Source organism: Ambystoma mexicanum, chromosome 10 (assembly GCF_040938575.1).
Source record: "Ambystoma mexicanum isolate Mex_15411 chromosome 10, UKY_AmexF1_1, whole genome shotgun sequence".
In the NCBI taxonomy this organism is placed as follows: Eukaryota; Metazoa; Chordata; class Amphibia; order Caudata; family Ambystomatidae; genus Ambystoma; species Ambystoma mexicanum.
The window spans coordinates 1,635,675,642-1,635,819,820 of record NC_090932.1 but is presented as its reverse complement, the minus strand read 5'-3'; the positions used below and the strand labels follow the sequence as shown (position 1 = coordinate 1,635,819,820).

The 144,179-nt window shown below is 47.1% G+C and overlaps 1 protein-coding gene across 2 annotated transcripts; it reads left to right on the top strand.

Annotated features, from left to right (window-relative positions):
* Positions 1–32,854: 32,854 nt before the first annotated feature.
* TBX1 (T-box transcription factor 1) lies at positions 32,855–105,813 on the top strand. Of its 2 annotated transcripts, XM_069620046.1 has the most exons (10): positions 32,855–32,994; positions 42,952–43,073; positions 47,480–47,584; positions 52,992–53,385; positions 65,169–65,270; positions 80,129–80,300; positions 80,803–80,958; positions 93,256–93,323; positions 96,205–96,305; positions 103,965–105,813. In XM_069620046.1, exons 3-10 carry the CDS (start codon positions 47,551–47,553, stop codon positions 104,348–104,350), a joined length of 1,413 nt encoding a protein of 470 aa, XP_069476147.1. In that variant the 5' UTR covers positions 32,855–32,994; positions 42,952–43,073; positions 47,480–47,550; the 3' UTR covers positions 104,351–105,813. The 2 variants fall into 2 exon arrangements, with proteins under 2 accessions (XP_069476147.1, XP_069476146.1); XM_069620045.1 differs by lacking the exons at positions 32,855–32,994; positions 42,952–43,073 and having other exon boundaries at positions 47,238–47,584.
* The last annotated feature ends 38,366 nt before the right edge of the window (positions 105,814–144,179 follow it).

Below are 144,179 nucleotides of genomic sequence, written 5' to 3'. Positions count from 1 at the left end.
TAATTGTAGACAGAGAACCAAAACTCGTCATTCGGTAAAGGTGTCTTTGACTTCCCGCATCTGACGGCCCACCATCGCGCATGTGTGTGGCAGCAAATGTGCTATTGGAGAAAAAATAGCGTATTACAGATTGTTGGAAGGGTGGACATTGAAGGGAAGTCGTCATCGAAAAAATCCTTAGAATTGGGGTATTTTAGGGAGAATGCGAGATATAGGCCGAGCGCTTTCGGCACACTAAGCTTCACCAGATGGGTCTTCCATATCCAGAGTCAGGAGCTAAAGCTGATTTTTCATCTTGATCCACTGGCACCCGTCTAATAAAGTTAGTTTATCCTTCTGAGGGTGGGTAAGAGGATCCTGGGATAAGAGTTGTTCAAGGCTGGAATTCCGTCCATGAAACATGTCACTGAGCATTGCTAATAATACGGCCTTCCCACATCTAAGCTCTGGAATTATCTCTGCCCGGGGCAGATGACAAGAACGCTCTCCTCCTGGATATGCGACTGGATCTGATAAGCTCTTGGCGCTTCCCTAAAATTCATCATAACATCCTACTGCATCATGGATGGGTATCCATACAGAGAGTCACCAGATCCATCACACCTGCAAGCCCTGTGAAGGCTGGGAGGTGTATTTAACTGTCATTAATGGAGGACTCTCCACTGGGTGAGTGAGCTTTCAACATTGGCTGTGCATCAATCACCACTCTGTTCCTGCTGGCCTGTTTCGTGACGTGGTGATTCTTTGAGCTTGGGAAGTAGGCAACCTTTTTCCTCTAGATGTTTATGAGCAATTGGTCTTTGGACCAGGCTCTTTATATATTCGATGCCTCAGTCTTGGTTTAAAATTTAAGTGTGTACATTTTTACTTATTTCTTTTGTATGCATTGGGTGGGAGACTATTGGAATGTTCCTGAAGATCTAGGCACTGTCTGCTTGGGAAGGTGACATTCTTTATGGTTCTTCGAGAGCATGGTTACTCAATATATGTACCCCAAATGTAGTGCACATCAATGCCTGCGATTCATACCCAGCATAGTCAATTGCAAAGGATCCTGGGAGTTAGAAACATCTGGCAGGCCATATTATTTGTAACCATGTTTAAGCAGCTCTGCATGACTGGAGGTTTTAAGTGATTGTAACTTTTTTGCACTTTATCCTTGATCCCTTCCTATTGACTGCATATTTGGTCACGAAAGAGGCTCACAAAAAGCAAGAACAAACTTTTTGGAGAAAAACAAATGAAATTTCCTTTCGTTATGATTTTTTTTTTAAACGTCCTGTTAATTGTTATAAAAAGGTAATGCAAAACATTAACTTTCTTTTAAGATTCTGTTTGTCAATTTTCTGTATTATTTCATCCGCATTATATGTTCTCTCCACTTATCTTTCAGCATTTTCCCCAATTACGTATTATCAGTGATTGATACTCCACGATACTCCTGTGCAAATATGAAGCTGGAAGAGCAGTTGACTTGGCCAAGTTCCACAGTGGTCTAAACATCAGTGATTTAATATCACTGATCCAATATCCCACAGTGATCCAACATCAGTGATCTAATATCCCCATGTAACCCAACACCAGGGATCTAATATCCCATGATGATCTAATGTCAGTGATCTAATACTAAATATCTGAGATCAAATACCCCCATAGTGATCTAAAATCAGTGATCAGTTATTTCAGTGATCCGAATCAGTTATAAAATATCAAAATGCCTACATCAGTGTTCAAATAAAACTGATCTAATATCCCCAGTTGATATAAAATCAGTAACCTAATAGCCCCCAGTGATTTACTATCCCACAGTAATCAAATATCATTAATCCAATATCTAATATCAGTGATCTATTACACCACAGTTATCCAATACCATTGATCTAATTTCTAATATCGGTGACCTTATATCCCATAGTGTTCTAATATCTGGAATCTACCATCCTAATATCTGTTATCAGTGATCTAATACCAGTGATATAATACAGAATATCAGATTCAATATTGCACAGTGATCTACAATTGGTCATCTAGTATCCCACAGTTATCTACCATCAGTGATCAAACCTCATTTGCCAAGATGATCTAATATCTAACTTCAGTTATCTAAAATCTCCAAAGTGATCTAACGTCAGTCAGCTCATATCCAACAGTGATCAAATATCAGTGATCTCATATTTAATTTCAGTGGTCCAATACCCCCAGTGATCTAATATCAGTAATCTAATATTGGTGATCTAGTATCTAATGTTATTGATCTAATAGCCCACAGTGATCTAATAGTGAACACCAGTGATCTAATGTCCCCTGTGTAACCCAATATCAGGGATCTGATTTCCCACAATGATCAACAATCAATGATCTAATACCACATATATGAGGTATAATACCCTACAGTTACGTAACATTAGCGATCAAATATCAAGTGCCTACATCAGGGATCAAACACAGTGATCTAATATCCCCTGGACGATCTAACATCAGTGATCTATTATCCCACTGGTATCTAATATCAGCTATCTAATACCTAACAGAGATCTAATACCCACATTGATCTAAAATCAGTGATCTTGTATCCCAAAGTGATCAAATATCATTGATCCAATAACTCATACAAGTGATCTAATATACCACACTGATCTAATACCATTGACTTGATTTCTAATGGCAGAGATCATATATCGCACAGTGATCTAATATCTGAACTCTACTACCCTAATACGTATTATCAGTGATTGATATATTTGATCTAATAACCCACAGTGATCTAAACTTGGCGATTTAATATCCTACAATATATGAACATCAGTGATCAAACATCAGTGACCTAATTTCCCACAATAATTGAATATCTAACATCAAATATCTCCAGAGCAATCTAATATCAGTAATTGAATACCCCATGTGATCTAATAATTGTGATATAATATTACTGATCTAATATCTAATGTCAGTGATCGAATAGCCCACAGTGATCTAATATGAGGGATCTACTACCAAATATCAGAGATGTAATATCCCATAGTGATCTAAAATCAGTAATCCAATATCCCGTAGTGATCAAATAACAGTGATCTGATATCTAATATCAGTGACTTAATAGCTGACAGTTAACTAATAAAAGTGATCTAATATCTGTTATCTAATGTCTTATATTAATTATCTAATATTGCATAGTTATCTATTATCTGTGTCCTAATCATAAAACCTACAACTCATGGACAACATTTCACATTAGGTATACATTTTCTCAAATTCAAAGCAGACGATCAAAAAAAGCTTTTAACACCCAAAGTGTCCAATACCCCAAACATTAAGAAATGTGTTCAAATAATGCAGTGTGTGTGTGGCTGCCAACATGGCAGGTGGCAGAATGAAAATACTCTCCCTTCTGGTCCATAGGTGACTTTTTTCATACTTGATCATGGGTGATGCCGGTTGGCTGATACTCTTTGATCCCATGGATCAGTGACCAGTGACTCTTGGGGTTCAGATATCGCATACCTCTCACCTGCCCAATGCCAATGTTTCCAGAAGTTGGGCACGAGAAAGGCACACCACCTGTGAGAACATAAGCAGTTGCGGGAACCAATGGAAGGCTCGTTCAGTGCATGGATCTCCGGAAAACCCCCAGAGAACCCACTGCCTCTGCCACGTTTCTTCCTGAGCATGAGCTGACGTATTGGCGCGTCACTGCAGAGGATATCAAATGTTGTTTTGCGACACTGGTCACTGGTCTACCTGCAAGAGAAGAGCATGCAATGCTTTACGCTTCTGGGAATAGCTGCCCTCTCTCAGAGGTAGTCGAGTGCATCTGAAATCCCAGAGCCCAAGCGCTTGATGATCTGAGTTGGGACCTAAAACTTCCTCACACAGCTTCACCTGGCTGTGTTCAGCTGGAAATCCAAGACAAAGAGATTGGCAAAGGCCCTATGGAAATCTAGGCCGCTATGGGCTTCAAGTGAAGGTGGCTAGTAAACCTGCCCCCTAGAATACTCTCCATGATGCCTTCTGTAAGAATATGGCGTTTGTGAAACCAGTGATTATCAAGAGACATCCCACTTGACGCCAACCCGGTAGTCACTCCAGAGCCTTCATCTTGCCTGCCTAAGTGAGGGACAAGCCCAAGGAAGACCACTCCTCATTGAATGCACTTCGTGTCTTGTGTGCACTTGAGAAAGATAAATATGACTTTTGATCATTTCAATGTGCCGTCTAAACTCGATAACCCACGTGCAATGTTGCATGCACACTCCTGCCTAGGTCCTTACATCTTGCTCTGCGTAATACATTCTTGCTGCTGATTCCGTCACCATCTAGGCCCCTCAAGTGAGGTTAGGGAATCGAGATTGGCCTGTGCTACCAAAATGTTAGCCACACACTATTTCAATCAGACGTGTTCCTCTTGATTCATATGAGGTGCAGTGAGAGCTCAGCTAAAACGTGCTAAGCCTCCAGGGATTCTCACCCTTAAGTCCCCCCCCAAACCCCCACCTAGCATCTCATGGTCGCCCATACCGCATATGTGTTGCGTGACTCGTGCACTAGCTGTGGGGTCGCCAGAGGACCAGCCTTTGTACACAGCGTTGCGTGGGACTGCCTGCATGTGTTGTTGTGTCTGACACAGCCTTATCACCTCCCTCTGTCCCTGGCGCATTGTGTATCCTCTCCTCTGTCGTCTTTAGACGTGTATTCATCCATCATCTTGAAGTTGTCTCGGCAGGAATATCTCCATGGCTCTGAGAAATGAAAAAGTAAATGCTCACAAAGCAATTTGAACTATTTTTGAAGAGAAAGGCGTGTACCAAGAGAGCAGTGTGCAGCCTGGAGCAGAGAATGCACTCTTGCAGCGAGTGTCTCGGGATTGTCAGGTAAGTTCAGCAGGTTAATGGTGACAAGTGGCAGAGACAGACACATAAGGCTTAAGGCGGATATTATTAAAACCTTTACAGGCTCAGGAATATGGCCCAATGCCTTCAAGGAGCAACAACTTAACCCATCTTGGGGACAGTGAACTCACGCGAGAGAGCGATAGCGACAGGGAGACTGAGAGAGAGAAAGACAGGCAGAGAGGGAGAGAGAGAGGGAGAGAGAGAGAGAGAGAGAGAGAGAGAGAGAGGGGAGACAGAGAGAGAGGGAGAAAGAGAGAGTGAAAGAGATAAAGACATGGAGAGAGAGGGGAGGAGAGAAGGGTGAGAGAGAGAAAGACAGAGAGACAGAGAGAGACAAAGAGAGAGGCAGGGAGAGGGGGGAGAGAAAGAGTGAAAAAGAGAGAGAGGAGGGAGAGAGAGAGCGACAGAGAGAGGGGGGAAACAGAGCGAGAGAGAGAGAGGGAGAAAGAGAGGGAGAACGAGAGAGTGAAAGAGATAAAGACAGGGAGAGGGAGGTAGAGAGAGAGAAAGAGAGTCAGGGGGAAGAGGACGGAGATAAGAGGGAGTGGGTGGGGTGGTATTGAGGAATTTGGGAGACAAAGAGGACTGCTGGAGTAGGGGAAGTATGAGGAGACATACAGAGAAGAGCTAGAGGAGGGTGTAAAACAGTGCGAAGGAGAGGATGGAAAGACGAGGGTGGGAAAGTGAGAGAGAGAGAGAGAGAGAAAAGAGAGAGAGAGAGAGAGAAAAGAGAGAGAGAGAGAGAGAGAGAGAGAGAGAGAGAGAGAGAGAGAGAGAGAGAGAGAAAAGAGCCCAGGGTGAAGAGGTAGAAATGAAGACAGCGGAGAGCAGGTTTGCAAAGTAGCACATTCTGGCCTAGAGTAGCTGCTCACAGAATCGCAAGAGAAGAGAAGGTGGTCGCTGGTGGTCCCTGAGCACTGATAGATGCACAGCTGGCATCAACACCCAGCGGAGTACACCAGCCAAACCATGGTGCAACCCAGCATGATGGCCAATGTGTGGGTAAGGACCGAGTTTAACCAGATAGGGGGAAGGGGACAAGTAACACCTGTGAAGGGGAGTGTAAGGGGACATGTAACGCCTGGTTAAACGGGCATGCAGATGCCATTCCTGCTTATGTAGGGTAAGAACACAGCTGGCAGGATATTCGGAGTGGGTGGAATCTTGGCACGTTAGCTATGCCCCCACAACAGTCTATGTGGGGGTTCACAGACGTAAGAAAGCCAAACCCCTCATCAAAGTAGCCTTAACTCACGTATGGTGGTGTGGGATGAGCTCAAGGCTTCACCTCAGGTAGAAGGTGTGCATATTTTGATACGCACAATTGAAGTGCACTCTGTGTGAGTAGGCGAGCCCAGACGTGGGCCACTTGCTCTCACTGCCAAGAGAGGGAGTTACCTCTCACTCCAAATACCCAATGAGGCAGAAGCATGGGTCTGAGGTTGATGTTGGCATTTTTGCTCAGAGGATATTTCCCAGACATTTTAGGTAGATCTGCCTCTGTGGGCGGGGGTTCAGACTGAAAAACAAATTGGTGTTCTTGTATGCTATGGCACAGTGCACTAAAACATGATAGAGGCTGTCTAGGGTGTGTCATAGATGCCACTCTGAAGGTCGATCGCGGTAAGGCTTAGAGTTAATCACAACTTCTGGCTTTGCTCAGGGCAAGCCTGCAGACCATCGTTTTTCAGCCTGCCATGGCATTATAGTAGAGGAAAGACCATATAGAAATCAGGTCTGGTCCCACCCCTCAAGGAGTGGATTGGTCAAACCTTGTCAGGTCACACCCCTTCTGCATGATGTCAGAAACAATCCCAGACATGTTTTGTTCTCATTGGGTTTCGTCAGTGAGGTATAACCTGGGTCTGGAGGCACAGCAGGCTCAGGACCCAAGTCTGGGCAGAGGGTGAGAAGCGAAAAATCTGCTACTGTGTAATGATTGCTGCAGAGTGGCGAAGAATAATTCTAAAATGGCTGCCTTGGGATTCAATGTGTAATCTCTTTGGGAATAAAGTACCTTTTTGCAGGTATGCAGGTAGTCTGTCATTCACCAGGTGCAGCTGATTGTTATTTCATTTTTTAAATAGCATTTTTTTTAATTTTTTATTCTTGATTCAATTGTAGTTAAAAACAATGTTTACAATACCAATTATGCACGATGCCAGTCCTGTAAGCTTTCTGGTTGGTGCACGCTTTAAACCTGCTTACCAGTCAATACGTGTGATCTCTAGCCGCTTTGTCCACTAGATTTTACGACGGAGTGACCACCACCGAAATCGCCAGATATTGGCTTTGTGGCTGCTTGGTTACTGTGTGTGATTTCCTGCTTTGCCAGCAAGGCCACAGAGAGTCTGTTTGAGCAAAGCCTCCCTCCCTGTCTCCCTCTCTCTTACTTCTGGTCTGTTAGGTCAAAAACCTTTGCTCTGGGCTTCAGGTGGCATCCTCGAGTGGCAGACAGGTGCCTGAATTCTGATACAACCACAAGCAGACTCGTGGCTTAAACATTCTCACAGCTATTAAACATAATATAATGTTTTTTATATGTAGGTATTATTTTAATATTACCACCAAATGTAATGCTATTCAAAGCATCGTCATCATGAGGATGAAAGGATGAAACAGCCCTGCCAGGATTCATACCTGTGTTGGGGTGGCTAGGAAAGGTCCCAGCGATGAAGAGGGGTTCATGTTGAGCGTGCCATATTTGTGACTGGGTGTGCGGCAAAGTTGACGTGATCATGCACTTTTATATATGTATCCAGTGTAGTTAAATAGAAATGGGATACGTTACTTTAGTAAACTGAAGTGCACTGTTATTGTGTCCAGCTACCTCCCAATTTCTAATAAAAGCACAAAATACTTAAATGATCAAATTTCAAAAGTAGGAGGGTGCTGGCATGGTTGAGATCAATGACCTAAGCCCTAGGCCATATATGACAAAGTTGCACCAATGCAACTCAACTCAATGCGCTCCTCAACTCCCAAATGCAATCGAAAAATAACCTATAATGAATGAGTTAGTTAAGGTAACAATATTATTTCAATTCCCTTTTTGTAAAAAAAAACACAACAAGGGAAGTCATGTTCACAAATCAAACAGTTGTTTGATGATCTTCAAAACAAAAATGCTGACAAGTGTTTCGATTTATAACAAGTCTTCATCAGGGCTTAAAGTTCAATCTACCAATATCGCAAATGAAATCCATATTCACAATAAGAAAGTGGGCATAACCCACAATATACAACCTTACCAGAGGCAACATTTGTCGGACAAATAATTGAAAAATATACAATAGAACACAGACAATAAGCAAAACCAGAACCACATAAATGAACCAACAGTCATTGTACAAAAAGTCATCACATAAGGACAAACCAACATACCAAAAGAAGGGGGACAACAAATAGAAGAGAGAAATCAGAACAGATAATGAATGCATACACTTGGTTTGTTTTGCTGTCAGACATAGATATACAGTAATGTATGATACCTCCAGTGTTACTACATGCTTTCATAGTTGTGTCAACCATGCTCAACGACTTCCAACAGTCAAATACATTATCATGGATGCAGGAAAACATGTACATATATCTATGTCTGACAGCATAACAAACCAGGTGTGTGGATTCATTATCAGTGGTCTATCCCTCCCGGCATCCTGTCTCACTCCTTTCTTCATTTTCCATCAAAATAGTTTCAGCTTATAGACAACACTTACAGCACAATCTAGTAGCCAAAACTAAACAATGTGTACAGTCAAAGGTGACGAAATACTGAGGTATACCAAGACAGATGGGTTTTTGATCGTGTACACACAAATACATATAACCTCCTTATTGTGGTGGAAAGAGGTTGTACACACAATACATGCAAACTGGTTAGATTGGGCTGCACATGTCATTTCTGCATATGGACGAAGAGCTGCACACACGTAACATCTATTAGAAGGAGGTGTACATGGAACACATAGCCAGAATGGGGTACACATTTCATTTCTGCATGGGGAGGAAGGGTGGAGTATATAACATCCGTTAGGAGGGGCATACATGATGTCTTGTTTGATTGGGTATACGTGTGATTCCTGCATTGGAAGGAAGGGCTGCATATATAACATCTATTAGGAGGGGGTAAACATGTAACACCTGGTTAGGGGCTTTACATGTAATTTAAGGATAGGGAGGAAGGGTTGAAAGTACAACATTTATTAGGAGGAGGTGTACATGGAATGCCTTGTTAGATTGGGATATTCATGTCGTTTCTACATAGGGAGAATGGGCTGCATATAAAGAATCTATTAGGAGGGGTTATACATGACCCCTCGTTAGATTGCGGTATATGTGTGATTTCTGCATAGGGAAGAAGGGATGCACATATAACATCTATTAGGAGAGGGTACATTGGAGCACGCGGTTAGATTGAGGTACACATGTCATTACTGCATAGGGAGGAAGGGCTGCATATATAACTTCTATTAGGAGGGGGTATACATGGAACACCTGGTTATGGGTATACATGTGATTTCTGCGTAGGGAGGAAGAGCTACAGATATAACATCTATTAGGAGGAGGTGTACATGGAATACCTGGTAAGATTGGGGTATACATGCCATTTCTGCATAGCGAGAAAGGGCTGCATATATAACATCGATTAGGAGGGGGTATACATGACCCCTTGTTAGAGTGGGTATACGTTTGATTTCTGCGTAGGGAGGAAGGGCTGCATATATAACATCTATTTGGAGGGGGACATACATGGAACACCCAGTTAGATTGGGGTACACATGTCATTTCTGCATAGGGAGGAAGGGATGCATATATAACATGTATTAGAAGAAGGTGTATTGAAACATCCGGTTAGACTGGGGTACAAATGCAATTTCTACATAGGGAGGAAGTGTTGCATATATAACATCTATTAGGAGGGGTATACAAGAAACAGCCAGCTAGAGTGGGTTATATGTGTGATTTCTGTATAGGGAGAAAGGGCTGCATACATAACTTCTATTAAGAGGGGGTATGCATGGAACACCCGGTTAGATTGGGGTACATATGTCATTTCTGAATAGGGAGGAAGGGCTGTGTATATAACATCTATTAGCAGAGGATATATTGGAAAACATGGTTAGATTCAGACATAAATGTCATTTCTGCATAGGGAGGAAGGGCTGTATATGTAACATCTATTAGGGGGGTGTATATATGGAAAACCTGGTTATACTTGGGTAAACATGTTATTTCTGCATAAGGAGGAAGGGCTGCATATAGAACATCTATTAGGAGGGGGTATACATGGTACACCCGGTTAGATTGTGGTACACAAGGGATTTCTGCATAGGGAGCAAAGGCTGCATACATAACATCTCATAGGAGGGGTAAACATGGAACACCCGGTTAGATTATGATTAGGAAAATGTTGCTCTACGTATAAGGGTGGACCAGTTGTCTTGAGTATCGGTAACAAAACATTGGAGGTATTGTTCCAGGGTTTGGTTAACCCTTTCTGTCTGTTAATTAGTTAGAGGGTTATAGCCATAAAACAAGCAGCGTTAAATACGTATTGTCTTGAATAGTGCAGACCAGAATTTGGATGTAAATTGAGGAACCCGGTCCGTAATAATATTTTCAGGCAGGCGATGTAGATGAAATATTTCTTGCAGAAAGATTTCAGACATTTGTGGTGTGGAAGCCAATTTTTCGAGGGAGTAAAATGACCCATTTTGGTGAATGTGTCCACCGTGATCATGATGGCTGTTTTTCCATTTGATGGGGGAGGATCAACGATGAAATCAGTACAGATAATCTGCCATGGCCTGGAGGCTACTGTTGGCTGTAGATGTTTACCAGCTGGACATTGTCTTGGATTCTTCATCTGTGCACAAAGACTACAGGTTTGTAAATATTATACTGTATCTTAACACTTGGCCACCAGAATTGTCACGTCACGGAATGCTTCATTAGTGGTTTTGATTCCTCTTTTTCCACCTATTGGAGTATCATGAAATAAAGCAAACAATTTGGTCCTGATTGAAGCCATCGAATGTAGATTTGTACTGCCCTCAGTAGGAGACCGTCTTTATATTTCATGGAGCATTTCTTGCAAAATTCTTGTGTTGGAGGTTTTGAATGAAGTGTAGAGTGAACCATCTTCGGTTCCGGAAGCACCTCAAAACCTTCCTCTTTGCTTCTGCTTTCTCTCTCCCTCTCCCCTGCTAAATTCTTCATTGAAACTGCACTGAACCTGCACCTGGGCCACTCTCACCGACCTCGGTCCTTGGCCCAGCCACTCTACACTTGCACTGCCTCCCTGGCAACCCCTGCACTGTGGGACTGTCTCTGCATCCCTACAGCCCCCCCCCCTCCCAGCACTTGTCTGCACTTACCTTGCACTTGCTACCAGCTGGCCCTATTTATTTATTTATTTTTTATTCTACTTACCCTGTTCAGCACTTCCCCCTCTCCCCTTGCACTTTTTCCCTTCCCCCTACCCCTGCACTTGCGCGATCTGAATGACACCTGGCCTAGTAGGATCGTTGTCTGTCTTTCCCCCTTGTTCCCCCCTCCCTGCCTCGTCGCGCCTTGAAACACTTGGGTATAGGCGCGTTACAAATGCCTTATCATATCATATCATATCAGACTTTGAAGAGTTGAATCAATGGTATAGATAAAGGTAGCATGTGGTAGTAATTTTTCATGAGGATATTGCTAGACATTGTTTTCTTGACTCCATCGGGATAGGGTATCAGCGATGAAATTCTTTGATCCAAGAAGGTATGTTAAGGTAAAACGATACTGAGAAAAATAATGAGCCCAAAGGGCTTATCTGGAGTTCCTACAATCAGTTCTGATTTCTATGGTTTCTGGTGCTCCTAGTAACAAATTATGCCATTCTTTACATGCCAATTTCATGGCCAGAAGCTCTTTTCCTAAGACAGAATAATTCTGTTCTGATTCAGTTTGTGTTTTTGGATAATATGATACTGGATGTTCTTCACTGTCTCTTTGTAGTTGTTTAATGATGGCCCCTATAGCTCTGTCTGAGTCATTGGTTTCAAGGACCAAACTCCAACCAAATGCCACCTAAGGTTATCCAAGCCCCACCTGCTCTAACTAGGAACAGCCGTCTAATCACCTTAGAAAGCAAGCTCCCGCTACTTCAACCCATCATCCACCAACAACAGCCTCCTGATTCCAACCCGTTCTCAATGGTGGAACGATATAATCATAATTTACTAGCGGCTCTTGACAAACTAGCCCCATTCAAACTAAGGAAAGTTAAACCCCTAGCACACCTTAATAAGTGGTTCACCCCTGAATTAAGAATTCTTCGCAAAGCCAAAAGAGACGCTGAGGCGTCCTGGAAAAAAAAACATCTAGTCAAAATAAGCACAACTTTATCACTGCCTCATCTTTGTACAAATCAGCCATCCAAGAGACAAAAAGGACAAACTATAACATTAGAATCTCCAACGCCAAATCTAGTACCAAGGAGCTCTTCAACATTCGCAAAGAATTAGAATCTCCCATAACCCCTCCGGACTCCTGCAAGAAAGATGTCCTCTGGTGTTTCATCATCCAAAATGGCCTGCTCAATAAAATCTCACTACTCCAATCCGAAATTGAAGCTAAAAACATCAGCCGATCAACCACAGCCAAAGCTTATAACACCAATTAACCTATTCTGAGCTCCCAAAATGTCACATCCTCTGCTCAAATCAAACCCTTTGAATTCTCTCCAGTCATCACATTAGAGGTTGAGTCCATTTTTCAGAAGCCTCAAGCAATCCAAGTGCCAAGGCGACATTTGCCCAGCGCCCATATCAAAGAAGGAGTAAAAGAATATGCCCCCTTTATCCCTTGCTTTATAAATGCATCCTTTGCCTCTTGCACCGTGCCCAAAAATCTCAAAGACACCTGTGCCATGCCCCTCATCAAGAAACCCAATCTAGACCCTAACATCCCGACCAATTTCAGGCCCATCACCACTGTGCCGTTTCTCCTAAATATCTTAGACAAGGCCGCATATATCCAGATCCAAAAGCACCTTTAGACCAATAATCTCCTAGGCCTCAAACAATCTGGGTTCAGACCAAGACATGGGACTGAAACAGCCCTCCTGGATCTGAAAATCCAAATGAATGAGGCTAGGGACAACAGAAAGCTTGCTCTACTCCTACTATTGGACCTATCTGCAGCGTTCGACTTGGTCGACCAAACTATCCTAACCAACCATCTCACCACAGCCGCCTCCTTTTCTGATAAAGTGGCAGCGTCAGTCAATTCCTTACTGGTGGATAGATCTATGAGAGTCTTCTCCCCCATTGCGTCAGCCACCCCTTCCCCTGTCACATGTGGAGTCGCCCAGCGTTCCTGTGTATCCCCCACCCGCTACAGTATTTTCACCAGGCTCCTATTTGGCCACCTAGATGAATTAAGCATATCATACACAAATTACACGGATGATACGCAAATACTCATCACGCTGTGAGGCAACTACCAATCAGATGCCACCTTCCTAAATGAAATCTACAGCAAAATACGAGCTTGGATGGCCAACCACTGCCTTTGTCTTAACAACAACAAAACTGAGCTTCCTCTCATCGAAACCAAGTTAAGACTCAATAAGTTAGGCCCTAAATACACCTCCTTCAATATTGACGGCAACCATATCAAGGTTGACAAGGAAGTGAAAACCTTAGGTTTTTTATCTTGACTCCGCAGTAACGCTCCAAAGACAAATTAATGCCACCGCCACCTCAACAGACTACACATCAAAACTCATAAATGCCTGCAAGCCCTTCCTGACCTCTGACTGCTGCATCACCCTCGCAAAAACCTCCAGAAGCTACAAATCCTGCAAAATAACGCTCTTAGGTCTGCTCTCAATATCCCCCGCTCTAGCCACATTTCTCAAACCCGATGAAATAATAACTGGCTCCCTATCCAAGACAGGATTACCTTCAGAACACTCATGATCACACATAAGTGCCTCAACAACTCAGCCCTGAAATACTTGATGAACAAATTCTCCAGAAATGTTCCCTCCAGACCTACGAGATCTAACTATGCCCACTGCCTCAACATCCCGAAATTTAATGTCACCAAAGCAGGGGGTTCTAGCTTCCCGGTACTTTCAGAAAGACCTGGAAGAAGCTACCCCCAATGTTAAGGTCTGAACCTTTGTTCCTCCCCTTCCGGAACAAAGTGAAATCCTGGCTATTCCTGCAGTTGAATTAGACTCATGACACTCAACTTCAACCATCACTCGGCACCCTCTTCGACCATGCCCATAATCTAGGTACGCCTCTCCCATAGGTCTACGTGACCTATCACATCCTGCTACCTAATCTATGACTTAAACCTGCTATTTGTGTGTACTCGCAGCGTTTTGGAGTAGAGCGCAATATAAACTTAATAAATACAATACAATACTTGTATATTTCTGTACATTCTCTGTGTATTTACATTGTATTTTCATTTTATATCTGTGTACTATGTATATTATTGTAATCCTTGTACCTAAGTAAAGCGCCCAGATACCCCTGGGTTCGGTGCGCTATATAAGCAAATAAAACAAACAAACAAACAAGAATGAAGGGTAATGTAGTGTCTGGTTGAATCAGAATATGTGCAGTGATGAAACATTCTTTCAATGTTGAAAAGGCATTAACCACCTTGGAATCCCACAGAAAAAGATGTCCTTTCTGATGGAGTTCCATCAGTGGTAATACCTTGGTAGAAAAAGCTCGAAATAAATTGACTTTAAAAATTAGCTAGACCGAAGAACTGTTGAACTTCTTTATGTTTCTGGGTAGTTTCCAATCCAAAACAGCTTGTATTTTTCTATGGTCCATAGCAATTCATAATGGAGACAAAACGTAGCCTAAATAGTGACTTGAGGAAGCTCCAAAGATACATTTTTCAGGCTTGGTCTTTAAGATGTTACACTGCAGGTGACAAAGGACTTCTTTCACATCTTGGTGATGTTCATCACGATTGGTGGAATAAATCAAAATAGCATCGAGATACGCAATAACATTATGATGTAAAAGGTCTGAGAATAGGTGACCCATAAATCTCTGAAATACTGAGGAGGTGTTGGAAAGGCCAAAAGGCATTACACGGTATTCATAATGTCCAAATGGTGTTCTGAATGCCGTTTTCCATTTGTCACTTTTTTTGATCCTGACTAACTGATATGCTCCTCTTAAGTCAAGTTTTGTGAATACAGTAGCCCACCTGACGTCTTCCAGAATACCTTGAATAAGGGGTAATGTATATTTATCCTTATGAGTTATTTGGTTTAGACCTCTGTAATCAATACAGGGACGTAGCTCTGCTGTGTCCCGTTTAGAGACAAAAAACAGCAAGGCACTTCAAGGCGAGGTGGATTCCCTTATCAGACCGTTTTCCAGATTTTCTTTTAAGTAGCCGTCAGAGCTGTTTTTCTGAAGTAGATAGAATGTAGATCCTACTAAAAGGGGGATTATATTTGGTAGGAGGTCTATCCTACAATCCTCTGACCAATGAGGTTGACATTTCTTACTCTCTTCCTTGCGAAAAACCTCGTGTGCACCCCTTCCTCCCTATGGGCGGGGTATACCTGACCCCTTGTTATATTGTGGTATACGTGCCATTTCTGCATAGGGAGGAAGGGCTGAGTATATAACATCTTCTAGAAGACGGTATGCATGGAACACCCGGTTAGATTGGAATATACCTGTCATTTCTGCAAATGGAGGAAGGCCTGCATATTGAACATCTATTAGAAGGGAGTATATATGAAATACCTGGTTCGATTTGGGTATATATGCCATTTCTGCATAGGGGAAGGGCTGAATATATAACATTTATTAGGAGGGGGTATACATGGAACACTCAATTACATTGGGTATACGTGCGATTTCTAAATAGAGAGGAAGGGCTGTGTGTATATCATCTATTAGGAGGAGGTAAACATGATGCCTTGTCAGATTGGGTATACGTGTGATTTCTGCATAGGGAGGATAGGCTGAGTATATAACATCTATTAGGAGGTGATATACATGGAAAAGCCAATTACATTTGGGTAAACATGTTATTTCTGCATAGGGAGGAAGGGCTGAATAAATAACATCTATTAGGACCCCGTTATATTGGGGTATACATGTAATTTCTGCATATATAAGATCTATTAGAAGGGGATATACATGGAACACCAAGTTAGATTGGGGTATACATGTAATTTCTGCATAGGGAGGATGGGCTGTGTATATAACATACATTAGAAGAGGATATACGTGAAACACCCATTTAGATTGAGGTATACATGTAATTTCTGCATAGGGAGGAAGGGCTGTGTATAACATCTATTAGGTGTGGGTATACATGGAACACCCAGTTAGATTGGGGTGTACATCTGATGTCTGCACAGGGAGGAAGGTCTGCATATATAACATCTATTGGGAGGTTTTATACGTTGAACACCCAGTTAGATTGGCGTACACATTTCATTTCTGCATAGGGAGGAAGGTCTGCGTATATAAGGCCAGGAGGAAAGGCCGTCATCCCTCTCTGCAGCCCCCCTGCAGGGGACATCTGTAATTCTGCAGCTACACTTGCTGCAACACTGTTGGTGAGACCCGATGCCCCGCCGTTGAAGGAATCAGCTGTTGGATTCCCCATTACGAGCCACGAGGTCCGTAATATACAGAAGATGGCCGCCATTCCCGTGACCATGGCAACCACCACAACGAAACGACCTGCATGGTCGGATTGGCCCCCACACCTCGCCACAACATCCTCTCCTGCTTTAAAGGGAGAGGAGGCTCACCACGAGGTAAAGCCGCGAAGGGAAGGCCAGGAGGAAAGGCGGTCATCCGCCTATGCAGCTCTCCGCTGCTCGATTGCGCTCGAGGGTGCGGGATGCATGCCGGGAGGTAAGGGACTACTATTATGCCCCCGCATGTGCGCTAGTGTACACCTCTCAAGCCACCCGAGCCACAGACAGGCCACCCTCAACTCCCGCCCGCCCGCTCCCTCCACTAGAACTATCCGCTTACGATCGCGCACTCTCCTCTCACCGCTGGCCAGTTACGAGCCCTGCATCAGCGTGCACAACCGTGGAGTTGGAACCAGGCGTCCCCCAAAGGTGATCCATCCCTGAAAAGCATATTGCGGCTCACCTGACGTCAAAGGCGCCCACCCCACATGCAAAACCCCACTGCCTATAACTATCTCCATTCCCCCAATGCAATTTTGTTTGTGGGGACTTAAAGACAACACAGCCTCAATGCCTCTGTCGTCCATGTCTACTACCCACACTGCCTGCTACGCCTGGCACAAGACTCACAACAAAGAAGCAATGCATGCTGCACAGACCCCAGGTGCACATGCCAAATGTTTATCCAACCCTAATGCCTGTACTGCTGCACTGCTTGTGCCTCGTGATATGTGCATGCCCAAACATGTTGACTGTACTGCTGCACTGCCTGTGCCTCCTGATATGTCTATGCCCAAACATGCTGATATGTGTATGCCCAAACTTGTTGACTGTACTGCTGCACTGCCTGTGCCTCCTGATATGTGTATGCTCAAACATGCTGATATGTGTATGGCCAAACATGCTGATATGTGTATGGCCAAACATGCTGATATGTGTATGCCCAAACGTGTTGACTGTACTGCTGCACTAGCCAAAACGATTGCTCTACACAATAACTCTGTGCCACCACCTGTTACTCCTCAGCCATCACCACACACCACCTCACAGCATTCTGACCCTACCCTTAGGTGCGCACTGGTCAATGCACCATCCATGCATGCGCATGCCCTTGACATTCACGACCTTATCATCAAAGATAACCTTGACATTCTAGTAGTCACTGAGATGTGGCTCAATGAAATTTCAAGCCCTGCTCTTTTGCTAGCGATCCCTGCAGATTTCACTATCTTTAGGAAAGACCGTGCCAACCAGAGAGGTGGGGGTGTCGCCCTCATAGCTAGGGAAACCCTCAGCATCAGGGAAGCTCCAGGACAACTTGGGCACAACTGTGACTACCTCCCACTCAATATCCACCTGTCCCACAATTGCACCATTACCATGCATATTGTGTATCAACCCCCCCCCCCGTCCTCATACTGACTTACAAGACTCTCTCATCCTCTCCCTGTCGGATAATATCAAAAAGACCTCCCAAATCATTCTCCTGGGCGATCTAAACCTAGGACTGAACGACCCCAGGGATCACCATGCCAAAGCCCTCAACAAAGCTCTAAACACTTTAGGGTTTGCACCAACCATCTCTGAACCTACCCACATCAAAGGGCACACTCTGGATTGGATTAACCAGCATACCTGTTCCATTCTAATCACCGTCAACACCCCTATACCTTGGTCTGACCACCACTATATCCAATTCAATCTCGCCTTGAAAAAAAGGCAATTGCTCCCCACCAGCAGCATTCGCCAGGAGCTCTCGCAAACTTACCGCGGAAAATCTGGCACCATTTCTAATGGTGCCCGCGCTTCAGGCACCTTCCTCTAATAAGCCAGATACTCTAGCCAGCACGTTTAAACACATCGGCCCTCATTCCGAGTTTGAAGGTAGTCATGGCGCTATTAGCGCCATGGCTGCCTCCAAAATTAGTCCGACTCCGGTCTGGTGAAGGGAGTAATTACCGATCCAGTCCGCGGTCGGCGGGACCGGTAATTCCCCATTCACCAGAGCCATTCCCCATTCCCATTTGAGCCCCCATAGGGCTCAATGGGAAGGGGGAAGGCGGCATTAACGTTACTGCAAATTGCGGTACCGTTATTGACCCCGGTATCCCTTTGTGGGTCTCGTCCATAACGCCTGGTAAAACCAGGCGTTAAGGGAAGACCCGCAAAGGGATCTCGAAATAGGGCGCAAAGGGATTACCGGCACCAGTGTCATTACCGGTGCCCGGTATCCCTTTGCGCCCAGGTCGTAATGACCCCCATCATCACCAAAGCAGTCAAAGCCATCGACCCTCTCGCCTTAAAGAAAGCCAAAAAAATCAAACATTCTTATACTTGGTTCTCAAATGAGCTGCTTAAACAACGCTCAGGGTAAAGGACCGCCCTCTCCACATGGAAAGCCAATCCCTCAGAATCGAACAGGGAGGCCTTCAAGGTCATCTCCAAGTCATACAAAAATAATGTCATCAAAGCCATGTCAAGGATAAATGACACCAAATCAATCTCCAAAGAAATGTTCTCCATCTTCAGAGAACTGGAAAAACCATCCACTCCTCCACCCACACTCCTCAAGGATGGAAGTTGGTGTAACAGCATCCAGTCTGCCATGTTAGGCAAGTTCAACACCCTGAAGATCATAATCACTGGCCATGAAAAAGCTCTTAAACTAGTAATAGCCAGCCAGCACAACCTAGTGCCTACTACCCCTGAACCTAAACCCTCTCCCCCATTTGACTTCCAAGATAACACAGAATCGGAGGTCATCACCCTGCTCAACTCCATCAAACCCTCTTATTGCAAGGGAGATGCCTGCCCAGCCCAACTCATCAAAGACTCTGCTCCCAACCTGGCACCTTTCCTCACAGCCTTCATTAACTCATCCTTCCGGTCAGGTCTTGTTCCCAAAGATCTCAAAGAAGCCTGGGTACGCCCACTCTTTAAAAAAGCCATCACTTGACCCTACCATCCCTGGAACTATAGACCCATCAGAACAGTCCCATTCCAGCAGAAAAATCAGGACAAAGCAGCCTACATGCAAGTACAAACATACTTGGAAGAGAACCGTCTCCTAGGCCTGCGGCAATCTGGCTTCCACCCACGACATGGCACTGAAACGGCTCTCCTTGACCTAAAGAACCAAATGGATGACCTTAGAGACATAGGCAAACTGGCACTGCTCCTGCTTCTTGATTTATCTGCTGCATTCGACTTGGTCAATCACAACACCCTCTGCTGCCATCTCGCATCTGCTGCCAACTTCTCCCCCAGAGACTGTCAATGGATTACCTCCTTTCTCCAAGAAAGGGCTATGAAAGTCTTCTCTGACTCAGCCTCTGCCACCCCCAGCCTCATCAAATGTGGAGTCCCACAAGGGTCATGTATAGCGCCAACACTATATAACCTCTTTACTAGACCTCTGTTTAGCATCCTGGACTCCATGGGCATCTCATACACCAATTATGCGGATGACACACCGGTGCTAATCCCACTCACGGGTGACTACAAGACAGACATGTCTAATCTCACTACCATCTACTCAACCATCCAATCCTGGATGGCGGACAACTGGCTATGCCTCAATAACGAAAATACAGAAATCCTACTTATCAGCTCACCCACCACCTTGGGTAACCTCGGTCAGGACTACTCCTCATTCACCATTGACAAACACACCTATTAAGGTATTTAACAACGTCAAAACACTTGGCGTCTACCTAGACTCGGACCTTACCATGGACAGACAAGTGAATTCTATTGCCACCTCATCAGCCTATTGCGCCAAAATTATTAACACAGCCAGACCCTCCTATCACGACAGAATTGCCTTACTATTGCCAGGGCCATAATTGGCTCCAGACTCGACTACTGCAATGGCCTCCCATCTGGGACCTCCTGCTCACGACAGAATTGCCTTACTATTGCCAGGGCCATAATTGGCTCCAGACTCGACTACTGCAATGGCCTCCCATCTGGGACCTCCTGCAAAAACTTGGCCAAACTACAACTGGCTCAAAACAATGCCCTTTGGGCAGCCACTGGGACCTCAAGGAAAGAGCACATCTCTGAAATTAGGAGGCAGGTCCATTGGCTGCCTGTCAAACAGAGAATCATCTTCAAAACACTTTCCCTGGCACGCAAAAGCCTTCATGATCTTGCTCCCCCATATCTTGTCCAGAGAATTGTCAAGCACACCGCCACAAGACCTCTTAGGGAGGGGTACTCCAACCTGATCCTCGTGCCCAAGACAAAAAAGGCCTGCACAGGGGGATCAAGCTTTCCCACGAGAGCCGTCATACAATGGAATGCCCTTCCACCCCATCTAAGAATGATTGAGTCTCACCAAGCCTTGCGCAAAGCAATCAAAACCAAACTCTTCATATGAATACCAACTGAATGTTATCTTATGTCCGCCTGAATCCGTGTATGTATGATTGACCTATGTACCTGCAACTAAGAGACCTCACGGTCACATGCAACCATCCTAAAGCAAAATGTTTGCTACACTTTCATGTGACAGCGCCACGGTGCCTTTGGGCTGCATGTGCGCTATACAAATGCAAATAAATAAATATAACATGTATTAGAAGAGGGCATATTGGAAAACGTGGTTAGATTAGTCTATACATATCATTTCTGCATGGGGAGGAGGGGCTATATATATAACATCTAGTAGGACGGTGTATACATGGAACAGGCAGGTAGCCTGCGGTATACGTGTCATTTTCTGCATAGGGAGGACGGGCTACACACATAACATTGATTAGGAGGGGGTAAACATGGAATGGAATATCTGCTTAGTGGGTATACATGTTATTTCTACATAGGGGGGAAGAGCTGCACATACACCATCTATTAGGAGGAGATGTACATGAATACCTGGTTAGGTTTCTGCATAGGGAGGAAGGGCTTCACATATTACATCTATTAGGAGGAGGTATACATGATGCCTTGTCCGATTGGGTATACGTGTAATATCTGCTTATGGAGGAAGGGCTGCATATATAACATCTTTTAGGAGGGGTATACATGGAACAGCTTGTTAGATTGGGCTATACTTGTCATTTTTGCATATGGGCAAGGGGCTGCGTATATAACGTCTATTATGAGGGGGTATACACAGAACACCTGGTTGGGGGTGTATTCATGTAATTTCTGCATAGGGAGGAAGGGCTGCATGTATAACATCTATTAGGAGGGGGTATACATGAACCCCCGTTAGACTGGGGTTTATGTTTGATTTCAGCATAGGGAGAAAGGGCTGCATATATAACTATATAACTTCTATTAAGAGGGAACATACATTAAACACCCGGTTAGAATGCGTTACACATGTCATTTCTGCATATGGAGGAAGGGCTGCATATACCACATCTATTAAGGAGGGGTGTTAGGAACCTGAGGGCCTCCTCACTTCCTTTTCCCTGACATCCTCTGCTCAGGTTGCCAGGGAATGGCCATCACTTTTGGATCTCGACCCTGGGGGTGGATATGCGAGGGAGGAACACCTGGGTGGAGGGGACATGATAGCCTGAATTCTCTTTTCACAATGAACCTTCAGTCCCAACAGCATTTATAGGTTACTGTCAACACTTCCCCCTTCCTCCTTTCAAAATAATCCTCGGGAATGCCATTATTATACTGGGATGAGGAAGGGATCAACTAGAGGGCACCTCCTTATTTTGGCACATCAAACTCCTCTTGTTAATTCAGAGAAATATCAGATCAATACCAAGACAAGGAAGAAACAACTGGGAGTTATGCACACTTCCATTCATTCACACCACTTTAGTACTGAGACGAGGGAGAGGACTGTGGAGGAATACCATTGCCATAGCCAAGCATGTCCAGCTAATAGGCTTAGCTATGATCAGTCAATGGAAATAAAGGACTTGCTCCTGCAATCATTTAACTGGACCTAGGTGCATAAAAAGAGGGATCGACAGGGTAACGGGGAGAGAAACCCACCTGGCGAGAAGGACGCGGCTGGCAGACGTGGCGCAGGCGGGAGAGGGGCCCGCAGGAAGGACGCCATGTGAAGCAGAAAGATGAACGAGACACTGGGGTCTGAGTGGGCAGGGAGAGGGTCGAGACACCTGCAGTTGCATTACCTTGTGTCCACAGCCATAGCTGTGAGACACTGAAGTCTCCCGAGCGCTGCAGGCCACTGGGAGCTTCTGCGAAGGAAGAGCGTAGCAATGCACAGCAAGGTGCAAGGATGGTGAGCGTGAGGGTGAAAACCAGGGAGTGAGTTGTGTGAAATCCACATTGTGTCAAAGCCAAAAGACTGGCAATGAGAATCTGGTTGTATGAGATACAAGTTGTGGCAAAGCCAAATGACTGCCAATGAAAATCTGAATTAAATGTGAGCCCAAAGGTACAAAGGTGTGGGAAACACGTTGTGGCAAAGCCGAGAGACTGCCAACGAGAATCAGAAAGGAGTGTTGACCAATGACACAGGTTCAGAGAGAGAAAACCTGTGTTGACAAGAAAGCCAGAAGAATACAGTAGCATAACAAGGTGCTATGAGCTATCAGTTGTGTGACCTGTAATGGGTGGACCGTGTGGTCCGACAACTGCGCATAGGTTTTAACAACCCCTGCTTGGAAAGAGCCAAGGAAAGCAAAGAAAAGAAGCTGTATTTGATAACAAGTTGCTGAAGTAAATGAAAAAGAGAGCAATTTGTATGAACTATTGAAAGACCTGGATGATTACGAAGTTGAACTGGAACTGTTCTTGAAAGACAAGAGATTTGAACTGATTGTAGTTTTGAAGCTAGAAGAGCTGAACTCTTGGGGAAGGGAACCCCAAGACTTTGTGAACTGTGTGTAACTCTTGGGAAAGGGAACGCTGAGACTTGGTGAAATGAGTGAAACTCTTGGGGAAGGGAAACCCGAGACTTTTTGAACTGTGTAGAGCTCTTGGGGGAGGGCACCCCGAGACTTGGTGAACGTGGAACTCTTGGGGAAGGGAACCCCGAGACTTGGTGAACTCTTGGGGAAGGAAACCTGAAACTTTGTGAACTGTGTGGAACTCTTGGGGAAGGAAACTCGAGACTTTGTGAACTGAGTTGAACTCTTGGGGAAGGGAACCCCAAGACTTTGTGAACTGAGTTGAACTCTTGGGGAAGGGAACCCAGAGGCTTTGTGAACTGTGTGGAACACTTGGGGAAGGGAACCCCGAGACTTGGTGAACTGAGTTGAACTCTTGGGGAAGGGAAACCCGAGACTTTGTGAACTGAGTTGAACTCCTGGGGAAGGGTACCCTGAGACCTTTTGGAACTGTTTTGAACTTGGGAAAGGGGAAGCTGGAAAGTAAGACAGGAGCTGGAAGAAGCTTGGAAATTTATTTGGAATACTGTTCCTTTTGATGCTGACATCCCTACACATTGTATATCCTTAGCTGTGAGGGCAAGTATAGCTTTTGGATATAGACAAACTTTTGATTTGAACTTACTGACATAGACTATCCTTATTTTCGTTAGGTAGGGAAATGCCACCTCGGCATAGGGCAAGTTAGGTCATTATCCATCCTGACATTTAAGAAAAAGAAACAATTTTTCTATTGCCTGTGTCTTCCTTCATGATGCCTTCACAGGGGGTATGCATGGGACCCCGGCTTAGATTGTGGTAAACATGTCATTTATGCATAGGGAGGAAGGGTTGCACATATAAAATCTATTAGGGGGGTATACATGACCACTCAATAGATTGGGGTATTCATGTGATTTCTGCACTGGGAGGAGAGGCTGGGTTTATAACAATAATTAGGAGGGAGTATACATGGAACGCCCAGTTAGATTGGGGCACAAATGTCATTTCTGCATAGGGAGGAAGGGCTGCATATATAACATGTATTATGAGGAGGTGTACATGGAACACATAGCTAGATTGGGGTGCATATGTCATTTCGGCATAGGGTGGAAGGGTTGCAAATATACCCTCTATTAGAAGGGGGTATATATGAGACACCCTGTTAGTTTGCATTATAGATGTCATTTCTACACAGGGAGGAAGGGCTGAACATATAGCATTTATTAGGAGTAGGTGTACATGAAACACTTGTTGAGTTTGGGGTATACATGTTGTTTCTGCATAGGGAGGAAGGGCTGTGTATGAAACATCTATTAGATGGGGGTATACATGGAACACCTGGTTAGGCGGTATACCTGCACTTTCTGCATAGGGAGAAAGGGCTGTGCATGAAACATCTATTAGATGGGGTATCCATGGAACACCTGGTTAGGGGGTATACCTGCACTTTCTGCATAGGGAGGAAGGGCTGTGTGTGAAACATCTATTAGATGGGGTATACATGGAACACCTGGTTAGGGGGTATACCTGCACTTTCTGCATAGGGAGGAAGGGCTGCACTTATAACATCTATTAGATGGGGGGTATTCATGGAACACCTGGTTAGGGGGTATACCTGCACTTTCTGCATAGGGAGGAAGGGCTGTGTATGAAACATCTATTAGATGGGGGTATACATGGAACACCTGGTTAGGGGGTATACCTGCACTTTCTGCATAGGGAGGAAGGGCTGTGTATGAAACATCTATTAGATGGGGGTATACATGGAACACCTGGTTAGGCGGTATACCTGCACTTTCTGCATAGGGAGAAAGGGCTGTGCATGAAACATCTATTAGATGGGGTATCCATGGAACACCTGGTTAGGGGGTATACCTGCACTTTCTGCATAGGGAGGAAGGGCTGTGTGTGAAACATCTATTAGATGGGGTATACATGGAACACCTGGTTAGGGGGTATACCTGCACTTTCTGCATAGGGAGGAAGGGCTGCACTTATAACATCTATTAGATGGGGGGTATTCATGGAACACCTGGTTAGGGGGTATACCTGCACTTTCTGCATAGGGAGGAAGGGCTGTGTATGAAACATCTATTAGATGGGGGTATACATGGAACACCTGGTTAGGGGGTATACCTGCACTTTCTGCATAGGGAGGAAGGGCTGTGTATGAAACATCTATTAGATGGGGGTATACACGGAACACCTGGTTAGGGGGTATACCTGCACTTTCTGCATAGGGAGGAAGGGCTGTGTATGAAACATCTATTAGATGGGGGTATACACGGAACACCTGGTTAGGGGGTATACCTGCACTTTCTGCATAGGGAGGAAGGGCTGTGTATGAAACATCTATTAGATGGGGGTATACACGGAACACCTGGTTAGGGGGTATACCTGCACTTTCTGCATAGGGAGGAAGGGCTGTGTATGAAACATCTATTAGATGGGGGTATACACGGAACACCTGGTTAGGGGGTATACCTGCACTTTCTGCATAGGGAGGAAGGGCTGCACATATAACATCTATTAGTAAGGTATTAGCATACGTGATTGAAAAACATTTGACCTTTTCAATTTTGCCGAATTATTTTGATAGTTTTTTCAGACAAATTAAATAAAATAAATATGTGGGATGGGGTAAGGGAATAGGTTAAGGTGGGGGTGGGGGTAGAGGTGGGGCGCGTGGGTCTCCCCCCCTTATTTTCGACCATAGAAATGACCAAAATAAATAGGTCAAATTGGAAAAGGTGAAGTATTTTCCATCAAGTAGACCTAAAGCATTAGCAGGAGGTGTACCTCGAATACCTGCTTAGATTTGGGTATACATGTTATTTCTGCATAGAGAGGAAGGGCTGCATATATAAAATGTTATGTATTTTATTTATTTATTTATTGTTCACTTGTTTGACACTTATACAGGAAGTTAATACTATTTCAAAGTGCCCACAGGGCAACAGGGAGGACACAAGGGGATGTGAAACATTTTAAATACATAAGAAATTTTAAATACAATGGGTGGGGGGGCCAAACCTGCTATTCCTTGTGAGTGTTCAGAACGTGCAGGTGCAAAAGGGTGGGAGAACGGAATTGGTGCTGTGGTGCTCATGGGTGAGCAACAAGTGAAATGCAATGTAAGGTAAGTGTGAGCCTCCAGGGTGGAGGGTGAGCCGAGGCAAGGTGTGGGAGGTCAGTGCCCCGAGGATGCATAAGGGCCCTGCACACCAAACGAGCAACTGTGAGATTAGCAGAGTGGGGGGGGGGAGGGAGAGGAAAAGAGGAAAGTCTTGAGGAGCTTCCGGAATGTAAGAAGTCCTGCACAAGACAAAGAGGGCGAGGGAGGCTGTACCAAAGAAGGGAGCCAGCTGAGGAAAGCGATCAACCTCCTGCCCTCTGTTTAATGATACACTTTACACACACAGGGTTGGTGCTAGAGGACCACAGGGGTCTAGAGGGGGAATATTTAGTAAAGGAGAGTTGCAGATAGTGTGTTTCCCGGCCCCACACAGCCTTGTGGATGATACAGAGGGATTTTAATGTAATCCGCGACCCAACCGGGAGCCAGTGGAGAGATGTAAGGGCTGGAGATATGCAGTCCCTGCGCTTGAGGCCAAGGATAAGTCTTGCTGCCCTATTCTGGATTCGCTGGAGAGGTCGCAGAGTGGAAGAAGGAAAATTCCGGAGAAAGCTACTGCAATAGTCAAGCCGAGAGAGAACCAGTGCTCGGTTACATTGAGCTTCTAAGGGAAGGAGAGCTGAAAATGGGACTTCTCAGCAATGCCCTGAGTGTAAGGGAGGAAGGAGAGAGAGGAGTTGAAGATGACTCCAAGATGACTCCAAGGTTTCTGGCTTCAGAAGAAGGCAGTATACATGGAGCACCTGGTTAGATTGGGGTACACATGTCATTTCTTCATAGGGAGGAAGGGCTGCACATATAACATCTATTAGGAGGCAGTGTACATGAAACACTTGGTGAGATTGGGGTATACATGTGGTTCCTGCGTTTGGAAGAAGGGCTGCATATATAACATCTATTAGGGGGTATACATGGAATACCCGGTTAGGTTGGAATATACATGTCCTTTCTGCATAGGGAGGAAGGGCTGGATATATAACATCTATTAGGGGGGTATACATGGAACACCTGGTTAGATTGAGGGATACATGTAATTTCTGCATAGGGAGGATGGGCTGCATATATAACATCTATTAGGAGAGGATATATTAGAACACCCGTTTAGATGAGGATACACATGTCATTTCTGCATAGGGAGTTAGGGTTGCATATATAACATCTATTACGAGGGTGTATATATGGAACACCGGGTCTGATTGGGATTTCCATGTCATTTCTGCATAGGGAGTGAGCTCTAGCACCATGAAGCGTTGCTTGTGCTAGATGGAGTTACCAATATTGATCTCAGACCAAATAACTGGACAGACACAGAAAAGATGGCACAATACTACTTTGTTCTCAATGTAATAAAGCTGGGCAAACTAGCAGATTTCGGACTGATGCTTGCACACTCACACACTAACTTGATTATAAAGTGCTTATATACCCCAGAATGTGTCATCTATAATGTCATCCTACGTGGCAAACTACAAAACCTATTGAAGGGAAGGATTGGTTAGGGGAACATATGTACCTAAGGTATTCATATGGGTTGGTACTTTATTGGCTGCCCCTTATCTAAAAGGCACACCTTGAACTACCCTGCTCCCCCTGGCCCCCACCCCTCCATCCTACTTCTGCAGGATTCTGTCCTGATACATTCTGGTTTCACCATCACTGTCTTGTGGCCAAAGCTGGATTTGACTTTTATGGACTTCATTGATTCACAGTACGTCGCCCTTTCTCATGGTGGCCCTGAATCATGCAGTCCCCATCTCCATCTTGTATCCAGGCTTGCAACATTATGTGCTACTACTGACTTCTGCAATTTATTCGCTCTCCCCTCTTGCTTCTCCACTCTTTTTGACTGCTTACTCTCTGTTCTCCCCTCCTCTCCCTTTCCTTTCTCCCTTTTCCCATATCCTCCCCTCCTCCCTTTACTTTCTTCTATGCACTAACTCTATCAGAATTGTCCCTGGACCTAGTATGATAGCAACCTCATCTGTCTCCTCGTCTCCTCCACCCTCCCCTTACTTGTCTCCCACCCTCCCAGCCCCCAAGCACTATCGGAAATGTTGTCAGGCCTAGCACAATAGTCGCTTGCTTTGTTCCTCCCATCCTTTCTGCACCGCTCTCCCTCACCATTTGTTTTTCTCCGGCTCTACCAGAAATGTCGTCAGGCCTAGTACAGTAGTCGCCTGTCTGTTTCCATGTCCTTCACACTCTCCCCCTCCCTTCCTTATCTATGTCTTAGCTCTTGCACTATCTGAAATGTCGTCAGGCCGAGTATTATAGTTAATTTCACATCCTTACTGTTCATGGCCTGTAAGAATGTCATTGTATTTTCCCTTGTTTCCTCTCTTGCCTTGAAGCGCTTTGAAACACATTGGGCCTCATTACGACCCAGGCGGTAAGGCGTTAATGGCGCAGTAAAAGGTGGCGGCGCCGTTAACCCCTTACCGCCTAATTACGATGTCCCTTTGCGGGTTCCCACCTTAACGCTGGTTTTACCAGCTGTTAAGGATTGGACCCGCAAAGGGACCTTGGAGGTAATTACGGTACCGCAATTTGCAGTACCGTAATTACCGCCATACCCATTCCCATTAAGCCCTATGGGGCAAAAATGGGAATGGGGAAGGGCCAATGGTGAATGGGGAATTACTGCCCCGCCAACCTTGGAATGAGGTCGTAATTCTGCCATTCACCATGGCGGAATCCGGCATCAACCATGACGCTGATAGCGCCATGGTTTAATGCCTGGGTCGTAATGAGGCCCATTGTGTATAGGTGCTACATAAATAAACTATCATATCATACCTTTAAATACATATAATGCTGATTATAGCACAGAACATGGCAGCGGATTGGTCTATGCAACACTGCATAGCATGTTGCCCCATAGACCTTCTGATTGATTGGCATTCTCACCCACCCTTGGACTTTTGACTTGTTAGCAGCACGCAAGAAAAGCGAAACCCAGGGACTCGAATCACGTCAGATTACTCCCCACTTTCCCAATGAATCCATCATCTCTCATCGGTCAAACCATAAGCCAAGGTTTCCCGTCTGTAGTTGACCTTGTTGCCTGCCCTCTGTTCTGGGACATGCGAGGGAGTGTGGGCGCACCACTATCTTCATCCACCGATGAATGAATAGCCCTTGTGTTCGGCTTCTGGATCACGTGTGAAGAGAATGATCTAATCAAACAAGTTCTTCAGGACTCTGGATCCCAATTCTGGGTTTAGTTTGAGGACTGCATTACTCAGACCATTAGTGCCAGGAGCCCTAGAGGCAGAGGATTTTTTTTATTTGTTTTTCAATATCCTCCCATGTACAGCTCAAGGACCATAATGAGGATATTTCAAGATTGCGTTCCCAAGAATCAAAAGAGCTGTATACCACAGAAAAATGGTTTAGCCAAGTGGATCCCTCGGCCCTCGTCAGATTTCACCCAGCACTACATGATGTCCAACGGTGCGTGCTGACGTCCTTCCACTCTTTCAGTACGAGGGTACATTCAGTATGGTTGCCTGAGTGCATATCGTCTCGCTTACACTTGATGTGGTATAGGGACAGCACAGGGGGTCCCATATAGAGCACTTCTCCTGCTGTTCCATAATGACGGCGGTAAAAGGGCGGGAGCTAGGGAGAACGCATCCACCTGCACATATAACATCTATTAGAAGGGGGTATACATGGAACACCTGGTTATGGGGTGTACATGACGTTTCTGCATAGCGAGGAAGGGCTGCATATATGACATATATTAGGAAGAGGTATACATGGAACACCTGGTTAGGGGGTATACCTGCACTTTCTGCATACGGAGGAAGGGCTGCACTTATAACATCTATTAGATGGGGGTATACATGGAACACCTGGTTAGGGGGTATACCTGCACTTTCTGCATAGGGAGGAAGGGCTGCACATATAACATCTATTAGATGGGGGATATTCATGGAACACCTGGTTAGGGGGTATACCTGCACTTTCTGCATAGGTAGGAAGGGCTGCACTTATAACATCTATTAGATGGGGGGTATACATGGAACACCTGGTTAGGGGGTATACCTGCACTTTCTGCATAGGTAGGAAGGGCTGCACTTATAACATCTATTAGATGGGGGGGTATACATGGAACACCTGGTTAGGGGGTATACCTGCACTTTCTGCATAGGTGAGAAGGGCTGCACATATAACATCTATTAGATGGGGGGTATACATGGAACACCTGGTTAGGGGGTATACCTGCACTTTCTGCATAGGTAGGAAGGGCTGCACTTATAACATCTATTAGATGGGGGTATACATGGAACACCTGGTTAGGGGGTATACCTGCACTTTCTGCATAGGTAGGAAGGGCTGCACATATAACATCTATTAGATGGGGGGTATACATGGAACGCCTGGTTAGGGGGTATACCTGCACTTTCTTCATAGGTAGGAAGGGCTGCACATATAACATCTATTAGATGGGGGGTATACACGGAACGCCTGGTTTGGGGGTATACCTGCACTTTCTGCATAGGTAGGAAGGGCTGCACATATAACATCTATTAGATGGTGGGTATACACGGAACGCCTGGTTAGGGGGTATACCTGCACTTTCTGCATAGGTAGGAAGGGCTGCACATATAACATCTATTAGATGGGGGTATACATGGAACGCCTGGTTAGAGGGTATACCTGCACTTTCTGCATAGGTAGGAAGGGCTGCACATATAACATCTATTAGATGGGGGTATACATGGAACGCCTGGTTGGGGGGTATACCTGCACTTTCTGCATAGGTAGGAAGGGCTGCACATATAACATCTATTAGATGGGGGTATACATGGAACACCTGGTTAGGGGGTATACCTGCACTTTCTGCATAGGTAGGAAGGGCTGCACATATAACATCTATTAGAAGGGGGCATACATGGAACACCTGGTTATGGGGTATACATGACGTTTCTGCATAGGGAGGAAGGGATGCATGTATAAAATCTATTTGGAGGAGTGTACACGACACTGTAAGTGAGGGTGGGGTATGCATGTTGTTTCTGCATAGCGAGGAAGGGCTGCATATATAACATCCATAGGAGGGGTATATATAGAACACATAGCTAGATTAGGGTACACGTGTCAGTTCTGCATAGGGAGGAAGTGCTGCGCATATGACATCCATAGGAGGGTTATACATGTCACTTCTCCATAGGGGGGAAGGGCTGCATATATGACATCTATTAGGGGGTATACATGGAACACATAGCTAGATTAGGGTACACATGTCATTTCTGCATAGGGAGGAAGGGCTGCACATTTGACATCTATTAGGAGGGGGTATACATGGAACACCAGGTTATGGGGTATACATGACGTTTCTGCATAGGGAGGAAGGGCTGCACGTATAAAATCTATTCGGAGGAGTGTACACGACACACTAAGTGAGGGTGGGGTACGCCTGTTGTTTCTGCATAGCGAGAAAATGCTGCATATATAACATCCACAGGAGGGTTATACATGTCATTTCTGCATAGGGGGAAGTGCTGCATATATGACATCTATTAGGGGGGTGTACATGGAACACATACCTAGATTAGGGTACACATGTCATTTCTGCATAGGGAGGAAGGGCTGCACATTTGACATCTATTAGGAGGGGTATACACAGAACACCTGGTCAGAGGTATACATGATGTTTCTGCATAGGGAGGAAGGGTTGCATATATAACATCTATTAGGAGGGGTATACATAGAACACACCGTTAGATTGGGGTACACATGTCATTTCTGCATAGGGAGGAAGGGCTGCACATAAAACGATTTCTAAGAATGAGTATACAGGCAGCACACACTTAAAACGAGGTGCCCCTCTAACGCCGAATAAGAGGGGAGGGTTCTACATGTAATGGCTAAATCGGACATGGAAATGTGCATGTAACACACGTGAACTGGAGTGAACCGGTAGCCCCTGCAAAGATAGTGGGGGGGGGGGCTGCACCAGCAAGTAGGACCGCTTAGGGGTGTATAGGAAGCCTCCCAGGGTGCGCAAATACCTGAGCGGGGTCTTCTGTGTGCTTTTAAACAGGGTGAGGGTCCTACGAGAGCAGCGCCTTGAGGGGAGTCAGCGGAGAGTGCGCTGTGAAGGGCCCCGGAAGAAGGGGCTTGCCTGAGGGGCTGGGGCGTTCTCTTCGGAAGTCCCCACCGTTGCCCCCTGGGCCCAAGGTCAGCCCCTGTCTGGGCAGCCGGTTGGGGGGAGTCTGGCTGCGGCAGATTCCAGACAGGGCTGGGGGCTGGCCGCGGATTCTTCAGCTGGGTTCTGGGCTCAGAGGAAAAAGGAGCCGGGACGGCCCGCTGCGATGAGGGCCTATAAAGCCGGGCAGCCTCGGTGCGTCTGCGAGGAGCCACGAGCCGAGCAGCGCGCGGAGGGCGAGCCACCTGCGCGCATCCGGCGGGCGGGCTGCACGCGAAACAGGCGCAACGCAACGAGCCGAGATGGTGAGTGCGCAACCTGCAACGAGTGCGCAGCGTGAGCGCAAAGGTGCAAATGGGTGTACTTGCAGTCTGCGAGTCGCACAGAGGCGTGTGTGTGGGGGCAGGGGCGTCTATAAATAAGTGCTGCATTGTTTTTACCCGACCAACACTTTCATTGATATTTTCTTAACGATGTTCCCTTTTTTACCGTGAAATGCTGGGGGTGTTGCCTCACCCCACCCCTTAGACCCCCACTCCTTCAATACATACCCATTTACTATCTGCATTTTGCAGAAAATAAATCTGATTTAAAATGGGATAAAAATGCATTCGGTGAAAAAGTGCGCTAAAACGTGGGAGATGTCCAGTGGATGAGAAACTGCGTGCGTGCGTGCGTGCGTATGTCCGTGCACACGTCCGTGTGTGTCCTTGCACAAACCCAGTGTAATCTGTGTGCATTTTCTTGCAATCCGAGTGCAACCTGTGTGTAGTCGGACGAGCAAAATAAACGCAGTGCAAAGCTGAAAGGAGGAGGGAGTGCAAAGTGTGTGCAGCTCGGGAGCGCCTCGAGTTGCACTGCAATATCTGTGAATTGCCTGGAGCACACACACCAATAATTACGCAATTCCCTCGATGTCAATTTCGCTCAACAAACAAGCGTCTCTAAATATGAATGCAATGATGAAATGTGTGCTTGACGTAGCTATCGCGCACCACACATTTGAAGAATTAACCGCACGCGCTTGCCACGAACTTTGTGTAAGCGAGTCGGTTACCTGAAAGCTCACCTCAAAGCTCACCTCTTCTGTGCCTGAGGCCCCCCTCCTGGGGTAGGGTAACGAGGTTAGCTGTATCTGGTTGCCACGTACACCTGAGCACGCCTCACTGTGACACAGTACCCGGTTTGAAAGCGGTCCGTTGGCACGTGCCACCTGCATTTAATGCACTTTATCAGCCGCCCTTCCCTGACCCCACGCTGCCCTGCTGGCTTCGGTTACTGGGAGAGAATCTATCCGGTACAGGTCCCGAACTCAGGTGAAGTCCGCGGACCCGTTCGGGGCGATGGATGCTTTTGTTATTCTAGGAACAACCATCGGATAGTCATGGAATTACCGCACAGCATTAGCTGCAGAGAATAGGCGCAAGGTCCCGTTGGGATACTTGCGCTGTTTGAAGAGTTGCGCAGCCCAGTATCACTGTTGCACTGTTCCTTCCTGTGTGTGTGAGGTTATTAAAGATGAGACAAATCCCAGGAGGACGCATGAAGCTCGAACTATTCTTATCATTTAAAATGGAGGGGGCCGGGCGGGGCGCGATAAGTGAATTAGTGGAGGATTAGATGCTAATAGCAATCATTGTAATAAAAGAAATAATAATACATTGTAATAATACAAATCCGGATAATAACATTCAGATAGTAAATGGAAGATCGGTGCGTCTATTGTCCGTGTCTATGGAACAGAACTCGGGCTGCGTTCCTTCGTGAGGCGTGCCCCCCCGCCCCCCTCCTCCCCGCATCAGGCATTGGGGGTCTTGCCTCCTTGTGGTATCCTCTCCATGCCACCAGAGGTGGGGTTCAGGCACGGGACGGTTAATGCCCACGCCCCCAGAGAAGAGCACTTGGACTGGGCGCCTTGCATGTGTGATGTGAGCCAAGGTGTGTAGCCCACCTGCGTTTGGTTTCTAAGCGCGGATCCGGGATACGAACCTCTGGTGCTCTGCGTGGGCTTGCTGCCAAGACCACCGCGTTGCCCCTGTGCTGTCCTCCGTTCTAGTTACCACTCGTCTGGCCTGATTTTAAAATAAACCAACTCTTGGCAGCAATTAACACCTTTCTGTACATCAACAAACCGAGAACCACATTTGCGAAATCTTTTTTTTTTAACGGGAAAATCCTATTGAAAAACGCTTTGCATGTCAGATTTCAGCGCTATGAAGGCCCAAGACTGTAGAAGCAGGAGCTTCACGGACCAACACGTCCTCACTATTGTAGGGCAATACAAATAATACTCTCTAAAATATGTGTAATGGCGTTCGAGCCTCACCACACATCCCATGTGCCCGTTACGGGCCCATGTGTGTTCACATGTTAAGTAGAAACACGTGTGGCGAGTACCCAACGACTGCGAGACGCCAATTAACCAACACAGAAGCCCAAAAATACCGTTTAGCCTAATTCCTATTGCAGAAAAAATAAAACTCGTTCCAAAGAGATGCAGGGTGCGTTTTCCTGATGTATTATTGTGTGCATTAAAGAATTGTAATGGGACAGGGGAACTGGGCACTGTGTTGTCGCATTTATGTATATATACTTAGGAAAGGTGTTTTATAAACGGGGTGGACGGAGCCAGCCTCCTGGACACCCACGGGGTGGGGGGGGGGGGGGGGGGTCGGGGCACCTAAGCAACATATAAAGGATAGGATATATATATAGTATATATTTCCGCACAGACATTATAAAAAAAACTTCTACCTCGCGGCTTCCGACAGGGCATCAAAAATTCAAGGGAAATCGGCCATAACGCAAAAACGGATTAAAGGAAAGAATGCGGTCGGCATTAAAAGAGGGCGTGTGTGTTCGCGGACTTCCTTATCTGCCTCTGCCCCAAAAACACAATAACGTAAGAGGAGAGGAAACACGGGAAGGAGGGTGGGTGTTGACACTTGAAAACGCCACACATTAAGCGCGCTTTCAATGTGCTTTGATAAGCTGACAATTCGCTTTTTCCGTCCGAGGTGTCTGTGGTAGGAGATGGCAGACGCCCCCTTTCGGGAGTTCGGTTCCAGCCTTTCTACCCCTCCGAATAGTTCGGGCGATTGTTCGGGACACAATGGCTCGTGGGGTGGGAGGGGGGGTCACATATAATAGAAACTCACTAAACAACCGCTTCTTTCATCCACGGACTAAAAACGAGCACGTGAAACCGTGCAACGCCCCCGAAACAACATGTATGACCAGATACACGCCAATGAGAATATTATGGGATGCCCGTGTTAGCACTCGATTGACGCGCAGAGAAAAGACACACGGTGAGCTAACCGCACACAGAAAGGCCTACACAAACATGGACGTGTACACACACTCAAATATGCACAAGGATTTAGTCACTCACTAAGAACATGGCGCCCATACAAGGAAAAAACACGGAAACACACAAAAGACACGCGCACACGAATATGCACACAACCGAACAGGGGCAACGCAGAGTATTACGTGGACACTTTGAAGGCAGCCGTAAAAACACAAACGCAAAAACGTGCACAAGGACAGAAGCAGAAAAAAACAGGCATCACGCGCTGAAGCACACACGGGCGTCCGAACAATGAAGCAGGGTGAGGGGTGTGCACACAGACACGCGGACAGCAGCACCCACACAGATGCACAAAAGGAGAGGGGCCGTCAGACAGTCGCGTGTGCGCGCACACACGAAGACGCGAGCTTGGGCCGCACACAGTAATACACGCACGAGCAGGGCAGAGATCAATGCGCTTCGAAACGCCCTTTGACGCTTCACTAGATTTCACTAGAAAGAAGCAAATGCAAGGAAACACAAACAGATACGTGAACACACAAACCCACAGAGAGTGACAGGAGAACCAACACGCATTGACACAAGCAGAACGTGTGCATACGCACACACCCGCACGCGCACTGACACCTCCTCGGCCTAAGGCATTTCACTTGCGTCCCTGAAGTCACCCACCCCTAATGTGTTTCTCGCCAGGCCCTGTTCTCGTCAGTGTCACCGCGCCAAGGTTGCAATAAAAGTAGGCCATCTTTTATTCCGTTCTCCTAGCCTGCGTTTACGAACCGTCAGATATGAGGTCCGGCCTTCAGTATAGGGGGCGCTGGTGTGCGAGGTTCGGTAACCATGTTGCCACGCAGTTCGCCCACCCACCTAACATTTGCAGGTGTATTCTGGGGGTGACTAGTGGCGTGCAGCGGAGACGAGGAGAACCTTGTGGAAGAAAGTGTCTATCAGGGCTTTTTTGAGGCCATCCGTTATGATGTGTTGAGGGGGGGGGCAGTCTGTTCTGTACTGGCAGGGTCCCCAGATGGCCTTTGCTACCAGGGACAGAGTGTCCGTGGTACGGGGACAGCTTGTGGTATGCCATCGTGTCAGCAGGGTTGCCCCCCCCCCCCAGACTGGAGGCCCACCTCCCCCGGGAGCTGTCCTTGGATACCCTGAGACGTGCAGGGGAGGGACTCCCCCGCCCCTCGCATAGCCACTCTGGACGGCCAACTTTTACCACCTGGGTATCTGATGGGGAACTTTCCATCCGACCCCTGATTAAACCCCTGCGCATGCGCAGGTGTGTGCCTCGCCCGGCTCACTTGGACAGGCCAGGGCCCCACCGGCTTTGCCAATTCACGGCCTCGCAGGCGCAAGATGCCTGGGGACCTGGGCCTGGCACCTGAAGCAAATGCAGACCCCGCCCTCCCCCCACTTCAGAAGGGCCCCCTTTTGTGGCCGGCCGATGCATACATTCTGGCGGCAGAGCCCCCACCCCAGGCAGGCCTCATGGGGAAATACGTCACCTCTCGCACCCCTTACTCCCCGGGGATGAGGGGGCTGGCATGCCCCCAGGGCAGTTATCATGTGAGCTCTACCACTGAATGGCGGGTTGGGGGGCAGAGCCCTGATGCCCCCAGAATGTTGGGCGCATATAAGAAACGAAGTCACCAACACTGCTGACCCTTGACACCGACCCTTGAAACGGCTTCCTCTGAGCCCGCCTCACCCACCATCGGCGCCAAGGTATAGCGCCAAGTGTAAAACTCGAAGACACGGTAGGCCCCAGAGTGCTTTCAATGCAGGGTCAGCAGTGAGGATGCCTTCTGTGGCCAGACTCCCATATTATTCCCCAGAATACCCCATCCAACATACCCCCGAGCGTAGCCTAAATTTGCCAGCTTGTTCGTGTTTCATATAGCGCTATATAACACGTGAGCGGTGTGGCTGGAGTGTGGTGAGTAAAATGCCAAAGAAAACGCAGGGAAACTTCCAAAAGGACCGCTTTAAATGGCGAGGTTCTAGTTTATAAAACCCTGCACTGGGTTTGCAGTGTGCGCGCGGTCACAGGGGGGCCATGGCACACACCCAATATATATATATTCCAGCCACCAGATCCAGGTAACCTACACGTGCCCTCCCCACCCCCCACCCCCCTTGGAGTGCTCCCACATCCACACACCGCCTGAGGTGCCCACTTCCCCGTTAAGGTGCTGCTCCCTCCTGCATGCGGCCCTTGGCACTCTGGGGGGAGTTCGGGGGTCTCACACATGAAATGCCCCCCCCCCCCTTATTATCTGTGATTTGTCTTCCTGTATCCGAAAGCTCCAATGTTCTGGGATTGAGACCCCTGACCCCTCCGCCGTGCGTTTTGTGATTTTTCGCGTGTGCGGGAGAGCAGCGGGAGTGGGGGCGGGGTGGGGGCCTGGGGGGAGCGAGGTGGTGGTCTAGCAACAACGGGTAACTTAGCACTGGGAAGCACTGGAGATGGGTGCGCACCAGAGATGCAGTTGGAAGGCGGAGTCCTTGCAGGCTTGGCCTAAGGTTTCGAATAATATGGTTAGTTCCTCGATGACGCCAGCGCTGCGAACTGATGCGATTCGAGGCGCTTTGCACAGTAGATCTACGATGTGGAGTGTAGGTGGGAAAGGCAGGCGGGGTCTTGCAGACAGCCCACCCAAGAGGAAACATGTGTGTACCCGCCGCATCTATCCCTTCATTGGGTGGGGGGGTGGGGGGGCTTTGGGGTAAAGACCGCATAAATCCCCTTTAAATACAATTGTTTTAAAGTCCCCGCTCATAATTTTAGACAAGCACCGCTCTTTGTAGTGTTTCAACTGCAAGCCCGGTCGTGAAAGAGGGCGCTTTAAACACAGGGACATAAACAGGCGGGGGGAGGGGCCGTGGGTCGGGATGCCGAGGTGAGGGCGGGGCCGAGTATTTTTCATCCGCGCCGTGCAGTGGTCCTTTTAGTATTTACACGTAAGCCATGACAATCTCCTTTCAAAAATGACCTTTTCCACCACAGACTTGCGGAGTTCTTATAACGGTGACCTTTGACCCGCCGGGGTCTGACACGTAGGCCAAGCATTTGCCAGCCAGGGGAAACCGCCATGCTGGCCACGACCCTGGCAACCCTTGTGGGAGAGCGGTTTATGGGGGCAATGGTTTGCGGATTTTCGGGAATACTCGCAAACCCCTGGAGATGCGCAAAAACGCGCATCCGCAATCTTGGTGGGACGTCAAGAGGGTCCTGATTTACAAAAGCGTTTTACAATGGCGTGTTCCCATTGGAAAACGAGCCCCTCCGTGATAAACTGTTTTAAAAGGACGCGTGTGAATTATAAAAATGCGCGGGGCCTGGTTTGCAAAGCGTTTTCCGTTGGAATTTTCTCATTGAAAAAACGCTTTTGTAAATCAGGCCCAACGTATCGAAGAAGGGTGATCGGGGTGGAAAAGTGCTCGCATAGGGCATTTCAGCAGTGCTCTACGGTACTCATTTCATCGGGTTTGGGAGGGTGAGATGTTGAGCCGTCCGCGGATGTCACCCAAAAAAACGCCGACCTCTGCACCGGGCGCGTGAACCGCTGAACTGTCCTGACATTAAGGCGACTTGACCCGGCTTCTGATTTAGGTTTGCTGTATCCCCCGGTATGGGGGGGGGGCGTAAAGGGGGCGAGAGGGACACTGCTCGGCTGGCAGGAGGCACGCGCACCTCTTCTGACACTATAGAGAATTAAAAGGACACCCACAGGTACAGGAACCGAAGGCAGGCGCGCACAGCCTCCATATTCGCGGTGCTGTTCCGGGCCAACGGCAGCATTTGTTATAAACCGCTCTTACGGAAGTGAGCCATGGCATATTATTAATCTTAGACTGCTCTGTGGCGAGTGTACAGCATTATTATTTGTCATAAACCCTGATCTAAGTAGCGTAAACAATACGTATTATGTATAAACCGCTCTGAGGGAAGTGGGCCACAGAGTGTTTGTAGTCAGAAACCGCTGTTTGGGCAGCGTGAAATAGCTACGCCTCGCTGCGCGTGCACTCGCCTGGCGGTCGGCTATACATCGCTCTCCTGCCACTGAGCGCAGCTTGGTGCAGGGCAATCCTTTATGAACCGCAAACCGATGCAAAATACGTCTATTTGCAAATAAATGACAAAGAGTTCGTCGAATGAATGTGTTTTCAGAGTTCTGCCCAACAACATTTGTCCTCCCTCCCCCACCACCCAAACCCCTCCCGAATTATAGCTGTTGACCCCATAGCCCGAGTTGTCTTCGTCGACACACTTTTTTTTCCCGATTTACACCGCTTTATGTGTAAACGCGGGCCGCACGGTGGCTTCTAAAAACAACTTATTGTTAAAAATCGGCACTAGTTTTGTGACTGGTGACGCGGCCAGACAGATTGTAAACGCCCCCGCCCTCAAAAAATTCTCCCCACCCCCCCAGGACCTGGTGGGAAAAGCGGTCCCGGCTGCAGCAGCCTCGACAAATCTCTCAGCGGCGTTAATTTGATGATTCCAGTTAAAGGTGACTTCCCACAGCTCGGGGGCTGTAATTAGAAACAGCCCCGGGGCGAAAGAGTGAGGTTTGCTCCCAGCAGCAATGGCGGTTCTGAGGTGGGGGAAGGGAGGAGTCTCATTTCATAAACCCCGAATTTTATGACTCGAATAAAGCGGCGTTTAATGTGTATTTTATCTCCCTGGTTCAACTATATCAACAGTAAACTCCTTATAAAAACAAGACTAGGTGTGGGGGCGGGGGAGGCGCAGAAAAAGCGACAGTTCCTGCCGAGGCGGTGAAACTAGGATTGTTAAAATGTCTTTTATTATTTTAATGCGTTTGGGTGTGCACGTTTCCACCGCTGCTGCCTCAAGCGCTGTGAATAAAAATACCTCCGATGATCGTCAAAGAGTTGGGCTTAATGTACTTTCGTGGTGTATTCTAGGCGGGTTGAATTCTCGCGATGTTGCGCAATTTGACATTTGGCGGCGAAATGCGCATTTTATTGACTATAAAATATATTTTATTAAACGCCTTCGGGATGGGTGCAGGGGGCGCTGTACTCCAATGCCAGCATGCGGCCAGACACCTCCACACAATAAAATGTGATGCACAAACGTGTATTCGCCTATTTTATTCCAGAACCCCATGTACTGGGGGGTCGTCCCTAATGCTCCAGAACGACCCGAGAGGGATAATTCGTCCTCCCTTCCACCGGAAAATTCAAATATATTGAGTTTGGAGAAGACCACAGCCTAGTGTTGGTCCCCCCACGCCACGGCTCCGTGACTCGGGTCACCTCTGTACTTTTTCCCAGCCCGTGCTCGCTCACCCGCAATTCCAAGAACCTGAGAGACAGAGTCACGGGACCAAAAAAAAAAAAAAACTAAAATCATTTCGCCACAGTTTCCGGAACATCTCACACAATCGCAATTTTTTTCCGAAACTCCTCTTGTGTGTAGGAAATACAAGGGCGTCGGGGCATCTCCTGCCGCTTCGCAAATGCGCTGTTTTAGAAACGCATTGCAAAGTTGAACAACAGAAAGGCGCAAAATCGTGTCACTGCGCGGAAAACTCTTCCGCCCGGTCGCTGTACATTTGGCGCACTTTGCAATGATGTCATGAGATGGGGGGCTTTCCCCGGGCCCGTCTGGAGAAAGGACTCCTAAAAAGATCAGAGCACTGGCCACCACACCCTCCACCCCAAGAACCCACATACTTTGAATTAGACTGCGGGTTAAGCGGAAGTGTTCTACTAATAATGACCGCCAAAGGGGTTACTCGAAAGTAAGTCAAGGAATAAAAAGATTGTTCATTTAATTCGAAACAGAAAAGTCTGGTGTACAAATAGAAACGGGCCGCCCAGAAAGAACCAACAACAAGAACACGAGTGCTGCTCGCCCCCGTGGCGACCACCACACGTGCGCTCGCTCCCAAGTCACCAGCGCTGTCAACAAAACCCACGGTGAAAGTCACAAAAAAGCGTGACAATTTCAAGGCGCGTGAGCACCAGTGGAATGAGGTAGACTCCCGATTCACAGGGCGTTTTCCAATGGGAGTCCACCATTATAAAAAGCTTCTGTCAATCAGGCGCAGCATTGTGAGTCTCGGGAGGATAGCTCAAGGGCAACGCACTCGCCTTGGAAGCAAAACGACACGGAGCAACACGGATCCGCGCTTAGAAACCTCTGGGTATTAAGCGCGTTATAAATAACTTTTCTAATCCGCATGTTTAGCTTTTTTCCTAGGCCCCCCACCTCCCTTCCCAGACCCACATTTTTTCTTTTGTGGAAAACCTTTTATGCACGAACACACTGGAAAGCTGAATTAGCCACACCAGGAACACACCTAAAGCAGAAGCCAAGCACCCCCCCACCCCTTTAATCGATCCATTAAAATACACGGATTAGAAATGTGACAGCCCAAGCGGAAATGATCCGAGAGCTTTCCGTACACACCATGTCACGTGACACGGCGCTGCCAATGCCCCAATGAGGTTTATCTGCCAAAGTATGCAGTGCGAATAATGGGGGGCTTTGGTGCAAGTGGGGTTGCTTTGCACCTGGTTCACGTGCGCTGCAGGGCTGTAGGAAGCCAGATTTTAGACACATGTTTGAGTATATGTATGTGTGCCCTCGCATGTGTTCCAGTGCATTTGTGCATATGGGCCTGTTGGGATTGTACCATTATAAAAGACTGGTGTATCAGACCCCGTGTCTGTGTTTCAGGGTGGAAGTGCATGCATACGCAGAGGCAGTCACGTGGCATGCATAAGTGCAAAGATACGTGTCTATGTGTTCATTTATGCATGTGTGTATTCGCATATAGAGGCGTATAGGTGTGTGTGTGTGTGCGTGCGTGCGCGCACACATTTAGGGGCGTCTGCATGTGTGCGATCACGTGTGTGTGTGTCTGTGTGATGCATTCATACACTAACACACTCACAATACTCCTTGCAGATGGTGTAGCGGGACACAGCGTGCAAGGAAACAGGAGCCACGACTTGGCCGCAAGAGGCATTTGTGCAACTTGTGATTAATCGCGGAGGAGCGTCAACACGTAGCCCCTCAGGACAGACCTGGTGAGTTGACATGCGTGTGGGTTGTGGTGAGCTCACACGTGTCCTGGGCATTTACACGATTTCGGGAGGCGCACACTTTGGCAGTTCACACCTGGGGCATGATTTACAAAAGCGTTTTTCAATGGGAATATCACATTGAAAATCTCTTGTAAACCAGGCCCGTGGTCTTGAGAGGTAAAAGGTCCTCGTGAGGATCAGGGTCTTTGGGGGGAATCGTCTGCAGACCTCAAGCTTCTCCGCACATGTGTCTGACTTAAAACGTGTCCATGTAATGGGTTCGCCCATGGCCTTGTGAGTGAAAGGCTCGGGTGAGTTAACACTTGTTGAAGGCCACTTCTCCCTGTAGGCCAAAGGGCTCTGGGAAGTTCACAATTGGCCATGGTAGTGAAAGGCTTTGGGTACGTTAAACCATGCCCATGTAGGTGGTACGGTTGTGAAGGGTATGCAGATGGCTTTGGGAGTGAAAGGCTCTCGGTGAGTTAAAATGTCTCCATAAAGGTGACAGGGTCCTGCATGGTCTGCACATGGCATTGCGAGCGAAAGGCTCTGGAGACTTTCCACGTGTAGGGGCCAGTGATACAGCTCTGGTGAGGTCACATGTGACGTCACATTGTGGGTGAAAGGCTCATGGTAAATTAACACTAGTCGTTGTAGGTGAACCTGCTCTGAAAAGTTCACACTTGGTAAGTTAAACCTTGCCCTTGTAGGTGGCAGGGTTGTGAAGGGTTCGCACTTGGCCTCGTGAGTGAAAGGCTTTGGGTAAGTGAAACCTTGCCTGTGTAGGTGGCAGGGTTGTGAAGGGTTCGCACTTGGCCTCGTGAGTGAAAGGCTTTGGGTAAGTTAAACCTTGCCTGTGTAGGTGGCAGGGTTGTGAAGGGTTCGCACTTGGTCTGGTGAGTGAAAGGCGTTGGGTAAGTTAAAACTTGCCCGTGTAGGTGGCAGGGTTGTGAAGGGTTCGCACTTGGCCTTGTGAGTGAAAGGCTTTGGGTAAGTTAAACCTTGCCCGTGCAGGTGGCAGGGTTGTGAAGGGTTCGCACTTGGCCTCGAGAATGACCAGGCTGTGGAGATTTCACAACTGTGCTTGTTGGTGAAAGGGTTCTAGAGGGTTGACTGGCAGCCTTGTGAGTGGCAGGTTGGTGGTAAGTTAACACGTGCCCCTCGGGGGCGTGGCTTTGGAGGCTTCACACTTAGCTGTGATAGCGGCAGAGCTCTCGTGGTCACACTTGTCCATGTGGTTGACATGGTTCTGGAGAGTTCACTCTTTTCCTTGTGAGTGGTAGGGCTTTGGAGAGTTCGCACTTGTCCCTGTGGGTGACAGCAGGGCCTGGGAGAGTTCACACTTGTCCTTGTGGTTGATGTGGTTCTGGAGAGTTCACACTTTTCCTTGTGGGTGCCACGGGGGTTTGGAGAGTTCACACGTTTCCTTGTGAGTGGTAGGGCTTTGGAGAGTTCGCACGTGTCCCTGTGGGTGTCAGCAGGGCCTGGGAGAGTTCACACTTGTCCTTGTGGTGACATGGTTCTGGAGAGTTCACACTTTTTTGTGGGTGCCACAGGGGCTTGGAGGGTTCACACTTGGCCTTGTGAGTGACAGGTTCCTGCTAAATTGGCACTTGACTGCTTGGGTGACAGAACTGAGTTCGCACTTGTACTTGCTGGTGACAGGGTTCTGGTGAGTTCACAGTTGGGCATCTGAGTGACAGTCTCGGAGCTTTGACGAGTTCACTCTTATCAGTGCTAGTGACAGGGTACTCTGAGGTATCACGTGTCCTTGTGGGTGACAGGGATCGGGAGAGTTTACACTTATCTTTGGTGGTGACAAGTCTCTGGTGAAGTCCCTCGTGTCTTCGTGAGTGGCAGGGCTTTGGAGAGTTCACACTTGTCCTTGTGAGTGACAGTGTTTTGCACTGTTCACACTTGTTCTTGTAGGTGACAGCAGGACTCGGGAGAGTTCACACTTGGCCTTGTGAGTGACAATGATTTCGAGAGTTCACACTCGTCACTGTGGGTGACTGCAGGGCTAGGGAGAGTCCATACGTTTCCTTGTGGATGACAGCAGGACTCAGGAGCGTTCACACGTGTCCTTGTGAGTGACAAGGCTTTGGATAGTCCACACTTGTCCTTGTGGGTGATAGCAGGGCTCGGGAGAGTTCACACTTGTCCTTGTGGGTGATAGCAGGGCTCGGGAGAGTCCACGCTTGTCCTTGTGGATGACAGCAGGACTCAGGAGCGTTCACACGTGTCCTTGTGAGCGACAAGGCTTTGGATAGTCCACACTTGTCCTTGTGGGTGATAGCAGGGCTCGGGAGAGTTCACACTTGTCCTTGTGGGTGACAGCAGGGCTCGGCAGAGTTTACACTTGTCCTTGTGGGTGACAGCAGGGCTCAGGAGAGTCCACACTTGTCCTTGTGGGTGACAGCAGGGTTCGGGAGAGTTCACACTTGTCCTTGTGGGTGACAGACGGGCTCAGGAGAGTCCACACTTGTCCTTGTGGGTGACAGCAGGGCTCGGGAGAGTTCACACGTGTCCTTGTGAGTGACAGGGCTTTGGATAGTCCACACTTGCCCTTGTGGGTGACTGACAGCGTGTCCTTGTGAGTGACAAGGCTTTGGATAGTCCACACTTGTCCTTGTGGGTGATAGCAGGGCTCGGGAGAGTTCACACTTGTCCTTGTGGGTGACAGCAGGGCTCGGCAGAGTTTACACTTGTCCTTGTGGGTGACAGCAGGGCTCAGGAGAGTCCACACTTGTCCTTGTGGGTGACAGCAGGGTTCGGGAGAGTTCACACTTGTCCTTGTGGGTGACAGAAGGGCTCAGGAGAGTCCACACTTGTCCTTGTGGGTGACAGCAGGGCTTGGGAGAGTTCACACGTGTCCTTGTGAGTGACAGGGCTTTGGATAGTCCACACTTGCCCTTGTGGGTGACTGACAGCAGGGCTCGGGAGAGTTCACACTTGTCCTTGTGGGTAACAGCAGGGCTCGGCAGAGTTTACACTTGTCCTTGTGGGTGACAGACAGCAGGGCTCAGGAGAGTTCACACTTGTCCTTGTGGGTGACAGCAGGGCTCAGTAGAGTCCACACTTGTCCTTGTGGGTGACAGACAGCAGGGCTCAGGAGAGTTCACACTTGTCCTTGTGGGTGACAGCAGGGCTCGGAGAGTTTACACTTGTCCTTGTGGGTGACAGCAGGGCTCGGAGAGTTTACACTTGTCCTTGTGGGTGACAGCAGGGCTCGGCAGAGTTTACACTTGTCCTTGTGGGTGACAGCAGGGCTCAGTAGAGTCCACACTTGTCTTGTGGGTGACAGCAGGGCTCGGCAGAGTTTACACTTGTCCTTGTGGGTGACAGACAGCAGGGCTCAGGAGAGTTCACACGTGTCCTTGTGGGTGACATCAGGGCTCAGGAGAGTCCACACTTGTCTTGTGGGTGACAGCAGGGCTCGGCAGAGTTTACACTTGTCCTTGTGGGTGACAGCAGGGCTCAGTAGAGTCCACACTTGTCTTGTGGGTGACAGCAGGGCTCGGCAGAGTTTACACTTGTCCTTGTGGGTGACAGCAGGGCTCGGCAGAGTTCACACGTGTCCTTGTGGGTGACATCAGGGCTCAGGAGAGTCCACACTTGTCTTGTGTGTGACAGCAGGGCTCGGCAGAGTTTACACTTGTCCTTGTGGGTGACAGCAGGGCTCGGCAGAGTTCACACGTGTCCTTGTGAGTGCATGGCTCGGGAGAGTTCACACTTGTCCTTGTGGGTGACAGCAGAGCTCAGGGGAATCCACACGTGGCCTTGTGAGTGGCAGGGCTCTCGTGCAGTAAATCACTCTGGCCGGCACCGCACACACTGCAGAGGGCGGGGCGAGCCCGGCGTTTACCCCTCCCACTCCCCCCGCAGTAGCGGCTCCGCCTGCCGCGTGACGGGCGCATCCCACCTTGACATCACCCTGGGCCGGCCAGCAGCCGTGCAAAGAGTGCTTGTGTGTGTGTGTGTGCAATTGAACAACTTGGCAGGGAAGAAAACACACAAATAAACACACACACAGGAGCGTCCGCTGCAGAGGAGCTCCGCCGCCGCCTTTTTGGGCAGGAAGGCCCCCTGCTGAGCTGTGCAGAGGTGTTGGGAATCATCAGACGGATTGGGGAGGGAGGGGACGTGGGGATGGGGGCGGAGGGGGCTGTAATCTGAAGTCTAGAATCCATATTTCTCGGCCCCAGATCTACCCGTTCCGTCTGTGGGGGCCGCAGGCCGCAGCTGGACAGCGCCAGGGGCAACGGGGTTGGGACAGGAGGGGCCATCTCTGTGAACCGGGCGCTGGAGCCCTCCCCCCACAACTCCCCCCCACCACTGCTCACCTATGGACGAAAGAAGCTCCTTGCCCCCCAAAGGCCGCTCTTTCAGCATTGACTCTTTGATTACAGCCGCCGGAAACGCAGAGGACGCCGCCGCAGGCCCCCGGGGCCCCTTCAGCCAGGGGCCCGTGGCCCTGAAGATGCATTTCAGCTCCTTTACGAGGGACATGGAGGGTAAGTGACACAGCGTGTGTACGCAAAGCCCCTTCCCCTATTTGCACAGGCCCCTCACCGGTCCGCACCAAAAACGAATTAAAAGGGACTATAGAACAAGTTGGGTGGGGGGTGGGTCGACCCCTCTCCGTCTCCCCATTGTGCACAGCACTCAGAAGTTCAAGGAGCGCTTTGAAACACTTGCCTGTGTATTGGCGCTTTATATATAAACAACGCCATACCAAATAAATAAACAATAAAATACGTGACTCTACAGCCCCCACCTTCAAACCCCATTTTATTTTATTTCATGTATTCATGTATTTATTTGATTAAACATATGCGTCACTTGGGGACATAAAATTCAAAATACACTGGCGTACCCTGCCGTTCAGCCAGTGCACCCACACCCCCGTGTAAAATGGGGTTCATCTTGGGAAACGTACGGATGATAATTCACCAAACATTTATATAATTTAAAAAAGAGACACTTGCAAAGTGCGCCCCGTTACAGTCCCCGCCTTTCTCCTCCTATTAACCGAAATACATGTATCACAATATACACCTTTTCCTTCTGTTTAAATAAACAACGCACGTGTATTAAATGACCGTTGGGTCTAAAAAATAAATAAAATAAAAAGGCCTTTTCCAAATTCTTACCGGGCGTTCAAGGCTATATCTAGTGGTTTTCATGTGAAATAGTGGACAGGTATTACCAGAGAAAAGTGTGTGCGCCTAAACTGTGCCCCTACCCTTCCCCCAGACAAGGCATCCCCTCCTGCCAGTTAGTACTGCATTCGAAGTAAAAAAAAATGGGTAATTGGTTATTTACAACGCGCTTAATACCCAGAGGTTTCTAAGCGCGGACCCGGGGATCGAACCCGTGTTGCTCCGCGAGCGCGCTGCCCCTGAGCTTTCCACCCGAGACAAGTATTTCATTTCACTTTAAAATGTGTTTTCAAAAAATACTTTTAAATGAAAAGTTCGAAAATAGATTAAACCCAGCAACATGGCCAGGGGACGAGTGGTTTACGCGCACCGTGTGGGGGTACTGTAGGGGAAATAAGGCGAGCTGCTGCCCCCGTAAGAAGAAGCCGTGAGGTTTAAATTCTGGCCATTTTCCCGCAGCCGGCCTTGCCCCCCACACACGAATTTCAAGGACTAGAATCCAGCTGCGAAAACAGCACTCGCAGGTCACCCCCGTATTCCCAAGCCGGGGACCCGTCCACTCTCATTAATAGCGCCTAGAGCGGACACCTGGGCGGCAAACGGCGAGCCGCGCGCGCGGCATAGAGGGGTCCGCCAGAGCGCGGCATCTGCCGGGCCATTATTAGGGGCCGATTAATGCTTTCACATAAACTCCCACACAGGTGATGCTGTGCAAAGCCAAGCCGCACGTGCCCCCCCCCCAAACAGACTCACGGGGGGGACGGGGGTTGCAGCTCATTTTTGCCTTAAGAAAAGTTTTTAAAACCTAGCGCATGGTGCAGAAACGCCAGCTTCCAGTGGTAGGAACACATCCATATTCCTAGCAACTTACCTCAAGGTCTCCGCGATTCCTGGGATCAAAAGTGTCCCGAACTTCCGGTATTCTTATCACTATAAATATATAAATAACTAGCTCCCATCCAACGGCACAATCTGTGTGTGCGGATGTTTGATTGTGTATGTTTTTTTCGTTGTTTTTTTTCCTCTCCAAACAGTTGTGTGTGTCTGTGTGTGTACGTGTGTGTATACACACACACACACACACACAATATATATATATACACAAAATAATGGTTTATGGTTGGTAAAAAAAAAAGTTCACACGCAATACAACACACGAGGAAACAAAAAGGAAAAAAAGTTAGCAAAAATATGTTACACAATATTATACATTTCCTCACTGATTTACCAAGTTAAAAACATCATGAGGGTAACATTAATCGGAATTAGCTACCTAACAGCAATCTCGTACAGAATATATATATATATATATATATATATAATAATTCGGACGAATAAGTGCACTTTTAATATTATGTCGACGCCCCCCCCCCCACCGCCCTCCACAAATAGATTAGCGATTCCGCCTGTGTTCTGCGTGGTGTCTTATTAAAATGGGCCGTGCACCCCCCCCCCCCCCCCCCGCACATAGGGACACGTGTGTGCAGCCCCTGTGCACACTGTGAAGCCGACATTCATGTCTGGTCCCTTTTGCGGCCTGTGCAGCCCTGCGAGGTGTGTGTGTGAGAGACACTGCCGTTTAAACAACGTGGAGCGGGTGGGAGGGTGGAGGGGAATTACGGTGTAGTGTGTGCTGGGCAGGACCTGGGCCCCCCACCCCATAAAATACATCCAGGCCCCCAGGAGCACCCTTCCTTCTTTGGAACCCCACCCCACCTTCACCAGTCCCTGATGCCGGCCCCGAGTGCCTTGTCTACATAGTAAGAACCGGTTCCCCAGGAGGCGAGGCCTGGCTGTGCACACTGGCGAGGGGGCAGCCCGGGAGGCAGCGGATGGGAGCCTGGGCTTCCGGCCGGGGTAGTATAGGAGAGGTGGGCATGGGAGGGCAGGAGCGAGCCGGCCTCCCGCACAGGAAGGCCCCTTGATGCCACCTAGTGCACAGTGCAGGAGAGGTGGGCACGGGAGGGCAGGAGCGAGCCGGCCTCCCGCACAGGAAGGCCCCTGGATGCCACCTAGTGCACAGTGCAGGAGAGGTGGGCATGGGAGGGCAGGGGCTAGCCGGCCTCCCGCACAGGAAGGCCCCTGATGCCACCCAGTGCACAGTGAAGAAGCGGTGGGCACGGGAGGGCAGGAGCGACCCGCCATCCTGCACAGGAGGCGGCACAGTAGGGCCCCAGCCCTGCAGGGAGCAGATGAAACAGCACATGGAGTCTCGGCCAGTCCACGGGGCCGGGCCCAGAATCTTGCAGGGAGACCAGTGCGCGGGGACCGGAAGAGGGGAGTCCGGGACCCCTGCCACGAGTCCTGCAGGGTGCTCAGTGCAGAGGGAAGACAGCATAAGAGGGACCCCGGAACCTGCATAATGAGGGGCAGCACAGAAAGACAGGGGCGACCTGGCATCCTGCACGAGCCCGTCTGTGGGGGCGAGTGGGTGGCGGGGGGTTGGGGGGTGGCAGACAAGGTGGAGAAGGCATGAGGGACGCCGAGAATGTGAGGGGGACAGGGGGAAAGGGAGAGAACAAATGAACAGGAAAATGAGAGAAAGAAAAGAGAAAGGGGTTAAGAAGTCAGCAGGAGCGCGGCAGGGAGAGAGAGCTCCCGCGAGAGGGAGCGGGGCCTGGCAGCTCGGAAGGGCAGAGCCCGGCCAGCCCAGACACGAGCAGAAGCAGCCGAGTGCGCAGGAGGGGCGCAGGCGGCGCAGGCTATGCAGAGAGCCGGGTAAACAGAGCGGAGAGGGGCCGCCGAGCCCGACCCGGCCGCCGGGCAAGCCCCCACACGTGCCACGGGGGAGACACCAGGAAGCAGGAACTGCCAGAGACACGACGGGAAGGAGAGGCTGCCAGAGACGGGGGCCCGGGAAACTGCCAGGCAGAGGGGTGCGTAGTGCACGGGAGAAGGGGCACGGAAAGGCGCCGAGGCGCGACTGCTGGAGAAACAGGGCAGAGAGCTCGAGTGAAAGGGAACTGTCGAGGAGACGGGGGGCACCGGGCAGTGGGAGAGGGCCAGGGTGGCCGGAGACTGCCAGGGAGAGGGGCGGGTGGTGCACGGGAGAAGGGGCACGGAAAGGCGCCGAAGGGGGACATGGCAGAGAGAGGGGTCGAGGGGAGACTGCTGCAGAGACAGGGCAGAGAGCTAGAGTGAAAGTGAACTGCCGGAGAGACGGGAGGCCCCGGGCAGGGGGAGAGGGCCAGGGTGGCAGGAGACTGCCAGGGAGAGTGCACGAGAGAAGGGGCACAGAAAGGCAAACGCGTGGCGAGAAGGAAAGAAGAACGAGACACTTCCAGGAAGAAGAAAGGAACCGGCGAGACTGCAAGAGAGGGCGGGGAGGCTGGTACACACGGAGAGACTGTCCAGGAAATCGGCGAGCAGTAGAGTGCGGCTACCCGAGAAAGAAAGGACTAGGAACAGCAAGCCGCGCGAGAGAGGGCTCCGAGAGGGCAAGAGTGCATAGCCCCCAGGGATGAAGGAGACGGCCCCACCCGCAGGAGAGGGGCGGCTGGAGGCCGGGGTGATCTGAAGGTGCGAGAGAGGGGAACCTGGATGAGAGACCGACAAGCCAAGCGAGGCTGCGAGGCTGAGAGTGTGGACAGGGACAGCCCAGGCAGGGGAAGACACCGCCGAGTGCGAGAGAAGGAAACGCAGGAGAGACCGTGGGGGGACGAGGCGGCAAGAGAAAGCAAGGAACCAGAAGGGATCTGAGCGAACGAGACAGCGCAAACAACCCCCAGCGTCAAGAGGGAAAGAGACCCTGCAGGAGACACAAGAGTAATCGATCCTGCAGGAGGCACGGAAGAGTGACCGGTCCTGCAGGAGACATGGAAGAGTGACAGATCCTGCAGGAGACATGGAAGGGGGTTAGAGGCTGCAGGAGACACGGAAGGGAGAGCGGAGCCTGCAGGAGACCCCGCGGGCGGAACTTGCGTGCAGCAGACACGGAAGAGTAACAGATTCTACAGGAGGGGCAGGGCCTGCGGGAGACACAGAGGGGGGACAGAGCCTGTCGGAGACAGACAAGAGAGGACCGAGCCTGCAGGAGACGCGGGAGGGAAACAGAAGCTGCAGGAGACTCCAGGGGGGAGCACCTGGTCTGCAGGAGAGAGGCGGGACGGGCACAGAAGCAGCCCAGAGGTGCACAGGGGTGGCAAATGCACGCGACGAGCAGCCCATAGAAAGGAAACCCCAGCTGGGCAAGGGATTGGCACAGCAGCCCCCTGGGCAACCAGGAATGCCTACTCGCTGACGCTGTCTCCTCCCCTCCCTCCCACCCATCCGATGCCCCCTCCCCTTCCCCCCCACACCCTCTCCTGCAGCAAATCAGGCGGTGTTGGCCGTGCCTGAGCCCCTCCGGTCAGTGATATCACAGGACTGAGGCAGGGCAGCAAGCAGCTCAGACTGGGAGAGATGCCCCCCTGCGCCCCGAACTGCCCACACACCCAGAGCCGGTAGGAGTGAGGGACAGGCAGCTCGGACTGGGCCAGTCTCCCCCTGCACCTACGAACAGAGAGACCACGGGAGCGAGGAGGCTGGGAGTCCCGGGAGGAAAGCTGCCCCCCAAGTTCCCCGAGGCCCAGGACGGGGCAGTGCCCACAGGGAAAGGGCGCCCCCTGCACTCCAGCCCAGCACACGAGGGAGGAGGAGAAGGGAGCACCGGGGCCGCAGCCTGGAGTGGAGACATTGTTTTTTTTCTTGAACTAAACTCGCTGCTTTTTCCCCTCTCTGTCGTTTTCCCCCCTTTTTGCCATTTCTGGGATGATTTCAGCCATCTCCAGCCCCTGGCTGACGCAGCTGTCCCATTTTTGCGATGTTGCAGCTTTCACGGCCAACAGCCTGAGCAGCCTGAACGCGTCGGGGGGCTACCACCTGTCCCCCTCCCCGGGGGACCCCTACAGCAGCCAGCATGAGCCGCACTACGAGCCCTGCTCCGCCGCCCAGCACAGCTACCCTTCCTTCGGACCCGGGGCCGGCGGCCAGGCCGGGCCGGAGCCCGAGGCCGGCGGGGCCCCCTCCAGCGCCCCCACCCCGGGGGGCGGCATCAAGGCCCCCACCAAGAAGAACCCCAAGGTGTCCAACATCACCGTGCAGCTGGAGATGAAGGCACTGTGGGACGAGTTCAACCAGCTGGGCACGGAGATGATCGTGACGAAGGCGGGCAGGTGAGGAGCGTGGGGGCACCTGGGTGAGCGGGGGCGGGGGGGGGTTCTTATTGGGGAATTATTATTCACATTGTTTTATCGTGATGACTAGTTTGGTCAACCAACGTATATGGTTGAAGGGCACGCATCCTCTCTGTGTTTCTAAATCTTTCGCACCCCCTCATGTCCAAGCATCTCTCCACAGCTGTTTCACACACCCCTTATGCGATCTCTGTCTCTCCTTCTCTCTCTCTCTGTTCCTCGAACTCTTTCTCGTTCTCTTTTTATTTCTCTCTCACCCCATCTATCACTCTTTCTTTCTCTCTCCCTCTCTTTCTCTCTGTCTCTTTTCTCACTCTTCGTCTCTCTTTCTCTCTCTCGCTCCCCGCCCTCCTCCTGCTCTTTCTATCTCTCCCTTTCTCTCTTTATCTTCCCTCCTCTCTTTCTCTCTCTCTTCCCCCCTCTATTTCTTCAATCTTTGCCTCTTTGTTACCTGTGTCTCTCTTTGCCTCTTTCTCTGTTTCTCTCTTTAGCTATTTGTCCCACACTCTATTTCGCACTCCCTTTCTCCCGTTTCATCTTTTCTCTATCCCCCTTTCCCTTCTGGCTGTCTTCCTCTCTCTCTGTCTCCCTCCTCTCTTTCTTTCTTTCTTTCTCTCTCTCTCTCCCCACTTTGTTCTATCTCTCGCTCTGTCATTTTCTGATCCTCGAGCCCCACCGCCCGTCGCCCTTATGCAATCTCTAAGGGCCCGATTCATGGAATATTTGCCCGGTTCAAAGTGGCTTGGCACTGCTGAAAAGCGACTCTGCATTGCCGACCCAAACCTTGATTCGTGGAACCATGCAAAGTGTAAAAATGACTATGCGCTGACTTTGCACTGCAAAAATGACTATGCGCTGACTTTGCACTGCAAAAATGACTATGCGCTGACTTTGTACTGCAAAAATGACTATGCGCTGACTTTGCTCCATGAATCAGGGTTTGTGTCGGCAGTACAAAGTCAGTTTGAACCAGGCAAATATTCCATGAATCGAGCCCTAAAGCCGTCCAATAATTCAGGAGCACACGTCTAAAACATACCCCCCTCCCCCAAGCCCTCCACCCTCTGCGCACCCCCTACCATCCTTCGTGTGGGGAGTGTGGGTGCAGGGGCTGCAGAAAGTGGGTGTCATTTTGTGTAGCGATGTAAACATTCAGATCTTAGAAGGTGCTGCTTCTGTCTGCAAAGGCCAAATTTGCGTGGGGTGGGCCTACCTGGACCCCCCTCGCCTCCCCCCTCAAGCGCAGCTCTCTGTCTCTCAAGACACTTGCGGCCTGATTTACAAAATGTTTTTAAATGGAAAAGTCGCATTGAACCCACTTTTGTAAATCAGGCCATGCCTCTAATATTAGTGTCTTGTCTCAGGTTGACACTTCCAATGGGCACGGAAATGCCACGTGCTCCAGTACCCTCTCGAGATTGCGGGGTGGCGGTGATGTGGGGAGTCTTGTTCTGGAGTTTTAGGGGGGATTAATGCACGCACACGCCAACGTGTGCCATTTGAAATGCGCCGGGACACCTTCAGGAGGTCCGCGGATAACGTGGTGTGGTGCGGGGTTGGCCTCCGCCTGTGGCCTGCGCACCCCCAGCGTAACCTTGGAAGCGGCCGCGGCCCAGGAGATAACATTGTCAGGAGGCGCACCTTTGAAAGGGGAAATCGCCGAGCTGTGGCCGACATTAATAAGGATTGATGGGCGCGAGCCGCTCCCGCCTGGGGGCTCTCGGGTGAGTTCGCGAACCCGGACCCCGTGGGCTGGCGCGTTTAATGGGATGGTGTTAAAAGGGCACCTTATTACCGCCGAGCCTTGGGGGCGGGGGGTTCTCTCACGCGGTCAGCCGCTCCCCCCCACCCCGCTCTGTTTCTGGTGTTCATTTGTGGGAAACCCGTTCTAAATACACAAGACGTGTGTTTCCAAAGCAAATGACTAAACTAGAGAGATCAGCGTTTACAGCGAAGGGGCTTCCAAGACGAGTAAGAAAAAAAGCAGAGAGGATTAATTAACTGTGCAGGGGATATGTATATAGTCCATGGGTATGATTTACAAAAGCGTTTTACAATAGCCAATCCCATTGAAAAATGCTTTGTAATTCAGGCCCTATGTATGCCTGGCCCAGTTTAATTGTAAATTAATTTGTACAATTTAAACTAAAGAATAATTAGAAGTGCATTAAAAAAAAATCTCTCTTGGACCGATTCATGGAATATTTGCCCTGTTCAAAGGGAATTTGCACTGCTGAAAAGTGACTTTGCACTGCCGACACAAACCCCGGTACTTTGTTTTGCTACTGCAAAAATGACTATTTGCTGAAAAATACAATTTGCACGGTTCCATGAATCAGGGGTTGTGTCGGAAGTGCAAAGTCACTTTTCAGCCGTGCAAAGTCCCCTTGAACCTTGCAAATGTTCTATGAATCGGGCCCTCTGGATCAAGTATGCTTTACTTGCTATGGACAATCTAATATGTGGGGCCCAGGTTCGCTCTGAAAGCCCCCCACTTCCGCAGAAGACCCTCTCCCCCTGCCCCTTCTCCGTCCCTGGGTGCACAGCAAAGGGGCCAGGAAAGACGGGCCCCTTCTCTGCTCCACGGCGCTTTGCAATTTACCTGTGGAATTCGCCAATGGCATCTAATGTTACAATTCTAATAAAAACGGAATTATACCTGTCTGGAACGCCAGGGTCACGCCGGGGTGACTTATAACACATATGACGAATACTGGGCACACACGCAAACACATGGGGCCTGACAGACATGTTTTCAATGGACTTCCCCATGTTAAAACATGTCCATAAATCGTACCCATAGTGAGCGTGTTATATACATAGATATGTATACATCGTAATAGCCACGTGGTCTTGCGTCACTTCGGAACAGACTGTGACCCCGAGTTTGTTTATTAGAATAACATTTAAACACCCCCGCCCCCAAGAGAGGGTCTTTATTTGAGGATGGGATTTCGCTCTTATCTGAAATGCTGCGGGGTGTCCAGAGGAAGCGGCGCAAACTCAGCAAGAGAAACATTGTCTTTCTAATAAGTCAGATAACAGGAGTGGCGTGGGGAGGGAGACCGCACCCCCAAGACCAAGGTTGCACTTTTAACTCAATCGCCCGGCACTTTGTCCAGGCAGACATTTCATGTGTAGCCACAGACTTCAGTTCTGAAAGAAAATATATCGACCTGGGAAAAAATAAAGTTTATTAGCGTCCCTGCAGTTGGGAGGCCCGTTTCCACGTTATAATATACGTGCGTGCGAAGTTTGCACAATACGGTGTTATTTGCAGTCGATATGTTTCGAGCAAACAACGCAGGGCGGCGGATGCAGGCCACGCACAGGGCCGGGGGCCATGTACGCACAGCAGGGCCCGTGCGGACGTTTGTGACAGGCTAGGAAGGGGCACCACCGGGACCTTGTCCCCTGATTGCAATATAGGGTGCAGGGGGTGTGCGCTCCGCAAACCTCGCGGCTGTAAAAATGTCGTCTTCGTGGCTTTTCCATAAACGTTTTGCGTGTTTAAAGCTCCTCCTTTGCTTATAGCCCAGACACGCAACACAAAGGCGAGTTCGCATTCCTTTTTCTGGACAAAGCGTTGCATGTGTGTTTACGTCTCACGCTGGGGGTTCACTGGTCCCCTCAAAATATCCCCCAATCGCGTTATATCGTGTCATATAGATCGCTTGACGCCCAGAGCTGTGATCTGGGGGCGAAGACCCCCGAAAACGCGTTGTGTGAGTCTTTTCGACTCTTTCACAGCACGAAGCTGGGTGGTGGGAGGAGGGGCGGAGGGGGGGGGGGGGCACTGTTTGCTCTTTATCTGCCTGATAGCCAGTTCAAATATTATCACAATTCAGCAAATCCCATCAGCGGCACGGCAGGCGATTCCTTGCTTCAACGAGGGTTTAATACGGAGACGGAACCGCCTCGAGCTCTCCAGGAAAGGCCCCTTTTATGGGGTGCGGTGGGGGGGGGGGCATGTACGGGGATTACCGATTTATCGGTGTACTCTGGCCGCCGTTTACAAGCAGCGTATAAGTGACTTCTATGTGGCTGTGTGAAGCGCTTTACGAGGCCTACGTGGCTGTGTGAAGCGCTTTACGAGGCCCATGTGGCTGTGTGAAGCGCTTTACGAGGCCTGGCCACGTTTCCACCGGACACGGCGTATGTGCAACGTTTCAAAAGAAGGAAAACGTAATATGCGAGAAACAGAGTTAAACGCAAAATAGAATAATTACGGGGCGGAAAATAGTGCCTTGTATAGGGGGCTCACAGCCTTAAGGTCGACCAGCAACTCCGCGCTCTCGGCTATTCTCCGTGGCGTCGGGGAGCTCCGTGGACGCTTTAAACACAGCAGACCTTAAAATGCGTCTTTGAATCGGGCAGAAAGTGGGCAGTATAAAGCGCTCCCCAGCGCGACTAGGCGCTACTATTAAAGTAGGTGACAAAAAACGAAACTGAACACGTAGCAGTGCAGGTCCTTGCTGTGTCGGGGCAGTTTGATGCGGGCAACTTTGCCAGTTATGGCCCTCAACAAGCACACCTCTGCGTCCTCTCGGTGCTGCTCAGTAAATTCGGGTCTTGCTTTAAGAAACGTTTATTTGGTATACATGTGCGTGAACTGCCACAACACAATCCCACACCGGCACGCCCTAGAATACAACCCACTCCCACACCGGCGGGCATTGTAATGGCCGGTGTGATTTGTGGCATATTAAGTTGAATCCCACTGTTTGCAGGTAGAAGCCCCGCAGCCCGGAGAGAAAAGGGGGGAGGGGAGCTGGGGGGCTTCTGCTCAACTCAGAGAAAAGGTGCAGCGTTGGGAAAACGCTCGAGAGGAGTGTCTGTGGGCGGCATTTTATGGAGGGCGAGTGGGGTTCACTAACACATCAGAGAAGGGACTCGTGAACACACAGCACTCCCTCCTGTGATGAGCTGGTATCGCTCAGGTGCAGCAGGACAGGTCAGGAATTCCTGGGCTGGGGGGGGGGGTGGCGCTCTCTAAGTCCTCGCCCGGGCTCTGCTGCCAATCCATTCCAGAGCGTTGGGGGTAAACAAACAAACAGGGGCCGGAGGCAACAATAGTTGCAAACAGTAACCCCCTGCCCCCGCTATAAATCCACTTAAACCTACCCATCTCTGGGCAGAGAGTATTTAACGCCAAACAGCGGGGTCTGTAATCCAGATATTGGACCGCTTTTCTGGGTCCCGCGTGACTGTTGCGAAGGGGCTCCCTTTCACGAGAAAGCCAAAGAAAGACCCCCCTTTGCCAGGTACGGTACGCGCGAGCGGGAGTCATAAAGCAAGTGGCTGGCAGATAGCTCCCAAAAAGCAGAACGTATACGTAACTTATATTATATATATATATATATATATATAAAAGCGAGATATAGATCGATGCGTAGTCCTAGAAAGGGCAGAACATATACGCCCCAAACGTATGCGGGCGATGGTCCCGAATAATTGGATTTTTTTGCACGGTTCAAAGTGACTTTGCACTGCTAAAAAGTGACTTTGCACTGCCGACACAAACCCTGATTCATGGAACTGTGCAAAGTGTATTTTTGTCGTGCAAAGTGCGGGCCAAGTCGGTGCATAGTCCTTGTTGCAGTACAAAAGGACTTTGCACAGACTGTGAACTTTGCATAGTCACATGAATCAGGGTTTGTGTCGGCAGTGCAACGTCACTTTTCAGCCGTGCAAAGTCACTTTGAACCGTGCAAAAAAAATCCATGAATCCGGCCCCATGTTTCTTCCTCTGCACCATGCACGCCCCCACCTATATTCTTTCAAACTGGGGGTCCAGCTCGTGACAGATTTAGTGACGAGAACAGCAGAGTAGAGAGAATACGCTGTCATTAATATGATATAAGGAGCGGAAACGTATTTGGCGCCAAAACTACATACAATACATATAAGACTGTATTCGCCATCGCCCCACCCCTGGCAAGGTGCGATACTTTTTTTTTATATCAAACACAATCATTTGATAGAAAAGGGTATGAAAATCATTATAATGACGAACACACGTGAGAATAACATGTGTGAAGTAGCACATGTGGGAATAACATTTGTGAAGTATCCAGGTCGTAAAGGGAGGATAGTGTGAGTGCCAGCTTTGCACCCGCCAGGTGACTTTATTTGTGCATAAAAAAGAGAGAGCACGGAATAAATAATGAAGCCCCCACCCGCCCCTCGCCCCACCCTCACACAGATACACAATTCAGGGACTGATATACACGCGTGTTTTTCAACGGGACTGTCCCATGTTAAAACATGTCTGTAAATCAGTCCGTCCAGTGTATAAACGTTCGTACACGAGACCCAGGTGCGTGTTTTCAACTCCAGGGGGACACGGCCTTTCACCACAAAAGCGTCCCTATTTACAGAGGCAAAAAAAGAGAAAATGTGTGTCTTGAACTAGCTAGGATAGGCGACGTGGGCGCTCAGGAACACTGAATTACAAAACACGTGCTCAATGGGACTTGTTGAACAATTTTTGAAAATCAGACACTTATATCCTATATTACGAATAACCAAGTCAGATATAGCTCAGCGAGTTTAGTTCCCTGCAAGACTGCACACTTTTTACAGTCACTTGGACTGATTCACAACCATGTTCAATGTTTTTTTTTTTTTCCCAATCAACTAAAAAGTGAACCAGTGTGCCAGAAATATAACTCCACATTTCATCTTTCTAAGGTGGAAGTAACCGAGTCATTAACACACCTGCGAAAACTGTGCTCCTGAGAGCTGTAATTTGCACTTTGCGCCTAGACTTCCCGCAGGCGCTTTGCCCGTGCATTCCTAGATGCATTTATTGGTTTCAAAATTAGCTATCGGCACGAGCCGTCTCCGGCCGAGGTTCCTGCAGGCGGTATCTCGCTGCAGAATCGAAGGGAGGTGGGCGGGGGGGGCTACATATGCGTTCATATTTGCCTTTTATACATCTAGGCGTTCAAAGTACCCAGAAAACCTCACCGTGAAGTTTCAGGGCTTTTCATAAATAGGTGTAAATACAAATAAATGCAAACTTATATTTTACCCCCCCCCCCCCCCACCACTGAAAAGTTTTCTTTTAGTTGTCTCTATCATCTAGAAGCACGAATCTTCGCCCACGGAGTTTAATTATCCGTCTACCTTTGTGAGCGAATTATATCATATTATAGACCCAGCGCACAGCGAGTTTGCATATGTTCACAGGGTGATGGTAGATTGTAGCTTCCCTGGTGTAATCGGCAGGGGTCCCTCCACCGACCCAAGCTCTGGCAGCTCTGCTCCCTCTCTGAGCCCCTCCGTGGCGGGCAGTGGGGGGGGGGCTCCACGGCGTTGCCCTGGGGTGGCTCGGGAGCAGGCGAGGGAAGGACCTTGTCGCTCTGTTTTTTGGAAAGTGCCAAAGGAATGTGAACATTGCATTCTGTGCCCGCCTGGACCCCCCTCTGAAATCGGTTTACAGAGTAAATTAGCTAAAAGCCCTTCTGAGGCATGCAGGGCGGTGGGCGGCGTGTGTTTACGGAGCTCCGCGGACCCTTTCACCTGTCCCTCTGCCCATTGTGCGGGTGACAGGGCCGGGCATCCATCGCTGAGAGCCGAGGACAGGGAGCCCTCGCCCCCATGGGCGCTAATAGGGCCACTTACACCGCCGGAGCAAAGAGGCCGTGAAGGGCCTGGGGGTGTGGGGTCAGAGAGAAGGGAGGGTGTGAGGCGGAGGAGCGAGGGGCACAGGTGGTGAAGAGGTGGGCAGTGTGGCAGGGAGGTGAGTAGACCTGAGAGGGTGAGCTGCCAGGAGAGTGGACAGTTAAATGTATTTATTTATTTATTTGCATTTATATAGGGCGCACATAGCCCAGGCGCGAACGCGGCTTGAAAGGTGGGCCAGCAGTGGGGAGAAGAGGAGGAGAAGGGGGAGGGGGATTTGGCGGATAGTGGCGAGATAGCACTGGAGGAGAAGTGTGGAGAGGAAATGACCCTGTGGTGAGAGAGGGTGCGACGAGGCGGGGTGGGTCACGATAAAATGGAGAATCGCGTATAGAGGAACGTGGTGGGAAGAGCAGCGCCGAAATACAGGAGAAGAGGTGGAGGGGGACGCCCAGGGAGAGAAGCGGTGGAGTGCAGAGAAAAGTAGTGTGAAAAGGTAGAGTTGATGAAAGGAGGGCACTGGAGTCGGAGGAAAGAGGTGGTGTGGGGCGTGAGAAAACTAGGGGTGAGTGGCGCGAGTAGGGGAACGTGGGGTGAAGGGAGAGTAGGGAGTGGTTTGGAGAGAGGGTGAGTTGGGTGAGAGGAAGAAAGTAGTGACAGATGGGGGAATGGTCTCGCAGGAAGGGAAGTGGTCTGAAAACGGGGTACGTGGTGGGGTAGGAAGAAAGTGGCGTGAGAAGGGCCGAGGGGTGTGAGAGCAGGGGGTGTTTGTGGATGGAGGGAAGGGAAGGGAAGTGAGAGGAGGGGCGAGTTATGAGGTCTTCATGGATTCGGTTGAGGTGGGTGTGTGGGGGGTGACGGTGAGAGACGCGCGTTACAGTCTCTAAAGCCAGACACGTTTGGGGCACGCTCCCTTCTGTTTGATTCTCAGCAGCACCAACAAAACACGAGCAACGTTTCGGTTGTAAAATATCGCACGTTCTCGGCGACTCCCGGCCCACACGACAACACGCGAAGACTACACGCACCCGACCGAGTCCGCGGACCGAGTCCTCGGAGTGCACATTAAATAAGTAAATAAATAAATACGTTTTTAAGGACAGCAGTGGGTTTGCAGCGTAGGTGTCCAGGCGCGCCCACCTCGAGCTGCCCTCCCACGTCCCCCGTGTGAATGTATTCGTCTCAGTGTTGTCGTGGTAGAAATCCACGGATTATGGGGGCGGAGGCGTCCGATTTCCCCCCACGACGCCCCTTCTGCGGTAGCCAGGCCTGATCCCTGCCGAGGAGTGGATAGAAAAGCAGGGCGCGGAATCCCGGGGCTGCCACGAGTGCACGCGCAGGACTGTAACTTTAGGTAAACAGTCCTGGCCAGTCCCATATTGTATCCATAAAACCAATAATCGGTGTTTGTTAATTATTCCACGACACTGCACAGGATTTAAACACCCTCCGGCGCGTGCTTTAGTTTGCCAAGTAATGTGAACATTAGCAAACGCGCCCCCGCCCACCCTCGGCGCGATGTGAAGGGAATTCGCTAATTTGTTCCAAGGACTGGAATGGGGAACAGCATGGAAGCGGCAAAGGGCAGCTGACGCGCGTGCCCCTTCGCACGAGCATTGGGTCCGCGAATCCGGGTGAATTCGAATTCTGGGCGAACCCGCAGGTTTCAGGTTTTGCTTCCAAACCGGGAACGTTTGAGAAATGTGCTTCGAAATACTACATTATGTAGCCAGGGGTGTTGCTAGGTCTGGAAAAGATCCGGAGCTACGCTAATGTCGGGACTCAGGGCTAGCTAGCCTTCAGGTCGCAGCCCTTGAGCTTCTATCTGGGGCTACAACCAAAAGACCGGGGCTACAGCCCCCTTACCACCCACCCAGCAACGCCTCTATATATAGCCCAGAGAGAGGGTGTAGAGCCCAGAAACTTCCTGCAGCGGCAAATGCAGCTCCAGAAATACTATGGGCCCGATTCATGGAATTTTTTGCACAGATTAAACTACTTTTCACTGCAAAAATACACTTAACACAGTTCCATGAATCAGGGTTTGCGTCGGCAGTGCAAAGTCACTTTTCAGCAGTGCAAAGTCACTTTGAACCTTGCAAAAAATTCCACGAATCGGGCCCTTTGCCTGCAAACAAACAGCGCAGCCTGTGCCAGCATAGCAGGATACAGAAGGCCAGGGCATTTAATCGAAAATAAACGAGAAAAGTAGAAATGTGTATTCAAAGCAAAGCTGTATACGTTCGTACTAGTTTAGCTGGGGCGGGCGTGGGGGCTCGCTGTTTAGAAATCGCAGGCACCACATGCACGTCTGCTGGGTCCAGCTTTTTCGCTGCCCTTTTTGGCTGTGGCGCTATATAAGGAAGGGGGCTTAAGAGCTTCAATGCAGCATGGAACTGTCCCACTGAAGCAGGTTTGTGTTGAGCAGAGCACATCGTGCCAGCGCTACACGGGAGGTTAATGCCCGGTCCCTATTGCATGGTTAATGCCCGGTCCCTATTGCATTTGAAGCATGGTTCACAGAAACGTTATGTAATGGCGCAATCCCATAGAAAAACGCTCAGTTAATAAGGCCCAGTGTTGTGATCAGACGCTTATAATAGTCCATGTACTTCCTGGCTATAACTTTTAAGAAACAAGAGAAAGAAATAATGACTATGAGCAAGGACCAGTATTTGATTAAAAATGAGAATTGAATAAAGCCAGCGAGTGCAGAGAGTGTGTGCGACAGATTGTGGGGGAAAAGGAATGAAAGACAAAAGGCCAGAATGGGCAGAGTAATAGCAAGGGAGACAGGAAAAGACAAGGACGAACATTGCCATCCATTGCCCACAGACACAAAAATGCTGATAGCAAATATCTTGTTAATTCTTAAGTCAAACATTTTCCAGTCCATCTTCTCATACTCTCTCAATCCATCTACTCAACCTTCCTCTACCCATCCTACACCTTCTCATTGCCCATTCCGTCATTTCCCATTCTTTCATTGCTCATTTTCTCGTACGTATCGTTATCCGTCTTCTCATTGACCATCTTCTCATCGCCCATTTTCTCATTCCTCATTTTCCCATTGCCCATATTATCATTTTCTATATTCTCATTGCCCATTTGCCTGTCCATATTATCGTTATCCATCTTCTCGTTGCCCATATTCTTCTTCTACATCCTTCTGTTTTTCCTCTTCTCATTCTCCATCTTCTCATCCTCCATCTTCGCATTACCCATTTTTTCACTGCTCATTTTCTCAGTGTCCATATCAGCACTGTTGATCTTCTCATTGCCCATATTCTCGTTGTCCATAATATCATTTTCATCTTCTCATTCTCCATCCTCTCATTGCCCATATTCTCATTGTCCATATTCTCATTGACTCTCTTCTCATCCTTCAACTTCTCAACCACCATCTTCTCACACTTGTTCTTCACATTCTCCATCACCTCATTTTCAACCTTCTCATTGCCCATATTATCATTGTCCATATTATCATTGCCTATCTTCTCATCCTCCATCTTCTCATCCTCCATCTTCTCATCCTCCATCTTCTCATCCTCCATCTTCTCACACGCCATCTTCTCACACTGCATCTTCACATTCTCCATCATCTTATTCTCAATCTGCTCATTGCCCATGTTATCATTGTCCATATTATCATTGCCTATCTTCTCATCCTCCATCTTCTCATCCCCCATCTTCTCACACGCCATCTTCTCACACTGCATCTTCACATTCTCCATCATCTTATTCTCAATCTGCTCATTGCCCATGTTATCATTGTTGAACTTCTCATTGCCCATATTGTCGTTGTCCATATTATTATTGTCTTTCGTCTCATTGCCCATATCATCATTGTGTAGCACGTCAATGTCCGTGTTGTTGTCATTGTCCAACTTCCCTTTCCTCTTCTTCTCAACCTCTGTGTTCTCTTTCTCAATGTTCCTGTCCTCCACTCTCTCGTCCTCCATCTTCTTGAACTATATCTCCATGTGCTCTCTTTTTTTGTGTATATTATATACACAAATAACTAATATGTGCTAAAACCATATTGCCTACACAAAGCTCGGGTAACAACTGTCACAGCAGCATCCAGGCTCTAATAGTTGGATAACGCCTGTTTGGTTTCTCTTTCTCTACAGGCGCATGTTCCCAACCTTCCAGGTGAAGATCTTCGGGATGGACCCCATGGCGGATTACATGTTACTCATGGATTTTGTACCAGTGGATGACAAGCGCTATAGGTGAGCCCCAAAATACCCAAACACGATTCAAAATAATTATTTTGCACGTGTGTCTTGCACTGCAGAAAAGAAACCTGTGGCGAGTGGACTTATTGACACCCAGTTGGGCAACATGAGTGCACCAATGTTACCTTTGTTCTTCCTACAATAATAACGTGTGTTCTTATATACGGTGTGATGCTGGATTCTACCTGTTTCTAAGCACTGTAATAGCACGTGTTATTATTATGAAATTTAATTGTACTTTATCAACCTAAGACGCCTCTGCATTCCAACTTGCAAAGGGCACGCTGCCCTTATGTCAGAGACCAGCGCTTTACTTGTCCGCTATCCACCCGGACGTGTAGCCCACACATCCCATTGGTGCGGCCTTGTGGGGATGTGGGTTTTAGGGAATGTGCTTGCTTTTCCGCATGCATCTGAGTCGGAGTCTGGGTGCTGAACATTTGCAGAGGCAAACATACTGTCAGCAATTGCTTGGAAGTCTGCATACCTGTTGGGCAGTGCTGAATTATCCATCAGGAAAGTAGGCACCGGTCTATGGGCCCCACTCCTTTTAGAGGCCCCACGACAATGGATCAAAATAAAGCAGTGTAGAAAATGTAAAACGTATTAGGCGATAATTTGTGGGGTGGGAGGGGGGCAACATTTGGACTGCCTTGGGGCCTCCGCAGGCTTTAATACGGTACTGGTTTTGGTAAAGAGTGGTCTGCGGTGGTGTGTGTGTGTAAATACGCAGGCATGTTTCTGTGTATGCATGTTCTAAGTGGCCGTGTGCATGTTTTACATCAAAGCGGAATGTTCACACGGTACCTTTAAACATATTTTCTCCCTCCTGTGGAGATGCACGGGTCTCGATGACGCCCTCATGATGATATTTTACACTTGATGAAATAGGTCGGGTTCTTAATGATGTCACTGGTAGCTTTAATTTAAAACCAATTTTTTAAAGCAATACTACAGCAGTGAGGGCCTTAACGATGGGTCCCGGTGCCGTTACCACCCGCTCCATCCCGTCCGATCGGGTATTATTGCTATTAGCACGCTGGGTTTGCAATCCTTGTGGCGTCCCATTTATTGATTCAAAATACTTACTTAAGATGGCCGCCATGGATCAGGAAGGCAGGGCTCCATATGGAGCCCCTCTTTTATTTCCATGGTGGCCTGCATGGACATGAACCGTCACCAGCAGCAGCAGGTGACACTGCTGAAGAAATCAGGTAAGTGGTTCTGGGGGTTAGAGGGACAGGTCAGGAAGTGAGAGTGGGGGAAAGATGGCAGAGCGGGGGAAGCAGCCATGTGGTTGCTTGGAACGCAGGCTTGGATCAGTACACTCCGCCCGCGACCCAAACAACCTGATTGGCTGCGTCCCCCGCTCTTGGTGCTAATGAACTTTAATGTGTAAGTAGCAAACAAACTTCACCTTGTCAGTCACCCCTGAAAGTAAGATGGGGGACGAGTATTGTGACGTCACAAACGCACGAAGCCTGGACAATGCCTTGTCGCCTAGCAACAGCAGAAAGTAACAGTCGCAGACACAAACCAAAACAAGGAAGCAGGCCCGCACAGAGGGTAACTTTTTTGTGAATCGGCACAGCCTCCTCCTGGTGTAAATTAAGAGTAAATCAGACTTACTCCTATTAACTTCTTTGTGAATCAGGCCTGGTAGTTCTAACGTATTTGGTCATGTAGTGCAGCAGTGGGTTCATCTGCTTGCGGCGGCGAGGTCACCAGAAACATGTCACAGTCATTAATTTGAGGGGCTGGCATGATCCCGGTTTATAGTCAAAAAGTCGAAAACATAATGTCGAATAGCAAAAATGTCGAAAAAAAAATGTCGAATGTAAAAAAGTCGAAAAAACATACATATAATAGGAAAAGTCATAATTTTGAAAAAAAAATGTCGAAAAAAAAATTGAAAACCCAAAACACTCTTTTTTTTTTTTTTACCCAGATAGTAACATTTATTATGGGGGGGGTCACCCCCCAACCCCACCATCCCAAACCCCTACCCCAACCCCCCCCTCCTCCCCATCCCCCCCACCCCCCATACCTTTAATTATTTTTAAAAAATCTTTAATATAATATTAAATAATTAATTAATTATTTAAAAAACCATCCCAAACCCCTATCCCCAACCCCCCCCCATCCTCCCCATCACCCCCACCCCCCATGGAAATACCTTTAATTATTTTTAAAAAAAAGTTTAATAAAATATTTATTATTAACACATAAAATCGAAAAAAGTCGAAAAAAAGTCGACATTTTTGTTTTTCGACATTTTTGTTTTTCGACTAAATATTTTCGACATTTTTACTTTCGAATATATTGTATTCGAAATTATGACTGGATACCCATGATCCCATAGATGATCAGTCCCAGCCAATAGAAAACGGAAACCAAAATCCACGCAACATTAAAAAGAGCAGATGACGTGTGCATTCTGCTCCCGTGACATCATCTCCCCGCGCGGCCTTTGGCCTTCTGCTCGTGCTTGCCTGGCAGGGAACTTTCCATGGCACGCTCATAAGACCAGGATACGAAGGAACCCAGTGGTTGTGTTTGCACGCGCTTCTTTCTGCGCACAGATGCACATATGTGGGTGGGTTTGTAGAAATATGAATACAAAATGCAGATTTTTAAGATGACAAAAATGAGATCAATTCTGGTCTTAATATGCACACTTTCTGTTGGCGCTTCATCTACAGCTTTTCATCGCTTTTCATTACTTCTTTTATTTTTTTACTTTTGGGCTCCTGTAAAGGTTATTTCTTTTATTTTTACCACTGCCAGTTATTTTGGCATTTTAATGTCAGCTCTTGACAGGAATTTAGACACCATCTTACTTTTTTAATCTTAACTTCTTTGAAAATGCTGTTTTCTATTTAAATCCTTTTTTTTATTTAATTGAGTGAATGTTGTGGCATGTATCTCGCTGTACAAAGGACAGCATTAAGTGGTCTCACGTGCAACAGATTATAAAAACCCTAAAAAAAAAAACACGAATAAGGCAGTGTTCGGGCTCGCAGTTGGACGATAAACAGTTGCGGGGGCGTACACAGAAAATGCAGCAGATCTGGTAATGTCAGGTAACCCCTGGGGTGCCTGTTCAGAAAATATGTGTAACACGTGGTACACTATAAGGAGCACTGTGCTAGAACACCTGCTATTACAGTGCTTGAAAGCGGTATGGATACAGCATAAAGCGCTATGTACAGGCCCACATTATCAATCGTATTAGCATCGTGCAAAGCTTCTGGCTGCACAGTGCACGCCGCGATCAAGTCGGCCAGCATTACCCCAGAATACTGGACTGCCCTGGCCTGTTGGACCAGCCTTGGAGGCTAGTCTGAGCCTGGCTTTGTTATGTGAGAGTGTCAGTATAATAAAAGAGGGGGGACATGGGAAACAGTGTTTACACGTGTGTTGCTTGAGTGACAAGTAAACATTGGAAGCGTCGAATATAGAACATAACCCCGCAGTCAGTTACATGTTGTGTTAGAATCAATATGGAGTAGACACTGCGCTCCACCTGGAGAATAACTCACGGACAACGTGCGCTGCTTGGAGGCAAGACGCTGTGCAGCAACGCGGGTTCGATCCCCGCGTTCGCCTTTAGAAACTTCTGAGCGCGTTATAAATAACCAATTGTAATTAATATAATTACAATTATAAACACATCGCCTCCAGGTGCTGGGCTAGTGGGGAGAGAAGGGAAAATGAAAGATAGCTTCGCAGTACTTTTGTTACACTATTGTAACTTATCTTGTGACACAATGTGAATAAAGAAAGCACGTGTGCACTTTTGGGAGCTTACCCCCCCCCCCCTCCCACCCTCCGCCTCCCACACACACCAGTGCAAATCTAGTCTATTTTTCGTACTATTCATTCGAATCCCCCATGTTCAGACTGCGTGTGCGGAGTTCATTATTTTATGGAAAGTGTGTGAAAGCGCCTGTGCAGTGCGTCTGTGATTGTTGGCGCGCGCGAGGGACCCCCAGCAGCTTCATAAAGTCGTGTGGTCGTTGCATCGAGGCGGGGCCCGTGAGGGTGGCTGGGGGGCATTGCCCAGGTCGTCCACCACCGCCACACCCTCTGCCCCTCTCCTGCAAACACAAACATATATATGCTCTTTAATGTGGGCAGAAGTTGGGGGAGACAGCGGTCTACAGGGGCCTGCTTAATTGCAGATTTGTACTGAGAGGAGAGAGAAACAGGAGAATCGTGAATTCTGTTAAGAGTCGCGGCCTCCCCGCAGGGGGTCACGTCCTGGCGAGGCTCTTAAAAGCCCCGTGTTCGTGCACCAGCGGCAGGGGGCGGTCGCGCCCTCCCATACGGCTTTACAGGGACACAAACCGCTGGTTCTCACACACGCGTGTTGAACACACGCGTGTTTGCACAGTGCTGGCCGGGCAGGACCCCTGCAGCCGCTGTGAGGGCACCGGCGGGGGGGGGGGGGGGGGTCTTCGGAGCATCTGTAAAATATAGAAACGTCTACATCTAAATCTAGAGCCAGATACGTCCCTATGCAGGAAACTGTCACGAGTGCGGTAACAATAGAGGACGTTTTACAGTGCTTTGAAGCCCGAGGAATCCGGAAAGAAGCGCTACTCAGAAGGATTTACCATTGAGGCTATCGCCGTTTATAGAATACAACGACGTCAAAGCCGGCTCCTAAGCCAATATGTAAAACTACGAAGGCGAGAAGGCTACAAATAAATAAAACAGGCCGGTTTATGAAAGTCTTGAGTTTGCCTTTTCTGGAAAAAAGTGGGTGTTTGTGCTGTGGCAGTCCAAGAAATGACCCCGCCTCTTACCGAAAGTTACACTTGCTGGACTCGTAAAATAGAAGCCATACCGCGTTTGTACATATGTCATTGGTCAAATTAAATTCTCACTTACTTCAAAGAGTTTAGGGTCGTCCTTGGTCATCTAGTCCCGCGTTTCCCGTGGGTGATTTAATTTTCAAATGTAGAGGTCGCTTTGTGGCAGGGAAAGCGCAAGTGTTGCCGTGGCGCGCAAGTGTTGCCCTGGCGCGCAAGTGTTGCCGTGGCGCGCAAGCATGGTCGCGCTCATTCCTGGCGAGCGCACTAGTGTGTTTGTGCGCTAAAAATTCCACGATTCAGGCCCTAAAAAGTGCTCTTCATTCGCAGAGACTCTAAAATGCTCATTTAAGAAATTCAGCCAATCTCGAGGCATGCGAACGCAGCTGTGATTCGCCTTCTGCAACCCTTTGGCGCCTTCTGCTCCCCGTTGCCGTGCACACCCGTGTATGGAAAATAGTTTTAAAACGACCATACGATAACACGTACAAATATTGTTTTTTTATTTATTTTTTTAGCTCTACCTCACTTCCTTAAAGCAGCGGCGCGCCTTCCGCTATTATGCAAAAACGACATCATTACAGCGCCGTTCACGGCTATTTGTGTTTGATCGGGCGCATATATTTTCTGCCAGGTCTTGTACACAAAATACATATAGGTATTCCAAAGTCAGGTGTCAAGTACCCCGCTAAAGGAAGATTTCGGGTATATTTGAAGTCCTTTTCCTCCTATCCAAAACCAGCTAAATACCCCCCACCCCAAACCGACCAGAGCAAAGAAGGGGTGATTGAGCTAACGGGGGGAAATATCGGTGCGATGGGGGGCACACAGGAGAGGTGGTCCGGACAGATCCACCGCGAACCCTAAGTTTGCTTTATAAGAAAAGAGGTTACACTTACAGTACAACTACGAGTCCCAGCGTGCAACTGGAAACGCAGGCCTGGCACGCAGCGTCACGCAAGACGCGGGACAAGTGGCAGCGGAAGCAATGCACGACCCCCCCCCCCTCGCCCCCCACTGCCTTGTTAATTCATTACACGCAGACACTCCGTGGTCTCCAATTCTACACTCCAGGGTTTTATAAATTAGCTAATTGGGAGCACCGTGATTTTATTTTTTTTTAAAAAGCAATTTCACTTTCAACCCGACTTATTTGTACAATGTTGAAAATCTTTGCTCCGGAAACAAAATAATGTCTGGGCGGAGGGCCCGCCTCCAACTTCTGCCGAATTCGGCCCGCATTTTCGTTCTCCTCCAGAAAGTCGACCTTTCAAACTGCCTCTTATTTCATTTGAAAGCGAGAGGGGGAGCAGGGGGCAGTAAATTGAGATGTCCCCCCCCCCCCACGGCTCCTTTCAGGTAGTACAAATCAGCGCAGTTCAGTAAAAAGTGACCTCGTAAAGTGAAAATAAAGCGCTTTCTTCCTAATACTTCCCTGCTGACATAAGCGCTATATTCGTACAAGCTTTGACCTTGAAAATAAAGGGCACGCAGTAAAGCCGGAAGTTTCCGTTGATGAGAGTTTATAAACTACGTGTATCGGATACATATGAACACATGTTCGGGCCTTGGTGTGACGTTGGCTAAACGCCGTGAAAATGACTATTCGCTCCTCCTCTTATTGCTAACAAGTTATATTTGGTCAGGCCAAACTGATGGCAATTTAAAACCTTATGCAATGTTGGATCCGAGTTATATGATGAGAGCATTTGCCAGGTCTTTAACATGAGTTCGCAATAAAGGCGCCGCGGTAGGCCCAGGAACGCGCGGCCGGGGCCCAGGAACGCGCGGCCATTTTATTCACACCGGCTTCCAGGCGCTCTGGAATAAAGCGCTTCCTTGCTGGGCCTGCGTTCCCTAAACCCAAACTGCAGATCTATCTCCTTGCTCACCCACCCCGCCCACCCTACACCCCCAAAGCCCCAGCGGAGCTGTCACTCTCTCTTGAGAGTAAATAACACCGTCTTCGGCCAAGGTAACAAGCACACATTTTAAGAGGGACGTAGGTCTGAGTGTGTGTGTGTGTGTGTGGGCGCGTGTAGGGGTGTGGGTGTGAATGTGTGCATGCGTGTAGGGTTGTGAACGTGTGTGCATAGGTGTGTGTGTATGCTGCGTTAAAACACACCCGTTAAAGGCACTTTGACTTACATCGACTGCAAAGCACAGTCACCGAGCGTTTTTCAATGGGATTGCACCATTATAAAACACTTCTGTGAATCCGGCCCAAAGTGCGCTGCTCAAAGACCCCACTCCCCGAAGCTTGCCCCTCCATCTGCCCCCCCCCCCCCCCCCAGGGCGAAAGGAATTCCGAGGCCCACACATTACAGAGTTTCTTCGTTTGTTTATGATGGCAAAATAACATTTCCTAAAGCAGGTAAAGGGACGGGCAGTGTATTTCGCTCACAGCACAGAAATGAAGCAGCCAAGGCTTCCTGGGCGGCACAGCACCTTGTTTGAACCCCCCGAGTGGGGAGCAGAGGGGAGCGGCAGAACACCCCTCCCCCGCACACAGCTGCGAGATATTAAAGTCAGCCCTTTGTGCAGCCGTGTGCACTTAGTGTCCCCGCGCGCCGCATACGCCACGTGCAGCGGCCCCCACCCCGCAGGGCTGCATGGATTACCAGGGGCTTGATATATTTGTCCAGTTAAGTTTATGCAGAATACATGAGAGCCCCACTGTAGGGTGGGTAAATATTTAGACATTTTCCAATTCTGGTGGGAAGGGGGGGGGTGCAGAAATGGGTTAAAGGAGAAGCCTGCCAGCAAGAACGCAAGCCAGAGCAGAAAGTGAAGTACATTAACCAGAGGGCGCTGCTGCGGAACTGCGGGAGCGCGCCGCCGCCCTGTGGGTGACAGCTAGAATCACAGGGGTGACCCAGGGGACCCTGCAAACTCTCCATTCATGAAAGGCAGGGGATATGGACAGTCATGGGCAGCTTAACTCGACGCGTTCCCGTTCATGTCCCCCATAAGCCCATGTCCCCCATAATGCAATTCTGCACGTCATTGTGAATCCCTTCTCTCATAATATGCATGTGCTCATGGGCTTTGCAAAGGGAACGAGCCGAATTAAGTTGGTCATGACTTCCCGCATCCGCTGAATTTCAAGGGTTTTGTGTTAAATCTGCACAATTTATCTGCACCTTAACTCGATGTTTTATTCAGTGAATTTCAAGGGTTTTGTTATACCATGTTTTTTTTACAGGCCATAAGCCATGGTATTCGCCCATCACAGTTGGTCTCTGCCTTTCGGCTGCGGCCCCTTTACATGTTGCCCCAATAGCTTTTTTCCGGTCCCACTAGCCATGGCCTTTGGCCGTGGCCCCTTTGCATATTGCTCCAGTAGGTTTCCTAAACAGGCCCACTAATCCATGGCCGTGAGCCGTGGCCACACCACTATGTTTCTGTTGGGCACACTGGCCACGGCCAGTGGCCACAGACTTTCGCCGTCATCCCTTGACGTGTTGCCTAAATACGTTTTGTTTGGACATACTTTCCATAAAGCAGCATTCGGTTCCTGAAAGTAACCCAGTGGCCATTCTCTTCAGCAACACCCATTACCCCCGCCTCACTGTAGCTGTAACTTTCCACTTTTTTTGTATTGCCCATATTTTTAACTCTCTTAAAAAAAAAAACACTTGTCCCCAAGTATTTATATTGGAAAGTCCATTTGAGCCAAGTCACACATTCCACATTTGGGATAATGTGCATACCCACAATGCCTTGCTGATGTGGCTTCCAGCGGTGGTTACTAGGTAGTGTTGGAATGTGGAACTTAGCCCAATGAACCATGGTACTTTCACATTTCACTTAAAAGGGTTTTTATCAGGCTGTTTAAACCCACCATATCCTTTAGGTGTTTTGTATGTGTGTGTGTAGTGTATAGCATACTTCCCAAGATGCTACAAACCTGAAATTTGGCATGTGGGTAGATTCCATGGTGTAGACTATGTAAACAGTATGCATTATATTTTTTCCAAATTTGGGTTTTATTACAGCGTTGTTTCAAAGGGTTCGGGTATGCTTGGATACGGGTGTGTGTCTGTTCGAAATGTTCAGCATACTTCCCAACATGCTACAAATTTGAAATGTGGCATTTTGGTCGGTTCCATGGTGTAGACAATGTAAACAGTATAAAATATACATTTTTCTAATTAGATTTTTTAAAGCGTTTTATTTAAGTGGTCTGCATGTGTGTGTCTGTGCCAAATGTTCAGCATACTTCTGAACATGCTACAAACCTGAAATGTGGCATGTGGGTAGGTTCCATGGTGTAGACAATGTAAACAGTATAAAATATACATTTTTCTAATTTGATTTTTTAAAGCGTTTTATTTAATCGGTCTGCATATGTGTGTGTGTGTCTGTCCCAAATGTTCAGCATACTTCCCAACATGCTACAAATTTGAAATGTGGCATTTTGGTCGGTTCCATGGTGTAGACAATATAAACAGTATAAAATATACATTTTTCTAATTTGTTTTTTTAAAGCGTTTTATTTAATCGGTCTGCATATGTGTGTGTGTGTCTGTCCCAAATGTTCAGCATACTTCCCAACATGCTACAAACCTGAAATGTGGCATGTGGGTGAGTTCCATGGTGTAGACAATGTAAAAAGTATAAAATATACATTTTTCTAATTTGGGTTTTTTAAAGAGTTGTTTAAGCCTTCTGCAATGCTTGGATGTGTGCGTGTGTGTGTCTGTTCGAAATGTTTTGCATACTTCAGAACATGCTACAAACCTCAAACTTGGCATATGGGCAGGTTCCATGGTGTAGACAATGCAAAAAGTATCAAAAATGTACATTTTTATAATTTACGTTTTTAAAGCGTTTTTTTAAGCAGTCTGCTATGCTTGGATATTTGCGTGTGTCTGTTTGAAATGTTCAGCATACTTCCCAACATGCTACAAACCTGAATTGTGGCATGTGGGTGGATTCCATGGCTTAGATAATGTAAAAAGTCTAACATATACCTTTGTCTATTTTTTATTTTTGGGAGATATTTTTGGATTTGTGTGTGTGTGTCTGTTCGAAATGTTGAGCATACTTCTGAACATGACACAAACCTGAAATTTGGCATGTGGGTAGGTTCCATGATGTAGACAATGTAAAATGTATAAATTATACATTTTTCTAATTTGGGTTTTTAAAAAAAGCTTTTTTTAAGCAGTCTGCAATGCTTAGATATGTGTGTGTGTGTCTGTTCAAAATGTTCAGCATACATCACAACATGCTAATAACCTGAAATGTGGCATGTGGGTGGGTTCCATGGTGTAGACAATGTAAACAGTATACAATATAATGTTTTCAAATTTTATTTTTTTAAGCATTTTATTCAAGCGATCTGCAATGCTTTGATATGTGTGTGTCTGTTTGAAATGTTCAGCACACTTCCCACCATGCAACAAACCTGAAATTTGTCATGTGGGAGGGTTCCATGGTGTAGATAATGTAAAATGTATAACATGTACATTTCTATATTTTTTTATTTTTGTGGGAAATTTTGTGGATATGTGTGTGTGTGTTCGTAATATTCAGCATTCTTCTGAACATGCTACAAACCTCACATGTGCCATGTGGGTACGTTCCATGGTGTAGACAATGTACAAAGTATAAAATATAAATTTTTCTAATTTGTTTTTTTTTAAAGCATTTTTTAATCGGTCTGCAATGCTTGGATATGTGTGTGTGTCTTTTCTAAATGTTAAGCATACTTCCCAACACGCTAAAAACCTGAAATTTGGCATGTGGGTGGGTTCCATGGTGTAGATAATGGAAAAGGTACAACATACGTTTGTCTATTTTTTTATTTTTTGGGGAAATTTGTGGATATGTGTGTGTGTGTCTTTTTTCAAAATGGTCAGCATACTTCCGAACATGCTACAAACTTTAAATTTGATATGTGGATAGGTTCCTTGGTGCAGACAAGTAAAACGTATAAAATATAAATATACCTTTGTCTAATTATTTTTATTTTAGTAGCATTTACCGTGCAAAGGGGTACAACTTCTATTATATATATTGCAAAAGCGTTCTTCAATGGTAAGTTTCCATTGAAAAACACTCTGTAAATCAACTTCAGAGTGTCCTTTTACAATCAAGCAGATATACTGTTGGCGCTTTTACTTGTCAAAGAATAAAGGATTTTCATAGAGCGCTGCTTACCAGCTTCCTACCTTATCTAAGTGAGTATTACAAAGTTTAATGACTCGGGAGAATAGCTCAGTGGCAATGTGCTCACCTTGGAAGCAAGACAATGCGGAGCCACAGGGGTTCGATCCCTGGGTCAGTGCTTAGAAACCTCTAGGTATTAAGCACGTGATAAATAACCAATTACCATTACTTCTTTTACTGAAGGTTAAATTAATTTGCAGGACTCAAACGTAAGCGTGTAACTTGCCAGGTGTATTTGCTGTGTCATTAAAAAAACAATGTACTATGCAGTCTTTCTAAATATTGATGATTATTAATATCACACATGGCACTTTCTATTAGATAACCCACCCAGCAAAAGGCTTGGCATCATCGGAACCGCCAAAGGGACCCGCTATTGATGCCAATTTTCTACTTACATCCGATATATTAGGATCTTTCCCCGGGTTGCCTCTGTTGGGATTGTCCAGTGAACTGCATCACAGCCTCCAGAGGAGTGTCCTGGGAGTGCCCTGGGGTGGCACGTGATACCCCTGTAATTTGACTGGCCACCCCAGGTGCCACTCCATCATCCTAAACTATGATCGTTATGTGTGTGTGTGTGCCCGTACTTCATGCCACCCCTGCATAGGCCAGTGCCCCAGAGGGCCCACCCCAGTCAAAAGAATCTGGGTACGCCTCTGGCAGCCTCGCCTCCACCCCGGACCAGTCTAAGCATTTAACTGCCTGTTTATTTAGAGGGCTAGTCCAAGGCTCACTCTCCGACACAAACAGCACTTTTGACATTTTGACACAATTAAAACACACACCCTTTCGGAAACGAGAAAAACAGAGCCACGTGGATCTGAACACGAGCCTGGCATTTACTGCCAAACGTTCTTACTAGGCAATTATTATCCTTCAACTTCTGTCTCGAGGTGAAAGTTGTTCACGGTCTTAATCAGCATAATTAAGACAATTGGAGCAGAAAGGGGGATTAAAGGTTCCCCTGGGAGGGCCCTGGCGTGAGAGGCGGCAGAAAGGAATTCTTTTTTCAGGCTTAAGGGTTGTGGTAAGTGAGCAAGAGACTGGCGGATGCTGCGGCGTTTAAGCAGCGTGAGGCGTCGCCCAGATCAGCTTTCATCTTTGCATTCTGGGACTTGTAGTCCTGGGAACATAATGCGAAGGACAAAACTAGAATTTCCTGCATTAAATTAAAAAAAAAAGACCAACAACTTGAAGAGGCCCCTCCCGACCTACCTTTGCACGTGAGCCTGTTGACGGGAGCCATAACCGGGCCTAGCGTCGACATGGCAACCCTGGCACCAGAAATAAACAAGCCACGTAGAGAGAGGCGATGGAGCAGGGGGTGTAATGCATATGATTGATGCCATAGCTGCCAACTGCCTCCAAGCCATCAGCATCGCCTGCAGTCACGCCAGTGTCCATTTCAACTAGTAGCACCTTGCAAACTGCACCTGTAGGCCCATACGCCAAACAGAAACTGCCAAACTACAAATCCCAGAACACAATGCACTGCTGGATAAAAAGCCAGGACTGCTTCTAGAGAAAATGGCAATCCCCTGGCCTGGCATCTCTTCTCCTGTCACTAGGGTAGCGTAAACCGGGCACAGTGGCAACCAACATGGGGTTCCGCTTTTTTGGACGGCATTGCCACTGTTTTGCGTTAGTTTTCATGGATGGAGAAATGCTGGTTACGGTGTTTAGAGGCCTGAATCCCTACTGCCTTCTGGGACCTATTATCCTGGCTCCAATAATGAGAACAGCAAGACTACAAGTCCCATAATTCCCAGAAGAAAACAGGACTGAATGTGCATCTACCGCATGGCATGGGGTATGTTGGCACATATGCCGTAAATCATGTGGGCTTAAGGGGGGTGAGGGGGGGGGAGTACCTGGTAGTGGGTTGACGCTATGAAATATTCTTTAGTATAATAAATAGGACATTCTGTGCTCTATAGCCCGAGGGACGGCCAATATTAATTTTGTGGGCGTTTGGTGTAGCACATATGCTGCCTGATATGGCTTCAAAGCGCTTTCTGAGAAGCCATGCAGGGATGAGTATAATAAAAGGGAGAAGTTAGAAGGAGATCAGGTATGAGATCTATGCTTACATCTGCCAGGAGGCCCCCATATTCTGTATGATAAACGGTTCCTCTTCTGAGTTTTTGGCCAATAGTATTTTGCATTCTGGGACTTGAAGTTTCGCCTTTCCCATTCTAGTCTAGGCCTTGGAAGCCCCACATACAGTGTGCCCTGGGTTGAGTCAAGGTATCACACATGACCTGGGGCGGTGTCACTTCATACGTTTCGCTGAACAGATGTGTCTTGAGGACTACATGTGGGGGTTCACGGCAGAGGAAATGCAAGAGAGTGGAGCTGTGAGCGTAAAGGCCTCCTTCTCAGAACTGCGTGTGCCTCATTTTCCGGCGAGAATGCAGGTTTCAGGAGGACAACCGTGGGCGTCATTGAGGTAGGTAGTGTCGGAACGCAATGTTGGGGCGATTTTAGGTGTCACCATTAAGGGTGACATGTGTCAATTTCTTTGTAAGGTAAGACATTCCCAAACTAAGAGGGGAGGAGCATACTTCACACAGCTAAACAAATATATATCAGGGAAACTATAAAGTTTCAACATTCTGAGACAAAACGCTAAAATGGAGGGCTAGGCCTTGCGGGAAGAGTGGGGTATTCCAGCGCACCCCTTCCAGGAGAGAACTTAACAGTGTAGAGCAGCGCTGGCGCAGGCATCAAACAAGGGTTCCATTACTAACCCCGGGAGGTGAATACCAACCTGGCAAAAGCACCCCACTATAAATGGAAGCAACTGGCTTCTAGGAGCAACGGAGTGCTTTACAATCATAGCTCTTTAGCTCATTCAATAAAGAAAGTGACAATTTCCATCAAGCAGCATTGGCATTGCAATTTGTGAAAACATAATTTCGGAACCAGCTTGATTTGTTTGAAAATGTAATTAGCGTTTGAAAAATATACAAAATGCTTCTTATACTTTATAAGTACCTGGCAAAGGGGGTTTGGCAGCCCCCCAGCCAAGTAGGAGGCAAAGAACGGGGTTTAACATATGCTAAAGACCCCCTTCCGAGCCTCCTCACAGTGCGAGGCCGCCATCTTCCCTCCCCAGGAATCAGGTAAATTCACGCCCCCACCCACATCCCCTGCCCGTTCCTCCCACTTCCCTTTACCACATTTCCAGCCGCTCCAGCCCACTTACCTTGCGCTTTCATATCCCTAATAGGTGCCGGCAACACTACTTATCCCGGCGCATCCTCGATCTGGCAACGGCCACCATGGAAAGGGAGAAGGGACTACATGTAGTTCCCTTCACCCCGATCAATGGCAGCCATCTTGATTTGTAGTTTTTATCTCGAGCAGAGAAATGGCATACACGTTGTTTCTCAACTTGACATAACAACACTATTAGTACCCCGGTACAACATGGAGTTCATTACGGGTCAGGTAATGCGTCATAGCTTATGTAGAGCCCTCGCTTCACTCAGGCTTGTAACTGATCCCGAAGGGCATTACCTGACCGGTAATGCCCCCCCTGCTGGGGTTGTTTTGTTTTATTGGTGGTCATGTTATTTGGTACATGTGAAGCACGCCACCTGCGACTGGCGTGCCCCTGTAAGGCTGCCACCCAGCTTGCTGCCTGGTTTGGAGGACAGATAAATACGTGTTTGCCTGACCAATATGTGATTGTGAGGTTGTGTAGCTGTAGCATATTTCTTATTTGTGGCAACAACAAAAAAAGTCTACTGCCAGACACACACGCACCTGAATGCATATCAAAAAGATGAGAAGTCACAATCCCTCTGGTGTGGGGACAGTCACCTTACTCTCCCTCTCTTCTTTACTCAGGTATGCCTTCCACAGCTCCTCGTGGCTGGTGGCGGGGAAGGCTGATCCCGCCACGCCCGGCAGGGTGCACTACCACCCCGATTCTCCAGCCAAGGGGGCCCAGTGGATGAAGCAGATTGTCTCCTTCGACAAGCTGAAGCTGACCAACAACCTCCTGGATGACAACGGGCATGTGAGTCAGGGGTGCGTGTTTGTGGGTGGGGGGATATGGGCACGGTGCCTGGGGCAATGCTCTTGTGAGGGTCCAGGAGGAGCAGTCCTACCTCCTCGTGCCTTCACCCCCGCCCCGATTACTTTGAAGGCAATGTGGAACGTTTAGGACAGGGGTCTGCAACCTTTGGCTCTCCAGATGTTTGGGACTACAACTCCCATCAACCCTTTCCAGCATAGCCAATGGAGGTCATCATAGGTTGCAGACACCTGATTTGGGACATTGAACCACTATTTGTTACGTGTGATAAACAATTTTATTTTCCAGAAATATGTGTTAGATGTTTTGAATCATTTTAAGAAGTAGCAACAAAAGAGTAGTTCTTTATGTTTTTGTTGATCTCCTACTGATTTTCTGGGGCTGTAATTCCTATATAATTGTTGGCGCCCAAATATGCGGGCTTCATGTGCTGGAGAATGGCTGCTCAGGAATAACGCCCCTCCCCTTTTTTTGTGCCCCCCAGATCATCCTAAACTCCATGCACCGGTATCAGCCTCGGTTCCATGTGGTGTACGTGGACCCGCGGAAGGACAGCGAGAAGTACGCAGAGGAGAACTTCAAAACCTTCGTCTTCGAGGAGACCCGCTTCACCGCAGTGACGGCGTATCAGAACCACCGGGTAAGCCGGGACTGTACGAGGGCAGACAGAACGCCATACCACTGTGTGCTCTGGGCGATCAGCATTACTGGGTCCTTAAAAAGCCACGACTGTCGAAGGAATCTGTCACTTCAAGCAGTCATCTTATGAGCCGGAATCAGGCTGTGGGAAATAGCACTTGTATATTGGGAGGCTCATTAATTGCACAATTAGCAAACAGATCATTTTTATGTACAATGTACTTGATAAAAAAGTTAACAAGTGTTTCTTGTCGAGAGTAGCTTCCTCAGGACTCTAAATATGAAATTAATCTTAATCCATGGTGATATGTTATATAGCACGCAAAGGATTGACACAGTGGGCCTCATTACGAGTATGGCAGCATTGTAAAAAAAAATAATGGGTGATAACTGAATTACCTATAAACAACCAAAAAACATGGACCTCAAAACATTTTATTGCATAACTAGTCCATTCTTGGAGATGTTCAAAAAAGCATTTAAAGGTCAATTTATTTCAATGTACATATTTATTAAGTGAATCAGTAAGAATTTCCTACACACACATATTTTTTAAAATGTTACTAGAGAACATCAATGAATTAATAGTAATAATGAAAAATGAATAGTAGATAATATACAAAAATAGAGTTAATTAAGAGGCCCACATGCATTTCACATCGCTCCCACTGAAACCTCTTAGACAACAAAAGACAGCATGTGCATGGATTAAAAACACATTGGCAGAAGACTATTGTTTAAAAAATGAAATCTTGTAAAAAAAAAAATCAAGGTGTTTCTTGTCCACACCAGGATTGTTTTCACACTAATTTCATTGATTTGAACAATTTGATACATACATCTGCTCCAATTAAATTGACAAGAGATATTTCATGATTTTCCTTACCCAGTGATTCCTAATGCCTTTTTTTACTATGTACTATGTACTTAATAATCAATAGTTAACAAGGGTTTCTTGTCGAGTGTAGTTTCCTCAGGACTCTGAATATTATACTAATCTTAATCCATTGTGTCGTATTGTAGCACACACAGAATTTACACAGTGAGCCTCATTGCAAGTATGGCAGTGTGGTAAAAAAGTGGTGATTAGTAAATTACCACCACTTTCACTGCACCGCCACAGTACAAGTTTGGAGGTAAAGTGGAATAAATACCTCGAGCGTCTGGCTGGAGATATTTCATCCACTTTGCCTTAAAAAAATTGAGGAATTACCGCCAATTGATTTACTGCCGGTGATAAACCCTCCAAATGCCCAATGGAGACCCGTGGGACTCCATGAATGGAAATTGGCACCGCCTTACCACTGCTCATCATTTGGGGGATTTGCTGCTGTTAGGAATGGCTCTAACAGTAACAGATTATGGTGAAATTGCTAGTGGCAATCGTAACTGGACTGAAGACGCAGATCCAGAGTTCGGAATGCTGCTGCCCACTGCGACCATCCTGTCTTATTGGAGGAACACCTGCACCAACCATACTTTTCTGATCATCTGAAAAGTCATGCATTTCAGTTTCCACCGTCTGCCAATAACCATCCATCCTGGCTGACTGACCCCAAGCTCTCCACCTGGTCCCATTCTCCGCACGGTGTGGCCAGTGCTCTCAGCATATGCACGCACCTCGCGTTAAGACCACAGGTGACCACCATGACACCTTCTGAACCTTATATGGTGTTGGAAGAGAGCTCAACTGTACCTATGGCTCACCAAGAAGAGCATTAAATGGCTGTACCACCTGCCTGCCTGTAAGTGATAGATGGTAGGACCTTTCCTGAAACTCAGTGGAGATGAAAGGAATTGCTGTTCTTCAATGTTTGATGCATCTTCAACCTTGCTTCCATCCATCAGAATGCTAAAACTCTGCCTTCGTCCTAGGGAAATCCCTTGTCACCAGCACCAAGATCAGACTTCTAACCGAGAAGGGTGTTGAGCAAACTGTACTTGAAAACGTAAGAGTATCATCCAGCCATCCCTCCCTCCATCCACCCCTCCATCCATCCACCATTGATCCATCCATCCCTCCATTCTTTCTTCCATCCATCCATCCACCCAAAAATCCATCCATTGACCATCCACCCATCATTTCCTCCCTCCCTCCACCCACCTCTCCATCCTTTCTTCCATCCATCCTGTCATCCTTCCTTCCATCCGGCCACCCACCATCCATTCACCCACCCATCCATCCACCCAGCCACCCTCCCATAAATCCATCCATCGATCTATCCATCTATCCATCCATCCATCCATCTATTCATCCCTCCCTCCAACCATCCATCCCTTCCTCCATCCATGCATCCATCCCTCCCACCATCCATCCATCTTTCCTTAGTTCCTTCCTTCCTTCTTATCTTACCACCAACCCATACATCCATCTATGACCCATCCATCCCTCCCTCCACCTCTCCATCTTTCATTCCATCCATCATCCATCCATCCCTCCATCCTTCTTTCCTTCCTCCATCCATCCAACCATACCCACCAATCCACCCACCCTCCATAAATCCATCCATCGACCTATCCATCCATCCATCCCTCCTGCTTCCTTCCTTCTTCCAACCACCCACCGACCCATTGACGGCCCATAAATAGATTTATCGACACACCCACCCATCCCTCCTTCCTTCCATCCATCCCTCCCTCTCTCCAACCAGCCCTCCATTCATCCCTCCATCCTTCCATCCATCTATCCATCCTTCCCTCCCTCAATTCCTTCCTTCCTCCCTACCTCCTTCCAATCACCCCTCCATCCATTCCTGTATCCCTCCCTCCCTCCAACCGTCCGTCTACCCCGGCCTCCCTCCTCAACCACCCTGCCTTCATCTCCCCCTCTCTCTCTCCAACATCCCTCCATCCACCCATCCCTCCCTCCCTCCCTCCGTCCATCAATCCATCCATCCCTCCCTCGAATCCTTCCTTCCTCCCTCCAACCACCCGTCCTGCGCACCCTCCCCCCAACCTCCCTGCCTCCATTTCTCCTTCTCTCCCTCCCCCTACATCCATCCCTCCATCCACCCATGCCTCCCTCCATCCTTCCATCCATCCCTCAATGCATCCCTTCATGCATCCATCCCTCCCTCCAACCATCCCTCCACCCATCCGACCCTCCCTCCCCTCGCCATCCTACCTCCCCCCTCCATTCGTCCATCCATCCTTTCACTTATTCGGGCATTGACTTATTAAGGCCCTAACGGGGGCCAAAAACAAAGGCGGGGCGGCGAAGAACGATGGTCTGGAGGGTTTCCTCTGGAAATGCCAGAGGTTATGATTAATGCAGACAGTGCAGCCATCACCTGTTCTGCTTCTCGGTACAGCAACTAACCGCCCATGTTGTTTCATACCAGAAGCAGTCACCAGTCCTCGTGAGCGGGATGTTCTTATGCTCGCAGGAAACGTGGCGGTCCAGGTCAGGGCTCAGGGCAGGCTTCTGGCGGATCCGACCTGTCTTGTTTGAATGGGACTGTTTATGGGGGCAGGGGGTGGCTGGCGGTGGCTGTGCCTCTGCTACTTGTTAATGAACATATAATCCTTGCCAAGAAGCAGAAGACATTTAAGAGTGAACGGCTAAAAAAAAAAACTTTTTAGCAAACAGCGAGTCTCCGGCGACGAGCGAGCGCCGAGTGACGCGATGTTTGACATGGGAGTCAAAGCGCTCCCTAATCTCCCGCGGCCTTCCAATCAGAAAATAAATAAAAAAGCCATCAGCAGAGGCAATTAAGAGCAAAGTTGTACTCTCTTAGCAAACCTCGGCGTATCCTGTTTACATGTCACCCTTAGCTCTGTCATTGCGGGATTTTTTCCGTGCCTAATTCCTGTCTGTATTTCAGAAGCTGGGAGTGTTACAGTTGCCAGTTGTTATTTTTGGGAAACGGGGACGTATTCTACTAGAGGAACCTGTCTCCTCTTTCCACCCAGGGTTGTCTTTTCTTTCCCTTGGAAACATGACTTCATACGTTTAAAAAAATGAAAGGATTTAAATATTCTTTGGAAGCCGGAGAGAAGAGGTTTAAACACATCCTCCTGGACCTCGAAATTCAGTTTGAGGTTAAATGTATTCCTGCTTCTTTTTACGGTCTCTCAATATTGAATAATGCCTTCAAAAATTCCCTTTCCAGAAGACAAATACAAAAACATTTCCTTCAAATGTAGGTATTATTGTGGTCATGGTATAATTACCCCGTTTAAACTAAGAGACAAGAACATTAAAATGTATGATCACTTTGTTCTAGAGCACGGGATAACAAGAAAATGGGCTGGGCCTACGTGCTTTAATTTGAAAAGGGACTTTCTGTGCTCATTTTCCAATGTAGGGTATCCTATTTCCCCATTTTGAAGTCTAATAGTACGCCATGAGGACCCGTAATTACCGCAGGTGGTAGCTACCGCCTGCGGTAATGGTTTTGTGCAGAGGGCATTTCCCCCGCACAAAATCAGGCAGTTTTTGGAGCATTGAATTTTGAAAGTCTGAATTTGGCAGTAAATGTGGCGGTAATCTTGTTAGAGATACTTTTGTACCGCGCGCGCGCGGACAAACTCTAAAAGAGGCCTTTAAAGTGAGGAGGTTGTGTTCAAGGTGTGTTCCACATGGGCCTTCGCTCTGTGAAGCCGATCCGGGGGCGACTCAAGACCCGGGCGTTGGTCCCATGTATGTCGCCAGACATAGAACATATTTTCTAGACGCTGCCCGCCCCTCTGCTCCCGGCCACCCGGTACAGCGGTACCCCTCCCCTGTGCCCCTGCGTATCCATCTGCTCTGTTGCTACCTCTGTAAAGCGCTATGTTGCTTCTCGAAGCTAGGTCCACACTCCGTAAATACCATAATCATAATAAGAATATTTTTTAATATATTATTTTTTTTGTGTTAGTCTTTGTTCTTTTTCTTTTTCTTTTTTTTTCATCTTTGTGCTTGCGTACATCTCGGTTCAATCGTTTCCATTTTTCGTGTTGCTGTCTACTTGTAAACAGATCTTGGGGAATAAAAGGCGCACATCTTTTTTTCTTCGCAGCCCACAGTGACAGGGCATTTTCTATGTTAGAATTATAATTGCTGGTTGTTCGCCCCCCTGTGAGAGCCAAAGGCTGTAAAACAATTGCTACGATTACTCACCATAACGTCATTCAGTGGCGGAAAAGACATTCAAACGGATGTCTGCAATAGGTACATAGACCAACTGAGGTACTTTAACAGTCTTATTGATTTTAAAAACGCATGCACCTCAGGACCTTGACCCTGTGTGCCCCAGCAGACACGCCGATGTTCTGATACATGTTGGCAGTGACTTAGTGAAGCTGAAACTAAATGCCTTGAAACAAGAGTCCAGGCAGACATTATGCAAAACAGAAAAAGGGGGATGCTGGGTAAGCCCCCAGTAGATGCAAAGAGTTCCATGGCAGACGCGTGGATCACAATAACGGCTTTCTATTTTTGGCTTCTTAAATGTCTGCATTACAGCAAATGCTGTAGAGGTTTGATTGGTTCAATACCGTTCACCCTAAGCTAGAAAGGGCCATATGCGTTCCCCATTCCAAGCAACAGACACCCAACCACTACAGGCAATAGACATCCAACTACCGCAAGCAGCACACATGCCACTACTGCATGCAACAGCCATGCCACTACTGCATGCAACAGACAACCAACTACCGCAAGCAGCACACATGCCACTACTGCATGCAACAGCCATGCCACTACTGCATGCAACAGACAACCAACTACCGCAAGCAACACACATACCACTACAGCAGGCAATAGAGATCCTGCCACCACAGGCATCAGACATCCAAACCACCTCAGGAAACAGACAGTTCTGCTACCCTACGCAATAGAAATCCAACCACCTCAGGCAACCGACATCCAACTACCGCAAGCCATACACATGCCACTAAAGCAGGCAATAGACAGCCCACCACCACATGCAACAGACATTCAACTACCGCAAGCACCACACATGCCATTACAACAGGCAATAGACATCCCACCACCAGATTCAACAAACATCCAACTACCGCAAGCAATAGACATGCCACTGCTTCAGGCAACAGACATCCAACTACCCCAGGCAATACACATGCCACTACCACAGGAAATACACATCCCACTACTGCAAGCAACAGACATGCCACTGCTGCAGGCAACAGACATCCAACCACCACATGCAACACACATGCCACTACAGCAGGCAATAGACATCCCATCACCACATGCAACAGACATCCCACTACCGCAAGCAACAAACATGCCACTACTGCAGGCAACATGTATCCAACTACCCCAGGCAATAGACATGCCACTACTGCAAGCAACAGACATGCCACTGCTGCAGGCAACAGACATCCAACCACCACATGCAACACACATGCCACTACAGTAGGCAATAGACATCCCATCACCACATGCAACAGACATCCCACTACCGCAAGCAACAAACATGCCACTACTGCAGGCAACAGATATCCAACTACCCCAGGCAATAGACATGTCACTACCACAAGCAACACACATGCCACTAAAGCAGACAATAGACATTCCACCACTACATGCAACAGACATGCAACTACCGCAAGGAACAGACATGCCACTACTGCAGGCAATAGACATCCCACCACCACACGCAACAGACATCCAACTCCCTCAAGCAACAGGCATGCCACTGATTCAGGCAAAAGACATCCAACTACCCCAGGCAATAGACATGCCACTACAGCAGGCAACAGACATCCAACCACCTCAGGCAATAGACTACCGCAAGCAACACACAAGCCACTACAGCAGGCAACAGACATGCCACTACCGCAAGCAACAGACCGCCAACCACCCTAAATATATACAACCAAACTGTCCCGCCCATACTCAAATGAGCTCGACATATGAGAATAAATAGTTATAACATGTTTGTATAACCCATCGTTCTCAAGACTTGTATTTTTTAACTATGCCCATAAAATTGTAATATAGATGCATTGTATTGGTCAAAACTGCTCCCTCCCTGTTGCCCCCCTCCCCCCGCCTTCCCTCCCCACGGTCCCTCTTGCTGTCAAGACGATGCGGTCGCTCAGAGCAGGTCCTGAGTGACAGGCTCCTGGACTCACTGCAGCCTGTGCCCCTCCCCCCCCGCGCCCCCACCTCCATCTCTCCCCCACTACACATGGGAGAGACGAAGTGACAGCTCCCTGGGCTCACGTCAGCCGGTGAGGGACCCCCCCAACCCCATACCGCTCATCTGCTAAAGCTATTGCCACCCACATCCTTCAGGAAACTGATATGTGCGAGGGGAGGGCGTGGGGTGGGGGGTGGGGGGCTTGAGCCCGCTCGGTCCCCACCGACTGACACCGCCTGTTAGGGCCCCCGACCTGCAAACACAGATCCATGGAGAGCTTCCGCCGGCCTGGTGGGTGCTCCGCCTGCCCTGCCAATACACCGCAGGTCTCCCCTTCCCCAACAGGGAAACGTCAATCACAATCTGGGGCACTCGGCGCGTTGGCTTATCTGCTCCCCCCTCCCGCGCACCCTTGTACAGTGAGGCTGGCTGACAGACTCCCGGCGCAGCCTCGGTGCCACACGGTGAAGTGTGTCAATACCGCAGCAGCACGGGGCTCAGGGACCACCGGAAGGGCGGATACTGGGGCAGGGATGGCTCATCCGATTGTCAGGAGCGGTCTGAAAAACGTGCAGTTTGCCTCTGTCTCTGATTGGTCAGTGATGGTCACGGGGACGGACGCAGTTCCATGCTATGTGTTAAAGGCTTGCACAAACTTTGTCTTATATTAGCACACTCGTTAGCCGCCCCAGCCAATCAGAGTACTCAGAATGTGGACTTCATTTGCTGGTAGAAAGTCCGCGTTCCAAGGCTGGAAAGGACTCCTAAATACCACCCTGGCCCGGCCTGCCGCCTCTTACCGCTCCGTCTTCTGCCCCCTCTTCTCCTCTAGGTACAATGAGCTTGTAACAAGCGAGCTCATTGACTTTCGTTGGGTCATTCCCAACGCGACAAACTACAAAGCCTTTGTCGCGGCACTGCCCACAGCCACGTCCTGGCCACCACGGACAGGGAGAAGGGACTACTTGGAGTCCCTTCTGCCCGTTCCATGGCGGCCATCTTTTTAATTTACTTTTTTCTTTTTTTTCAATGGCGGCAGTGGAAAGGCAAAAGGGTCTACTTAACTATGGACCCCGGGGCATTACCTGACGCAGTAACCCCCCCTGGCTCAGGTCTTATTGCTTAATTTAAATGATGCCGTACTGATGCAGCGCGGTACCTGTTGCAGAGGTTTACCTCTTCACACATGTGGTCTGGGTGATGCTTACCTTTTTTAATGAAACACTATCATGTATATGCTTTGAAATGTATTTATTTATTTATTTATTTATTTTGCCATTTGTACAGTGCACCAAACCCGGAGGCATTTGTTGTTTTTAAATCTGCCAGAATAGGTTCCGGCTTTAGTTTACAGGATGTTAACCTGTCACCACAGATGGCAAGTGGACAGTGTTCAATCTAATATTGTAAACTCACGTCTGGATTGTGTGACTCGATTCACCAAAAACGTACTCTAAGGCACCACTGATTCCCAGCGCGACCGGAGTAAGTCATGAGTAAGTCAGAGTTTTTCAGAGTCATTTTTCGTGCAAATCAGACTGCCCTCTCCAGTTTTAAGGCAGACACACTCCTGGTAACTTCTGTGGGGCTGATTTACAAAGTGTTTTTCAATAGGATTGTGCCATTGTAAAATACTTTTGGAAATCAGCCAGAGAGTGTACCGGGCCCTGTGATATTCGCTAAACGTAGGTTCCTCGCCCTTAGGGCCTAGAGCGTTTTCCAATGTGGTTTTGCCATTATAAAACGCTTCTGTGAATTAGGCCCTTATTGTCGTACTGCGCTGTACAGCAAGAAAAATGAAAAGTAATCATTCGAAAAAAACTGCTTTACCAAAGCGAGTAAAATGTTACAAACGTGAGGCAAAGTCCAAAATGTTGTGAGGTCATGGCGTTGAGGTGCCAGAAGAGGCAGTATGCAACCTCTGAAAGGACTTGAAGTGCAAATATTAGAGAAAAGTGCAATTTAATGAAACATTTGGGCCTTTAAATCGCAAGGAATATTACATGTATTGACGGTTATTTGAAGTGATAATGCCATTTGAAAAAAAAAAATATATATATATAACCTCTGACAACCTAAAAAGACATTTTGCATCTCAGAGGCGATAGGGGGAGTGGTGTTCCCCTCTTTCTTTAACCTCCACGTCTGTGTAAATATTGTAGATGCTAATTGCTGGCCAATACTGCACCATCCTTGACAGCCCCCCTCTTTTTGCAAGGGTGGGGGAGTTAAATGGACTGCCAGTCCATCTTGTGACAGGCTGTCCCTGCCCCTCCACGACCCTGGAGCTGAGTGGTCGCTGGATGTGTAACAGTTACCATGAATGCCAGGATGATGGAGAAAATGGGGACTGGATGGGACGGGCCGAAGTCTTAACCGCGCTTCTAACGCTTTTCTTTTTTTTTTTTTTTGGTGCTGTGAATGTTTTTGACAATCTTAAAAATGTGTTTGTCTGGGGAAGGAGCTTAAAATGTCCTCCTATCGTTATGCCACAACGTGTGCATACACACACATCATTTTTTGCACGGTGCAATGTGGCTTTTCACTGGTGAAAAGTCACTTTGCACGGCCAACAAATTCATGGACCGGTGCAAAGTTAGTGTTTGCCGTGCAGAGCAGTGCAACGTGTATTTTTGCTGTGACAAAAGACACGTTGCGCTGTTCCATGAATCAGGGAGTTTGTCGGCACTTTACACCATGCAAACATTTCAAGAATCAGGCCCTACGTCCCTTCTGCCCCAGTGCAAACCACTTGTATTATTAAGAATGCAAATGTGCTCAGTTCTGTTTTCGGTTTTATATCAGGTTGGAGACTGCTAATTTCTCATAAATATACTAATTACTGCGAGGATTTAAAATGCAACTTGTTTGCAACTCCCAAGGAATTCTGCCGCAAGGCACACAGACCCACACAGCACACACATGTTCAAGGTTCAAGCACCTGAGAAATAGTATTTACCTTGGAAGGTAAATTGTCATTCAATGACAGTGGGGTTAGCAGTGTTTACAAAGAGGCAAAAGAATGCATAAACTTAAACAAAATTGGTAATAGAGGTCATTAAAAAAGCTAGTTTTCTTCAATGGCTGCGTCAACTGCTGTTTCCCTTTTAAGGCCTGTAACAGACATTGACATTGAACGTCATGACGTCATGACGCATTCTATATCAGGAAAAACTGGATGGTGCACATCTAGAGCGAAACGCCTCTGGGACCAAATAAGGGACACTCGGAACTCCAAAAGAATCACGTGGCATCACAGGGCATGGCTTTGCACAATTCTCACACAACGCGCATGCACACAGAGACACAATCACACACTCACACATGCGCGACGATACACACAGCTGCACGCAGAGAGCCCCAGGCACCCTGATGAAAACTGCAAATAATAACAGAAAGCAATACCTACGATACGAGACCAATAAATGGACATGCCCGCGCAGATGGGCGGACAGACAACCGCCCGAGGGCGCAGCCGCACACGAGCCACACACACACACGTAGGCCACATGCACTCTCACACGGGCATACATACCCAAATACACATTAACAGCGAATTCAAATCTAGCAGGCTGTAGACAACGACAGGCACACCAATGCCCCTCTGGAGAAGCATAGACACATACAGTCACACACACACACCCACACACACACGATCCATCGAAAGAAATGCAGAAACACACCCACAGGGGCAGATACACACGGGCACGAAACCTCAGAGTCCCAGACACAGACAACGCAGGCATCCAGACACCACCCCTCCCCCGCGGGGGCAATCCAGGCCACCTCCCTCGGAAGTCTGCCCACTGACAGCCAGGCACCCTTCCTGTCCCAGGCTTGGCGGGCTCCTGATGTCCCGGGACAGCTGCTCCCGCTCCTGCGTTCTGTCAGGCTGACCTCCGAGTCTACCACCGTCCCGCGAGAGCCTGGCAGGGTACCCCTAGCCCCCGTTCATCACCCCCTGGCGCCCCCACCTCTGGCGCACGACGAAATGCACCGCCCTTCAGGGGCAGTAAATAATGGGCCAGGCGGACTGCTTGCGGCCCATGCAGCGGGCCTGCCGCCACCACACAGGGCCGGCCTCCCCTCTGCAGGCCGCGTATCGGGTGGCAGCCAACCCTGGTTTTCTGTGGGCGTGCAGACGTATCCCCCGTGCTCCCTCCCGCCAGGGCAGGGACCCCACAGTCTCTGGTACAGATTGCTGAGTTATATTGTGCGCTTCCAGTGCTCCCAGGCGAATATTGAGAGAACAGGCAAAGTGACCATTTAGTGTGGCAATGGGGCGAGGCTTTTACAACCATATGTTAGGCGAGATAATGTAAACTCGAAAAGGAAGAAAGTAACTAGAAAATCAGACTTGCATCCCTTATGCAGGGAGCAGTGGCCTGTGTGATTTTCTCTGTCATGTTTTACAATCGATGCTCTAACGAGTGCTATATGAAAACGGGGAAGCGCTACATGTTCAACCAAAAACTGCGGGAGCCTTTAACATATGCACTTAATATTGTTTCATATATATATATATATATATATATATATATATATATATATATATAACAACATGTCTGTACGTTCTGTACACCCCTGTGATTCATATGTTTAGCAAATTCTCCAAATAAAAGGTGCGCACCTTTTATTCTATCCAGTATGCATGTTTTTCTTCCTGGGAACAACGATGTTTAATTTCAGCATGCAGCACAGGGCGGGCTACACGGTCTACAGTCAATATTTAAAATGCATGCATTTTTCCAATGAAGGCCGACCAAAAAAATATTGAAATATGGAGATAGTTCCACCACAACACGAATATCAAAGCTGCTAGCAAAATGCTCGTCGTTCTGCTGCTGTTTCATAAACTTAATATATAATTTAAAAAATATCTTGGAGCATTCCAAGGGTAGGCCAGAAATCTCCCTTGAAGGCACGTGAAACCGAAGAAGGGAATTATTTGAAAAAGAGGCAATGGCGACTATACTTCGAATGTATAGAGGGTAAAGCTGGGCGCCATTCGTTCATTTATGTATTAGATCTGATGCAAAGAATATGCCTGGGCAGATAACACAACTCTTCTAACAATATGTTTTCATTATGTTTCTTAAAATTGTGTTTCTATTCATTTAATATTTAACGGGGAAATGCACAGTGTGTCTGTATTATTTGTTTATTTAAGTTCTTCGCATAACCGTCCAACCTTCTCCTTGCAGATCACGCAGCTGAAAATCGCCAGCAACCCTTTCGCGAAAGGATTCCGGGACTGCGACCCCGAGGACTGGTGAGTGCCTTACCCCCGGCTTTGCGTGTTTCATGAGGCGCTAGAAGCGCGTGGAAGGTTATGCTGGGCAGCCGAACGGTCAGCGGATAGCTCAGCGGGTTAGGCACTGGCCGCTAAGGCCTGACTTCCAATAGCGGATCACGATTTCGAAAAGGAGCAGTATCGAGGCGGCTCGCTTTGTAACCCTCCGATTGCAAACACTGGCGTATCTACCTACCACTGACTGCGTATCTGCTCTGTTATATCGCCATTTACATAAATGTAAAATAAATTAGAATTGCATTGTGCTCATGGCCGGGCATTTCAAGTAATCGCCGCCCAAATGGAAACAAACATCTTCTAATCAGAGCTTATACAATATTAAGTCAAATCCTATTTTTGTTAATGCGTTTTAATATGAGTCCGTCGGTTTTCCGGGGAGGGGGAAGCAGGAAGAGCCCGCTTCACGCCACATTTCAACTAAGATGCAAACATTATAGCGCCAAGAGACCCTGCAAAAACGTCATTGGTGCGCTGTAAGAGTGCAATAACATAACATCCGGTCAATACGCCTTTCATCATTAGACAAAAGAAGACCCCTTCGCAGGGGGTGCCCACCGGTGCACACCTGAATCCGGCAAGAGTAGCCAGCCACGAATTACTCGCTGTATATAGCAAGCCACGTGTAACTTGGCGGGCATGTTTTAGGGGTGCACTGTTGGGAAATCCTCTTGCGGTTCCTTTGCATTTAATTGAACCAAAAGAATCAGTAACTGGAGGGGTTTGATTTAAAAAAAAACAGATCACAGATAACCGAACGATAAATCACTCGGGGCGACCACCAGGGAACCCTTTTAACTTTGAAATCAGCTTTCCCCAATTCAAGGGACGTCATTTAGAAACGTATGCAAAACACCGGGGGGCTATACATTGTGTGAGGTCACCTTATAGCTGGTGGGAAATGAAAACAAGGACTGGCACGTCCCTCTCCCCCCCTCATGGCCTGGATATTGCCACTGACTGTGCTTGGCTCGCTTCCTTGTTTTTACACTAAAAGACCATCCCCGGGTTTCACATTCTCCCACGTTCCGCGGGTGGCCTCCCGACGCCTCATTGGTTGGGACTGTAAGCAGCACCAAGCAGCCAATCAGCGATTCACCTAATTCCAGCACAGTCGCTCCAACGCAAGACCAAGCAACACCCCTCACTGAGGTGTAACTTGGGAAGATAGCTCAGAGGGTTGTGCTGCCGCTACACAGATCCCACGGTAACCGGGCTGATGCTTCGATTAGATCAGCACACATGCCCCATTCCCCGTCTGTAGGTGTTTGCCCACTCCTGTTTTTATTTGTTCATGGTTTACTTGTACTCGCGTACATCTCATTAAAGATCCAGGGCTGCAGTTCCCAGCAGGCAGAGAAAAAAATAAAACGGGACACGCACCTCCCAAATGCAACCAGGCACGTTGGCATGTGTGGAGTCTGGGTGCCCTCCTCGAGTGCCACCTGCGAATGGGCAGCAACACACCTGGGCAATAGACACTATTTTGGCTTCAAGAACACAACACCTGGCACCTCTGCAGAGCGGTGGGAGGGGCCATGGGAATGGCGCAGCTCGTGCGACACTGTCACCTTCTGGCCATCAATCCAGATTTTATCAGCGCAGACTCAGCCGTTCATTACGCCAGCCTCAGGGGGCGTCGCCCACGGAGTCCCCAGTGCGGGCCCGCAGCCTCGCCCCACAGGGGTGTCTGAATTGCATGGGTGCCCAGACTGACTTAAGAACAGCTCTGTGTTCCATCCCGTGACGACATACCCAGCCAGGCTCCGTGTGGGCCTAGAGAAAGTCCTACCCAGTAAGAGGAAGCATGAGCGACAGAAAATGGGCTTGATTTACACTAGCGTTTTACAATGGCGCAATCCCATTGAAAATTCCTTTGTAAATCAGGCCCAATGCCACAATTTCACTGGGGGCACTCTGTCCCATTCCCAGTCTGTCCTTTTAAAAACCAAAGCATACTAGTACTCTCTTTTGAGTGGCCTGAACTATGACTACACCTCCCAGAATGCACTGCGCAATGTACGCCGGTGCTTGAAAGCATAGTATACACAGCGACCGCGAGCTGTCAGTTAACACATCTTCTGTAGTGAAATGTGAGCCCGCTTTTTTATGATTTCCTCCTATACACATGTGGACCTCACTTGGCACATCCCTGCTGTACTCGTCCCCCAATTCTTGCACTAGGTCCCTGAGTGCAGGGCGTAAGTCGCATGGGAAGGCATGCAGTGTGTGCTATTCCTATAGTCACGTGTGCTCCTGAGCCATAAAGCAGGCGAGGGGCAATAACTTGAGTTATTGACCAGCTTCATGTGGCTGTGATGTGAATCAATGTGTGGGTGCAACGTGAGCCAATGTGTGGGTGCAAAGTGATCCAATGTGTGGGTGCAACGTGAACAAATGTGTGGGTGCAATGTAAGCTAGTCTGCATGTATAATGTGAGCCTATTCGTGGGTGTGATGGGAGCCTATGCGTGGGTGTGATGGGAGCCTGTGCATGAGTGGGTGTGATGGGAGCACTTTGCATGGGTGCAACATCAGCAACGTGTGGCTATGGGAAGATCTCCCCCCTGGAAGAGTTGTCTTTGTAACCCACCCCGGGAAAAAAATACACATGCTCTTCATCAAACACTGACACTTCTGTGCAGTGTGTGTGTCTAAACCTCACACCTGTGCATGTGTTTCCCATGGAGGGTGCTCCTGTAAATAAATCCAAGCGGTGTCATTGCCAAACTCTGAGAATGAAATCATGTTATGTCTTGATAGCTGATAAATGCTGAAACATGATGTCTGGGCCTCAGCCTTCATCGCTTTGCAGAATAAACAGACTTGGTTTTCTCTTTCAGGCCCAGGAACCACAGGCCAGGGTCACTTCCTCTCATGAGTGCCTTTGCAAGGTCCCGGAATCCGGTGTCCTCGCCCTCCCAACCCAACGGCACAGAGAAAGGTAGGCCGCCTCTTCATTTGTGGGAAAGAATTTGGGATTCGCATGTTATCACATGAATACCTGTTGCGGGTGTAAAAAATGTGTTCAGTGTTATTTTTGTAGTTTAATACAAGAGGTCATTTGCACACAGATGCACTTATAAGAGGAGACATATCTACCAAAACATTCTCTGGTCAATACCGATAGTCCACATTGAGACATCATCTATTACGATTACGCCATTTTGTTACAGTTTAGGTGGGTGAGAAGAAAATTTGGCCAAAACCTTTTTGTATGAATTTCCTCTTCATCCACCAAGTCCAAGTTGGGTGGCATGGAGAGTTCAAGCAACAGTGCAGGAATTGTGGATTACCGCATGAGGTGGTTCCTCGAAGGAACTCCTCATACCGCAGGTGATCAGGCAGATCCTGCCTGACAGAGAGCATTGGAAAGTAAAGGGCAATGGTGATTGACGTTTGGGCAATGGCGCTCATTGTTGAAGGTCGCCGCTGTATGCTAGGTGTGCATTGCAGAGTTTACACGGGATTCAGCTCATGCCTGCATTGCAGGGTTTGGGAACCTGATCAGCTCCCTTGGTACCCTGAAACTGTGTGTGTGCACATGTTGCAACTCCTGGGTCCATCTCAGCTATATACCGAGATTGATCAAAATTGCTGGAAAGAGCCACAGTGTGAATATGCAATTGGCAGCGCTCTTCCATCACGGGAATTAGAATAATGTACTTGATGAGACATTAGACTGGTTCTATGTTGTTACCTTTCCAGTTATTTTGTGATGAGTTTTTTGCCTAATTTCTTTTCTCGAAAAAACGCCTCAACATTTAAAAAATAAATATTTGGTTGGGGGTCTGCCCAAGCCCCCTCACCCTACTATTTACTCCCTATTTGTGACCACCCCTGTTCCTTATATTCCCTTGCCGTCAGCCTACCCCTTATAATTTCCGATGAGTTTTGTGGTAGAAAAAAGTTCATTAAAAAATCTCATCACAAAATATACTGGCGATGTAACAACGTCATACCATTAGACTAAATATCACTTGATACATTGATCAGAGTCTTTAATGTGATAGCTTTTATGAAAGAAACACAGTGGCATAAAAAAAAGCCCAGCTGCCTTATTTTGGGATCTCATAGGCCTTTGAATGTCACTTTTTTTGGACACCACAGTATGTATTGAGGCATCTCTTGTAAAGTTCTGCCAGACCTACCTCAGATTCCATGTTGAAAAATCATTTGGACCCATCATTGTACATGAGGACATAGGTCGGAACCTTCGGCAGGTTGATCTGCCTATTGTGGGATTGCCACCTTCCCTGGGCTATCACTCAGAATCCTCAATGGGACGTCTCTTATAACCCCTGAGGCGTTCATCCATACATTCCTGCCTCACAACATTCTTCTGAATCTGCATTGAGAGGTCATTCCAACTTTTTCGGGGATCTCGCTTAAAATTCCTACTGAGACGTTCCTCTATGTATGCATTCAGAGGCCGCCATTCTGGCACTCTGCAAGATCTCCATCATAATTAAAATGACTGTGGCACCTTGAACTGCAGTTTCCCTCACAAAACCAGTTGAATCTGTAATTTTGACGTAAGGAGATGCCTTAGACCCACCCGTGCAGTATCACTTTAGATTGGTCACCCAGATTTCCATTGGTAGTTTGTTAGCTATCCTTACCATTACAGTGGTCATATCCTCATTGCATTCTTATATTGGGGTTCCGTTAATGCAATGTTCATTTTTGACCTTTATTTCAGATACGGTTTGAGACAATGATCAAAGTCCCAAATGTGCACACCGTTCACAATGAATAATAAGGCATCAATCACATTCATTAGTCAAACCCAAAAAACAATTTGATATTCAATTAAACTGGATTTTTGATTTTAGAGTAAGTTTTCATCCTGACCAAGGACTTGTTTGGGATCCACTTTGGATCTTTACTGAGAGCTTGCTTAGGATTACCGGGAACATTTTAGAATCCACATCGAGACATTGACAGTAATCATTGGGGATCAAATCCGCTGTGACCTCAGCTGAGGGGTCCATGAGATTCTGACCAAGTCATTGTTTACAATGAAGACTGACAATTATTTTGAAATCCTTACTGAAACATTATTGTTCCTCTCAATTCATAGCACAACAACACCGGGATCCCAAAAAGTACATTGCAGTGACCCGATATTGAGACATCACCTGAGAGTTTTGTGAAGGCATCTCTGCAAATGTTTGAGAGAATTGAACTATGTTCTAATCAGGGATTCCTTAAATGTTAAATCATCACAAACAACATTAAAAGAGCTACTGATACAGCGCCTTCTGATAAATCGCAGACGATTCCCATTGAGACACTGTGACTTGGTCTAATTCATTTGAAGAAATAATTAAGGATTCTGCCTCACACTATTTTGAGAACTGTATAAGGAAATCAGCTTGATTCTCTATTTTGAATTGCATTCATGTTTTATATTGGTATACAATTTTAGTACTCACTTGATCGCTTACCTGGAAAAAGTACTAAGACACTGGTTCTTATTTCTCTTTGGTCATTTCTTAAGATTCTGATCAAGACGTTGATTAGAATCCTTTTTGGGACACTGCTTATAATCATTTCAGAATGATCACTCAGAGTCATCAGTGAGACGCAGTAGATATGTTAATGAAATAGTGGTAATAACCGCAATAGAAACATGACATAATCTAAACATATACTAAAAGCATTGTCAACGCTCTGTGTGCAATCCTGAGGGAGATATCGCACACAAACAAAACGCTTAGAATCCCAGTTGCCGCAGTGTGGGATTTCAACCGGAGGCAATTATTTGGATGCGTCTTTGGTGATCGTTTAGAATCGTTTAGAATAATCGGTGATATAAGTTGTTTAGAAGGCTTGGAGTGATTTATGAGCCCACAATGATCTGCTGCTTGAGGTCCAGGTTGGGCAACATATTCATATCCTTATTTGGACACAGTTTAAAATAGCGCCTTGAATAACCATTATTGTGACCTCACAGAGCTGCTTTCAGTAATGCAAATGGGATTAATTATTGGAAAAACACTGATGGAGAAATGCAATAATGCCCTTATTTAAGCATACTTAAAATCCTTCTTTTAGGATTCAAGACCTCATCAGAGGCACATTGTTTTTCACAGGGCTTAACCAGAGGCTTATTTCAAACTTCTGCGGTCTCAAGTTACAAGTGATGGGATCTTGCTCGCTTCGGACATAGCAATTTGTGAATATTCGTTTCACTTTTAAAACACAAAATGTCAATACAAATTATAATGATCAGATAAGGGAGCTTTTTTAAGTGAGTAATATCATCCAGAAAAAAACAAGATCCTCCTTTTTAAGGAGCCCCTTCTCGCACGCCACTATCGGACAATCATCAGGGCCATACAAAGACTACGGTGGCCATGGGCAACGAGATAAAAGATTTTCAACATAAAATAACATAGCAACACATAACCCACTCAGCCCAATATCCAACCTCACGACTACCTTTTGCAGCACACCATTGTGATTCACACTCACGCCTCCTTTCAGAATGGTATCGTGTCTTCCCCTCATTAACTGTAAATGTTGGTTGTCCATGAAAAAAAAAAAATCGAAGAAGAAATGATGCAATTTTTTGGGCCGAATTACCAAAATTTGTTTAGCCTTTTTAACCCACTTCCCATTTTCCCTATCCATTTTCCACTCCCCCCTACCTTAAGTTATACCCTTACTCCACCCCCCGTATATTAAATTTTTTTAAATTGCAACCATTTTGAAAATAATCAGCCAAAAGAATAATTACTTCAAAGTAATTTCTTCAAAATCACTTCAAAAAATATGTGTAGTTGAGCGTTAAGTGGTAAAAAGGAGATTGGGAGGGGTTTGAGGTATGGGAAGTTGTGATGGGGATGGGAGGCCGTGGGAGGGAACCCCCCAAATAAAATAAATAAATAAAATCAAAGCACAATTTTGAAGTAATTACTTCTAAATACATTACTTCGAAGCAATGACTGTCATTAGAATGGCCTAGCACCATAGGGACACCCCACTGGTGATCCAAATGCTCGGTTTGTGCTAGAAAAACGCCCAAAATAAAATAATGAAATAATCCGCAGACATGGGGCGGGAAACTCATGAACAAATGGAGGCATGGATACACATATCGAGCCAGGTTCAAAGGGTATGTATTCGCACAAGCCACTTTGGAGAACATCATCTCTGCTGCTATTTATAAAGCCATCTTTACATGTTGAACACAAGCTCTTGCAAAGGGATGCCAACCTCGCCGTGTCTGAAGGAGCAGCGACCTCGATTCCTCGTCGAACCGCCTGACGTCGCGGGTTCACGTAACAACTCGCGCCTGACGTCGAGCTCAGGTGTCTGGCGCGCGGTCGAGCTGATAGACTATGGAAATAAAAGAGGGGCAGGGATTATTCCGACTACACCAGGTTCACCTCCGCCTGTATGCGCAAGAATAACGTCAGAAAATGCTCTTAGTTTGCACTGGTTGAGCAGATCATGTCAGTCAGTCAGTCGCTAACCCCTATTTCAGGCGCTATTTGGTTATACAGCTCTGAAGACTGCAGCAGGGAAAGGGCTGGTGGCTTTACTGTGCACTGTGGGAGGTTGCTGGGGGGCACCTCTTTCCTAGAAGGAAACTTTTCACAAGGTTCAGGACAATTTTAACCCTTTTCTCTTTGCACGGCCAATATTTATCTCTTTCCCAAAGTAAGAATACAATTGTATTTTGCGACCCAAAGTAACTGGGGGCGCTCCCAAGGCAGCTTTCTATTTTGGGATGGAATTCTAATGCACTACATGTGAGGGTTCCTGTCGGCCCTGGGCAGAATTAATGCATTCACAGCCACACACTGGCAACGCACCCTGTTTATTTTCCATCACACAAAGTAAACAGCTGCGGAGGCACCCCTCGGCTGCTTTCTTCCGAGGCACACTCCGGGCCTATAAAAATAAAGGCAGTCTGTGTTTGTATAGTGTTTCACAATTTCTGAATTTTTCAGGCGTGTGCATACTTGTCAGTCACTCTAGTCAAATGTTGGCCCGGTGAGAAAGTCTCACCATAAAGCTGCCGACTTCTGAGCGTCCCCAGAGCTGGAGCTGTGAGCAGGGGCTCAGGTTTAGTTTTTCCTCTTTCTACTTTCCCATTTTCGGGAGTTATTTGGCAACACGAGCCTCGTGCATCTCATGAAACATTGCCAGAAATGTAAATTCGAAAGTTGTACGTGTTGTATTGAATGGGCGAATTGAGTCCTTTCCAATCAGTTCAAATGTTGGCAGATAGTGGGCCCAAGATTACACAGTGTGGTCACGGTGGCGTACCTGGAATTAGAATTTACATATACAGGGACCAGAGCCCTGGTCTTCCGCGATTACAATTAACATCAAACCAGTGGCCTCACCCGGACCACCCTTTAGAGGTGGTTTTACCTCAGGGCACCTCTCTGCACCTCTTTCGGTTGAAGGCTACTTGAACAGAATGAAGCTGCTTTTTAGGGGGTGTATGAGTCGGTTTTGAACCTGGGTAGCCAAGAACGTGAGTGAAATCTGTCAGTGACCACCTGAGTTCTCTTGGCCACCCCACCGCCTATTTTTTGCATTGGCAAGCCGGAGCAGGATTAGTTGGAATGTGTGTCATCCTAGCCAATCAGAGTTGCCAAAGAGTTCTGACCAGGCAATTGGCTGGAAGGCAGGGCTTCCTACCCACTGATGGTCAATTATAGCATATTCCAGTGCAATGGTTGGCTGAAACATTTCACGTGGCCTGATTAGGGGGAAAGTCTTGGCCTGTTTGATTAGAAAGTCATGGCATCCTTCTTTTGGAATTAGTCATTTGTAAATGACCATCCGTCGATTGTCCTAACACATTGGTGAGTTAAAAAAAAAAGTCACTGGAGCCAAAAGGGGGCCGACCCGACACTGAACTGTGAGGACCACCAGAGCTGACAATCCGCTTGCCGAAGTGTACAACACCCCGCTGTCCTTCCCTGCCCTCCCAAAACAAAGAGGCATAACCCTCATAGAGTCATGAGCCAATGGCGGTGAGAATAATTAACAGCATTCAGTGATAATAGAGAATACAATTACAGAGAATTCTACAACAGCTAGACCGCTCAGGTTCATTGGCCAATGGGAAAGCTCAGACTGCAGGATGTAACCACCAGTGTCAGCCTGTGTTCCGCTCACCATTGCTCACACTGCCACCACCCATGTTTTACTTGCATATATGGATTGGAAAAAACATTGTTTGTTTTAAGTAAACACATAGGGCCCGATTCATGGAATTTTTTACACAGTTCAAAAGTGACTTTGCACTGCTGAAGAGTAATTTTGCGCTGCCGACACAAACCCTGATTCATGGAACTGTGCAAAGTATATTTTTGAAGTGCAAACTCAGTGCAGAGCGCTTTTTGCAGTACAAATTGAACTTTGCACAGTTCCATGAATCAGGGTTTGTGTCGGCAGTGTAAAGTCACTTTGAACCGTGAAAAAAAAAATCATGAATCGGGCCCATAATATATTACAACAAAACAGTTTTTTGTTGTTTTTCCTTTGCAAGTTACTAATAGTCTTCTAGGCCATTGGAGTGGTCGTTATTGCCCTGGATAATTGACTTCCTACATTTTTTGTACTTGGTTTGATCTCGGGCCAGGGTGGTCGGGCCAATAGGGAACTCAGGAGATTTCCCAGTAGGCCACTGCACCCTGGCAGGGTGGACTGGCCTGTAGGGAACTCTGTAGATATCCAAGCGGACCTCTGCACCCTGGACCTCTCTTGTGTGGTAACCTATTTATATTCCAAAATGTTCTCATAGGAAAAGGGTTGGGCTTGCTGAAAATGTGTACTGCTGGGCCCCTTTAAACATTATTTCCAGGGCCTCTTTTGGTTCCCAGTCCACCCCTGCCTGGGACTGTAACCCGGGTAGGAAAATATCCATGACCGCCATCGCTGCCCCCCTCATGGTCTAGGAGGCGAAAGTAACAAAAGGAGGCAGTGACTTTGTTTGAACGTATACATGTGTGGTATCATTTTCTTGCCCGCGGTTCTATAAGATTTCATCGGCCACACTTACTTTATGGTCTTCTATATGTCAACATTTTTTATATTTTAATAGGGCATACCCTCATACTCCCCTCCCTGCCCCTTATCTTCCCCTCCCCATACTACCCCTAGACACATATATGCAAACGAAAACAAGCACACATGCAAGAGTCAAACTAGAAAACCACAAAGTAATTGTGGTCTGATATGATACGTTATTTATAAGCGCGGACCCGGGGATTGAACCTGTGTTGCTCCGTGTCGTCTTGCTTCCAAGGCGAGCATATTGCCCCTGAGCTATCCTCCCGAGGTAGTTGGAATCAGTGCATTCTCTTGCCCGCTGCCTGTGGTTCCAGAATGTTCCTGTTACTTTTGCTTTTCCTTTCATCTCACTGATTAGTGATGTCATTTCCCATCTGGAATATAGCGACGCAACTGGTTCGCTAAGGGTTCGACGTGAATGATCGACGTAGCAAAGCTGAGGCCAATATAGCTAGCAGTGTGTTGAAATGTGATGATCTGACGAGCTACGGCTCTTATACGTTTTAACAAATGTTACGCTATAAGCTTTCATCCAATGATTATCTTTTTTTTGTTTCAGAGACCGATGGCAGGCGGGAGTACGACCGAGATGGAAGCGGCACACCGCTGCACTGTGACCCCACACACCAGCAGCTAATGTCCCGCGTGCTGAGTCCTGCGCTCCCTGTGCCCGGCGGACTCGTCTCCCTCAGCACGGGAAGGCCTAGCCCTCCCCATGAACTACGACTGGATCCACACGCCCAAGGGTCAGAGCCTCTGCACCACCATCCATACAAATACCCATCCACTTATGATCACTACCTTGGGGCAAAAAGCCGGCCCACGCCCTACAGCATCCCTAGTATTCGAGGACATGGTTACCACCACCACCACATGAACCCCGCTGCGGCCAACATGTACTCGGCTGCCGGCGCACCCACCGGCTATGACTATGGTCCGAGATAACAATTGACGCGGGAGAGACCCTAGTGAACACTTATCTAACTCTTTGGACAATGGAAGTTCTCATGCATGGGTTTTGATGGCTCTGTTATGTACGTTGGCGTACCTTGCGAAACAATGTCCTCCCACCGTCCCTTCATCATCTGCAAAGGCATGGATAACCTTTCAAAACATAGGCACCAACCTCTAGATATTCGCCAGCACATCCGCGTGAGGATGTTCCCTTAAAGGGTTAAAGCGGAGGCTATCACCTTCTTATCACTCGCTACTGAATCTTACCAGGAGCAATCACCAAGGACTCCACTGTCATCAGCGCTTCATAAAATGGCCAACCGCAGGATTTGGCATGTGGGAGCTCTGTGTCCTTCATCTTTCTTGTAGAGCTGAAAAGATGCTTGCCTGCTGAAGAAACAGCTTGAAAAGTTGGGCATTGCCTTCAAGAGGTCTAAGTCGTGAGTTATGCCCTTCGCGCCCTCACTCATGCAGACAACCATCAAGAATACTTTTCTGTCTACAGAACAACACAGACGCAAACAACGTATCGAATCCCATTTGCCGTTTGTGAAGTATATTTCATGAAGCCCGTATAGGGATAGTTTCAAATCCTATTTTCTGTTTGCAACGTCAACAAGAAAGCCCGTACAGGATAGTGTCTAAAGTGTTTCAATGGCAACATGGACACTGCCTGTATTAATGTGAAATGGGGCATCAATGTACTTTTTGGATTACTCTTCCCATCGGTGATCAATTGGTAACTGCTGGTGTCCGGTTGTACCGGTTTCATGCTGTCCCACAAACACCTCTCCTTGGTCAAATGATAGAAGGAAGCTTCATCCGCAACACGACCCACGATGGGAATGGCACATTCATTTCAGAAGTGGCAAATATGATTTCGGAATACAAGCAATTTTGTATTTTTCACATTATTGCTGAGAAATTTAAGCCGTCCAACCGAGCAATCAGTGTGGAACTCAAACAGGGAACTTTGCTTTTCATTTCAGTTTTTGCAGTGGATTGTGGAATTGTTTGTGTCTAACAAAAAAAAACTTAAGAACAGGTCTGAACAAAAATAAGTTTGATGTTGAATGCCCTGTATGTATTATTAGCAGTCTGCAAGGAAGGGAAGTTTGAGGCCGTCCTGGAGGAGCCACTCCTTTATTTCACAGTGATCAGGTTTAGAGGGTATCTGGATGTTTGGATTAGTGCCAAAGCTTTTGGTCAAGCGTTTAATGAAGTTTGCTCTATTTATTTTTTCTTTTGAAGTTTATGCAAAGGAAACCTGTCTATCTATAAAGACCTGCAGTTGTAGGAAAATTGAAAGCAACACTCTTCAACCAAAGATGGAGTATCTGCAAACGTTGTAGATATGTGTAGATATGTAAAGACATTCTGTAGATAACATTATTACATTGAAAAGACATTGAAAGATGACTTTTATAAATGTGTCGCCCTTTTTTTCAAAATTATCCATGTCTCTGGTCTTTTTGTGAATGGTGAATGATGATGTGGGTCTGATGGCGGTGTAAGATATATAGACAATTGTTCCCGGATCTGATGTAACAAAACTGCCTACAATAAACTGAGCAGTCCGACACCCAAGCACAGAGGGGCAATTATATTTTTCAGTCCATTATTCTTAGAACTTCTTGGCTCTTTTGCTTCCAAAATGTACACATATTGTAGAACTACAGACACCCTTTTTGTTATAAAACCTGCCAATAGCTGTCTACTTCCCTCTCAAAATTCTCATAGCTTTTCCCTCTTTCATGGCCAATATTACTCTACGCCTTTTTCTCAGTTGCCCTCAGTGAAGATACTTCATTGAACTAGAAGAAATAATTTTGTTTGATCAAGAGGAAGGTTGCACCTGGTACGGTTATGTTCTGCAAGGATAACATTGTTTTCAGATAAAGGATTGTAATTCTTTTTTTATTCTTATGTTTTGGACAGGTCCAAACATGGAATAATTGCACTGTTGCAAAGTGAGAAATCCATGTAAAGATGATTGTACTGGAAATACTATTTATCAAATGTAGGCTTCAGGGCATTAATGTAGATAGAGGCCCCAGCCCCCTCCCGCGATAAATTAAATCTGAACTCCCTCTTCCTGTTTAATATAATCTCATAGGAATCTATTAGGAAATGGCTTGCTAAAAACAGAATCCTTGGTTTTCCATTTCCAGCAATTTACATCCAATCTACCGCACAAGAGATACTTTATTTACTGGGTTAGGTGGAGAGTATGGAAGATAGCATTTAAAAAAATAAACCAAAAGGAGATGGATTGAGGTTTTTAAATTAATCATTACTACTGGTTTTGCTGTGGGCAACCTTCCACGCTATAGTATTTCTATGTCAACCCGTACATCTTTTCCCATTGTTGAAATGACGCAGGGTGGTGGGGGGGTAAGTCATGTTTGAAGAATCTTTGAAGATATTGAAGTATTTGCTGCGGTGGGGGGTCTCTCACGTGTTCAATTGGCCTAGTAAAATAGCATTGCCCCATATGTTTGCCTGTTTATGGACTCTCTCCGGCATAGACTTCTGTATCTTCAACAGCCCTTTTGAAAGCTTGAGATATGGTCAAATATTGAGCCTAAATGTGTCCTCGAATTGTGCAATATCCTTAAGAAAGATAATTGGTGAGAACTTCTCATTTGGAAGTCATATGTGCTTCTCCCCAGAAACTGACCAGTCTTCGAATCATCCATGCACGCCTGCCAAGTTTACCTTGCAGCCAAACCGGTTCTGAAGACGTATGTATGTGGCACAGTATGTAAAATTGCCCCTACTTTGGGGAGGCGTCTCCTCTTATTGAGTGGTGAAGAAGGGTTCTACCACCCACTTTAACTGATAGACTTAAATACTTAGTCCCTGGAGCCCTCAGCTTGCAGCTACAAGGAGATGCATTTTCCCAGCACTGTAGTGATGATTCGTATCTAGCCTGACCTAAAGTCTTTGACATTTATAAGACGGTGTTACTCAGAATTTATGAGTTGCCATTGACTTAATTTACTGTGTTTCTTCAAAATGTGAAGTCATTCTTGATGATGTAAAAAGGCCTTTGACAGGGTCAATTGGGAAGGAATGCAAAGCCTAGCAATTCAACCTAAAAGCACCCAGAAGGTGAAATCACTTTGTAGCCTTACATATGACATATGTTAGGTGTTTGCATAATGAAAATGTTGCAGTCAAATTTGCAATTGCGACAGGAAGTTGGACTGGATGCTCTACACTGATACTACGATTGATCTTTTGTTCATATTCTCCGGCAGTAGGCAACATTGTATAATTTAGTGTTAAAACATTGTAGTTCAAACAACTGAGTTGGTTGCAAGGACAATGCTTCTGACTACATAGAAAAGCATATGAGGCACAAATATTGAGAGCTGGATTCATATTTTTGTGCAAATCGTACCATCATAAAAACCATATAGGTAGATTGTAAAGATGTCTAGCACAGGGAACTCTGACTTACGTTTGCAGAGTTATATGCAGAGAGCCAGGACATCTATGATGCCTGTTGCTATTTCTGTACAATGTGTCATTCTACATATTTTCATCATGCAAAGTCCCTCTTTATGATAGCAATACATATATATAAATTACCGTGTCATGACCCTGTTCTAAGGGGTAGAACTTATATGGCATATCAGTTACTTGCCGTCAGTTATTTTATAAGCCATGCGGAATTAATGTGTCATCCCTGATGGGAAACATTGAAGCCATGCGACATGCAAGGATATGACGTTGATTGGAGCACACACATGACATGATATGATATGATAGTTTATTTATAACGCGCTTAATACCCAGAGGATTCTAAGCACGGAACCGGGGATAGAACCTGTGGTGCTCCATGTTGTCTTGCTTCCACGGCGAGCACGTTGCCCCTAGGCTATCGTCCCGAGACATTATCAAACAATATTAAACTCTTTTTATAAACAAGGTCAGGAGGCCCTTAAAATGTCCCAAAGGTTGGATCCATGGATGTTGACCGTAGGTGGGTAGCCTTCACCATGGCAGCGCCATACTTGCTGATGACCGTGCACCAAAGAAGGGTAGTTAAAGCTCAAAGTTGGCAGGAAAATGACTACGACACAACTATCAAAACAACTATAACAGCTTTGTTTATTTCATGCCAATTCTAATCTATTAATGTATTTATGTATTTTGTTTCCAACTTTACATATATTTGAGAATTAAATGTGGGCTCCTTTTATTTTAGTGTAATAAAAACTCTAGCTAGAGGGTAGAAAAACATACGCGGCCTTATGACTTATTTTTTCAAGCCTGTGGGAAAGTCGGGACAGTCTTCAATTAACTTAATAGGAGCCACCGCCATAAGAGAGGATGAAGATTGTGTAGGATCCAGGAAGCAACTTCAGAAAAATACATGACTGGCTATGATGTAAAGATAAACGTAAAGAGGAGCAACCCACACTGTAGTTATGACACAGTAATTAATGTCTTAGTTTTACTTGTTATTACCAAACAATATCTATGTGCTCATATATAGAGTCACAAGTAGGAGATTAACAGAAAAACACCTGGAAAAGTATTGAACATTTATTAATTGAAATAAGAAATATATATAGTATACAACAAAAGTATTTTCAAAACCAATTGCAGTGAATCCAAATAGAGCTTGTAAGTAAATTATTCAAAACTAAACAACATTGAATCAAACATAGCTTGAAAAATAAATTATTCAAAAGAAAAGCACAAAAAAAAGTTGCATTTCTCAAAACATGAAGAACCGACTTAAAGGAGATATCACATTCAACAAAAGCTATCAGAGACATGAATGAATACAAAAAACTAGAAAATGAGATACAAATAATTATTAGTATGTATGATAGACTTAGTATTTTCTAACTCACATAAAAATTGCTAAAACTATCTAATCGTTGAGATTTCTCTATTTGTATGCATCATGATCAGTATATGATCATGTTCTGTAAACTGCTATGATGTCAAAACCTGACGCTGCCATTCAGCAGAAGATTCCACTAATGTGGCAGTTATCTAAGACTTTATTTAACTGCCATAGTAAGTTATATAATGTCAAGTCAGAGATGGGCATTATCATGTGTTAGTGCATGGTAGATAGCAGAGAGAATGAAACACTCACCTATGTGGAAAATGAAATCACAGTTTCGTATATAACCAGCAACAATGACACGGTCCTTCATCTTTCCGAGGGTGATACATTGAGAATTGTTCTGGATCATGTTTACGCCTATTATCAAGCACTGAGATCAAATTCAGTTTGTGTTGTGTGATACATCCATGGTAAACAGTGTTACCCTTTTTACTGTCTGTCTCTCAGCTGGCACACCACAGAACTTCCCCCACTCTCCCAGGGAGCATCCTTATTTTGGAAGCCAACTTCTTTTAACCACTTAGCTAACTATTTTGTGTTTGTGCCGCTAAAAATAACTTTGGGGCCCACTAGAAGTCAAAAAGAGATTGCGAAATGGATCAATTCTTCCCAATGTATTTTTTTGTTTCAGTGTTTGCAAACCATCAACCATGTTTCTGAAGTCCCATTTATGTACTTTCTGAGCACACAAGTATTAAGACATATTATTAGTGTGAGAGGAGTGCCAGTGGAGACACACTGGTGCAATAACAACAAATAACTTTATGTATCACTTTTTTGTATATATATCTAGCCCTAACCAGCACATGTTCACAGTTTCTTGTAATACTCAATGGTACTCAGTCTAGGACCCTGAAAAGGAGGAAAGTCTGCCAGGATGGAATACCAACAGATCTCAGCAGTGACTGCTTAACCATTGTAAACATTTTAGCGGCGTGTGCATTTTGGCCCGAGCGATTGGCCTCTTGGAATCCGGGACCATTCCCAGCCTGATATTTATTTGCCCCAGACATTGAATTATGAGGAAGTGATTATAATACTTAACGGGTTCCACTCCTACATCTCGCGCATGTCCCTTCTTCTATATCCAAAACTCCCTTATCATAGCTCTTCCCGTCTGTGCATGCTGCATCGGCGGCCGTCATAGATCCCGCTACAGCATGCATAATTGTTGCAGCCTATGGGCGGCCTTGAGCGAGTCAGTGCCCGGTGCTTAATTTGTAAAAAAAATAAGCGCTGGTGCTCAAATATTTTCTAACACGCCCAAGACGCGTCAGGGTGGGCAGTTCCTCGCCCACTGTTGCCACCGCCCACGGCTGCTCCCCTTGCTGTCAACATGTATGGGGTTAAAGCTGCCGGCTTATTGGGGTTGATGGTTGTACTCACTACGGCAGATGTGTGATTTACAAAAGCCAATCAACATACACATGAAATAACATACTTGTGTCTTGACCTGAGACACATGTTTAAGTGTGTCTTTAAACACAATCATCATTTACATTTTTCTCTGATTCTACAGGTGGTGATTATGTGACTGGCAGTTATAATAATAAAGTTTCCAAAACACCACCTCATAATCTAACTGAGTCTGAGCCAGTAAGTGCCGGGGCTCAGAAATAAGTGCCCGGGCTGAGCCCCGGCAAACACCCCCACAAATTAAGCACTGGCGTGCCACACTGATCTGTCCTACCTACTATACAAAGCTAGCAATTGCATGACTTTATTCTCAGCAGTCCCCCTACTTATCCCAATGCTACCATGCGGCAGCATGAAACTCACGCGTTAAACTACTCTCACTAGTTTACAATTCCACCCAGGTTTTAGCATCCCATTCCTGGCTGCCTCCATTTTTAGAAACGTCTCCGCTCGCACTCTACGGTCTGCAGCTATCCTCGACCTCTCTGTCCCGCGCCCGCCTTGTGATAACTCACGATACCGGGCCTTCTCTCAACTTGCTCCACACCTCTGAAACTCACCGGACAGCAAATCCAAATCCACACTGGTGGTCCTCAGGATGGACCTAAAAGGGAACCCCTGCCTTGACGGTGCAGCCCCTCCACCACAATCCCCTGCTCCTCAGCTTGGACCCTCTGACCAAGTGGTACCGTCTGTTGGATCACTAGTAAAAAAGAATCTGTATACATTGCACACATTGCCAAGCTGATGCCCCCTGCCCCCTTCTGGTATATGATGTAATTTCCATTCTGTCTCTACTCTCTTTACCAGCACCCATTGCAACAACCAGTCTCTATTCAATCGTACTTCCACCAGAAATGTTTAAGACACAATTTCTCTGGCATACAGTAGTCCTGGGTTTATAATCCAGAAAACCCACAACTACAAGTCCCAGAATGCAAAGTTAAAGCAGGACTGGAGTAGTGTCTCCCGAATTGAATGGATAATGTTGGCATGGATGCTCAGGTCTTCCCTTTCTCCATATTAAATCTGTGTTGCTTTTATTTTATTGTATCAAAGCTCTTTCCTGATTTCAATGGATATTCATACAAACTGCAAATGAATAGGAACATTTTGCAAAAGGGAACAGAAAATACTGTGTCGTGCAGCTGTGTCTTAATTAAAATAATCCCAGATAACTAATTCTGTTCGAAATTAAGCCTGCACTAAACAAGTTGAGAGATGCAGTCATAATGATGAGATTTTGGTGTGTGCTGCTGTCATGAAATAGCCAGGAGTATTATTGGCGTTTGATTAAAGCGTATTCCATTATGAGACAGATGCCATGTTACAAAAGACTTGCACCAGCACAGTGCAATTATTTTGGTCCAGTGCAATAATCGCATCGGCGCAAAAATAGACTGAAGCGCTATGGGCCTGATTCGTGCAATTATTAGTGCTGTGCAAAGTGACTGCCACAGTGAAAATACCCAGTGCCCGATTCATGGAATGTTTAGTGCGGTGCAAAGTGACTTTGCACTGCCAACAAGCACCCTGATTCAAGGAGCAGTGCAAAGAGTACTTTTGCAGTGCAAAGTGACGTTGCACTGCAAAAATACACTTTGCACCGCTCTGTGAATCAAGGTGTTTTTTGGCAGTTCAGTCACTTTGCACCACAGACAACATTCCATGACTCAGGCACTAAGGACCCGATTCATGGAATTCTTGCACGGTTCAAAGTGGCTTTGCACTGCTGAAAAGTGACTTTGCACTGCCGACAGAAACCCTAATTCATGGAACTGTGCAGAGTGAATTTTTGCAGTGCATAGTCCAAAATTACCACTTGCACTGCAAAAATACACTTTGCACAGTTCCATGAAGCAGTGCAAAGTCACTTTGAACCGTGCAAATATTCCATGAGTCAGGCCCTATGTCTTTTCACTAGCACTACTTATGTCCTGGTGCACAGAGTTGCGCTGCACCGGTTCAAGGGTGACATTCTAAACTCTCCCACCCTTTGTGACTTCAGATGATATTTTGTAGGATAGGTTTTCCTTGCGAGAGCTAAACCCCCAGAAGCCGATGGTGAGGGGTCTTATCTGGACACGAATGGACGTCCGGAAGAGACCCAGTTCCGCTCCAGACTGTCTCTGGATTAACTCCATACCTGAGGGTTCACGCAGCGATCAGCGGCCACTCGGAAGGGGCGGCTCAAATTGACAAAAGCCAGCGATGCCCCCTGATTGGCGGGGGCTCGCACATGTCTCACTTTGATTCGTGTTTCCTTCCTCATCCATCACCCCGGCCTTGTCAGGGTCTTCCTCGCCCAGATGTGAGCTGCGGGGGGAGGCAGGGTGCCACGTCTCCTGCCCCCCTGGTCCAGGGGGCTGACATGGCCGTCAACAACAGCCAGCCAAGAACTAGAGGCTGCAGGGCTAGTGCTGCTAGACACACCCAATGGTGGAATCCAGTCCGGGTTTTGGAATGACCAACAACGCCTTTTAAAGTAACTTATATGTAAATCTTTCTCATGCGTTATTACTGTGGATGTGCTAATAGCTGGACTAGAGTTTACTGTTCAGCGGGGGTCGTCTTTTATGGGTCCGGTAAAAGTGACTCCAACTGTGATGGGCGGTGTGGTTTCTGGGGCTGACCCGCGACTAAGTACGGTGGCCTCAATTGGTCATCTCTTGGTGGTAATGTGGTGTAGAAATCTCACTCTGAGCATTTAAATGTGTGCCAAGTTGCGAGCAAAGCAACACAAAAATGGCACTGAATGTCACTAACTGTGCCACAGTAAATCACTCACCTACACTATACATCACTTGGTAAACTGTGGCACTGAATGCCATTTACTGTGGCACAGTAAATCACTCACCCACACTATAAATTACTTGCTAAGCTATGTCAATGAATGTGATTTACTGTGCAACAGTAAATCACTCACCCGCACTATCAATCACGTGCTAATCTAGGTCACTGAATGTCATTTACTGTGGCACAGTAAATCACTCACCCGCACTGCAAATCACTTGCTAAACTATGTCACTGCATGTCATTTACTGTGGCACAGTAAATCACCTGCACTATAAATCACTTGCTAAGCTAGGTCACTGAATGTCATTTACACTCACCCGCACTATAAATCCCTTGCTAAGTTAGGTCACTGAATGTCATTTACTGTCGCACAGTAAATCACCTGCACTATAAATCACTTGCTAAGTTAGGTCACTGAATGTAATTTACACTCACCCACACTATAAATCACTTGCTAAGCTAGGCCACTGAATGTTATTTACTGTGGCACAGTAAATCACTCACCTGCACTATAAATCACTTGCTAAGCTAGGTCACTGAATGTAATTTACTGTCGCAGAGTAAATCACTCACTTTCCTTGTAAATCACTTACTAGGACACTGGACGTCACTTTCTGTGCCACTGCATATCACATAATGGCGCTGCATTTATTGAAGATAAGGGGAACCATTTTAAACAGAAATGACCCTCACAGGGAGTAAAACAGATGACAGAGGCATACCCGTGGTAGGGTGCCTTTACAGTTGCGTGGATCTGAGGAGAACGTATAAACGAGGTGTGTATAATGAGCATAGACCGGAAACAGAGTCTAAGGACAGACATGAATACATAACATAGCAAAGCAACAGCAAAATGGCGCTGAATGTCATTAACTGTGGCACAGTAAATCACGCACTGTTAAGATTGATTTCTAAACTCTGACCTGGTGGGCAGAAGTTTAGGAGGCTACCCTCGGTTTAGTGAAACATGGGAACCGTCTTGAGAAGCCAGACCAATCTAGGAAGCTTGGCAAGCGGCCATCACTAAGTCTCCGGAGGGGTGAGAGTGATCGGAAGCCCACAATGAGCACACACAGCAACGAATCACAAATTAATCTTAGACAAGTGTATATGAACATTATCTATACATTTATTGTCTGCCGGAACAATAGACACAAGTCAACTTCAGTTATATAAAAACTGTCACCACACAAATACTATACTAGATAATATATACAATATGTTTCCTAATGCGACAAAGTAGTAAAACACAGCCACAACTTGTAAAGAGAAGGGTGAGTTAACACACCAGGAGCATTAGACAATTCTTCAGAGTCATTCCCTAAGTTTCGAGTCCAGCCCTAATAAGTGGGGAGCCTTGTGCTCCACAATACAGTTGTGCATAAAAATGCACGATCGCGCAGGTAGAATAAAAAGCGGGTATTCTTGGGAGAGCTATAGCAAGTCAGGAAGGGGCTTGAGGCGATGAAGTATTGGTTCCCACTCTTCAAGTAGGGTCTGTCTTTGGCGGCAGAGCAGTTATCAAAAGGTGAGAATAGATAGGGAGCCAGGCTAACCCAGCCAAAAGTGAATACCTTTTTAGGGATATTCGTGTGTAAAAGAGAGTGGTTGTACCAGGGGGCCACTGGTAAGTGATGCAAGTACTCACCGACCCTCGGTACAGTCTGGACCAAACTTTGCCAGTTTAGTTGTGGTCGTTAGTGGTTTGAGTCCTACAGTTTCGTGGCGCTCAGGCTCGCAGCAACTCCGGAATAGCACAATCATCACTGACGGGACAGTTGCCTTTTCTCAGCTTCTGAAGGAGATACAAAGAAAATTCCAGTGCAGCGGGCTACAGGGTACAGGAGAGCAGGTCAGCAAGATACCTATAGCGATCATCACCAACAGGTAGTGACGCGGGAATCACAGATGTGTACAGCATTACGCACTCTCCTAGTTTGGGACCTGGATTTCCCAAGTCCCGGGTTTCAACTCAAGACGGCTGCTATTCTGCAGGATACACTGAGGTAGAGCCAGACAGTTAACTGGATGACCCCGGAACACTTACGAATGGGCTCGTAGGGCAGGTAAGCAGGGAGCGCTGAGAGTAGTTGTTCCCACTACTCCAAAGGGGTGAAGCGCCCTAGCAGTCCTTCTTGCTCGATGATGCAAACAGGGGAATGACAGGACAGCAGAGGGCGAACGGTGGCAAAACCTTCTAATGGGTCTCTGGCGGTTTCACATGTCTGTTTCTTTGCACAGGATACTTGACTCCTTCTGTGGTCCAGAAGGAACTCAGGTGATTGACCTGGAATAGATGCAGGGCCCCTTCACTTATCCAAGATTAGCTCTGTGCCAAAATCGAGGACTTCCAATCGAAGATCTGCTGTTACGCAGGCATCCCAGTCGTGGACCAATCATGGCCCACAGCGGTCGCAGTCATTCAGGTACTCAAGACATCCAGACAGTCCCAACCTGCTTCCTGGGCACATACACGTGACATGCAGAAGCCAGTGAAAGAGATCGGTTTTCGTGAGAGGCTGCATGCCCAAATAAGTAACACCCGGGTTACTCAACCTGGGTGAAGGCAAGGGACAAAATGGACTTGGGACAGAACATTTTTTCAGACCTGGCCACAGTCTTGAACCAAACGCGGTAAATGCAATCTGATCCTGTAAAAAGAAGTAAATCATTTATGAAAATCAACTGCTGCCACCAGTACATCCCAGGCACCCTTTTACAATCACTGAAAAATCCCTCTAGGGTGTCTAGGGCCATAAAACAAAAAGGACCCCGTGCACGGTACTGTAAGGTAGATTGTGCAGTTGAAAAGTTACCAAGAAATGGCAACGTAGTCAAAGACGAAGAAAAACAGGGTTTCCCATTACTGACAGCCTGAAGGACTTGTAAGTTTTCGCCTAAACAAGTGAGCAAAAGCCCAGGGGAGCGCGGCTGAAGGCTTTGCTCCACTGGCAAAAGTCAGGACAGGATAGTCAAACAAAAGCAAAACGTTTTGGGGGTCCATGAATGGAGGGAAAATTACACATAGAGGATATCCTTCCTAACACTCGCCCCCATGTTCAGGTCGGTTAAACACTCGAGACAACTAATCAGCATTGCTATGTTTGACACCTGGCCTATGCTCAATGGTGAAGTCAAAACCTTGCAGGTTTATGGACCACCTAAGCAACTTTGGATTCTCTCCCTTCATGTTCATGAGCCACTTTAAGGGATTATGGTTAGTGTGCACTGAAGAGGGATGGGGAAATTCGCCCCGCTCCTCGCCTCCTATAAGGTATATGACACAGAAGAAGGCCAGGAGATACTGTTAACGCCCATACTATTTCGGACCAATTCCTAGTGCTCCAATGATCAACAAGTATGTTGAGTGGTACCCTCTCATTCAGTCCTAAAGACCAGGGCCGGTGCAAATCTTCCCCAGAGGGGACGAGGAGCCCCAGGCTCAATTGACCTCAATTGACAGTATTGACTAAAATGCAGAGAGGCCATGTTGCTGACTTCACTACGACTTAGCAGTGTTAGACAGGAAGCACACGTGCCTTCCGCACATCAGGACACAACCCCACACTCGAATACATGAAGCACACGAACATGCAGATCTATAGTTAGAGGACAGATACATATACATACTGCTATTGCTTTTATTATTTTGTCATTAGCTTAACGCAGCAACGCAGAAACCGCAAGAAGCAAGAGATCCTGAGCAAGCTTGCAGATGCCTACATCCAAATACCCTTATGGAACTGCAAGAGCACCTATGGGACCTGATATAGCCAAGTGTGACTAACATATGGAGAACATAGAATAGCATGAACACTGGAGGATCCGCATAATGGTCTAGGAAAATTACAGCAGGCTACAAGCCACTCAACAAGAGCTGAGCTGAGTTGAATTCAGGCTGGAAGAGAGCAAACGTGTGAGACAGAACCCACTGCCAAGGCCACCAGATACAAGTGACATTCCATTCCCTGAATGACAGTAATAACAGCTGCAATAAATGCAAATAATTCTTCATAATCCAGAGCGGCAGAGCTACAAAACATTGTCTCCAAACACGTGACCCAGTCGACTCAGACAATGGACATCAACCAGCGCTGGGAAAGGGAGTTGATCCCACGCCACCAGACAGAAGCTTGCAACAAAGATGTTACAACGTCAGACAAGTGTTGCACGAGATGGACAAGCACTCTCATAGTCTGTGGTGGTACACATGAGTTACAATACATACACATAGTCATTTGTATTACATTGAGAAGGTAACCCAATAGCTGAGAACCTTTGCGGATCCCAGGCCTGGGGAGGTCAGCTCTAGCCAATCACAGTTCAGGCTCCTAGGGGTGGGTAGCAACGGACATGAACCAATGGTAAGACCCTCACACTGCAACATTGCTAGAGATAGCAATTTGTGGACCAGGTCAGTCACCTAACATGCAAGAGCCAGTAAACTAACATATATAGTGTCCACTATAGGTGGACTAATACTCAGTACCCAATCCAGTAGTGTGATAGGTTTTCTGGAGATGGGCCCAGGTTGTGGCATCACTTTGATGCAACTTTAGGACAAAACTAGCCTGCGAGCCAGGAGACGTTGAGTGGTCCTCGGATTTCTGCTATCCCTGTACTGATCCCTGTTGGTTTTGCTGTAATAAACCTCAGTATGAACTTGCTGTCTGACTGGGTCTACGTTCCTTTTGGGGGAAGGTATTGGGCCTCCAAATAGTCTGCCAACTCCTAGTGGCCCTCAAATCTACCTGGGAGTTTGTCCCAACAGCACAGTGAAGAGGGTCCCATAGAGGTAGGGCCTCAGCTTCCTTAGGGCCCAAACCACAGAGAAACATTCTTTCTCTACTGTGGACCACCTTAGCTCTCTGTCCTTAAACTGGCGACTAATTAATCCAATCGGGTGTTCCTTGCTTTTCTCATCTACCTGTGATAGTACAGCTCCTATCCCAGTGTCAGAGGCATCTGTCTGCACAATAAAAGCACGTTTGTAGTCAGGAGCGCTGAGGACACGGGTCTGGCACAGGGAATCTTTTAAGCCATTGAAGGCCTTCTCACACTCCTCAGACCAGGAGACTTTTTGGGTTTCCTTGGAGTGGTGAGAGCAGTCAGAGGGTCAGCTATGGTGCCATAGTTTGCCATGAAGTTTTGATAGTACCCAGTGAGACCTAAGAAGGGGCTCTCATCTAAGTTTGTCTAATGGGGGTAGTCCAGTCTTGTACTTAACTGAGTACAGGCTGAATCCTCCCTCCACCTACTTTATGTCCAAAGTAGACCACTGATCCTTCTCCAATCTGGCACATACTGGCCTTTATGATCAAGTGGGACTTCTGAAGAGCCTGTAACACAATTCTAAGGTGTTTCACATTTTCTTCCCAAGTGGCACAGAAAACGGCTATATCATCCAGATATGTTAAGCAGAATTCATCCAAATCATTAAGGACATGATTCACAAGCCTTTGAAAAGTGGCAGGTGCATTTTTTAATTCAAAGGGCATTAACCTGAACTGGTAAAGGCCTTCTGGGGTTGAAAATGCTGTATTCAAATTGGTATGTTCTGCTAGGGCTATTTGCCAATACCCTGCAGTAAGGTCAAAGGTGCTGAGGTACTTGGAGGCACCCAAGGTAGCCACCAGCTCATCAGTTCTAGGCCGGGGGTGAGCATCTGTCCTGGTGACAGAAGGCAGGGCACTGTAGTCCACACAGAACCTCAGTTCAGAGGTACCTACATTTGGCACCAGAACCACAGGACTGACCCATGGACTACTGGAAGGCTCAATCACCCCAAGATCCAACACCTCGTTGACCTCAGCCTTGATGTTGGATCTCACCTAATTCGACATTCCGTAGCCTCTACCTACGTTAGGTACACTATCCAAAGGTGTCAAACCTGGAGCTAGTGAGAACAAGGAGGAGAACTCCCTCACCAACATTCTTACTTCGAACTTGCTGGTCAGAAGTCAGGTGAGGGGCCACTTGGACACCCTCAATGGAGCCATCTGTAGGCCCATTCTGGAATAAGTCAGGGAGAGGTTCTGATTCCTCCTCTTCAATATCAGATGCCAGCAGCAGTGCATTTATTTCAACCCTAGGGATGAAATCCTTCAGCCTATTTATGTAAAACACTTTAGGGGTCTGTCCAAGTCTTTATAGGTCCACCAAATTGTTGACCTCACCCATCTGCTCCACAAATGAGTAAGGACCTGACCATTTATCCTGTAGGGCTTGATGCCTTATAGGGTTCATGATCAGGCCTTCCTTGCCAGGAGTAAAGTGAACAAGTGAAGCTTTCTGGTCATACCGATGTTTGACCAATGTCTGACCAGCCTTCAGCTTGTCACTGGCCTGAGCCATCAGGAGGACCAGTCTCTTCATTACTCCCAGCTCATAGTCTACTACATTGATAGTTACAGGAGGAGTGGGGAGTTCCCACCATTCATTGACTATGGACAGTGGTCCGCTGACAGGGTGACCAAAAAGAATCTCAAAGGGGCTGAAGCCTACTCCCTCTTGAGGCACCTCTCTGTAAGCAAAGCATGGTAACAGGAGATCCCATTTTCTCTTTTGGGGTTCTTCCAGAGCCCCAATCATGCACTTGAGAGTTATATTCAAACTCTCAACTAAGCCATTTGTTTGTGGGTGATAAACTGATGAAAACCTATAAGTGACCCCATAATCCTTCCACATGGCGTGCATATACTAAGACTTAAAGTTGCTGCCTCTGTCAGACACAACTTGTTTTAGGGAAGCCAACCCTAGTAAATATGTGAAGTAATGTTTTAGCAACTGACTTGGCAGTCACGGTCTTTAATGGGATGGCTTTAGGTTATCTGGTGGCATAGTCTACCAGCACCATGATAAACCTATTGCCAGATGATGTTTGAGGGACAAGGGGACCAACAATGCAAATCCGTACCCCCTCAAAGGACACTCCCACAACAGGGAGTGGCACCAATGGAGCCTGGATTATTGACCCACTTTTACCAGAGATCTGGCAAGTGGCACAACTGCTACAATGGCCTTCTACCTGGACCCCTATCCGGGACCAGTAGACATCCATGGATAACCTTTGCTTCCTTCCCTTTATCCCAAGGTGACCAGCAAAGGGGACTTCATGTGCCAATTGTAGGAGGAAGGGTCTGACTTGAAGGTGGACCACCAACCTCCTGTGGACACATTCAGTACACTTTGTGGGCTCACTGTACCGGAGCCCACCTTCCCAATAAATCCTATGCTTCCCAGGAAGTTCACCCTCAAGCTGGGACCAGGGCTGTCTCCTTACGCCTTCTAAAGATGGGCACTCACGTTGGCCCCTACTGAACTCTTTCCTATCAGGACCACCTTTAATAAACTTTGGATTTCAGGATATTCATGTGGGTTGAGTATTTCAGGCTTCACCTCCTCCTCATCAGGTTCAGGTGCTTGGCCAACTGCATCCACCTCAGTGGTAGGTGATTTTGGGGGAATGTTCTCTTTCCCCCTTTTTGGTTTTCTGACTCCCTTAGCCTTGGGTTTCCCCTTTGGCTTTGGCTCAGCCTTGGACCTGGCCAGGGCAGCTCTTGTTTGTGACCTTGTGCAGGGCCTCTCTGCTGTATCCCCCACAAGACCTTAATATCTCGGGTCATTTCCCAGCAGGACATTTCCATGGACTTTACCTCTGTATGATCACAGGAATCCTCTCTACTGTACCATTGATAGTAAGATTTACAGGCATTACTAGGAACCCGAGAGAGGGCCATTGGCTAACTTGGTGGGCATCAGGGGAGCTCTGGCAAGCCCCTCCTGGTTGACCAGTATGCCATCCACAACAGTTATTCTGCCTCCACTATCCCTAAGGGCAGGAGTGTCTACTCCATTGATCAGCACACTGTCTTTAAAGTAGTGTTTGGTGTTGTCAGGTATTGCAGCATAAGCCTCTGAAACTCTTGGCTCCCATGAACCCAGGGAAACTAAGACTAACTCAGATTCTATCCCACTGGGGAAGGAGTCTGAAGAGAAGGATGCCCCTGTGATATTTTTCATCCTCCTCATCGGAGGTGAAGGCCAGATTCACAGATTGGACCCCCAAGGTTTTGACCTTACATCTGGGGTTCCCCTTCACATGGTCACTTGCTCCACAAGCCACACAAGACCCACTGGATCTGTATACATAGGGAGGCGTATTGTAACCAGAGCTATGCTTGGGATGATTACTCCCACTACTCTGACTATTCTCAGGGGACTTAGCCCAGCTTGTCTTGGCTCTGAGAGGAAGATGTTTCAGATCCCCCAAACCCCTTATCTTGGTTTGTGCTTTTTACCCTCCTCCTGCTTACTAGAAGCAAGCTTGTCCTTATGGGACACTCTCTGTGACATCCATACATATGCTGCAATGGCTAACGTCTTAGGATCTATCTCCTTAGAGTCAGCCAAGTGCTGCTTAAGCTCAGAAGAACAAGACGCAAAAATATGTTCATGCATGACTAAATACATCATACCCTCAAAGGTGGTGACCTTGTAACTTTCCACCCAACAGTCACGTTTTTAAAGGAATCAGCAACATAAGAAACCCAAGTATTACCTTCTTTCTTTTTGTAATCGCTGAATATTATCAAGTATTGGGAGGAGTCTTCCCAAACGTTAAGACCAGAGTTTTCTTTAATTTCGTAAAGTCTCTTCTGTCAGCCTTTGACATATCTATAATAGCAATGCAGCCAGAATGGGGTAGTCGACTGACCAACAATGCAAACATGTCAGCATCCACTACGTCTTGTACCTCACATGAATTCTCAAATGCAGTCAACCATTCCATAATGTCATTCTTGTCTTCATATACACTAAGCAGATCATTTGGAAATCTTGGATGAGTGGATGGGCCAGTCCCATTTCCAGACCCTCTAGTGGAACCATTGGTGCTCTGCAGTCTAGCAAGCAGCAATTGGTGATCCCTGTCCTTCTGCTTCTCTGCCCTCTCCAGGAATAGCTTAGACATGCATAATTCAAGTTCTTCTGCCTAAACAGCAGCTCGCTTCTTGAATTCCAGCATGGCTTCAGCCTCAGAGCCGGACAGCGAAGTATGGGACACATCATCATCATCATTGTCTCTTTCTATTACAGCACTCGTTACAACATTGCTGGCACTTGGGATTACCCCACTACTCTCTGCGCTGTTATAGGAGGGCAAAACCTGAATCCTAACTTCCTGCCAAACTATGATCCTCTGGATCATTTCAGATGTGGTACAAGTGGCCACCAGGTCCCTTCAGTACAAATCTTTCTTAGTGTCTCAGATTTTGATAATTAAAGGCAGGTGGCTTGCATTTAACTTTAACCTAAGGACAGTGTCTCCTGTGTAAGTATAACCTGGGTAACTTACCAGTGCGTAACACTGGTTACCCCCAATATTATCCCACCGCTGCCACCAATTTGTTAAGATGGATTTCCAAACTCTGACCTGGGCAGAAGTTTAGGAGGCCACCCTCAGTTTAATGAAACAGGGGATCCTTCTGGATAAGTCAGACCAATCTAGGTAGCTTGGCAGGCAGTCAAAACTAAGTCTCAGGAGGGGTGAGAGTGATCGGAAGCCCATCATGAGCACACAGAGTAATGAACCACACATTACTCTTAGACAAGTGTATATGAAAAACATCGATACATTTATTGTCGGCCGGACCAATAGACCCAAGTAAACTTCAGTTATATAAAAACAGTTACTACACAAATACGATGATAGATAATATGTATGCAATACATTTCCTAATGCAACAAAGGAACCTGTGAAGAGAAGAGTGAGTTGACATACTAAGAGCATTAGACAATTCTTCTGAGTTGTTCCCTAACTTTTGAGTCCAGCCCTGAGAAGTGTGGAGCCTCTGATCTTATCGCACCGCTGCCACCAACTTGTTAAAATGGATTTCTAAACTCTGACCTGGTGGGCAGAACTTTAGGAGGCCACCCTCGGTTTAGTGAAACAGGGGAACCTTCTGGACAAGCCAGACCAATCTAGTTAGCTCGGCAGGTGGTCAAGACTAAATCTCAGGAGGGAAGAGTGTGATCAGCAGGCCTTCTTGATCGATTGAGCAAATAGGGAGGGATCGATGGGACAGCAGAGGGCAAAGGTGCCAAGACCTTCTAGTGCGTCTCCAGCGGTTTCACAAGTCTTTTTCTTGGTGCAGGATACTTGACTCCTTCTGTAGTTCAGAGAAAACTCAGGTGAATGACCTGGAATGGATGCAGAGCCCCTTCTCTTATCCAAGATTAGCTTTGCGCCAAAAGATCTGCTCTTATGCAGGCACCCCAGTCATGGACCATTCCCAGCCCACGTTGGTCCCAGTCATTCATGCACTCCAGACATCCTGGCACCAGTAGTGTTGGATTGTGACCAGACAGTCCGATGCCGCTTCTTGGGCACACACACATGGCATGCAGAAGGCCACGAAAGAGATTGGTTTTCATGGGAGGCTGCATAACCAAATAAGGCACACCAGGGTTGCTCGACCTGGGTGAAGGCAAGAGACAAAATGGCCATGGGACAGAACAAAAGACTTTGTTGCTTGGCCCTTATCAGACCTGGCCACAGTCTTGAAACAAACGCAGTAAACGCAACGTGATCCTGTAAAGAGAAGTAAACCATTAATAAAAAGTAACTGCTGCCACCAGTTTGTCCCAGGCACACTTGTACAGTCACTGAAAAATCCTTCGAGGGTGTCAAGAATCCTTCAAGGGTGTCTAGGGCCATAAAACAAAAAGGACCCCAATGCACGGTACTGGAAGGTACATGGTGCGATGTTAACAAGTTACCAAAAAATGGCAACATAGTCGAAGACTAAGGGAAAAAGATTTTCCAAGTATTGACAGTCTGATGGACGTGCCAGTTTCCCCATAACCAGTGAGCAAAAGCCCAGGGAAGCGCAGCTAAACGTTGTGCTCCACTGGCAAAAGTCAGGATACCATAGCCAAACAAAAGCAAAATGTTTGGGGGGGTCCATAAATGGGGGGAGAATTACACTTAGAGGAAATCTTTCCTAACACTCACCAGCACTATGAATCACTTGCTAAACTATGGCACTGAATGGCATTTAATTGTTGCAGTCAATCACTCATTGCACTATAAATCACTTGCTAAACTATGTCACTGAATGTCATTTACTGTGGCACAGTAAATTACTAACCCACACTACACATCACTTGCTTAGCTATATCACTGAATGTCCTTTACTGTTGCACAGTAAATCACTCACTGCACTATAAATCACTTGCTAAGATAGGTCACTGAATGTAATTTACTGGGGCACATTAAATCACTCACCACACTGTAAATCAATTGCTAAGCTAGGTGACTGAATGCCATTTACTGTGGCACAGTACATCACTCACTCGCACTATAAATCACTTGCTAAGTTAGGTCACTGAATATCATTTACTGTGACGCAGTAAATCACTCACTCCCACTATAAATCACTTGCTAAACTAGGCCACTAAATGTAATTTACTGTTGCACAGTAAATCACTCATTGCACTATAAATCACTTTCTAAGCTATGTCACTGAATGTCACTTACTGTCGCATAGTAAATCACTGACTTGCATTGTAAATCACTTACTCAATTCAACTTATTTAATAATGTGAGACAGTTTAAATATAAACTTTACACATATATACAATAAAATGAGAGAGAAGGATAAAAGAAAATATTAAACAAGCAATAAAAAAAAATACAATTAGGAAGAAATTTAAAAGCAAAATCAAAAAGAATCAGACTAGGTTGGGAAGGTAAAGACCTCTCTTAAAAGCTTGCAGTTCTTAATATGTGATTTCCACAAAGTAGTAGATTATCCAAAAGAAAAAAACAGAACAAAATAAAAGCATTAGGAGACCTTGGTAATCCTATACGATCACATACATGCAATTTAATGTGTTTATTCCCTCTGGGATCTGAGTCATTCCCTTCCCCAAATCAAAATGTCCGCAGATAAATTATTTTGTTTTCATAGGTTCAGTATCATGCCCAAAAGCCCTAAAGGATGATAATGAACTCTTCAGATCATAGGAAGGAGGGCATAATCTGCTAACCCAGTGTTCTGTGAGAAGATAGAGGTGTTGGATACGCTAGATGGTAATAGCAAGAGACTTCTCAATATTCAGCCATATGCTATATATAGCTATGTGGATTTTTATGGAAGTCGAGTTCAGGCTGTGATACCAGAACCATGGTTCTTTTATGTGCTCCAAATTATGGACCACTTCCCCATAGCATAGTTCATAGGTTTTAAGCATGGCCGGGCACGCTGTTAAGAGGTGTATAGCTGTTTCATTAATGGAGGCGTTCTTGCAGATTCGACAGTGTCTTTCCTGCGAGGGTAGATGACTGTCTATCCATTTATTTGCCAGTACCGGTAAGCAGTTGAGACGCAGCAGAAGAAGGAAGCGTCTTAATTTACCAGAGGGACACAGATTGAAGTACAGCTGTGGTTTCAGATAGATGTAAAGTCTGTATTATATAAATTGATACTTCGTAAGTTTGCTCAGATGGTCATAGTTCTCGAGCCAGTCCCATAGATCTATTCGTTTGGAAAGAGCCTTCTTCGATGTGTCACTTACAGCCCTTAATGCTGGAATCCAGCCAATCTCCTTATACAGGTTTTCCATACGGGTTTTCAGCTGATAGTGAGTCGCCTCCCTAGAGATTTCTTGTTGCAGTGATCTTAGTAAGAGGTTCGATGGTTGATTAGTCATCTTAGAATAGATCTCAGCTCTTCTTTTAAGTACGGTAGCTTTAAGGGAGGTTAGCCCCAGTTCCAGTCTCAGTATCGCCATAGGGATGCATTGGGGGAGACCCAGTATCCGCCTCCAAAATTTACCCTCAATGACTTGGAGCCAACTTAAGTTGGTGTATAGTAGTGCCTCCAATCCATATGTGACCATAGGGACCAAAATCTGCAGATAGAGCTGACGCACGCCCCACATAGTATAGCCACAATTTATTGTTGCAAAACGATGGATTAATGCAGTTAATTGTGCAGCTTTGGTGATTCGAGCTTGTATACACTTAGTATATTCTCCTGTGACATCTACCTCCACACCCAGATATTTATATGAGGGGGTGTATTTTATCTCAGTCCCCTGGATGACTAGCTTGGGTCTGGCGATTTTTTTTGCCGAGAATACCATTAATTGGGTTTTTTCTTTGTTAATAACCAAACCATTTTTAAGTGCGTATTCCCAGAGCGCATTAGCCGATCTAGAGAGGCCGCTGAATGTATGGTCCATAATGATCAGATCGTCTGCATAAGCGAGCACAGGACAGTGCTCAGATCCGATCCGAGGAGGGCAATTATGTACTGCAGATATCGCTGGAGGAAGATTGTATGTGAACACGTTATACAGGAAAGGAGCAGTGACACAGCCTTGTTTCACCCCACAGTTTTGTGGAACTGGAGCGGTCAGAGGGCCTTGTGCATCTAGCTTAAGTTTAGCCGTGGTATTTCGATGTAAGGCTCTCAGATAGTAGAGTTCTTCGGGACAACCCAGTAGTTTCAGTTTCGACCAGAGTTTATCTCGAGGAACTGTGTCGAAAGCCGAACGAAAGTCTATAAAGAGGGCGTATAAGGGAGGTTTCCCACTGGTGTTAGCTCCAGTCCTCAGGAGATCAAGGATCATCAGGTTCATGGAGGTTGTATAGCCTTTTCTGAAACCACTTTGGAATTGGTTGAATATACCAGCTCTATCTGCCCACGTCTGCAGTTTGTCAAGAAGCATCGATGCAAAAAGCTTTCCTGTACAATCGAGCATGGACAGTAGTCTGTAGTTTGCCGGTTCAAGTCTGTTTCCTCTCTTAAATACTGGAATCAGTATGGAAGTTTGCCATGAGGATGGTATATTGCCAGTTTCCAGTATATGGTCAAATTGGATCTTGATCAGGCTGGCCCAAAAATTGGGATTGCTTTTCAATACAGCATCGGCAAGGCCATTTGGTCCAGGCGCTCTAGAAGATTTTAATAATTTGATTTTAATAAGGAGTTTATCGTTGGTCACTAAGAAAGGTTTCTCGGGGGGGGCCAATACACAGCTGCCGTGTTGGACTGAAGTTGTTGCTGCATTGCGTGAGGACAGGAATTCGGTCCATTGCTGGGCACCTATCGGATTAACCATGGAATGCTGGGTAGGGCCCCTCATTTCGTTTAATACACCCCAAATGTTTCTTGTATTTTTGGAGAACACTACTTGCACCATTTGTTGCCAACGATTTAATTTCTCTGCTCTTCTCTTGGTCTTGATCCAGGCACGATATTTGTTCTTCAAAGTTCTACACTGGGCTACACAGGATACAAGTGTAGCTGTGGTAGTTTTTACTTTTCGCATGGAAGCCCTTAGTGCTCGTTTGGCATCGCGGATGGTTATGTCAAAGGGTATGGTCTTTCTTCCATCTTGGATCATCGTGCTAGAAGTAGTAGTGGCATGTGATGCAGAGAAGGCCGCAATCCATGATTCAATATCATTAGCAGTGAGTTTGGTGAAGGCTTGGATATCGTAAAGCAGGAGAGCCTGCGTCGTAAATCACTTACTATGACACCAAATGTCACTTACTGTGCCACTGCATATCGCTCAATTGCACTGCATTTATTGAACATATAGGGAACCATTTTAAACACAAATGACCCTCACAGGAAGCAAAACAGATGACAGAGGCATTCATGTGGTAGGGTGTGTAGAGGACCAAGTGGACACGTCATCCCTAGCTTCCGCCCCCTCACCATCATATTGGAACAGCAGGTGAAGACCCCTGTGTAGGACACCAGGTAATGTCCCAATACCACATTGGGTGTATGAGAGACGATATGCACTCAGACAACCGTATCAAATGTGCTCCTGCAATGAAAGGATGGAAGGATGTCTGCACGCACCATCGGACATCGAAGAGCTATAAGTGAAATCGGGCAAAGGTATTGATATTGATATTTTATTTGTATCGCGCTCATACACAAGTGTATCAGAGTGTGACGAGGCAAGGGAGGGGAACAAGGGAGAAACAAGGCCCAGTGACATTGAGAACGCGCAAGTGCAGGGGAGAGGGAAAGGGGAAAGTGCATGGGATGGGGGAGAAGCGGAGAGTGCAGAGTAAAGGAATGAACTAAATAAATAAAAGACAACAAACAGTGGTAGTGCAGCCAGCAAGTGGCAAGTGCTAGATTTAAGGCAGCAGACAGGGTGTGTCTGATAAATTCAGAAAAAGGGGAGGGGGTCTGTAGGTTACAGATACAGACCCCAGTGCTAGGGATTGCCAGGAGGCAGGGGGGGGCGGGTGGCAGTGTGAGTGGGTACCTGGGCCCAAAGGTCAGAGGGTACCCAGGTGCACGAGCTAGAGTGATGTCATGAGGGAAAGATACAAAGATGCACTGACATTGTACTTAAAGAATAAAGATGAAACTGAAGTAATAAGAGAAACATGTAATCGAAGACTAAGAATCATATGCTCTAAAGAAATAAGTGAGGATAGATGAAGTGAATGTTTATACACAGAAACGCAAGGTAGCTGAGACATATAGAAGCTTGCTGCAGAAGAAAACATAACGTGGCTAAGACGGCCATTAGAAAAGAATGATGCCAGACTTGTGTTGAAACCAATCAAGCTACCTCAGAGACAGACCATGGCTGCAGAGTCAGAAGGCGCTGGAAAAACAGCTTAGTGTGAGGAACACAGAGGAGCATATTGGATTAGGATCAAGGAGGCTACATCAAGGAATAATTGCCGAGCACACAGGGAGTCAAGAGGATAAGCAATGTATGTAAGACATATTTCTATTAGATTAAGCAAATAAGAAATAATCTGAAAGCGCCAAGTATTGGACAATCAAGGATGCAAAAAGCCTATGCAAGGTGGAGTGAGCAAGTCTCCAGAGACCAGGAAGAGTAATGACACGAAGCCCAATTAAATCAAATAGCAGTAAATAGAAGGACGAAATGGACAAAATTGTTGTCTCCTCACACATGATTCAGAAGTCGAAAACAAGGGATATTCATTAAGCTCCAGACAAAGATAATGGTGTACCTACACCATGCTTACTCTCTTCCTTACACCACCACTTAACTAGAACACAGCGGTACTATGACACCATTCGGTATGGCTGTTCTCATGCCATCACTTGCCACATACTCCCCATCATCCTAACTAAACACAGCTGGTTACACACCCTCCAGCCTAGGCGTTCTCCTCAGGCCTAACGCAGCCAGAATCGGTCTGGATAATAACCTGCCAGAACAAACACATACTCCTGATCTCCCAACCACCACACCTACCGCTAATAAGCAGCTATCACATGAATGCCACACCTGCTGTACCCATATCCGGTGCTCACACGCACCGTATAACTCTCTCTCTCTACTGACTTCAACTTCGGTTCCTGGGGGCGTTCAACCTACCAGCGCCTTGAGATCATACCAATGGTACATAAGGCGCTATATGAATGCAAAATAACATAACATAACTCCCTTGAACATCCCAGAACAGAGAACAGGCTGAAAGGTCAAATCTAAAGACGAAGCCTTGGCTTGGGGCCTGACCAATGAGAGATGATGCACTACTTGGGCTAGTGGGTAGTAATCTGACGTTGCTCTCTGCACCTGCGTTACGTTTTGTTTACGTGCTGCTAAGAGCCGAAAGTCCAAGGTTGGGAGAGAATGCCAACCAATCAGAAGGTCTATGTAGCAAAATGCTATACAATGTTGCAAAGGCCAACCGGCTGCTGTTATTCTGCGATAATCTGTATTATACGTATTTAGAGGTGGTCCAAGGCGTGCTCACTAGATAAGGGGCATCCAGTGATATTACTAATACTTATATGGTATCCAGTATAATAACATTGTTAAAGGGACATTATGGTTTAGTTGCACTTATAAAAACCTATGCAATTCAGTGAAAAAACATTGTTAAAGGGATGTTATGGTTACAAGTAAAACTGAAAACCCCCAGAAATATGCCAGTTATAGTAAGCTAAGCAACCATAACTCGCACCACCACCGTGCACTGCTAAGACTAACACCCATGCAATCAAAGATTACCTCACAAATGTCATTGATGATAAGGATAGAATGGTTGACCATGTCAAAAGCGAAAGAGAGATCAATGATCACTATCCTCAATTTTACTACAATCATAAATACCATATACACTTCAGTTATATCATTCCACCATATTACAAATATGGTCTACTCCCCTTATAGTACCTATATTAACAATACACATATTACTATAATGCAGTGACCACCACAATAGAATTAAATCATATAACAAGTATGTACAATACATCCTAAAATAACAAGACTCACCCACACCTCACCCACACCACCGCATTCCAAAAAATGTCCACGAACAGTTAAATTCACTGCACACACGCCAGCACCTACACAACTTTCTTTCACCTATAAAAAGAGGTCTATATCAATTTTGTTTCCTCTCCCCCACCCTTTGCAGGCCCTCATTCATCCACAAAATAACCCCAAATATATTTTCCAGACTTATTTTCCTCACTGCACTGTCCGTGGACAAAGGCCATGATCCGCACATCCAATATGGCCACCTCTTCCAAAATTATAATGCACCTCAAGTTTTGACAAATCCATCACTGTCGGCCTCTCTACAAAGTTTGGTGAACAATCGTCGAACAGCGCCAAAGTTATAAGATGCCCAAAAAATACTCTTCCTATAAGTTGAGCAACTTAAACAATAATATTTGTACCATTCATTATATATACATCCACCCATTTATGTTTCTCATTCTAATACCCCATCACTTTTATAAATACATACATTTTTTTATGCTATAAATCTATTCAATATGTTTCTGTGATACATTCCTTTTTTTGTTTAAACCCCAATTAATTTGTCACAGACTGTATGACTATTTAGGGTCTGTTTATGAAATAGGATGTCACCAGACATTGCGCAGTGTATACATATGTCTTGTCTCACATGGCGCACTTTAAATTAGTCCATGGACAGCATGCCTGTTTGCGGACATTCATGTGCAGACAGCCACCGTCTGCCGCACAACAGGTTCCTGAAACACCCGCTGCCACAACTGCACACATCCCCGCACATCATCATGTGGCCACACCCGAGCGGCATGATGGCGTGTCCGCAGATGGTGTCCATCACCGCAGACATTTTGAAACTGCATTTTTGGTCAATCTGCAACGTTTCAAGTTGAGAGCTTGCAGAGCTCCTAGACCCATTCTTACTTAATCTGACAATTTTCAGCTCATTAGTCCATGGGCAGTTGCGCAGTCCACAGATGATTCCTATAAAAAGGGTCCACCTAGTACTTTTAGTCATAATTATCTGGCACACCAGGAGAGAGCATCTTCCCAGAGAGTGACTTCCAAGAGACTTCCAGAAGTTTAACAATTACATCTTTCATGGCCATCCCTCCTTCCCAGAGGCCAACACCACCACAACCACCAAGTGAACAGGGCAAAAGACACAGTGATGTGGAAGAGGATGATGAGGAACAGGAAGAGGAGGTAGATGAAGTGCCTCCCTCCAGCACTAGGAGAGAGTCATGGTTGTGGTGGATTTTTACCACTGCTGGGGGAGTACCGAAGGCTAGGCTTCCCAGGTGAATTGCATTGAGTGCAGAGTCATACTTAGCCACGGACAACCTCTGTTCTTTTCTCATGCAGAAGCAGTTAACGTCCTCTACCCCATCTTCCTCAACCACTCCTGCCACCATGCAGGCTACTCCTGTGGGACAGATATTTCGCTGGCTGCCTCGCAGGCCATACCAGAGTCTGTAGGAACAGTTCCATCAACTTTGAAAATGTAATGAAATTCCGGTGACATAGCCCAAACTGTTGCCACCAAAGTGAATTACAATGATGTCTGGATACTTCAAAGTTAGCATACCTTCACAAAACAGGTCCAATTCCCCCCACTTCATACCTCGAACTCCAAACCCTGAAACTTCAAATTCTTGAAATCCAGGATTCCCAAGTAATCCACTGCCCCACCACACTGCTCACAGTACACCGTAGACCAATTGACCCAAGAATAGCCCACCAACCAGACACTCTGCTTCCTCAAAGCTATAGCCCTCTTCACTGCACACAACAAAGATAGCTCTTGCTGCCCAGTCTGCCTGTACACCACACCCACCAAACCAGTCCCCTTTCCATACCTGGCATCCTTAAAAGACCCGGATGGCACATGTGGTGTCCGCGGACTACCGCTGTGTCCATGGACAGCATTGTCAATTGAAGGGGGTGGTAAGGTTTCAACTCAATATTAATCATTTATTCTACAACAGTGGCTGTTAAAAGAGCCTTTTTATTAGATTTTTAGGGGTTTCCAATTCATTTTGTTTTCCTCTTTTTTATGTCCTAGACCTACTAAGAAATGCTTCAGTATACACTCCACGTCTTCCCTTTTAACTTGCTGACGTGAACATTTTCAAAGCATTTTAAACATTCCAAAGAAAAATCTGATTGCCAACATCAGTGAAATGCACTCGATCGCTCTGAAAAGTATTTACAACTTAATATTTTCATTCTCAAAGGTTACCACCCCCAAACCATATAAAAAAGCACATACTCCTTTATTGGTGCCTAGCTTATTACATTTGTGGACAAAATAAATTTGGACATCTCCATATTTGCCTTGGATTGATTTGAGAAAAAATAATCTTCGCAGCTGGAAACAGTTTCATTAGGCTTCTCAACATATCCTGGATGGCAAGCTGCAAACATACTGGAGTTATATAGCCCAAACAGTTGCCTCCACAAAGCACAACAATAATATCTGGATGTTTAAAGTGAGCCATACTCTCACAGAATGGTAATGAGGTCGCCCAGTTTAACCCATAAATTGCATACCACAAAACCTCCACTTCTTCCAATCCAACAGTACCAGAGATGCCACAAGATTCAGTGTAACCCTTCAATGAATGCATCCAATAATCTCCCACCATCCGCAAATTCTGCTTCTTCATAGAAATAGCCACAGACATCTTCACTGCTCACAATAAAGAAAACACCCTCTACCCTCCCTTCCTGTACACCACAACCAGAGCACCTGATTGTCTGATCCCCCGATTTCAGCAGACATCCACGACTGCCCGCAGTCACCACATTTGCCTTTCCATGTCTGGCATCCTCAAAGTACCGGGAGGGTCATTGTGGTGTCTGGTGACTACCGCCATGTCCACAGACACCACAGCAAAGGCTGCTCTTATACCTACACTGGCCACAACCACCACAAAATAATAACTATTTAACAAATACATAAAATACACCTTCAAAGAACAAGACTCACTCTGAACCTCCCCACTCTCAATAACGTTCAGGACAGTACTATCGACTGCGGACTAGCCTGCACCCGTAATGCTTTTTTTCACCTATAAAAACAGCTCCCTGTCAACTTTTTCCCACTGCCCCACCATTACCAGGCCATCTTTTGGCCTCAAAACAACCCCAAATGTGTTTTGCAGACATTTTGCTCACCGTGCTCTGGCGCAACTCACTTTTTCAAACAACCAATCAGCGTGTGTTTTGAGTGTCCTCGGACATCAAGCCACCCTCTGATTGGTCCAGAAGCGTCCGCAGACTCAGAATCAGGAAATGTGTCAGCAGACAGGACCCAGATATCACTAATACATTTTTACCTACTTTTTGGCCTTTTTAAAAACAAATTACTGGACAGATGTACACCAAATTTACAAAAGCACACTTTCAGGACCAAGCTGCTGCTCCTGGCACATGTTTGGTAAAAATGTGTCCAGCGGTTTGGGCTGTAGGTGCAAGCAAAACATTTTTTCCATTGTGTCTATGAGGATTTAAAAAATGTTGGGACCCACCTATAACTTCCCCCTCTCCCTTGACAAAACTACACCGAACTTTGCAGAATCATTCCTAGAGGGCATTATACTTTTTTTGCAAAGTCTGGTGAGGATTGATTTGTCTAGGTAGGGCAAGGTTATAAGCCACCTGTTCTTTCTATGAGTTGAGAAACTTGACCATAACTACAGTGCCGCTACCGCATGGCCTGTAATATAGGTACATATGTTCCCTTAACCAATACCTCCCGTCAATAGGTTTTACAGTTTGCCACGTAGGATGACATCATAGATGACGTACATTGAGATATAAAACCTTTGTGTAATCAAATTTGAAGTGTGAGTGAGCGGACTACAGTTCGTTGTTCGCCAGATTGCCCTACTTTATTAAAGCTGACAATAAAGTATTACTTTGCCATATTCCTTAAGTCTGTCCGGTTATTTGGGTCTAAGATTGGTAATTCCATCTAGCACATGAGACCCTTCAAGGCGCTAGAGCACAGGTGCCTTTACAGTAATGAGTGGATCTGAGTATAACAGATAACCGATGGGTGTTTAATGACACATATTGCTATAACATGATGATTACTCCTTTAACCCTCCTCTTACTGATGGTCCTCCTCTACTCCTCCCTACCTAATTCCTCCGCCTTTCCCGGGCACCCGCACTTCACATTTGGGGTTCGCCTCACACCCTCAAGACTTTCTACTCCTCAAGCGTATTAGGGACTGACGTGACCATTTAACCATCCTCCTCTTCAGCTCTTTCCTCCTCTCCCTTCTGAGCTCTTCCTCCAAACGTGTTACTCTGTCATTCATCCTCCTTCCAGTTGCAGCTTCTACTCTATTCCTTTTGAATCCTTTCACCCTCTCCTTTCCTCCTATTTAAATTCCTCATCTCATCTTCTCTATTACTTTCATCCACCTGCTCTCTCTTACTGATGGCCCCGCTCTACTGTTCTCCAATCCTTTCACCCTCCTCCTATTGATGACCCTCATATGCTCCACCCAATTCCTTTCACCCTCCTCTTACTGATGGCCCTCATATACTCCTCCCAATTCCTTTCACCCTCCTCTTACTGGTGGCCCTGCTCTACTCTTCTCCAGTCCTTTCACCCTCCTCTTACTGATGACCCTACTCTACTCCTCTCCACTCCTTTCACCCTCCTCTTACTGATGGCCAACATATACTCCTCCCAATTCCTTTCACTCTCCTATTACTGATGACCCTACTCCACTCCTCTCCACTCCTTTCACTCTCCTCCTACTGATGACCCCCCTCTGCTCCTCTCCACTCCTTTCACCCTCCTCTTACAGATGGCCCTCATATGCTCCTCCCAATTCCTTTCACCCTCCTCTTACTGATGGCCCTCATACTCTCCTCCCAATTCCTTTCACCCTCCTCTTACTGATGACCCTACTCTATTCCTCTCCACTCCTTTCACCCTCCTCCTACCGAAGACCCTTCTCTGCTCCTCTCGACTCCTTTCACCCTCCTCTTACTGATGGCCCTCATATTCTCCTCCCAATTCCTTTCACCCTCCTCTTACTGATGGTCCTCCTCTACTCCTCTCCACGCCTTTCACCCTCCTCCTATTGATGACCCTCCTCTGCTCCTCTCCAATCCTTTCACCCTCCTCTTACTGATGGCCCTCATATGCTCCTCCCAATTCCTTTCACCCTCCTCTTACTGATGGTCCTCCTCTACTCCTCCCAATACCTTTCACCCTCCTCTTACTGATGGTCCTCCTCTAGTCCTCTCCATTCCTTTCACCCTCCTCTTACTGATGGCCCTACTCTACTCCGCTCCACTCCTTTCACCCTCCTCTTACTGATGACCCTCATATGCTCCTCACAATTCCTTTCACCCTTCTCTTACTGATGGTCCTCCTGTACTCCTCTCCACTCCTTTCACCCTTCTCCTACTGATGACCCTCCTCTGCTCCTCTCCACTCCTTTCACCCTCCTCTTACTGATGGCCCGCACATGCTCCACCCAATTCCTTTCACCCTCCTCTTACTGATGGCCCTCCTCTACTCCACCCAATTCCTTTCACCCTCCTCTTACTGATGGTCCTCCTCTACTCCACCCAATTCCTCTCACCCGCCTCTTACTGGTTGCCCTGCTCTACTCTTCTACAGTCCTTTCACCCTCCTCTTACTGATGACCCTACACTACTCCTCGCTACTTCTTTCACTCTCCTCCTACTGATGACCCTCCTCTGCTCCTCTCCACTCCTTTCACCCTCCTCTTACTGATGGCCTTCATGTGCTCCTCCCAATTCCTTTCACCCTCCTCTTACTTATGGCCCTCATATACTCCTCCCAATTCCTTTCACCCTACTCTTACTGATGACCCTACTCTACTCCTCTCCACTCCTTTCATCCTCCTTCTACCGAAGACCCTCCTCTGCTCCTCTCCACTCCTTTCACCCTCCTCTTACTGATGGCCCTCATATTCTCCTCCCAATTCCTTTCACCCTCCTCTTACTGATGGTCCTCCTCTACTCCTCTCCACTCCTTTCACCCTCCTCCTACTGATGACCTGCCTCTGCTCCTCTCCACTCCTTTCACCCTCCTCTTACTGATGGCCCTCCTGTACTCCTCCCAATACCCCTCACCCTCCTCTTACTGATGGCCCTCATATGCTCCTCCCAATACCTTTCACCCTCCTCTTACTGATGGTCCTCCTCTACTCCTCTCCACTCCTTTCACCCTCCTCCTACTGATGGTCCTCCTCTACTCCTCCCTACTCCTTTCACCCTCCTCTTACTGATGGTCCTCCTCTACTCCACCCAATTCCTTTCACCCTCCTCTTACTGATGGTCCTCCTCTACTCCACCCAATTCCTTTCACCCTCCTCTTACTGGTGGCCCTGCTCTACTCTTCTCCAGCCCTTTCACCCTCCTCTTACTGATGACCCTACTCTACTCCTCTCCACTCCTTTCACCCTCCATTTACTGATGGCCCTCTTATACTCCTCCCAATCCCTTTCACCCTCCTGTTACTGATGACCCTACTCTACTCCTCTCCACTCCTTTCACTCTCCTCCTACTGATGACCCTCCTCTGCTCCTCTCCACTCCTTTCACCCTCCTCTTACTGATGGCCTTCATGTGCTCCTCCCAATTCCTTTCACCCTCCTCTTACTGATGGCCCTCATATACTCCTCCCAATTCCTTTCACCCTCCTCTTACTGATGACCCTACTTTACTCCTCTCCACTCCTTTCATCCTCCTTCTACCAAAGACCCTCCTCTGCTCCTCTCCTCTCCTTTCACCCGTCTCTTAATCATGGCCCTCATATTCTCCTCCCAATTCCTTTCACCCTCCTCTTACTGATGGTCCTCCTCTACTCCTCTCCACTCCTTTCACCCTCCTCCTACTGATGGCCCACCTCTGCTACTCTCCACTCCTTTCACCCTCCTCTTACTGATGGCCCTACTCTACTCCTCTCCACTCCTTTCACCCTCTTCCTACTGATGACCCTCCTCTGCCCCTCTCCACTCCTTTCACCCGTCTCTTAATCATGGCCCTCATATTCTCCTCCCAATTCCTTTCACCCTCCTCTTACTGATGGTCCTCCTCTACTCCTCTCCACTCCTTTCACCCTCCTCCTACTGATGACCCGCCTCTGCTCCTCTCCACTCCTTTCACCCTCCTCTTACTGATGGCCCTCATATGCTCATCCCAATTCCTTTCACCCTCCTCTTACTGATGGTCCTCCTCAACTCCTCTCAATACCCTTCACCCTCCTCTTACTGATGGTACTCCTCTACTCCTCCCAATACCTTTCACCCTCCTCTTACTGATGGCCCTCATTTGTTCCTCCCAATTCCTTTCACCCTCCTCTTACTGATGGCCCTACTCTACTCCTCTCCACTCCTTTCACCCTCCTCCTACTGATGACCCTCCTCTGCTCCTCTCCACTCCTTTCACCCTCCTCTTACTGATGACCCTCATATGCTCCTCACAATTCCTTTCACCCTCCTCTTACTGATGACCCTACTTTACTCCTCTCCACTCCTTTCATCCTCCTTCTACCAAAGACCCTCCTCTGCTCCTCTCCACTCCTTTCACCCGTCTCTTAATCGTGGCCCTCATATTCTCCTCCCAATTCCTTTCACCCTCCTCTTACTGATGGTCCTCCTCTACTCCTCTCCACTCCTTTCACCCTCCTCCTACTGATGACCCTCCTCTACTCCTCCCAATACCTTTCACCCTCCTCTTACTGATGGCCCTCATGTGTTCCTCCCAATTCCTTTCACCCTCCTCTTACTGATGGCCCTACTCTACTCCTCTCCACTCCTTTCACCCTCCTCCTACTGATGGTCCTCCTCTACTCCTCTCCACTCCTTTCACCCTCCTCCTACTGATGTCCCTCCTCTGCTCCTCTCCACTCCTTTCACCCTCCTCTTACAGATGGCCCTCATATGCTCCTCCCAATTCCTTTCACCCTCCTCTTACTGATGGCCCTCATATACTCCTCCCAATTCCTTTCACCCTCCTCTTACTGATGACCCTACTCTACTCCTCTCCGCTCCTTTCACCCTCCTCGTTCCGAAGACCCTCCTCTGCTTCTCTCGACTCCTTTCACCCTCCTCTTACTGATGGCCCTCATATGCTCCTCCAGATTAATTTCACCCTCCTCTTACTGATGGCCCTACCCTATTCCTCTCCACTCCTTTCACCCTCCTCCTACTGATGACCCTCCTCTGCTCATCTCCACTCCTTTCACCTTCCTCTTACTGATGGCCCTCATATGCTCCTCCCAATTCCTTTCACCCTGCTCTTACTGATGGTCCTCCTCTACTCCTCCAAATACCTTTCACCCTCCTCTTACTGATGGCCCTCATATGCTCCTCCCAATTCATTTCACCCTCCTCTTACTGATGGTCCTCCTCTACTCCTCCAAATACCTTTCACCCTCCTCTTACTGATGGCCCTCATATGCTCCTCCCAATTAATTTCACCCTCCTCTTACTGATGGCCCTACTCTATTCCTGTCCACTCCTTTCACCCTCCTCCTACTGATGACCCTCCTCTGCTCATCTCCACTCATTTCACCCTCCTCTTACTGATGACCCTCATATGCTCCTCACAATTCCTTTCACCCTCCTCCTACTGATGGTCCTCCTCTACTCCTCTCAATTCCTTTCACCCTCCTCTTACTGATGGCCCTACTCTACTCCTCTCCACTCCTTTCACCCTCCTCTTACTGATGACCCTCATATGCTCCTCACAATTCCTTTCACCCTGCTCTTACTGATGATCCTCCTGTACTGCTCTCCACTCCTTTCACCCTTCTCCTACTGATGACTCTCCTCTGCTCCTCTCCACTCCTTTCACCCTCCTCTTACTGATGGCTCGCACACGCTCCACCCAATTCCTTTCACCCTCCTCTTACTGATGGCCCTCATATGCTCCACCCAATTCCTTTCACCCTCCTCTTACTGATGGTCCTCCTCTACTCCACCCAATTCCTTTCACCGTCCTCTTACTGGTTGCCCTGCTCTACTCTTCTACAGTCCTTTCACCCTCCTCTTACTGATGACCCTACCCTACTCCTCTCCACTCCTTTCACCCCCTCTTAATGATGGCCCTCATATACTCCTCCCAATTCCTTTCACCCTCCTGTTACTGATGACCCTACTCTACTCCTCTCCACTCCTTTCACTCTCCTCCTACTGATGACCCTCCTCTGCTCCTCTCCACTCCTTTCACCCTCCTCTTACTGATGGCCCTCATATACTCCTCCCAATTCCTTTCACCCTACCCTTACTTATGACCCTACTTTACTCCTCTCCACTCCTTTCATCCTCCTTCTACCAAAGACCCTCCTCTGCTCCTCTCCACTCCTTTCACCCTCCTCTTACTGATGACCCTCATATGCTCCTCACAATTCCTTTCACCCTCCTCTTACTGATGGTCCTCCTCTACTCCTCTCCACTCCTTTCACCCTCCTCCTACTGATGACCCTCCTCTGCTCCTCTCCACTCCTTTCACCCTCCTCTTACTGATGGCCCTCACATGCTCCACCCAATTCCTTTCACCCTCCTCTTACTGATGGTCCTCCTCTACTCCTCCCAATACCTTTCACCCTCCTCTTACTGATGGCCCTCATATGCTCCTCCCAATTCCTTTCACCCTCCTTTTACTGATGTCCCTACTCTACTCCTCTCCACTCCTTTCACCCTCCTCCTACTGATGACCCTCCTCTGCTCCTCTCCACTCCTTTCACCCTCCTCTTACTGATGGCCCTCATATGCTCCACCCAATTCCTTTCACCCTCCTCTTACTGATGGCCCTCATATACTCCCCCCAATTCCTTTAACCCTCCTCTTACTGATGACCCTCATATGCTCCTCCAATTCCTTTAAGTCTCCTCTTACTGATTGCCCTACTCTACTCCTCTCCACTCCTTTCACCCTCCTCCTACCAATGACCCTCCTCTCCTCCTCTCCACTCCTTTCACCCTCCTCTTACTGATGGTCCTCCTCTACTCCTCCCTACTCCTTTCACCCTCCTCTTACTGATGCTCCTCCTCTACTCCTCCCTACTCCTTTCACCCTCCTCTTACTGATGGTCCTCCTCTACTCCTCCCTACTCCTTTTGTAATTGAGGGGCCATAATCCAAGCCCTGTGCAGGCCAGGTAGGCTGGGAAATCCTGGGCCCAAAAACAGAAAGAGTCAGAGTATGTGACAAAGACCTGCTTTAATAAACAATTGTAAAACAGCAGAAGCAGTTAAGCACACAAACCTCAAAGTTCTCTAACTTCATAATGCAAAAACGATGGTTTAAAAGGCAAAAATATGACACTTTTCACATCACAAAGTTACATTGGTTAGTAAAACCTATTAGTAAAACCTACTGGAATATGGGATTGGGTTAGTTGTATTATGTACGTATATAATCTATATGGGGTGGTATTCTGATTGGTTTTACTTATCTGATGGCTCCACCTGGTGCCACCTCTAAATTGATAATGGTGAATACATGTTCCTTGATTGGTTAACGCAATAGTTGCAAAATATCACCCTTTGAGAGCAATGATTGGTTGGCATTGGCTTCGCCAACCTTGGTTACTTGGAAGGGCATCAGCACATGACTAACAATCTATGGCAGGGGGATCGACATCCAGGTGTAGCCTTTCTCAATTATAACCCACCATCTCCGATTTCCTATGCCACAAGCCAGGGCTTCTGCTTAGAACTGGGTTCTATCTTGTATCTTTATTCAGGAATTCGGAGGCAGTGAAGATCTTGATTTCTCTGTGTCTGGAGCGTATGAGTAGCCTTTGTCGTTCAACTTTAAGTCACTTGTGAGGAGACCATGTATTGAATTATTATACTCTGCTTTTGTCAGGATTTTAACGTATTTTATATTGGGTGCCATTACACTCTCTGTCCGCTGGAGACTTGTTCGAGCTATTCTTCTCTAAATATTAGTCTTAATATTTTGAGCATCTGGTCCTGGAAGGTTGTCTGTTCCTTTATTTAATTTAAGAGAAATATGTCTTACGCTTGGGAACTGTTTATCTTGTGCACTCCTCAGTTCCAGCCCAAACCTACCTTTTCTTCAATAACCTTGGCACGCTGTGCAACTACTGTACACTTTTTTAATCTTTGCTCTATATAATTCAGCAAGTTTGTTGTTTTTGCAACTTCGATGCTCCTTCAACTCTCCCATTCATTTGGCCAAGGCCAGCATTGAGGAGACTTTGTCCTCTGGCCTTCCTAGTGATCTCGACTCATTGACTAAAACTCGGCACAGTACAGCTACTTGTATGGCTCTGCTGACAGTGTGCAAGCCCCAGGCTCATCTTTCGAAACCCTGGTTATCAGAGGCACTAGCTGTGCTTTGCCAGCAGCGCATAAAGGCTGAACGTGTATGGCGCTCAGCGTACTGCCCTAGCACATGTGGTTTTTCGTAAGGCCACATCAGTTTACCAATTGACTATTTTTCAAGCCAAGCAGGTCTACTTCTCCACACGCATTGAATCCGCTGTTAACTTTCCTCAAGAGTTGTCTAAGGTGGTCCAGGATCTGTCTGTCTTGCCCTCAGCTAACCAAGTTATTCCCTCCCCTCAACTCTGTATTCGCTCTCTCTGTTTTTTCAAGATAAACCTCTTGCTATTCGCCAGAAGATATCCGACTCTCTGGCCACCTGCAGCCAGGAAGTCATCACACCAGCCGGAGGCTTCATCCCGGTTTTATGGGAGGATTTTCCTTTGTTCACTGAAGATGATATTATTACGACCACCCAGAGCTTGAAAGTTATCTCCCCAGCAGACCCCATCCCCCTTAGCACCCTGAAAGAGAATATTTTGTTGATTGCTGCCCCAGTGTTTTCAGCAGTAAATTCCTCTTTCCCTAGCAGGTTTATTCCTTGTTCACTCAAGCACTCATTGGTGATCCCGTTCTTTAAAAAAAAAAAACTGGATCCTCTTCTGCCTTCACACCTTCGCCCTACCCCCCTTTTATCTTTCCCTATGAAATTGGTTGAATCTTTGCTCACTCCTCTTCTTTGTTCCTTTTTGGAGAGCTCTCACTGCCTGTCTCCTTTCCACTCTGGATTACAGCCTGGTCGTGGCACGGAATCTGTTTTGGTGTCTGTTACTGATGATCTGGTGCAGATCATCGATCAGGAAGGTACCAGTAGTTTGATTCTGGTCGATCGCTCAGCGATTGACCACTCTATCTTGGTCCAGAGACTTGCTGCGGTGGGGATCGCGGGCCGGGTCCTCGACTGGCTCTCCTCCTTTCTTTCTTGTTGACCGTTCTCAGTCACTCTTTCATTCCCCTTTCACTTCTGCTTCTCTTCCACTGATATATGGGGTTCCCCAGGGTTCTGCTTTATAACCTCCTCTCTTTAATATCTACATTCTGCCTCTGATCACTTTGATACATTCTTTTGGTTTTTAGTGTTATTCTTATGTTAACGACAAATGCGGTTGGATCTGGTACTCCCTGATGTGGATGTGCGCTATCGTTGCTGCCTGTCTGCAAACTCTGCCTGGATGGGTCAAAATTGGCACCAACTTAATGGTGGCAAGACTGCGAGGTCGTCGGCCCCCCCCCTGAGGTGTCACTGTGGTCCACCACGTTTTGGCCAGCTGTTTTTGGCCCGCTACCGCAACCCTCTGCAGTTTAAAAAAATCTGGGGGTCAAGCTCTCGGTGTCCATTTCTATGCTCCCCCAAGTCAGCACTGTTAGTCAAGCAATTTATTTTAAACTCCATACTCTGCGGAAAGTCCTTCCTTTTCTTCCAGCGGGATTCTGTCCTATTGTTGTGTCCATGCTGGTTGCTGGCTTGCTTGATTATTGCAACTTCCTCTACCTGGCCCAGCCAGTTTATCTCCTGCGCCACCTACAGCCTTTGCAGAACTCAGGTGCCTCTCATTACACCTCTGCCTCTGGCATTCTCCAACTGCTTCACTGGCTCCGGGTGGCAGTCGTGTCAAATTTAAAGCACTGTGTATTGTACACCGTGCCTTTAATAAAACTGGTTCGGAGTATCTGCAGGAGCATTTCCGCCAGTATGTTCCCCCTCACCCCTTAAGAGCCGCCAACACAGCATGTACTGCGGTGCTTTGCATCAGACGGGTTTGAATGGGGGTCGCTCCTTCTCAGTGGCTGCGGCACGGCTGTGGAACTCTCTTCCCCTGTCTCTATGCCTTACTGAGGATCACCTCCTCTTTTGGCATGCCATAAAACCCTTGCTATTCGCTAGCTATCCTTTCTGTGTTCCTTGTGGTTCCACTTGCTAGCCTCTGTCTTTTGCCTTAGCGCCATGATGCCCTTTGGGGTGAAACTTCACACTTTATAAGTGTTCATAACATAACATATCATGGCAGTGCCTTCCATTTTATGAAGGCGCTATATAAAATAATAATACAATAAATAAATAAATACATTTTAGCTTCTGCATTAAG

Bases quoted from the DNA above. Each gene is read 5' to 3' on its own strand.
- TBX1 (XM_069620045.1), top strand. From the start codon at position 47,416: ATGGACGAAAGAAGCTCCTTGCCCCCCAAAGGCCGCTCTTTCAGCATT. The intron at 65,271-80,128 runs GTGAGCCCCAAA...TTCTTTACTCAG, and splicing joins GTGGATGACAAGCGCTATAG to GTATGCCTTCCACAGCTCCT. The intron at 80,301-80,802 runs GTGAGTCAGGGG...TGTGCCCCCCAG, and splicing joins TCCTGGATGACAACGGGCAT to ATCATCCTAAACTCCATGCA.